A 144,179-nucleotide genomic window follows, 5' to 3' on the forward strand; every position below is an offset into this window, starting at 1 on the left:
ACCTCCAGGTTCTTTTAAGTGATAGAATGTATCTTATAAAGATGCTGGAGGGAAAGAGCAAATGAAACCGCAGCCACTGCCTTGTCAAGGTAGAGGGAGCCTGGGAAAGAACCCTGTCAGATTTTCCCACCTCCTACTTCCACTCTTGCTTTCATCTCTCAGAAACCTGACCTCCTTAGAGGAGCTACGTTGGAAAAGAAAGAAAGACGTGCCTGACATTTGAGAAACAACCTGACCCGACCAGGCCATGGTGAGAGTTTCAGAAGCTGCCCTGACACTGCCGTCTAGGCCATACTCTTGTCTTGTGGATCACAAAGAATCCCATAGAACAGCAAGGCCAACTCTGCAATTAGGAAGATGTGTGACAAAAGACCACTTGATTTTGTCTAAGTTAAGTGTTGGGGTTGGGAGAAGAAGCAGTTAATAGGCAAACAACAAATTATCCACCAAGCAACAAATTTACCCAATAACTTCCTGTCTGGGTTACCATGACTATATGGAGTATATTCATTTCTATAATGAATTGTTGATGGGATGGGATTGAATGTAATCCCATCAACAGCCAACATCCAGAGACTATAAAACCAAGCTCCCGGAAGTGACATCTTGTAGCCTAATTCTCCCTTTCGGAGAACCTGGCAACTACCAAGAATTTCCTGCCTTCGTGGGAGACCTTGGCAAGCTCCCCATGGCGTATTCATATGCCAAAACCAGTCACAGTGCTAGGTCTCATTCCCCTGACCCTGAAAGAGACTCCAAAGTGGCACTTTTGGGAAGGACGAGTAAAGAGAAGCTGCTAAAATCTCAGGGCTGGGGCAAATGGAGACATTACTGAGACCGTTCGAGAAAATCAACGATCAACGGGATGATGATGATGATGATGATGATGATGATGATGATGATGATGATAATGAATTGTACAATTAAATTGTACATGTCAATCCTATATATTGAAAACTGCTGCACTCATAAATTTGGGCGACGTGTTCTCCCAAACTGTGCTCAGGAGATCCAGGGTCCCTCCTGTGATTCTTGGCCGAGCAGGTCACTGCTACAATACAAGGATCCTGTGCACTATACAAGATGCTGTGCTGCTGGAGTTTTGTGAAGCTCAGACTTGACTTGTGGGTCTCAGGGCACACCCGTGATTATTGGGGGTCAGTAAGGTTGTACCTGGGAGTGTTTTAGGGACCAGGTGCTGCCTTGGGTTGACCTAGGTCAGCTGCATGCTGGACATGTATCTTAATCCCCATACGATCTCTCCTGCCCTTTCAAGAATGTGTGTGTGTGTGCGTCTGTGTGTGTGTGTGTGTGTGTGTGATTCCATGGGATTTTTTATATTGACTCTCATGCTGCCTGCGAATAGTTTTACTTCTCCTTTCCAATTTAAGTAACTTTTTTGCTTTGTTTTGTTTGGGGGCTAAACCCAGTGATATTCACAGCTCACTCCTGAAGGGGCTCTGAAGAACAGGGGCTAGGGATCGAGGTGGGGTTGGCCTTGTTCAAGGCAAGCACATTAGCTTCTGTATAATCTCTTTGACCTCAGTTTCAGTATTTTTTATTACTTTCTTCTCACTGGCAAGGTGTAGCACAGCAGTACTCAAAGTAGAAGTCCTTGCTCCTGATATTGCAAAACATTCATTTTTTCATTTTTTAAGAATATTTGTTGTAGTTTTTACTTGATGCCCTTTTATTAGGTTGAAGAAGTTCCTTTCTATTAGATTCAAGAGAATTTTAGTTAGGAATCAAGGCTGGATTTTTAAAAATGTTTTCTCCTGTATCTATTGAGACAATTCAGGCACTTTTTCCTTTTATCAAGTTTATAAGTCAATAAAATTGATTAATTTTTAAAGGTTAAACAAAGCTTGCATTACTGAAGTAAACTACATTTGGTCATGACTCCTTTAATTGGCTGGAATGATAGCACAGCTGTAGGGCATTTATCTTGCACGCGGCCCACCCGGGTTCAATTCCTCTGCCCCTCTCGGAGAGCCGGGCAAGCTACTGAGAGTATCTCGCCCACACGGCAGAGCCTGGCAAGCTACCCATGGCCTATTCGATATGCCAAAACAGTAACAACAAGTCTCACAATGGAGACGTTACTGGTGCCCGCTTGAGCAAATAGATGAGCAATAGGATGACAGTGACAGTGATACAGTGATATCTTATTTTATCTATTCCTAAATTTTGTTAGGGATTTTTGTATGCATATTCATGAGACGTAATGGTAAGTAGTTTTAGAGTTATTTTTACTGTAGCTCCTTGTCTAGTCTGAGTATTAGGATGATGCTGGCCTCATAAAATGAGAAATATCCACTCTTCCAATTTGCTTTAACACTTCTCTTCTATAACTATTTAATGTACTTACTTGTATTGTTTTCTTTGAGAAGTCTGTCATCTTTATTTTATTTCTTCATATTTAACTTGTTCTTTATTAGAAGAATAAAGAACCTTAGAATAGGACTTTCAAAACTCTTCTCTTTATGAATGTTTTTGAATATCTCGATCTGTGATATTTTGATTCTCATTTCTGCCTGAATGAGATACAGTACTTCTGTTTCAGTGGTAACAGAGATCAGGAGAGGGATGCCAGATAAACTTGTTAATTTTATTGGTCATTTAAAATATTGGCAATCAGAAAGCTATCCAGTCCGTATAGATAATGGGATGGCTGTGGATGGGAGGTAGGTAGAGGGAAGAGTGAGTGCGCCAGGTAAGCAGGATAGTGAGGGATCGCACACATGTGCCCATGTCCAGAAACCAAGGACAGTCCAGGGGGCAGGGATCTGCTGGGACAGCTCTAGAAAGGCCCAATGACACAGGTTACAGCTGCAGATTTCAGACTAGGAATATGTACAGTGGACAATAGCTTAAGAACAAGATCCTGCCATAGTACACTGGTGGCAGGCAGGTGGCACAGAGATGGACTAGGACAGAACTCCCTGGACCCCGGGGAAGTCCCAGTGACACACCATACACTGATAAAACCTCACACTGAATGTGAAGATGAGACCCAGATCAATAAGCTTAAACTGTGCAATAAACTTCAAAAAGATTTTTTTTTTTTTGCTTTTTGAGTCACACCCAGCGATGCTCAGGGGTTACTCCTGGCCTTACACTCAGGAATTACTCCTGGTGGTGCTTGGGGGACCATATGGGATGCCAGGGATCGAATCCAGGTCGGCCACGAGCAAGACAAATGCCCTCCCCACTGTGCTATCGCTCAGGCCCCAAACTTCAATTTCTTAAGTATCTGGGCTTCTGTTTGTTTGGATTTGGGGCCATCCCCAGTTCAGGGCTTATTCCTGGCTCTGAACTCCGTTATCACTACTGACAGAGCCCAAGGAACCGTATGTGGTACCAGAGATCAAATAAGGGTCGGTTCAATACAAGACACCCCCATTTCTACCTCAGAACCTTGTACTGACTAGTTTCCATGCCTTGAAAGTTTTTTGTACAGTACTTTCCCACCTTCAAATTTTTATTCAAGGATTTCTTTCTCATTAGTGCTGCTATAATCACTCCAAATAAAGTTATAATGCACTTCATATTTCTAGACCACCATTTTTATCAGCAATATAATTTTCCAGAACTCTTCTCATTTTCTAACAATTCAGAACATTAGAAATACACTTTGTGTTTATTTCCATTTCTCAATTGAAATGCAAGCCACAGAAAAGCAGAAAACATTTATTTTGCTCACTCTTGTAAATGGAATGATACCTAGAACAATACCTATAAAGAAGGATTGTAGGGAAAAATTTGTTGAAGTCATTAGTATGACCAAATGAAGATCAAATTAAAATTCTAGATTGAAAATGATATTCTTTTGGGCTGGCCTTTCTTATACTACAAAACGCTTAATTTTATCTTTCTTTTCCTATCTATTATTAAGTTCTTAATAAATGTTTATTAAACAAATAAATGATAAATCATGCATTACATACTACTTAAAAAGAGCATACATAATCATTTGATACTTCAGTTGACAAATCTATTAGGATCTAGGTTTTCAGGTAATTTAATAATTAGAGAATTCACTCCTTTTTTTTGTATGTCTTTAGATACTTTTGTATTTTTTAATTTTTAGAATGCTATAAATAGTTTTACTGATTCACCATGAGATTTAGAATTGCACAATTGTTCATGATTGGATTTCAGTCATACAATGCCCAACACCCATCCCTTCGTAGCTGTACATTTCCCACCACTAGTGTCCCTATTTTCCCTCCCTCCCACTCCAGTCTATATCTATAGTCACTTTCTTCTCCCTGTCTCTCTGTCTCTCTGTCTCTCTCTCTCTCTCCCTCTCTCTATCCTTTCCTCTCCACTCCTAGTGCATTCATTCTTAGTAATTTTGTAGTAATCATCAGTGTTTCTTACTGAAATGCTTTTATTTTTTGAAGATTGCTTTTGGAAAATATTAGAAGTTGTGCTCTATATTAAATATATGTTAGTTGCAGACCAAGTTTTGCCTCTTTCCATACTTATGACCATAGAAAATTAAAAAACAAAACTTTATTTAACATTCCATTTTATTGTCGTTAATGTGAGGTAAATGAATTATAAGGTTTCCAAGTCCTTTCCAATTCTATTGTTTTGTGAATCTATCACGGTAAATCACCTATTCAAGCACAGTTGTTAAAGATGATGTGTAGCAGTTACCTAGGCCAGACTAGAAATGAGATGATAAATGTCCATAAAAGATGACCTAAAGAGATTTATTGTAGGTCTCTAATTGTCTCCTGAGTCATCCTAAATGTTCTGATGTTTACTTCCGATCTGTCTTTTTCAAGGACACAATTGAAAAGTTGTAAGCGTCTAAGGAAACATTTTTCCTTTCTATCTCAGAGTTGTACATTTTCTAATCTATTATTAGCCCATGTTGGCCTTTTGAAGGCTATACCTATACCGTGTTTACAACTACATAACATACTGTGAAAACAATAGCATTCCTATAGCTCTGCTTCTCATCTGTAATTACTTCTTAGAGCTACAAAATATATAATCTGGGAGATTTTTCTCTTATCTGAAATATCGGCTGCCCATCATCTCAGGAATGCCTTCCCCCTCTGCTGGACTGTGCCCTGTCATTGTCTTCAAATGTTTGCTCCTGGATTTACATTCTTCTGGGAAGATTCTTAAGCTACACAGGCCTTCAAAGGAAGTAAACAGTTCTCCAGACAAGAAACAGTGGAAGAGAAGCCCACTTCCTGCAGAACTTGTAACTTTAGTGCTGCCAGTTTTTTGACTTAGAGCTATTACCTCTTCTAATCATCATTTCGTATGAGAGATGCCTATATATAGGAATATATAGAAAAAAATCCTTCGTGTTGAATACATGCAGTTTTCAAAAGAGTTCATTGTATTTCTTTTATCTTTTTCTCTCTTTGAAGAGATGGCTAAGTGACTGCTTAGTCACAGTTTGCGAGTTGTTGTCTGGGAGCTGCAATCTATAACATTCTCAGTCTGCCAGAAAAACAGCCCAGGAATGTGTGGATTATTTCAGACTCATCGTGTGTGGGTGACACTTGCATTTTCTGCAGATTGAAGGAGAAAATCACTTCCTAACAGTGTTTTGAGTCTTAGCTTATAATTACCCTTCCCTATTTCTGAGTCACACTTGTTTTCCTTTACCGATGTTCCTCGGGTTTCTATTATTTCTTGATTATTTTATGTTGCATTCTGTCCAACTGGATTGAAAGCACATGAGAAGCTCACAGAGTGTTGAATGCATTTGTATCTTCCTTCAGTATTAACCACATAGTCTAAATTAGGCAGTAATTTCAGAATAATCTTTCATAATTAAATAGTCAGTATGTGAGGTAAAAGTGAAATCAAGTAAGAAATAGGCTTGACAAACAACACTGAAATTAAGAGGCCCAAATTTTAACAACCAAACTTAGAAAGGTGCCTGTCGGCAGGGGGAAGGGATGGGGACGGGAACCTGGTAACATTGGTGGAGAGAAGTTGACACTGGTGGTAGGGTTGGTGCTGCAGTATTGTATACTGAAAACTCAACCAGGAAATACTTTGTAAATCATAGCACTTTAATAAAAAGTAATGTGGGTAAAAGGAAATTATGGAGTTTACACATTAACACATGAAAGGATGTAAGATTATATATGTAAATATATGCATGACCATGTACTATAAATGTGTCTTATTTGTTTAAAATAAATTATCAGAAGAGGTGCCTAATAGATAGGGCTTTGTACTTTGCATGTAGTTGAGCTGGGTTTGATCCCCAGCATTCCATATGGTCCCCTGAGCACCACCGGGGTAATTCCTGAGTGTAGAGCCAGGAGTAACCTCTGTGAATCGCTGGGTGTGACCCCAAAAAGCAAAAATTAAAAAATAATTTTAAAAAAACAAATAGACTTGGATTTTACCAACTGGCCAATTTTGCATGTTATTTTTACTTATATTATCATCTATAAGATACGCACATTTCTGGGCCCATGCTGGGCTTATCATAACAGTTGAAGGATCAATTAAAATGCAGTATTTTCAAATATAGAGAATACACAAAGAAATTTGGAGGGGAAGTTAGGGAACAATTCTGAGAGGAGTGGAAGTGAAGAGTGGAAGTGAGTTTTGACAGCACCTTATAAAGTATAGTTTGAGAAAATAAAGTATTTCAATTGGAGAAAGAAGTTCTGGAATGAGCACAGTATTTTCTCTATGATGCAAGAAAACCAGTTTGTCAACACTCATCCTATTCAATAGGAATTGGGGGGAAATGAACATATTTGCTCTTACCCTATTCACAATTGAAAATAAGGACTTTTTTCAGTATTTTCAAATAATTTCTAACTGCCTCTATAAAACATCAGGTGTTAGCTTAAATAAACAAATGCAGTCATTCCCAGCCCACTCACTGTATCATAGAACCATAAAATCATTGGAAGGATAGGAATGTTAAGAAAGTATCGAGTTCCTTTGATTAAGAGAATATATCAAATTTCTAAATCAGATAAGACACCGAGCTTTGAGAAACGTCAACAATCTCTTTTAGATGCAAATTCTTATTATGTCACTAATTTCAATAGAATATATAGTGCATTTGCCCATGCATTATGTGTATTTTATTGATTTGGTTGCTCCCCAAATCTTAAAGCATCTTGATTTTGCAAAAGACTAAGAATCGTCTCCGACCTAAGGCTACGCCCAAGTAGGACTTGAAAAGGATTCTTTGTGAAAGCAACTACAGTCCCAATTCTACACCGGATTCTTTCCATTGTGGTAACCTTACATTGTTAACCTGTGATTAATGTAAACGTGATATTCCTGAGAGAAATCTGTAATACCCAATAGGATTACTACCTAACAATAGGGACAAACAGGTATACAGATGGAGGTCCTACAGATATGTTTCAACTCCCTGGCAATTGGATTCTAGAAAACAAATGTAAATAATTATACATCTACAAGACAGTATTATGCCTTTTAAATATCAACAGATTTTATAAAGGGAAGTTTTAGGGGTTATTACTGATGCGTTTAATAAACATACAATGATACATGCTACTTAATTAGCAAGTTTCTTAGACTCGGTGATACATCTTTATGAATTTCTACCTTGGAAATATCACATAAGGAATAAACAATAGTTTATAAATAATAATATACAAAATAATAAATGATGATAGATAATAAATGACGACAATAAATTTATATACTTATTTCTTATTTTATGTTCTAAAAATTTTATGTCAATTTTACTGTTAATTATATCATAAAATGAGAAGCAGTTATAATTATATTTGTTTATTATTCTCCTTTAAATACAATACATTTACAGGTACTTATTAAAATAATTTTTATTGCTACTAGAATTATGGAAAAAGAGCACTCCATTCATTGTTGGATATGCAATTTAATTATAGTTAGAAGCCAATTTAGTTATATATAATTTTTTTACCTAGAAATACTAGGTATTAAGTTTAATTTTTTATCCATAAATATGGATATTGTATAAAATTATTTACAAATATGTTATTTTTGTCATTACAAGAATAAATACTATCAGCAAAATACAGTATAACAATTTCATTTATAGGGACTGATAAGATAAGTTTGGGGATCTCTTTTTTTTTAATTTTATTTTTTATTGAATCACCATGTGGAAAGTTACAAAGCATTCAGGCTTAAGTCTCAGTTATACAATGGTCATATCCCTTCACCAATGCACATATTCCACCACCAAGAACCCCAGTATATCTCCCCTCCCACCTCCACCCTCCGCCTGTGTAGCTGATAATTTTCACTTTAATTTCTCTTTACTTTGATTACATTCAATATTTCCATAAAAAATACTCAATATTATTGTTTGGAGTTTCCCCCCCAAAATCAGACCTGCTGAAAAGGAAGCATTTGATAATTTGTTTTCCATTGCTGAGAATGAAGAGATATGAGGTCGCGCTACTGCGGTCGCACGGTTTTGGATTTCTGTATTTTAGTATTTTAGTAACTAAGTCCAGGAAAATTTCTGCCAGAAATTGCATCATTGCAATCTTGTATCTCTCTTTAATGTCCTTATAAGATGGCGGTCGCCACGCCTCCCCCACCCCCCAACGGAAAGGCTAAGCAGAAAGAGAAAAACCTTTCCCCTCCTGGGGCAGCATGGCACCGTGGCTTAGTTCACAGTCTAGAGACATTTCTGCAAGAAGCTGCTGGTACCAAAAGTAATTCAGCTGGCCTCCAGGATCATGGTCATCCAGCAACGAAGAGGCCACACACATGCGGCCACTCGGGTCACATCTCGGCATAGAGCAGCTGGGGATCTCTTTTTAAGAAAAATACCAGTGGCATGAGAGATAGTAAAGCAATAGCCTTGCATGTGGCTGACCTAGTTCAATCCCTGGCACTGCATATGATCCCCTCAGCACTGCCAGGAGTGCTTACTGAGTACAGAACAAGGACTGATGGAGACCTGAGCACGTTCAGTCTGACTCAAAAACAAACCAAAAAACTATCCAAGAGAGCTGGAGATAATCTCCCCAGAAGTAGGCCCTGAGTTCCATCTGCGGTGCTACACACCAAACAATATAACAAAATGCCATTAAAAATTAAAGTGAATCTTGACATTTAGAGCTAATCAAAATTTGCATTCCTATATAAAATTCAAGATCCAAAACATTATAATATCTAATTTCTCTTTTCAATAAAACAAAACAAAAGTGAAGAAAAAAAAGGTACATATGACTATTTTCCTTTTCATCTTTTATAACATGGAAGATTACAGGGAAATATTTAAACGATTACCTTTAGAAGCCCATTTCTATTTTTTTCCCTGAATCTTTCATTCTACTTAGTTTTCTATACAAGTGAACAGCTGTTATTATTGTTCTTAATAGCTCTTAATCCCATGAGTAATCACTATATAGTGTGATTGAGGCTATAATCTTTTTTTCTCTTTTGAACTCTTTTGTGCTTTAAAAAAATACAAATCAAAGATACATGCTTTGTTTCCCATACAAAGCAAAGCCTGTCTACATAGAGCGTTTCTCTGTGCAATAGAAATCTGACAGCTCTGGGCCTTTATCTATGGAGTATAAGTCTTTTCTAGAGAGAAAAATAATGTGCATCTTGTTTCAAAATTATTTTATTGCAGAACTTTTTTCTTTAATCATGTTTTTTGAGGCACTGGTATTTGTAATATGTTCATTATACTTTTCATGCATACATCATTCCAACACCACAATCACCACTTCCCTCCACCAGTGTTCAAGGATCCTCCCGTGTAAACTGAGTTCAATAGAAAAAAAGTTCCAGTGGTCCTTCCGTGTAAACTGAGTTCAATAGGAAAAAAGTTCCAGTTCAGATAACTTTGACAGGTTGTTGTTTTCTTAATAGAATCCTCTTTTATCCCCTGTCTGGGTTTTTTTTCTCTTTTCTTCATTTATTGTGGAGATGGTGAACCTATGCACATGTAGATGAATAGAGCGAGACGCCTGAAATGCCATAGGATTATAAACCAATGATAAGTCAATGAAATATTTTTTTTCAAAACCTGCATATCTTTCTCTTTTTGTTACAGGTATTTTATGAATAACTATGTGCTGATATATTTTAGAGTTTACATGAAATAGGTAAACTTACAAATATAAAATTTAGTAGGAGTGAGGTGAATTAATAAAAATTTGGTTTCGGGGTGGGGGGCCATATCCGAAAGTTCTCAGGGGTTACTCCTGACTCTGCACTCAGGGATCACTCGTGGTGATCTGTGGACCTGGCTCAGTGGACCATGTAGGATACTGGAGATCAAAGCCCATCGGCTGCATCCAAGGCACACACGTTACCTGCATTATTCTCTCTCTCTGGCCCCTAGAATTTTTAAGTGCAAAAATCTTATTAGGCCTATAAAACTATAGAGGTGTGTTCTAACCTAAGAAAGATAATATTATCTTTGTGTTAGAAAATATATAGATAATGCTTAAGTACCTCCATTGACAAGTAAAATATTGCAATAAAAATCTCTATGGATGTTAAAAAAAAGATACCTGATCAGACACAGAATCAATTCAAATGAAACATCAATTCATATATAAAAACATGTGAAATCCCTTAGCAAGCTAAAAGTAAATGAACCTTTCTTAATCTAATAGAGTGCAACCAGAAATACTATGAGTGCCACACTCAACTTTAAGCACTGAGAAGTTTCTTTTGCCTTGTAAAAAAGCTACTTTAATGCTTCTCACCCGCCTGTCCTTCGCCAACTGTAAAACCATGAAGATTGCCATCTGTTGTCCTGATGGATCTATCACATCATCCAGAAGAGCAATGGAAAAGTTTATCCACGACTTCTACTTGGGTCTCTTTGATAGTCACATCCACCTGCCCACATACCAAATTCCACAGGATGGATATGTCGTTCCCAGCATTCTCTCTTCCAAAATCCAACACGCCATTTCATTGGTAAAGATATGTACAGCACCCGGTCCAGAGAAGGTCAGACCTGAACACCTGAAGAATCTGCCACCAGTACTCATCAATACACTGGCTTGGCTCTTCACATGCTACCTGTCTGAATGCAAGGTTCTGTCCCAATGGAAAACCAGTCGAATAGTTCTGTTGTACAAGGGAGATATCCACGACATCGGCAACTATCGCCCAACCTGCCTGTTATCTGTCATCTACAAGTTGTTCACTCGAGTCACCCTGAATATAATAGGCAGAACAGTAGACGAAGGACAACCATGCTAGCAAGCCGGGTTCCAAAAAGGATTCACCACAATCGACCATATCTATGCAGTGACCAAGCTCATTGAGGCTTTGCGAGAGTTCAAGTGCAGCTCTGTCTGATGTTCATTGATTTAAAGAAGGCCTTTGATTCTGTTGGACTGAAGCGGCATTATAGCCCTAGCCAAACAGAGTGTTTAAACTCAATACATCAGGATCCTCCGTGAGCTGTATTACAGATTCACCACGAGGATCTCATCATTCTACAAGGAAGTGATCATCGACATAAAGAGAGGGGTTCAGCAGGGTGATACCACTTCACCGAAACTCTTCAGTGCCACCCTCGAGAACGTCATGCAATGACTAGAATGGGAAGGACTGTGAGTGAAGATAGAGGGTTGGCAACTACACCACCTCGGCTTTGCTGATGACATTGTTCTCATCACACCAAATATCAGCTAAGTGGCATGAATACTGGCCGACTTCGACCATGAGTGTAGAAAGGTTGGACTGCAGCTAAATCTCACGAAGACAATGTTTATGAGAAACAAACTAATTCCTGATGTTCCATTTGCCCTCAACGGAAAGAACATCTCCAGATACAGCAGTTATGGATACCTAGGTCAAGAACTCAACATGACAAATGACCTGGAACTTGAACTGTGCAGGAGGAATAGAGCATCCTGGAATGCCATCAAAAGCATCAAAGAAGTGGTTAAGAGGACGAAGAACTTCCGGCCCCAGGCACATCTTTTCAACTCCACCATTCTTCCTGCACTAACATACACATCAGAGATCTGGGCTGTACATAAACGGGATGAGAACGCTATTTGGATCTCCCAAAGAGGAATCGAAAGAGCTATGCTTGGAGCATCACGTTTTACTCAACTGAGAGAAAGAATCCTGAGTTCTGACCTCCGTCGATGATCAAGAATCAGGAACACTGTCTCATTTGCCAAGGCGTCAAAAATCAGATGGGCTGGACATGTAATATGATTCAGAGATGACCACTGGACTAGAGCTGTTATGGACTGGATTCCACATGGCTGCCCACCTGTGAGATGGTCAGACTGACTTCATCATCAAAACCCTGAGGTTTTTGAGGCTCTTTGTGTTCCTGGAGCGAGCAGGTGCCACTGGGCTACAGTAGTGCGTGACAGGGACGAATGGAGGCTTTACTGGTGCCTGCTCAAGTAAATGGTTGATCAATAGGATGACAAGTGATACAAGTGAAGTGATACTTTAATGCTTCTTCGAAAAATGGTTTCAAAGCTATAAATTCTAAATATTGTTACCTGTCCCTGAATCTTTGTATCATTGCTTCTAATCTGAAGGATATTGTAGCTGGATAGAGTATTTTTGGCTTCATGTTTGTTTCATTGATTTTTTGTAATAAGAGGCTGCTAAAATCTCAGGGCTGGGAAGAATAGAGATGTTACTGGTGCCCACTCGAGTATGTCGACGAACAATGGAATGACAGTGATACAGTGATATTGTACTATATTGTACAATTGTACTATTGATTTTGTACTATATTTTGTACTATATACTATATTTTGTACTACATTTTGTACTATATTTATACTAAACTCTATGTACTGTATGGTTCATAGAGTCTAACTTGCAGATCTGCTGTGTTTCTCTGATGAACTTTTTCATAACGTGCGTAGGTTCCTTTTGACCATGTTGTTTTCAATATCCTGTCGTTGACTTTGGCTTTTGTTGTTCAGAGGCAGTTGTGTCTCAGAATTTTTCTGTTCCAATCTGTTTTCAGTGGAATAATTTGGGCCTCTTGAACCTGGCCCAGATTCCTAAAAATCTGGGAAATTCTTATTTATGAGTTCTTTTTTGGTTCTTTATCAAATTCACCTTTATGTTCTTTAGGGACTATGATGATTTTTATATTGGTCCTCTTGAACTCATCCCATGATTCTGATGTGTTTATTTTCATTTATTTTATTTTCCTTGTCTTCAGTTGTTTGCTAGAGATTTCTTGCATCTAGAACTTCCTCAACTTTTACCTTAGTTGCTTTTATTCTGCTGCTCAGACCTCTTGTTGAGATGTTTTTTGGAGAGATAGCACAGCAGAAGGGTGTTCGCCTTTCACACTGCCAACCCATGTTTGGTTCCTCCACCCCTCTTGGAGAGCCCGGCAAGCTACCGGGAGTATCACGCCTGCACAGCAGAGCCTGACAAGCTACCTGTGACGTATTCAATAAGCCAAAAACAGTAACAACAGTAACAACAATAACAACAAAGTCTCACATTGGAGACATTACTGGTGCCCGCTGGAGCAAATTGATGAACAATGGGACTACAGTGCTACAGTGCAGTGATACACATATATGTATATATATATATATATATATATATATATCTTTTAGAATATTTATGCATAGGCAAGAACCACATCTACACTACATTGAACCCCCCATGTTGTTTTTGACACCCACTTCTTAATGTCCCTTGTCCTTCTTAAACAATGCTTTCCGAAATTAATGCTGTTACTGAAAGAATGAGGGAAGAATCTATAGTTAGCGGAATTTTCCAGACACCTTAAGTTAGATCACTGCACAGATAACTAGCCTTGAGATAAAGATCCCATACGTATCAAGTCAGTTTGAAAATAAAATCTAATGCATTATTTCTTACATTTTTATTTCCTTTTACCTTGCTTCAGGCACACATAATACAAACTGCATTTTTATAGCCAAGTTGAAAGATATGTCTGCTCAGAAACAAAGCATAATTATTTTATCCTGGTTTAAAAAAAAGCATGCATTATTTAAAAACTTTTGGTGGGAATTATTTACAGAAAAACTGTTAAAACTGTAACTTTTCCTTATTATATTTCTTTCTGTTTTCAGTCATAGCCATCCATACAAATAACAATTATTATTTTTCTTTCTCTTTGTATTTTTTTTTTTCATTTTCCTTTTTCCTCCCCTATTTCTTACCTGGATTTTTACTGGAAAAATATTTTTATCGAGTAAAAATTATATTTCAAAGCCATGTCTTTTGAACTAAGATGTATAAGAGAAAATGACAAATATTTTATCCTGATCCTATGCTCTACATAATTGATTTTAGTGATTTCTGCAAGTATCACCAAACACATATTTTGCATGAATTTATACATTTAATAAATATAAATTCCTGTCAATAAGATTTAACATGCACTAGATTGTCAACTGACTGCATTTTTTAAAGGAAATATTAAGTAAATAATTTAAAAAAGTCAATATAGGGAATGAATATGTAATAATATTTAGCTAGTTCCAAGGTGAGCTCTACAACTATGAGCTTATTCAGCATTATAAAGTGACCTTAATAGAACTTCAGTTACTACTGTAGACATTTTAGCTCATCTTCCTGCTTTGATCTTATGTCTTCCATTCTCCATACAGCACAATGATCTTCTAATAATGTAATCTGGCTGTGGCATGCTTTCACTCAACAGCAGCCAATGACTTCTTACATAAGAGCTTATTCATTTCCCACTAATGTCTATTTACCATTCTTTTGGGGGAACAAAAATCCCTGATGTATTCAAAAACACCTGAAACTTGTAAATTTCTCTTAGAGTTAGATGCGGCCATGAGATGAGTTCCATCCCATGGAATGTAGGTATAAGTCTCCTGAGTACTTCCTGAGATGTAGTTTTAATTTTAATGGCTTTTTGTTTATTTTACTATTTTATTTTTGCCTTTCCCTTTCTTTGGTTGTTAAATTTTTACTTCTACAATGACTGAGGATCTCGGGCAATTGGATGTGGTGCTCGTTGGGAGTTAAACACTTTAAGTTGCTACGCTCACGTTTTTGTTGTTCTATCAGGAATTCTAAACACTGTCATTACTAGGGTCACATTAGGATACCTGGGGCAGTATCTGTTGAAGTATAGGATCCACTAGGATATCTGTCACTGTCATTGTCATCCCGTTTGCTCATCGATTTGCTTGAACAGGCACCAGTAATGTCTCCATTGTGAGACGTGTTACTGTTTTTGGCATACCCAATATGCCACAGGTAGCTTGCCAGGCTCTGCCGTGTGAGTGAGATACCTTAGGTAGCTTGCCGGGCTCTCCGAGAGGAGTGAAGGAATCTAACCTGGGTCAGCTGCGTGCAAAAAAAAGCCCCACTACTGTGCTATCGCTCCAACCCCCACTAGGATATAAAATCATTGTTTTCCCCTTTCTCTTTTGTATTTTCTGGTGGATAAAATTCAGAGTTGATGGCTGAAGTTCATTCTGCCATCTCAGTCCCTGAAGCTAACACCACATCCTGAGGCTGTTAGAATAAGGTAGAAGATGCAAAGTCCCCAACAAATGTTTAAAGCTGAAGAAGATGCCTGTATTTTCAGGTCTCTAGGCTTGAAGATCTGAAGTTCTCTAGTTCAAGGAACTAAATATATCTTTCTCAAGATTTTTAAATGCATTTTTTTGTCTGCACCTAGTTCTAAATATCAGTTGTGTCATTTGTCATCCCATTGCTCATTGATTTGCTCAACCGGGTTCCAGTAACGTCTCCATTCATCCCTGTTGTGTGCTATTGTAGCCCAATGGCATCTGCTCGCACAAGGAACATGAAGAGCCTCAAACTGTTTGTTCAGGGTCTTGAAGAAGAAGTCTCACCATCTTGTAGGTGAGCAGTCAGGTGTTCTTTTGATGGCCCATGGAATCCAGTCAGTAACAGCTCTAGTCCAGGATCATCTCCAAATTGCATTACGTGTCCAGCCCATGTGATTTTTAACGCCTTGGCAAACGAGACAGCATCCCTGATTCTCAATTGTCAATGGAGATCTGAACTCTTGATTCCTTCTCTCACTTGAGTGAAATGTGATATTTCAAGCATAGCTCTTTTGATTCCTCCTTGTGATGCTCGAATAGTGTTCTCATCCTCTTTTCATAGGGCCTAGGTCGCTGAGGCGTATGTTAGTGCAGAAGAACGGTGGAGTCAAAAAGATGTGCCCAGAGCCGGAGGTTCTTTGTCCTCTTAACCACTCTTCAATGCTCTTGAAGGCGTTCCACACTGCTCTCTTCCTCCAACGTAGCTCAGGTGCCAGGTCATTCATCATGTTGAGTTCTCGACCCCAGGTATGGTACACATAACTGCTTTATTCGGAGCTGTTCATTCAATTGAGAGCAAATGTAACATCAGGAACTAGTCCATTTCTCATGAACATTGTCTTCATGAGATTCAGCTGCAGTCCGACCTTACCACACTCATGGTTGAAGTCAGCCAGCATTCGTGCCACTTGGCTAATGTTTGATGTTATTAGAATGATGTCATCAGAAAAGCAGAGATGGTGTAGTTGCTGACCGTCTATCATCACTCCTATTCCTTTCCATTCCAGTCGTTGCCTGATGTTCTCAAGAGTGGAGCATAAAAATAAACTAAAATCCTTTCCACAGTCTACATGTATCTACACATGGGTATCTGATCCACTAGTTGACTAATTTTGTCCATTATTTTCTACTTTTACTTTCCTTCCGCTGAACTGGACTTCATGACTGGTCTTCATGAAATATGTCAAGCACAGTCTATGTACTTGCAGCCCATCTGCCTGCTGTATTCTCTCCCCATAGACATATAGACCTTTAGTCTCTTCTCTAATTGAACTTGCTCCAGATTAGTCTACTAATTCCTATGTCTTATATGAAAGCATTAGCTAGTCATTCTTCTTTTATCTTAATTTAATTTATTAATTCCAGTTTATATTGTATTTGTCTACTTATAGATCTGTCCTCTCTTCTAGAAGATAAGTTCTATGAGGTAGGCACTTCATTTCTTTTGACACTATCTTTGAGACCAAGAGCTATTCCAGTCAGAGTTGCAACAGATATTTTTCTTAAATGTTTTAGTGAATGAATCATTGATAGTATATATGTACTTACCACTTACTATTCTTATAGTATCATAAAATATTTATGCACAAATAAGCAATAATGGATATATTATCATATCTCTTATGCCCATTACAGATGATAGTGAGTTTGTTCAAGGTTTCCCAAAGAGCCTTCCAACTTCAAGCTGGTAAATTATTAGGTTGTTGATTTCATTTTTACAGATTTGTAAATTCTGGAGGGGAAAGCAAAAGGAAGTCAATGAATATGGTGTTCTCCACCTTAAACTGCACGTGCTTAACTCAACCAGGGATTTTCTAGCTTTGTACAAATAAGAATTCAAGTCATAAATTGACCTCACACAACTCTGTTGAGGCTTCGGTTAAGGTTTCATGGGCAAGAGTGACTTTTTCCCACTAGACAATCACAGTCAGTCATCCAGCAAGGATGACAATCCTCGGGGGGGGGCGGGGGTGGAGAAGGAAACTCAGAGTTACACAGAAGACTGGGCAGTGAGAAAAGCTTTTATTTTCTAGGTGCTCCATGGCCTGGTCGCTAAGAGAGTGGGAAACCAGGAATTCATCCCTGGGTGGGGCAACCTGGATTTACACAGGAAAACGCCTAGAAGAAACAATAGTGCTGGACTGCCACTGCGCCATCGGAAACTTGATTCTCAAGCTGTGTTTTCCTCCCAGCGAAGCCTTTAGTTCTATCTTGATGAATGTTCTCTGTGTCATAAGGAATTAAGAACAAGGAATTCTTCCACAATTTAGACGGAAGCGTTCTGAGAGGAAGCACAGGCTGCTTCCAAAATACTGAGTGTCTGTCTCACCTGGGTAAGGCTGTGCCCAAAATAGTGGCAATTAACCCAGCAGAAGAGCTGAGGCAGCAACATCAGAGAGTGAGAAAGAGGTTGGCAGGGCACACAGAGGGACTTGACATGCCAGGACTCTGAAAAATTGTCAGGGACTTTTAAAATGGAGAATTTCAGAAAGTGTTCCTTTCTGTACTAAAATCTGTGGGAAAGGGGGTCCAATTTTAATGAATACTAGCTGGGAGTAATCCTTTTTAATGTATGCTTTTCTATTTATATTCCACAAATTATTCACCCAAATAGAAAGCATTTTTCATTTTGAGTGAAAGTTGTTGCTGCTGCTTCTTTTTCTTTCTTAACCCGTCACTGTCCGGCGATTCCTTTAAGATTTATTTCTTTCAGCCACACATTCCCATTGGTTATCACACTGCTGAGCAAAAGAAAATCTCAAATGGAATAAGGAGTGGTGATTGCTGGTTGAAAATTCCTGCTTTGCAAGCATGAGGCTGAGGTTCAGCCATCAAGGTCACATACATGTATTGACTGTAGTCCCAGTATGTCCACGCTTTGGGACTTCAGTGTCACAACAGTGAATAAAATGTCCAGAACATCACAGCACAGCACGTTCGAACCATGAAGTTGGAGTGTCCAAGACATAATAAGCACTGCCACGAAAACTATGTGGGCACTGTAACCAAATGTGCAACCCCTGGGGGGCAACAAATGAAGGGGGAGGGGGAAACTGAAATTAAAACTATATTGGGGCTGAGAGAAAGTATAGCAGGTAGGGCACTTGCCTTACACACAGCTGACTTGGGTTCAATTCCCAGCATCCCATATAGTCCCCTGAGCACGACCAGGAGTAATTCCTTGGAGTAGAATCAGGAATAACCCCAGACTGAGTATTGCTGGGTGTGACCCCAAAATAAAACAAGCCAAAATACATGAGACAAAAAAATATAAAAAAAATTTAAATGATTTTGCAAGTCATTCACATAATTTAAATAACATAGATAAACTATCATCATGATAATGAAATAATGTTAATAGAATCTTTAGTCATATTGAAGGGTCTTTTACAAATAGACACTTTAAATGAATAGGCAAGGGGGGGACAGAGAGATCCTATAGCAGGGAGAGTGCTTGCCTTGTACAGGCTGAGTTCAATCCCTGGCACTGCACATGTGCCCCCAGCCTTGCCAGGAGTGAACCCCAGCACAGACAGGAGTAACCCCTGAGTACCACTAGGTATGTGTGTGACCCCCAACCATATAAAAATGCCACAGAAAGTTTCAGTAAACCTTCACTACAAAAGGGCTTGCATGCTGTCATAAATAAAGGAGACACAGAGAAGGGCAAAGATACTCTACACAATTTAAATTCAAGAAGTTCTTTCCCAATGTTTTTCAGCTCTTTTGTAGGAGGGTGAGGCTATCCCAGTGGTGTCTGTGGGCTGTACTACATGTACTGAAAGCTTCATGATTGAGTGTTCAGACCAACTAGGCCATTCTGCATGGGTACCGGGGGGCTGGAGTCAGGGTACTGCTTGGTACCAAGGATCCAACTCATACAACCTCATACTTGCAGTGTGTGCCCTCCACCCCTGTCACCTCTCTCTCCAACCCTACTTTTAGAATTCTTATCCTGTCTTTCAAAACACACGGAAATAAAGCTTTGTGTGTATTACAGGGCCCTGATGATATATGTTGGGAAAAACATTGAGGCCTAAACCAGCCACACACACACACACACACACACACACACACACACACACACACACACACACGGGTTTTTGACACAAAACACCCAATTCAGAAGACTGGAAAACGTTTGAGATGCAGAATTCCAGGCCACGTGTAATGGGGCTTCCAAGCGGAAAGGTGGCTAAGCCCCTGAGAGGAGGAACTTGACTGCTGGAACAAAGGCCCTGCAAAGAATATCTAAAGAAAACCATCAACTGCTCCAAGCTCGCGACCTTACTGTCTTTCCTAGCAATGGATTGATGGGGGCAGTTTGGGAAACTAAGTTAACCCGGTAGGATAAAAGGCAGTCACATGCCATGGCATTTCCCCCCTTGAAATGTGCATTTCATACTTGAGGGCACGTCTCCCCATTCTGAGGAAATGGCCAGCTCGGCACATCCATGCTTGGGATGTGTACTTCACTGTTTACATTCTGGAGAAGCCCGTGTTCTCTCTTGAGTATGTATCTTTACCTACTTCTCTCATTCTCTCATTCCCTTTATTCCCTCAATAAACTCCTTTTATTTCACTATTCATGTGCTCCTGAAATTCTTTTCTTTGAAAGGGAAAAAACAGACCCAAACAGCCTGGGTATGATTTGGGACTGACTTTCGTTTTTGCACAAAAGAACTTCTTGGAGACATCATAGTAGGGAATAATCTCCAACACCATGCAGAATAAATGGAATTAAGGTGTGGTTTTATGGCTATCTTGTGGGGGTGGCGAGATGTGAGCATCTGTGCAGTGCAGTTGCTCACCATAGATTCTCAACCATCCCAAATTTTCCTGGTACCTCCCTAGGTGAGAAATGGGTAGAGAAGGAAGCAGCAGATTTTCTTCTGGGGAGGAGTCTGCAGCCTCCCATCTCCCCACTTCACATAAGTCACTCAGGAAATCCAGGTCTTCTGTTGATGGTGGTCAACTCTACCAACAGCAACAAGGAGATGATAAAATGGGGAGAAAAGAGAGAGAAAGTGGAAGGAAAAAGGCCCTATCTTTTGGCCCCCAAATGTAGACATAACTCCAAGAACAAACAAGCTCCAAATTGTGATCCTTTAGAATAAAGATTGGGCAGAAGAAAATTCCACAGACATTTCCCTTTGAGCCCTGTCTGTCTTAAAGAGAGAGAAACTCTTCTTGATGATTAAAGTCCTGGCACATCCTCAGCTTTTCTGCATTCAGACCCTGGTTGAGAACACCAAAGGCTAAAGACCACCATACCCGCTGGAGTCCGGGCCAGGCATCCTTATAACAGCGATCTTATGAAAGATGAATCTTCTTGTCTTGATTTACTTTTTATCAACACTGTTTTCCTGCCGCAACAGTCCAGATACACTTTGCTGTGTGTTGTTCTGTCGAGTAAGTGGGAACCGTTACAAGCCCTAGTAAAGATAAATGATTTGTCTCCGGAAAATGATTACTTAAGTGTAAATGTTTTTTCTACGGGGTTATGATGGACTGACAGAGTAATAGAAGAATGAAATCCCTCCCACTGTGGGAAATGGGTTATCACTAAGCAGAATTCTTCTTGCCCTGGACAGCCCTTCACTTAAAGTGTACAAAAAACAAACTTCTCTTTTCATTCTTGAGGAGGGGTGATATGTTATTTTAAATTAATCATCTCTAAATATTTCAACTTCATTCCCCATGTATAAGTTCTTGGCATTTCTGAGGCTTAAGCTCAGAGTTAGTTGAGGTTCAACTTTCTCCCTCTCTAGAAGCTTACAAAATTTTAAATAACAATGTTCCCAGCTGTAATCAAGTAACTCTACCACATTTTGCTAAGTGTAGAGTAAGAGGAAATTTAATAAAGAAATGGAAATATTGAGATCTTATTCAATATCAGTGATTCAAGGCTTACGTTGTCACAGTTCCCAGAGTTTTGCAAAATGTCATCAGTTTGATAGTTCACTCCTTGGGCAATATTCTTCTTCAAGCCAGTTCCAAGTCAGCTTTTCAGCTCCTATCTTCTTAAAACTCTCTGTTGGATAGAGAAGTTACCAGTGGAAGCTCAATCCTGTGGATACTGTTTTTCTGAAATGTATTATTACAGTAATTGCAGCCCATTTATCTGTATGCTAAATCTAAATCTAAGTCTGCAGTGGTAGACACAGAGATACAAAGAAATTTGTACTTTGGCAAATCCCTATGATTAAGACTGAAAAGTAAGAATGACAGATAAATTTTACATGTTTTAAAGTCTGTGAGATCCCACAATGAGATTATGTCTTTTGCTGTCTCACAAGGAAAAAATTCATCATTCATCTTTCTTTTTACCAATGACTTTAATGGGCAGGCTTTGGGATCATGAACTCAACTGTGCTTTCACCATCAACAGTTACACTCAAAATAATTCCAGAGAAAAGAGCAAGGCACTACTTAATAGGTACAAGAACAGAAATCTAATGTTCATGATTGATGACTGACTTTGTATTGATTGGGGGAGAGGGAAGTGGGCCACATCTGGCAGTGCTCAGGGGCGACTCTCAGTGTGGTTCTGAGAGTTGGGGGACTACATGCTCCCATGGTACATGGCAGGCCATGTGGTACAGGATGCAACTAGGACCTCTGGTATGCAAATCAGACAATCCATCTCTTTCTGCGTGGGATTGAATTTCTTAGTTGTGATTTTTGCATAGATTTACATTGCTCCTGTTTTCTCTTCATGAATTTCTTGGCATAAAATCTTTAGCTTCTCTTTAAATAAAACATACTTATTTGTGTAGTGTTTTAAGCTACATTACTTTGCATTGCCTTGTTTTCTGGGGGAGGGGAATTTAGCCACACCTGGCAGTACCCAGGAGCTGTTCTGCCTCTGCTCAGAGGCACCTAGTCCCAGTACTGGGGGACCACATGTGGGTGCTGGAGAAGCTAGGGTTAGCTGAAAGCAAGAAAACACCTTACCCCTATGCTATCTCTCCAGCCTCTAAGCTACATTTGTTTTTAACTAGAGTTTCTTTGGGGAGGGTGTGTGTGTGTGTGTGTGTGTGTGTGTGTGTGTGTGTGTGTGTGTGTGTAGGTGAAGGGCAGCTACTAAGTAAATTTCAGCGTGTCACTAAAAGAAAAATTAGAAGAAAATTTCGCATTATTTTCAGAATAGCCAAACTAGGTTGAAAATCCTAAGTATTTCTCAAAGTATAGGTGTAATGCTTTCTGAATTATCTGCCCTGAAGAGCAGACAGGCAGCCTTATGGTGACGTCAGAGAGACAGATACATATCTCACTGGCAAACATAGGCTGTTGAATGCTATCTCTGGACACAAGGTGAATCTTGTCACTGCAAATCATCATGAACCTTACTGATGGTCCTTATCTCTTGCTCTACATGGGAGCATCGATAATGGCTCCATAATACTTTCAGAGGAAGTAAATACAAGTAAACATAGTTATGTTAAGATTAAACATAAATACTTGTGCACAGATACATTTTTGTAAAAGTTCAAGATTTTGATTCGACCCTGATTATGGATATTTTTCCAAAAGAGAATCAACCCACCCTGTTGGATAACATTGGGTTGTCCTCACTCCTTCCGCTCCTCCCGCTCGCTCGGGGAGCTTAGGTTTATTGAGTTACTCTCACAACAGTTCCCCTGAGGCACATTCAATTCCATCAAGCACTAACAATCCTATATTGCTTTTCTCTTTCCTTTATGTCACTTGCATGGTTTAGCAATGTCCTTTTTATGTAGACACAGGAAGATAGTTATTGTATGCCCTTGTGACATTGGAGTTAATTGACTCCAAATAATATTTACTCCTAGGCATCCATCATATTTACTTGACTTATATTACGCCTCAACTGCCCTTACTTCCTATCACCCCCCCCCAAAAGAGGGTCCTGATGAAGGGACTGGACAGACCCAGGGCAAGCTGTAAAATACCCTGGCATCGAAAGGGGACAAGCTAAGCACCATAAGTATAATAAGTTAAGAGCATGGTCACGGAACAGAATCTGTTATGATCCAAAAAGAAGTAACTGAATAAGGACCCTGCTGGGATTAGGAAAGATTAACCTGAACTGAGGACTATGGTCTGGAATATATAGCGAGATATCCCCAGGAACAGCCAACCTTTAAGCTTAATATATCTCTTACTGTGTTCATACAAAATGACTAGAAGTATTCTAAGAAGTAAATTTACTGTGATTACTTAAATGGATTACTAGCTGAGGAAAGGAGAAAGCAATACACCCTAGATTAAATTCTACCCTTGAGCGGATCTCCTAGTCATCTAGAGTGCTGATCCCTCATATGAGATTTTGTCCTTGAGTTAATCTCCTAGAACTTCCTCTGAATGAGAGGCTTTACCTCTGCTTGTTATGACAGTGTTCAACCCCACCTATGTGTACCCCCACCTTTCATGATTTCTATACAACTATGTTGTAAGGAGAAAGAGGGAGGGAACTAGTAGAGGACTTTGAGGTCTACAAGAAGACTAAGATGATGCTATTATGGTGACTGGGACTATGACTAAAACTACAACAAAGATTGTGCTTTAATGGGAGAGATCAAACTGTGTTGGGGAGAAGAGAGAAATTAATTGTCTACTGACTTAGGAGTCAAGCCATTTCTTCATCCGTCCATTGTCCTTCATCCGTTCATTGTCATGGGCCTGCCAGGGGAACGGTACTCAAGTCCTGAATGCCAGCACTTTCCCACTGTGATTTTCTTGGAAACTCACACCACTCTCCTTTCCTCCCTCCCTCCTTCCCTCTCTTGTACTTTCAGCATAAAGCAGAATGGCTAATATAGCTATGTTTAAGTATATAGAAAATTTGATATAATTTTCACCTCTTACACAACCACAATAGCACAGGATAGAGCACAGAATAGAGGTGTTTTTTTTTAGTTCAGATTATCTTTAAGTTTATACATGAATACTGTCAATGATAGGAAAGAACTTTGGAGGAGGTGAAGGGGCCCCCAAGCAGTGCTCAGGTGTCCTATTGAGCCAATTGGCCATTGTTTCAGCTCAAAGTCCAAAGATATGAGATGTGATATGAGATGCTGCTCAGGTCCTGCAGTGTTGGGCATACCAGGGTCACTCCAGCAATGCCGGGGAGGGGGTCTGCAGGACTGCACTCGTACCACGTGGTGCAGGAAATGGAACCCAGTCGCTGGACGCTGTGGGTGCAGCTACCCGCTGCACTGTCTCCCAGCCAAGGTAAGCACACTGACCACTGTTTACTTGAAGAAGGCACCCGGCTGCGAGGCGGCTCGCTGTGCTTCCTAATAGCGCATGTGCTGTATCTCTGAAGTTCTTAAAGGCAAATTTGGAGAGACTTTGCCATCAACAATGCTTGGCTGGATTGAGTGTCTAATTAGAGTTTTTTTCAATACACAGAAGTAAGCATGACGGGACCAGAAAATAATCCCCTGGGCAGAGATGCTTGGCCTAGCAAAAAGGCAGCAAGCGTCAAGGCATGGAGCAGTCCCAACCTCTCTCCTATCCTCTGTAAAAATAGCAACTGCTGACGGAAGGCTCCCAGTTCCTCTCTCTCTCTCTGCTGCAAAACTGATAGTTCCACCTCCTTTAGTCATGATGAAATTAGTAACCCACAAGGAACTGGATGGCCCCACATCCCTTATCTTCAAGGACAGGGACTCTCCCCGACCCTGCCGGATACTTAAGGCCACCATGATGTTCTGAGCTGCCAGGAAGAGAATAGAAAAGGGGCTTGGAGAGATGCGCCACAGATGGGGCACTGACTTTGTGTGCAGGAGACCGGGGGTCAAAGTCAAGAACTTCCAAGAGTGACCCCTAAGGACAGAGTCCAGAGTAGCCCCAAGTACTGCCAGCTGTGGCCCCAAAACCAAACCAAACAAAAAATTAAAATAGATGAAAGGTTAAATGGATAGAAAAGTGGAGTCCTGGTTCTCGGCAACAAGGGTTAGCTTTTTAGAAAAACAGCATCTACAACTCACGGGTATCGAACAGACAAATCGTCTTAACACCAAAAGTGACCTTATGAAATGACTGAGTTACAAAATGACTGAACTTACATAAAGTGAAAGTCACTGGGAGGGGGTGGCGGGGTGATGTTTGGTACGTCAAAGTTGTTTTTAAGATGGTAGTGTAGAACCCGCCCCCAAGATGTGATCCCGGGGGCCGCACGTGTGTGCGGCCTCTCTGCAGCTGCGTGAGCATGACTCTAGATACCAGCTAAATTTTTTGGCATGGGCAGCTCCTCGCAGAATGTCTCCAGACTGAGAACTAAGCCGTGGCCCCATGCCCGCCCAGAAGGGGAAAGGTATTTCTCTCTCTGTCTCTGTCTCTCTCTCTCTCTCTCTCTCCTCTTCCTTGCCGGGGGGGTGAAGGGCGTGGTGACCACCATATTATAACAACCACAGATGGGGTTTACAAGCTTGCAATGATCCAATATCTAGAAGAAATCTCCCTGGACTTAGTTGCTAAAGTACAGAAATCCAAAACCGCGCAGCCGCTACCTCATATCTCTTCACAACAGGTCTGACTAGTGGGGTACTCCTGACAGTAATAGTGAGGTTTGTGTTGAAATATTGAATGTAACCATAGTAAATAGAAAGTAAAGTGAAATTTATCAGTTACATGGCGGGGGGGCGTTGGCGGGGGGGCGGGATGGGAGGTGTGCTATTTATTTTTTTTTTGGTGGTGGGATATGGGCACTGGTGAAGGGATGGTTGTTCCAGCATTGTATAACTGAGACTTAAGCCTGAAAGCATTGTAATTTTCCACATGGTAATTCAATAAAATAAAATTCTTAAAAAAAAAATTGAAGGCAGTGGGGAATGTGCACTGGTGGAGGGATGGGTGTTTTATCATTGTGAGATTGTAACCCAAACATGAAAGCTTGTAACTATCTCATGGTGATTCAATAAAATTTAAAAAATTTTAAAAAAAAGATGACAGAGTAGAAAGTATAGTTTGCTCTGCAAAATTTCTTTCATTTTTAAAATGGCATGAGAGAAAGGACGAACAAGACGTAAGCAACTGAGGATGACATAGCATGAACAACAGAGAAATTTTTAAAAATCCTCAGATAAAGGTGATGTTGGTAGAAAGAATAGACTGTCAAAGGAAAAACCATTTATCACCCGAGCAGATCAAAGCATTCAATGATTTCTGAGACATTAAAATGTTGGCATATGTGCACAGGAAACCATCATTAGTACTGTAAATCCCACTACCTCAATCAGATAATTAAAACAAAAAAACCGTTTCACTGCTCTCTGACAGTTGATAAGACAGAAGCCTCCACCTTTACCTGAGGCCACCTTAGAGGAAGTGTTTGAATAATACTTTAACTTTTAAATTATATTATCCAAACATACAAAGCTAACTTTGTGTGAGCTACCTCATTCACTTTTCATAAGAACATGCAATTTACTTACTGACTATAAGGCTGATTCTTGAGAATCAACTGGATGACACAAAAGCTACTTAGCCACCTCCTTCCATGAAGAGTCTGTATTTTATCTAAGTGGCCAAAAATCTGTGGTCTTGCCTGTTTTTTTCTAGGAAGTAGAGACAAGTGCTATGCTTAGTCGAAGTGTCTACTCTGGTGTTTCAGTGAAGCTGACACTGTAGAAAGATGCAAATCTTAAGTGCTATGCTTGATACTGCTTTAAATATTAAGCATTTACTTAAGACACCACCTTTTGAATCATATAGTGCACCCTTTCCTTACAGAATGGAATAAGAACTAATTCTTAAATCCATCCAAGGCATTCTGTCCTTCGCAACTTTTTACTTTTATTCAACTGGAATCTTCTTTCTTCCTATTCTTTCAGCAAACTCAAGTAAACCTGGTAAACTTACAGTAAAACTACAGTAAGCTTGCAGTAAAACTGGTGATCAGATATGACTGTTCTATCTATAAACACTTTTACATTTCTTGGGGCTGGAGCAATAGCACAGAGGGTAGGGCGTTTGCCTTGCATGCAGCCGACCCAGGTTCGATTCCCAGCATCCCGTATGGTTTCCTGAGCACTGCCAAAGTAATTCCTGAGTGTAGAGCCAGGAGTAACCCCTGTGCATCACCGGGTGTGATCCAAACAGAAAAAAAAAAGACTTTTACATTTCTCCCCAAGAGCCTGCTCTTTCCTCAACCAGCATATTTAGTACTCTGGTCTGAAGAGCCACACAGTTCATCTCAAAAAATTGGAAAATTGGTATTATCTCTAACCCAGTATCCTGCAGTTTGAGAACAACAAAGGGAACTCAGAGGTGTGATGGGTTTTTTGCTGTTACTGATTTTTCTTCTAGGCTGTGCCTGATGGCTCTCAGGGGCACTTCCAGGTACGGTATTAAAAGGTCACTCCTGAGGAAGTATATGGAACCAGGTGTTGCCAAATATAAACCTCAAGCCTCTATCATGAAAAGCAGGAACACTGAACCCTTGAGCTGTCTCACTGGCTCAGAGGTGAGTTATTAATTCTTAAATATTAATGATTCCATACAAATTTTAAATGCATGATTTGGAATATAGAAGTCTAAATGATTTAATGATGAGAACAGTGAGGATACTGCAATTGTCTCTAATTTTATGTAATAATTTGGTCAATGATAGAATAGCTTTGGTTTAACACAAGTTAATAGAATGAAATATTTGAGAATAAAGCTTTTCATCTGATCACAAATTACATTTTAGATTCTTACATTTTGGGAGATGAAATTTGATCATGTTCTCTGCTGAAATGTTATGGGTGATTTGTTGTTGTTGTTGTTGTTGTTGTTGTTGAATCACTGTGAGATAATTATACGATTTCATGTCTGAGTACAATCACACAATGATCAAACACCCATCCCTCCACCAATGCATATTCCTGCCACCAACATCCCCCGTAAACCCCCCCCTTTCCCACCCTCCCACTACCTCCATGGCAACAATATTTCCCATACTCTCTCTCTCTTTTTTAAAAATTTATTTTTTAATTTTATTATATTGAATCACCATGAAAAAACACAAAGCTTTAAGGTTTAAGTCTCAGTCATACAATGATTGAACCCCTATCCCTTCACCAGTGCACATGTTCCACCATCAAGAACCCCAATATACCCCCCTCCCACCCAGCCCCCACCTAAGTAGCTAATGATCTTCATTTTATTCTCTCTATACTTTGAATGCATTCAATATTTCAATAGAGAACTCACTATTATTGTTTGGAATTTTCCCCCAACAATCAGGCCTGCTGAAAAGGCATCATTTGATAATTTGTTTTCATTGCTGAGAATGAAGATTCTATGAGTTCGCATGGCCTCTGTTGCGGCCGTGCGGTTTTGGATTTCTGGTATTTTAATTCAATTCACAGTCTAGAGGCATTTCTGTAAGAAGCTGCTCTGGGTGCCAAAATGGGTTAGAAGACCTCTTGGATCATAGTCTTTAGGAGCAGAGGGTCTGTTTCACGAGCAGTAGCTCCGGATCATATCTGGGACGAGGACATGATCTCTCTACTTTTGAGCATTATGGTTTGCAATAGAGATACTGAGAGGTTATCATGTTTGGTCCATTGTCTACTTTCAGCACACATCTCCCAACCTGACCGATTCTCCAACCATCATTTTCTTATTGATCCCTTCACTATTCCAGGTGTCTTCTCCCCTCTGCTCATGAGGCAGGCTTCTAACTATGGAGCAATCTTCCTGGCCCTGGTATCTACTGTCATTGGGTGTCAGTCTCATGTCATGTTGTTATGGTTGATATTAAAGACAAATGTCACCCATAAAAGAGCCACTGCTTTTCACTATAATGCACCAAATGCTGAGTAAAAAAAAAAAGCTTTTAACAGTGAGAAAATTACTCAATTAAGAATCTTCTTAAATGGAACAATGAATGTACCATCTTCTTTTCCTTTCATTTTAATAAATAGCATCATAAAGATGACATGTTGCTAAACTAATAGATTTCTGGGAATACTAGCATAGTTTAACATTTAAAAAATATTGGTCAAAATATCAGCATCAAAATGAAACAAGTGAATATCCCATCAGTTTTCACTGGTCAGAATAGAGTTCTGATTAAAAGACTGAAACCCAATCATGAACAACTCTGTAACTACTTATCTCACTGTGGTTCAATTAAAAAACAAAAGAAAGAAAGAATGCAGTTCTGTTGAATTACATTATACAACACAAACCTTAGGCATTATTAGAAAGTGCAGAAGTGCCTTTCTCACCTAGAACTTTAAAGGAATGCTGCAATTATTTTGAAATATTTTATCACTGTCATCCGGTTGTTCATCGATTTGCTCGAGCGGGCACCAGTAACATCTCCATTGTGAGACTGGTTACTGTTTTTGGCATATTGAATATTCCATGGGTAGCTTGCCAGGCTCTGCCATGCATGCAAGATACACTCGATAGCTTGCCAGGCTCTCCGAGAAGGATGGAGGAATCCAACCCAGGTGAGCCGCGTGCAAGGCAAATGCCCTACCTGATGTGCTACTGCTCCAGTCTGAAATATTTATAAACCTTAATTTTTCTTTATTTGTTACATTCAGGTCTTAATAAAGCAAGAAACTCCTATCATAAGAAAATATTTGCATAAGTTATGCAAATATCTATGCCTTAGTTTTAAAAGGGTGAGATAAAAAAACAGAAAGGTGAGATGTTTATTAGAAAGTTGGGGATATTCACTTTGAAATTATTGAAAATATGTCACATGTCCTAAATACTAGCACATTAGTTGAGATAACTTACATGATTTTTTCATTCAGCTTGAATTTGACCTGTGTTGGGGCTGGAGCACAGCACACCAAGTGGGGCGGCTGCCTTGCTCGCGGTGCACCCGGAACCACATCCCGTATGGTTCCCCGAGCACCGCAAAAATAATTTGACCTATGTCTTATTTTATGTAAGTTATTCATGTACGTAGTTTCTATTTGTGTTATACACTTTAAAATGACAATTTTAGATTTCAAAATATTTGAGTGATTCACCTGGTTTTTGTTTATTGAATACAAATTTATTCAGGGAATGCTACAAGTAGGGTCAATGTGCCTTTTAATTGATCCTGGGGTACATACTTGAATTTATTCCCACCTAAAGATGAATTATGTTATTGGCAAGTACATTGATAATTCATTGCATGACCTTATTCCATTGGATTTATCTTCTATAAGAAAGTATAGAGGGTATTCAGTAAATGCGTTCAGATAAATTTATTCAAATGCCTCAAAGATGAAGAGTCAGAGAACAAGCATGAAGAACTGGTACATTTTTGATAGATATGATTAAAGGCAAGATTCCAGTGATCAAAACTAAATAATAAAAACATCAAAATATTTTAAGATAAAATCCTGGATTGGATTATGAGGTACTTTAAAACTTTATAAGGTGTGAGAGGGATAAGAAAAGAGAACTGTGGAGTGAACACATTTGCTAAAGTACCATTGAAAAAAATATAAAACAAACTGCAATTCAAAAAATTCTTTATCTTTTAAACCAGAAAATTATCTTATTAAGATAAAGATTAAAAATAAGGTTATATGATAAACATTTGTAATGCCTATTAAAACAGAAGAGAAAATGAATTAAGATAAATTGGTAGTAACATCCTTGTAAACAATTTAGGAATCACATTCTTTTTGCTTGCTAGATAAAGAACATTACTAAAATCAGGCAAGGCATCTTATTCTATTACTATGTATCCTTTGAAACAGCAAAAGCAAATACTGATGCTATAGATATCTACTTATCTGTTAAAATACTGTTTAATTCTGTTGTCATCATTTAGATTGTTCTTCTAAAAACAAGTATACCAATTTGTGAAATTAGATACTGAATTATACATTTTCCATTTAACAGGTATTTCTTGTGTCTCAACATTCCCTCTCAAGATTTTTAACACAGGTATTTAACACATAAGGAAAAGGCAGAGGGGCTGGAGAGATAGCACAGCGGGTAGGGCGTTTGCCTTGCACGCGGCCAACCAGGGTTCAAATCCCAGCATCCCATATGGTCCCCGTGCGGCCAGGGGTTATTCCTGAGTGCAGAGCCAGGAGTAACCCCTGTGCATCGCCAGGTGTGACCCAAAAAGCAAAAAAAAAAAAAAAAAGAAAAGGCAGAATCTACAAAGAGGAAAAATAAATGTATATTTACAATACCGGATAAACAAAACAAAATGTGGAGATATCAAGTACGTACGTAAGCTGGCACAAATTTCACAGAATCTCTCGAAGAATCAGTCAGGATGTAACATCAGGTTAAAGTCTTGACAGCAAAATTTTAATTAGTCCATGGTAAAGAACTGGGAATGGGGGGAAGGGGGTACAGCATTCTGCACTGAATTCCTTTGTCTAGGTTTAAGTCAAGTCTCTGGGAGAGATTTATAATTTGGAAAACTGCAACATTCAGAAACGACACAGGAGAGGTTGCAGAGTTTGGCATGGAATGTGCCACAAATTACATGGTAATATCTGTGTTTTAGAGAGGATTTGTGCAGAATGAAAAAACAAAAAGGATAGGTGATACTGAGGTAAGGAAATCCAGATGTTAGATGTCCCAGCTAGTAAGAATGGAGTGGAAGAGTCAATAACGTGGTTTAATGAACTATCAAGAATACTAAAGGAACACTGATTTACAACTAATACAAGGAAATCACAGATGAGAAGGAAATACCACAATAAACTCTAGATTTTTGGTTAAGTAACCAGCTGCTGAGCAGAAATAAAGATTGCAGAGGGAAAAGATTACATTAGGGCATAAACTGAATGTGAGAGTACGGGGTTTTTAAGATATCCTTAAGTCTCCTTATTATTCTGCAAAATTCTGTTAGAAATATTAGAAGACTCTCTCAAAGTGTCTGAAATACAAATGTGGAGTAGTTTTCTACTTAAGCATTTTTTCTTGCTTAATATTTTTAGTCACTTTACAATGGTCATTATTTGTTAATCCATTTATCATCTCTATGAAATTAATTCATGGAAGCATTCCATTTTTAATCTAAACAGTGGTGAGGTGACTTCGGGATGTCCTCCAGAGAGAATCCAAAAAGCCAAAACTTGACATAATTTTCCTAGTACCTTTTCTGTGCTAAAATCATTCAAATGAATTGACTTTGTTAGAAAAACAGCAAGTGATGCCATTAAGAATTTAACTGTCTATATGAATATTTCATATTATTTTACCTAGGGGTAGCAATTTTTCTTGCTTGAAAGAATTTTGGCCTAAATAGTTCTGGCAAATGGAATAACACATACAGCAAATAAGCTACAAAAAGATTTTGGTTTCATATATACCCAGTCATACATACTGTCTTAAATTTGATCTAGCTAAACAGTTGGCCTAACTAAATTTTCATCAAATTCAAAGAATACAGATTAGTTTAGTGAACTTATAGGTTATATGCTATCACACAGATGCGACTCAAGATAATTTTAATGACATTAATAGTTTATCAGACAAAACAACTTGCCAGACATAGGACTCTACAATCAAAAATGAAATGAATTTGTTGTTACTAAATGGATTTATTCTAGTGATTGTATAGCTAATATGTTTGTTCCACAGAAAATACTACCAAAAAGCATGAGCGGTTTCCAAGTCATACTTTATATGTACTAGTCACACAAATAATATTTTAATATTTGTTAATATTAAAATGACATGAAAGTTGCAATTTTTACTACAAAAATTCCATTATTATAATTTTATCAGCCTGTTCCATCATAATTTTTTTTTCTCAAGCCACTGAACTCCATTTCTTCAAGCTTAATCTCTGGGTCACCAACCATTAGGCTTCCTTGTCAGTTCTCAGGGTTCCTTGCACTGTCTAAACCCCTGCTGTGCTGTGAATCTTAGGATTTGGGATTCACTGGCAATCAGGACAAAAATCAGGTTTCGCAAGACCATCTTCATTCTAACCTAATAGCCAGCACATGGTTTTCATATTGCAGTCAAAGCCAATGACAGCTTTTCACTCCTACTCAGATTTCAGTTGATCTGATGATAGTGAGTTTATAAAATATTTCAGTTATATGTGCAAAGAATCTAAACAAGCTATATTGATAGAAAAGTCATATGCGTTATGATTTCAGCAATATGAAAATAGTTTAGGCATTTTGGAATTTAGGCAATAGAATTCATATTAGTAAACACTAATAGAGCGTTTTAGATATCTAGCTCTCCCCGGACACCAGGAAACTCAAAGCCAAGTCAGAGATACCGGGAAACCCTAAACTAGAGAAGTAAACCTGAAAACTTAGTTATTACTGCTGCTGTCCTTGAAAAAATTCAAACCCATCACATTAAAGAATACTGTGCAGAAGTATTAAGAATCACTTTAGTTTGGTAAAATAAAACTGTGGAGATGAGTGTGATAAGATGGGAAAATCTGTTTTTGTGGTGATGGAGCTTTTAAAGTATCTAGTCTTATTTCCTTGCCTTAACACCAATATTTACAGAGCAAACTTATCTTTTTCTGATAGAGAATGTAGAGTAGCCAAAGGCAAAATATATATATATATATGCTTTTGTTTCACGAAGGCACTATTTTATGAAATGGAAAGGTAAATGTTACATAGGAAATTATTACAAATACTTCTACACATAGCATGATTGAAAAAATAAGACAAGATGGCAAAGGCTTTCTCTTTATGAATTCTTTGGTTAGGAATAGGTCTTGAGTGACATTTGATCTAATAACTCTTAACTGCTTTGCTGGTGACCATTCTGCCTCAGGAGGACCTGAAAATTAATCATCCTTGGTTATAGCTCATTAAACAATTTTAATGTAATTTACCTTGCTTTGATATAAAATAATTACAGAATGAAAATATATCATTAGATATGACACAGCACGTACTATTTAAAAGCTACTACTCAGGATGTTATATAAACTTTTCACCCTTTTGAAAATATCAGATGATTTTAACAGGATGCATAAGCAAAGCTAAAATACAAAGTCTTCGCACATCTTCCAGTGATTCTTGACAGGATGTTTCTCATTCACTGGTCGTAGGATCCTGGGTTAAATAAAGCATAATGAAACATAATTAGCATGTCCTAGTTATTCCATGGGAGCATATCACTTTGGTTTAAAAAAAATAGTAGTAGGAAGGACTTCAAAAACTGTCCAAACCAAGAATTTCTAATCCAGATACTCAGTAAAAATAGTCCATTAACTATGAATATTTATATTGTAAATATCACATAAAAAATTAGCTGGGTATTCACTTGTACCCATAGTATCAAAGATATGATAATATATTAGAATAATGGAAGAATCTGAAATATTTTGAGACATGAAATTGATAAACTGTAAATAGTGACAAATAAATATGCAGACAGTGTAATTTTCACTTTTTGATTGGCCACTACCTGTCCTCTAGTGGAAAAATTATGCTATATATATATTTGTACAATTTCATATTTCTACACCAACAGCATAAAAATGCATAAGAAAACAATGAATACATGCTTCATGAAGGAGTTCAAGTAATAGACTATGTGTAATGAATTATATCTTTTATGTGAAATAAAATTTAGAAGTAACTTACATTTTTTCTGTGCCTGGGAGTACTATTTTCAATACCATTGCTATCATCTGATTTCCTGTACAAATAACAAAAAACAAAGTTGCTAGAGAATTCCACTGTGAGTGAGTACACCATCTTTAGTCTATAACTAGATTAAAATGTAGCTCAATACAGACAGAATTCACTCTTATTTTTATTTTTTTAAGTTTTAGTATTTTTTTCATGATGCTCTAAATCCAGCTCATGTTCCCTAATAGTGGGTGAAAAATCCAACTCTTAGTGAACTCTGCTTCACGATGATAGGAAGAATTGACATGGAAGATTCATAAAGCAACGTTGCTATGAACACTTGGCCACTTGGCCGTCACTCTTAATTTTAAAAGTGTGTGTGTGTGTGTGTGTGTGTTATTTGGAGTCACACTTAGTAAACACTTTGTAGTGCTCAGAGATCACTCCCAGGGGTGGTCAGGGGACCATGCAGTGCTAGGGATTGAAACCAGGCCTCCCACTGGCAACGCACAGGTTCCAGCCCCTTGAGCCATACTCCTCACTCTAAAAAGATCATATTTTTAATGTTGACTCTGCGTTTATGCCATTGCTTACTGAGGACTATTGTCACAAACAACAGCAGCTAAACCTATTTATCCTATGAGAGGGAGAATTGTTTCTCCTCAAGCATGTATGTAAGGTTGATGATGTGAACATAATTTATGTGCTGTTTTGACGCATGTGAGATAATTGCCAGCCAGGAGCTCAGCCAACTATGCTTAGTAGAGATGCTATACTTTGATATGTTTATTACAATGGATTAGACTCTAAACATAGTTCTTTGTTTACTCAATGTTCTTCAGAGAAAGATTACAAATGCAGACATCAGATTCTTACAAAGTGACCAAACTAGGTAACAAGGGTGTATAAGGAGCGCCATTCTAGGTCTTACAGACAAGACAAACTAAAGCTCGTTAAACTATTACCAGCAGAGAATTTTAAGCATCCTATCTATTATGTCGAAAGTAGGGTAATGGGGATACAGGTGAGATGTGTGGATAAGTATCTGAGTATATCAGATATTTCAGCGATTTTTCTCATTTCAATATTTATTATTTGAAGTAACTGCTTTGTTTTTTAGAAAATCATTTTCAACAGGAAATTTCATGAATCCTTTGTACTTAAAATCATATATAAACATTAGCTTAAAATGTATTGATGAAATACTTATTTTAATTATAAGTAAAATTTATCTCCTCACTTAAAATTCTAAATGACCCTGGTAAAAGTTTCCTCTAAATGAGTCCAAGGGTCCCTGATACTTGCATTTTACTTAAGACATTGAAATATGTCAAGGATGGGAAAACTAAAACATAATCAGTGATCTACATGGAATAGTTCAGGTTGGAGAACAGAAGTACAACATCCAATTTTTTTAAAAAGAAACTTAACACTTTATATTATGCTATGAAGCAAATCAGTTAGATATTTCAATAATCTTAAAAAATGTTGACATTTGGCAAGCTGAGTGAAAATAAATGATTAGTAATTGATAGCCCCTGCACATTGCTCTAGATCTGAAAGCAAAAGCAAAGGAAACGGAGAAGTAAGACTTGACAATCAGGGCAAGGCTGTAACCGGTTCAAATCTCTGAAGAATGGCCCAAATGAGTGCTTTGAATATGGTTCCAAGTAAGCACGGGAATCAGTATATGGGAACCAGAAAGACAAAAATTTCAAATTAATATAAACAAGATGACCAAGTTCTCCCATAAAAGTCTGCAACTACCTTTCAACCGTTCAACCTGGGTCTTTAAGATAATACTTTTTTGTTCTGTTTTTTTTTTTCTGATCTGGGGTTATGAAACTCCTGTCATTATATGTAATACCTTTAGTTTAGATTTCATTTCTTGGTGATTTACTTCACCTGTCATATGTAAAACAATAAAAATAAACATTTAAATGATGTCTACAAATAGTGTAGTGGCAACTCTCTGTGCCGCTACTGTTCTTTAGCCATGGCTAAGGCACTCACATCTCAAAGTTTCTGTGGACTGACAAAGTTAAGTTTCAAGTACATTCTTGGTGCTAGGAGAAGTTGCTGAATCCTCCCATTTCCTAGGGGCCTTTCAGCTGCTTTACTCTGGCCTCATTTTCCGTGTCCTCAGCATTTGGCTCTTACTCAGATTTTAATTCAGTTCAGCACCTCTGTCACTGCACTCCACACTCAGTTATGGCTTGGAGGGACTCGGTATCTCCCAGCGTTACCAAACCAAATAGTATCCCTGATATTTTTACTCTTTGCCTTTGTCATGCTCAACTCTAAGGAAAGAAGGCAGTCTGAGAAAGTGTCATAATGGCACTATCTCTGAAAATAATGACACAAAATCTAAGCCAGTGTTTTTTAACATGACAGAAATTCAGAATCAGTGATAGACATTTTAAGGAAACACAAGAGCCCAAGCATCGAGCCTAGAGGTTCTGTTCTAACAGCGCCAATATAGTCTGACCTTTCATTTCTTATGAGCATCCTGAATTATCTAAAATAGTCAGGGTTGAGAAGGGTGTGCACACAAATAATACCTCCTTATGGTTCATGAATACCTTCTGCATGCCAACATTTGTGCTGAGTGACTTGACATATTTATAACTTGTCGATCATATTATCATTAAACCCATTTTTGTGGAAAAAATTGAAATAGAAGGGTAAAAGTAGTAAGTGACAGAAAGGAATGGTAATGCAAGCAAGAAAAACTTCTAGATTTAACTTTTTTACTACAACATAGATGTGCACAGGAAATGACACATAAAATATCTCATGTGCTTCTTTCTTCTTAACCGCAACCATCTTACTTAGTATCATATTGCTCTGTATTTTACTCAAATGAAAATTAATTTGCAAGAAAAATACTTACAGTTGTTCAATTTGCTCAAATTCTTTCCCGTCATCTGTAACAAAACAAGATTGATTTACTATATCTATGGGATATGCATATTCAATTACACTGTCCCAAAGTTAAGAACAGACTATTTTGAAATGAAGGACACATTTGCTACAACAGTAGACAGGATCACCTTCATCTTTCATCTTTACTTCCTCTTTTTCTGTTCTCTAGACCTTATCTACAATTTTGTTGAGCATAGGATACTGCCTCGAAATGTAAAAAAAAAATTTGAATTGATGGATTTTGAATTATTTTTTATTAAAAGTTTAGTGCAAAATTAGCTAAGAAACAACATGTTGCTCAACTCTTATATGCAAAGATAAAAAACTGGCATGACAATTTTTAGGAAAATTCCAAAATATGTAATGAAACATTTAAAATCAGTTATCAAAGTAATAGAATAACTGTCACTTATTTTGTTTTTTATGAATCCACCATAGATTTTCTAAAATAATAATTTTGTGCATTACCTAGTCCCTGTTTAGAGGGCAGCAAATCCATGAATATGGGGGAACATATATTTTAGTACTAAATGGTTTTAGGAAGTCTGAATAGGAAAACCATGAACATAAACTCAATTCACTGTTACTAATTAACATAAAGATCACAGCAAACAACAAAAGCTGGATTTCTCCCCAAGTTTTAAAGCCACAGAAATATTTATGCCACAATGTTATCTAATGAGAACATTATATAAAAATATAAATCCTACCTGGACGCTTTCTTTTCTTTTGGGTGTATGTTTCACAAAGCAGAATAACAGTCACTAAAACAACCACCTCCGCAGCTATTGCAAGAAACGGTTTGAGGGGCACCAGATAGCTCAGCACAACAAGTTCAATGTATTCTTCACTCTCGCCTAACTGAAATACTGCGTGGCACCAGTAAGTTCTCTGATCTTCCTCTGTAAGTTGCGTGATCTTGAGTCTTGTTTCATTAGCATTTGTTGTGTTAATCGTATACTTTTCATTAATTCGTACATCAATAGGTACCTAAAATAAGGAGCCATTAAAATCCATTCCTATTGCATCAAGGATACATGCCCCAAATAATCAAATTTTGAGGAAGATAGTAACATGAGAAAATATATTTAAATGCTCTGTGAATATCTATGACAAGTTACAGGTAATAGAGCCTAAGGCTTATCAGATTGGGATCTCCCTGGGGTTGCAGAATGAATGCTTTGCCTTAAGAACTTGGCATTGCATAACTGAAACTATGATGTTGGGTCATCCTGTGTTAAGGAAGAGATTAAAATTAAAAATACAGAAAAACCCCAGCCATCTAGGTTTCACATTCCTTGACTATCAAGTCAAAGTATTATCTCCTTCAAAAATGTGGAAATACATTAGATTATTAGAACAACAGATGCATTGAACCTGATTTTCCGTAACAGAAGAACATAGGCTCTTGCCATTGGGAGTTCCCCAAATTAGTGCTGAAGAATGAAATCATTAGGTTTCTGAAGCTGAAATTCTGTGTGTGTGTGTGTGTGTGTATGTGTGTGTTTGGATAGGGGCACACTTAGAAGTTCTCAGGGCTTACCCCTGCTGAGTCTGGCACGTGTGCTGCTCTGCACGCCTAACTCTGCTTATCAAAATTTCATTCTCAGGCAAGCTGATTTTTGAGTATCACTGGGTTTTCTCTGGCCTCTTAAATTTCATATGAAATCATTTGCAGGCTGATTTATTTAATCCATTCAAATTAAATTTTATTCTGAGCCCATTTGATACTTTTACAGCTCTATCATTCAACTGCACTGCTCAATAATGTTAGATCTTTTTCTTTGCTTTGCTTAATTTTCCAAAGAAATCTTAACTGAGATACAATGATTTACAGCTGTTAATGACCATTTCATATATACGTCATTTCAATACCACACAGACCACCAGTGCAAACAATTAGGTGCTAATCTTAACTGAGGTTACATGGAATTATTCTCAGAGGCTATTTGATAAAGTCTCTGGGTTAAATTTGCTATAAAATAAAATAAAACAATTTGGCTCTCTCTGTACCATATTGCCTGGATGGCTTTTTCAAATGTTTTCACTCACTCACAAATAATAAACCAAGTACTATTAATAAGCAGTGCAGGTTAATCTAATGCAGATAGTTGGCCTAGATTTTGAAAGTATCACTTGTATCACTCGTCATCTGGCTGCTGATCATTTTGCTCAAGCCGGTACTAGTAATGTCTCCATTCATCCCTGCCGTGTGCTAGTGTAGCCCAGTGGCATTTGCTTGCTCCAGAAACACAAGGAGCATCAAAGTGTTAGTTGAGGGTCTTGACCAAGAAGTCTAACCATGTCGTAGGTGGATGGCCAGACGTACTTTTGACGTCCTGTAGAATCTAGTTAATAATGGCTCTAGTCCAGTGGTCATCTCCAAATTGCATTACATGTCTGGCCCATCTGATTTTTGACACCTTGGCAAATGAGACAGCGTCACTGATTCTCGATCATCGATGGAGGTCGGAACTCCGAATTCCTTCTCTCACTTGAGTGAAACGTGATACCCGAATAGCATTCTTGTCCTGTTTCCGTAGGGCCCAGGTCTCTGAAGTGTATGTTAGTGCAGGAAGAACGGTGGAATCAAAAAGATATGCCCAGAGCCAGAGGTTCTTCGTCCTCTTAACCACTTCTTCGACGCTCTTGAAGGTGTTCCATGCTGCTCTTTTCCTCCTGTGCAGTTCTGGCACTAAGTCATTCCTCATGTTGAGTTCTCAACCTAGGTACATATAACTGCTGCATTCAGAAATGTTCATTCCATTGACAGCAAATGAAACGTCAGGAACCAGTTTCTCATGAACATTGCCTTCCTGAGGGGGCTGAGGGGGCGAAGGGTCACACCTGAAAGTTCTCTGGGTTTATTCCTGTCTCTAAACTCAGGGTGTCATTCCAGGTAGTGCTCAGAAATGCCAGAGGTCAAACCAGGGTTAGCCGCATGCAAGATAAGTGCCCTGCCCAGGATACTACTGCTCCATCCCTTAATAGAACTCACTTTTAAGAGTAATTGAGAGAAAATCAGATAGGAAATAGAGACAGGCAGAGACTACAGTTAAGCATTTATATAATATAATCAATTAAATATAATTAAAATTATTTGTCTAATATCATACATAAAAATAAATTAGGCTGTGTATTTCAATACTAAGACTAATATCTGCTTTTTAACTTTATGTATTTTAACAATATTTGCAACTATAGAAACTGTAATAAGATCCCATGGTTTATTTTGCCTTTAATCTCAGGCATTTTTTAATCTTTGAGAACATGACTTGAAATACTCAAGAGCCAAAAATCCTATAAAAAGTATACTCACAGATTTATATACATGTGCAATGTATTTCTGCTTCCTTCTAGATAATTTGTTTTGTAACAAATTACTGCACAGGTGTAAAAACCTTGTCTACTGTAACATCACTTTAGTTATGTGTGAAGAAATAATGTACAAAAAAAAACTACAAATAGATAAAATGTTTATCTTTCCTAATAATCAAAGTAAAGATAAGCATTAATAGTTCGATTCTACTTCTAAGTGATATGGGGAGCTGGGTCTTTGAAAATTTAAAAGGTATTGCAAGGGAATCAAATCACTGTCCCTTTTAAGTTCTTCATCTAACATCCTCCAAAATTCTAGAGCATCAACTTATCTTAGAAGAAGTTAGAATTTTATTGGCAGACTTATACTATCTCATACAATTCCTTCTGAATTATATCTTGCTTTACAGGACTTTTATATCACTGCTAATTAATAACAAAGTAATGGGAGGATGTCTTTTAAAGAATTTCCCTGAAGATAGTCAAGAATATCTCTTAAAGGATAATGGAGTAAGAAAGGAAACCACCAAATCTTTAACAAAATTTTTAATTATTTGCTTCCCTTAGAAATTACAAGTATTTGAGATACAGGCACACTTATATATAGTATCCAAGACCTATATTTAGGTTACAAAACATTACTTTCCCAAATGGTTCCATAATACCATATTGGCATCACAAGTGTGTGCGGAGGCAAAAGCAAGAAGAATTTTTTTTTTCTAGATGCTTTCATTGAATACTAGGTTAAATACAATGGTTTTTGATGAGGTCATTTATAACCTTAAATGACTGAAAATAAATTTTAATTTATAAGAAGTTTGAGTAAATTGCTAACTTTAAAACTCAGAGTACTAATTAATAAAATCCCAAGTACCTGCAGATGTATAGTATAATATGCTAAAGATATTAAAAAAAACCCTCCATTTATCAGATAGCTATATTTTTCACAATACTCACACTTAAAAGTATTGATGAATTAAAGAACAATAAAGGAAATGTGAGTCAATTACAAGCATATCATTTATCAAATAAAAGTTTTTATTTTTTTTTTAAATAAGATAAATAAATCTTACCTGAATACTTCCATTGCTACTGTACCAGGTCCAATTTAAAGGAAAACAACCGTGACATACACATTTCAAAACAGTTGAGTCTCCCACATAAGTGATCAATGGTTTACTTTTTCTATGAAGTTGAGGGACTAAGAAAAATTATGAAAAATGCGTGTTACTGAAGGAGTCTGAGTTGGAGAGAAGTATTCAAATTAATACATTATTCTTATCTTCTCATTATTATAATTCTATTTATGTAGTTTTCATTATTATAATTTTATTTATGTAGTTTGAGCTTTACATAAAATCAAATTAATTTATAGTATTTAGGATGAATGATAATAGTATAAATAGCGTGATATAAAGAAACAAAAGTCATCTAGAATTGAACCTATTGATAATTATTAGTACTATAATAACTGTTACATGTTTGGGGTTAGAAAAAAAAGTTTTATTGGTTCAAGATAACACAGTTGGAGGAAGCTAAAACTTGCTTCCTCCCACTGACAAAACTACAATTGCATAAAAACAATTTACAAAGAAGACCTGAAATAGGACAACAAGGAAATACAATAAAGAATAAAAGAACAGCACCAGATAGGTACCAAAGAGAGAGGGGGGTCGCTCAGGAAGATACCCCACTCTGACTGTAGGAGTTTATAGTTTATTCAGACACAATTCTGAATTGCAAAACTCTTCCCCAGGGAGGAAAGGAGAGTGATGCTCTATATTGGGAACCCAAACATCTCCAATCTGTGCTTCAGAGATGAGTCCTTAGCACTGAAGCATTATGAAAATCTCAGAATTTTACTTAGGTAGAGTAACTACCTACAGACTCTGTTGTCCAGGTACCAGGATATAACACAGACCTGAAAAACATTTGAACCATAAATGAAGAAAAAGTAACTGACACTCTTACAGCATCTGCATGAGAAGATGCTATGGGAATGATTCTCTGCTCAGACACGCTGGTGCCAATCATGTCAGCAATTTTCTATAATGCCATAAATTTTAGAAGTAAGGGCCACTTTAGAATTCTCCCTAGAGTCCACTAAGGACTGGGTCAAATTGTGCTGTGAGCTTCACCCTCCCCAGCTAGACCACCATAGACCATTGTCTGACTCCCAGAATCACCCTCTGTCATCGTCTCTCAGTCTTTTACCTGGAACCACCACAGGCCACTCCAGATATAGGTGCTGACAACGATGACAGCAAGTCATCATATCTTGTCTGGTACTGAAATACCAGCCATCCAGCACATCAAATACCTCCACATGATCCACCAGCATGCCAAGGCTAGTAAGACCAACAGCATCTCACATTATGTTATATAGCAGGAGGGTGGATTCAGTCTGCATACTGAGATAAATCTGGATATTTTTGCTTAGGTGCCCCAGAGTACTGCGCCCCAGCACTCCTTTAATAGTGCTTACACAAAACCACTCCTATAGTAAAGTTGAATGATGCCAAAGAATCAAAGCACAGAGAATCAGACAGAAGGAAGTTGTATCTCCAAAAAGAGCATGACAAAAATTCTGAAAAGGTCTGTAAAGAAATGGATTTGTGTAAAAGAACCTGATGAAAAGTTTAAGCAGTGGTTGTAAAGATGCTTACTAAACTCAGTATGGGGAAAAAAAAGAAAATGTTAAGTTTTATCCAAGCTTTAAGCAATATAAAGCACAGACAAGTACAACAGCGGAGAGACATCAGCAGTGAGAATGAAGCAGATGCCTCTGATAAGTGAGTTCAAGGCCAAAGCAACAGAACTCACCCTGACAGCCTCAGGGAGTCTATCAGTTCTCAGTGGGTCTCCAGGGCCATACCTGGCAGTACTTGAGAGGTTGTGTGATGCCTGTGTTCCAACTCAGGGCCCAGAGCATACAAAGCCTGCCCCCCTCACTGTCAGCAACCCCCTCACACCTGCTTTTCTTAGTTAATATTTATTATAATCTGCAATGCCTATGGCCTTTCAACAGAGGGGTCATTAGCTAGGTTAAAAGGATGGATTACTGTTATGTGCAAGAATAATTTTTTAACAGCAGATGGCCCCATGAAGCAAAAAAAGAAATGAGATCTAAAATAAAAAGTGGAAATATTCATCTTGATACATCTCAGAATGAAAGGGATATATAAAAACATGCAGGAAAAAGAAACAGTCACAGATTTAAGTCTTTTACAGATTATCCAGTTCACTGAGAAAGGAGATGAGGAAAGTGAACTAATTAAACATATAAGAGACACGGCTAGAAAGAATGATGATTTAATAATAAATGCTCATCCTCTAATGACAGATATCATCTTGACACCATTGTTGCAATTTGTGTTAAAGCCACATTCAAGTGTGAGTCACCACTGGTACACATCAGTGTCACTATGTTAAACAGGTTTTCAATGTAACAGTAAAATAAATTTACTGGATTAACTGGCACATTTTAGTACCTGGTTAAGAAGCTGAAATATTATGTTTGTATAAGAATTACAATTTAACTCCAAATTAGAACATTTTAAATCGGGTTGCCTAATTATTGTGCCTTACCCTAACAAATTAAACTGGTTGAAAGGTTAAAAAGTAAATTTTATTTCCAGACCTATTTAGTATATGGAGCAGAAGGAATATGAATACATGAGATAATAACTACTTATTATTATAACATCTAGGAACAGAAAGGAAATGACCCATTCGCAAAGTACTATTTAAACATAAAAAGGCAGAATGATGCAAGTCATACTCTGATCATGAGCTAATTTTTCTAATAAAACAGTAGCTATTATCCAAATGGATTTTTTGAAAAACGCAAGTACAGGGTATCTCTTATGTAGGAGTACTGCCCAATTACATCAAGCTACTAGAGGCAATTTGGTTCAATTTCCTCAGCCACTGGCTACCTCTTCAGACTTGATCACTAGACCCAGGGAATATTATAATGGAGAAGAATAATATCCACAAAAAATATAAGTAATTCTTACAAGAGGCCAAGAGGATAGTAACATAACAATTTGATTTTCACAGTATATCAGTATATCACTACAGTAATACAGTTGATAATAACATATATTTTACGTTTCTGAAAAACAGCATGGTATAATTGTAGATATTAAAATAGTAAAATCTGGAGGCTGGAGCGATAGTGCAGCGGGTAGGACGTTTGCCTTGCACTCGGCCAACCCGGGTTCGATTCCCAGCATTCCATGTGGTCCCCAAGCACCACCAGGAGTAATTCCTGAGTGCAAAGCCAGGAGTAACCCCTGATCGCCATGTGTGACCCCAAAAAGAAAAAAAAAATAGTAAAAGCTGAAATTAGGCTGAAACACGACATTTTATCATTTTAAGTTCTCTTAAGGTATGTCCAGTTTTTTGTACACATGGATGATGATGGGGGTCTAGAGAAGGAGGCCAGTATCTGTGGCCTAATGTCCCTGGTATCTTCAATAGAAAATCTCTGCTCGAAGCTCGCCGCCGAGATGTGATCCCGGAGACTGCATGTGTGCGGCCTCTCCGCAGCTGCACGAGCATGACTCCAGAGGCCAGCTAAACTACTTTTGGTACCAGCAACTCCTTGCAGAATGTCACCAGACTGAGAACTAAGCCGTGGCCCCTTGCCTGCCCAGGAGGGGAAAAGTATTTCTCTCTCGACTTTTTCCTTGCTGGGGGTGAAGGACGTGGGGACCACCATATTATGAGGACCACAGATGAGAGTTACAAGCTTGCAATGATCCAATAGCTGGAAGAAATTTCCCTGGACTTAGTTGCTAAAATACAGAAATCCAAAACCGCACGGCCTCTACTGCGGCTATTGAGGCTGCAAGACCTCATATCTCTTCATAACAGGTCTGACTCTAGTGGGGAACTCCTAATAATAATAGTGAGGTTTTTGTTGGAACATTGAATGTAACCAAAGTAAAGAGAAAGTAAAGTGAAATTTATCAGTTCGGGGCGGAAGTATAGGGAGGTATACTGGGTTTTTGGTGTGTGTGTGTGTGTGTGTGTGTGTGTGTGTGTGTGTGTGTGTGTGTGTGTGTGTGTGTGTTTGCGGTAGAATATGGGCACTGGTGAAGGGATGGTTGTTTCAGCATTGTATAACTGAGACTTAAACCTGAAAGCATTGTAATTTTCCACATGGTGATCAGTAAAATAAAAAAATTAAAAAAAATAAATAAATACTGATCTTCAGTTTGCTAAAAGAAAAAAAATTAAAAAGAAAGAAAATCCCTGCTCAAGTCATTCAACACTCGAGTTTTTCTAGCCCTATAGAGGAGACTGTCCTGAATTAGTCTTGTTCTGGCATCATTGGTCTCTGTTCTAGGGCTGAGAGTTTGGAGATGCAGATAATGCAGCCCCAGTTTTATGTTTTTTTCTGGTTCTGGAGGGTGTTTCCTCCTACCTGGAGTCTTAAGTGTCAAACTAAAATGGGATGTGAAGGATCAATGACTGTTTTCTGGTTTAAGGTTACAGGATACAGTTACCAGGATACAGCTGAGTAAAGGAGGGGGTTTCAGCAAGGTTTGTGTCAAAAGCTAGCCATGTCACAGGCTCTCCAAAAAGTGTTCCTTTGCTTTGATGTTGTTCGTGTGTTCATTTCTTTAGATGAGCTCTTGCAGGGAGGAGGAATGATGGGACCAAGCAAGGATGGGGCTATTTTTTTGTTTGTTTTGTTTCATTGCATTTTTTTAATTGAATCACAGTGAGATAACACAGTTACAAGGTTTCTCATGATTAGGCTTCAAGGGAATGGAGCTATTTTGCACCTCCTGACAAAATACTTGGAATTCAGCAATTCAGCATCACTTTCCAATCACACTGCACTCCAATATGCCCAATATCTAGTGTGAGTTTCTTATTAAACAAAGTAGAAGAATGCAGAAACTTTCCTTAAGAACAAAACATTCATTTAAGAAGATGTACCTGATTTGTGGAGAGGTCCCAACAAAAGTACTGCAGATAAGGGCCAGAGAGACAGGGTTCAGGCATTCCTTGCACTTGGCTCACCCTGCTTCGATATCTGGCACTGCATTTGGCCTCTGGAACAATGTTAGGAGTATCCCTGAGCACAGAGCCTTGAATACAATTGTGTGTGACTGCTGCCTCCCCCCCCCCAAAAAAAAAACAAGCAGAGATTCAAGTTTGACTAAAATAGGGTTTCTTTTCTAAAGCCATAAAAATCCTTCTAAAGCTTGGGCGAAGCAAAATCATACCTCATTTCAGTTACACATGATGAAGAACAACACATATATCTTTGTCACTGCTTTATTTTGGGGTGGAGGGGTGTCCATCATACTCAGGGGCTATTCTTGGCCCTGTATCCAAGAGTGACCCCTGGTGGTGCTTAGGAAACCATAGATGGTGCCAGGACATGTAAGGCAAGACCTTACCCACTGCACTGTTGCTTCAGACCTATTACTTCTTTATTAACATGGAGGCTCTTGGCTATGTTGTTTTCTGGAGCCAGGCTAGGTTCACTGTAAAACAACCACTGCTCTGAAGGCAGTCTTTGAAATGAGTTGTGTTGGTCATTTGTTAGGGGCATGATTTCTGTCTGTTCCAGATTGATATCTCCAAGATTACCGATTCCTCAATCTCAGTATGCATCTTTTTGGAAATTAGGGCACCAAGAAAATCACTGTATCACTGTCATCCCTGTCATCCATTGCTCATCGGTTTGCCTGAGCGGGCACCAGTAATGTCTCCATTGTGAAACTTGTTGAGAGCCCAGCAAGCTAGCAAGAGTATCTCGTCCACACGGCAGTGCTTGTGGCGCATTCGATACGCCAAAAACAGTAACAAGTCACCAAGAAAATAGATCGCAAAATACAGCCGAAATCTGGTAATGTGCCCATAAGAAACAAAAGTAAAAGAAAAGCAACCTTTGAGGGGGCAATGTGGAAGAAGATACACCTTTTATTTTCCACTAAGTCTTCATTTTTTTCTTTTTGGTTTTTGAGCCACACCTGGCTCTGCACTCAGGAATCAATTACTCCTGTCAGTGCTCAGGGCACCATATGGGATGGTCCCAAATGCCCTACTCTCTGCCTCTCCAGCCCCTTCAATAAGTCTTTATGAGGCACAAGCTGGATATGCAACCTAGTTAAAAAAATGGGTTTTCCCAAGGAAGTTTGGGTAACCTATGAGAAAGAGCAAGGAGCACAGCACACTATTAAATGACACCTCAAATGCTAACATCAAGACAGAGACAGAGGAAAAATGACAGCAACTGTAATGCAACCGAGAGAGGAGCCCAAACATTTGTCTCCTTTCTCCCTTTTTTCTTTTCTTTTTTTCTGACTAGCCTCGGGGTGAGACTATTCCCTCTGCTGTGCTATGCTGCCTGTTACTGGTGACAGCAGTTTGGGTTTAAATCATAAAATGCTCAGAGAACATGATTTTAATTGCTCCAGAGGTCACAATGGTTCTGGGTCATTTCTTATACTTGAAATTATTTATGATATAAGAAAAGGGGCCCAGAATTTTAATGTTCCCTTTTGGCCCTTTGGAAGTGGAAAAGGAGGACACATGAGAATCTTGGCGTAAAAGAGTCGCGATTTGAAGATGGTGAAGTTGCTGATCTAAGGTACTGCCTAGGAATGCGGGGTCTAGAACTTGTCCAGTGAGAATAAAAGTCCTACAGAGTTGTAAGTTGGAGATAAATTCTTCTTATTCATAGACTAGAATGGTCTACGCTTAAGTTTTTTTTTTAAAAAAATTCAGGTGAATTTAGTGTTATTATTTTAGTGGAAAGGATTTTTCCATATTGTCAAAGACAGTTAACTGGACCTTGACACTGGGCATCAAAGCTGAGGTTTCTATGAATTCTAATTATGTTACTTTTCCCTGTAGGAATCCTTGTATACTTAACAGTGAAGAGAGATGGCTGGACCAAGAATGGTTTTCTAGCACTTGATACTGTCAGTGTCTCATCATATATTGCCCAAAGTTCTGTGTCCTATAACATGCCTGTTACAAAGAGTTATGTTAATGTTGTAAATAATGTAAGCTTCCAGTAACCATCAGAATATTCGACTGGAAGCAGGGTAGACCATCACTCACTGACATGTGAGCAGTCGCCAACTCCCATGTGTACTCTGCTATTTCCCCCGCTCTGGCATTGATGGTCAAACTCACTAAGTCAGCAAGCATTTTTGCATTGCACTAATCAGTGATTCTGAAGCACTTTTACAATCTTGTAGAAATAAATCAGCCAGTTCCCATAAAGACAGAAGCAGAGGCTTGGCTGATGAGCCGTTCTGTGGACTCAGGCTCATACACAATAGTCAACTCCTACAGCCAATAGTTAAATTTTTGGCTCAATGTAATACATAGGATAAAAGCCCCAGGAAGATAGTATAGCTGTCATGGGCACATCTGTTTAATGTGTGAGGCCTGGGTCCAATTTCTGGCTAAGCGAAGCCTCCTGAGCACTGCTATGAATATGGCCCTCATGTCTCAGCACCTTCGGGTTGGCCGCGTGGTCTCAGGGGCTTCAGAGTCTAAGCAGCACCACACCCTCCAGCCCACACATTGAACTGTCCTCCCCAGAAGCCCGAGTAGCCCTGGGAATGGCCTCAGGCTCCCCGAGTACTGCTTAGAAACCCCCCTCCTACCCTCCCTCCTGCCTGCCCCATTCACACACACACACACACACACACACACACACACACACACACACAGATAAAATAAGCTTTCATCTATACTCAACAGCAGTGCTGCTAAGGAAAAACGGTCTTAGAAAAAAACATAAGGAAGCCATCCAGGGAACAAAAGCAGAAAGGAGCATTTATTAAGAATATGCACCATTCTGAAGGCATAGAGACCTAATTAAATAATAACTACAATATGAAGTGCTTTACATGGTACTCAAATGAAATTATTTCTTTAGGCATTAGTCAACCTAGATGAATTACAGAGAACTGTTAGTTTAAAAAGGATCCTGAAGGGTCCAATTTATTAATTTCATAAATATTTTGAAGATATAGGACAGACTTAAAAGCTACATTACTGCTGAATGGGCATTAAAATAAGCTGAATTAAACTGCTCCAGGAAAACTATTAAAGGATTAAAATAGAGGGATTCGGTGCTTCTTTTACTCCTGAAGCACGAGATTCCAAGCTGAGGCCTTGTGCTGGTAGCCAGCATCAGCCTACTATCTCAAGGTGGACAGAGAGGTCAGCTGCCTTCTCAAAGACCACGCGGCGTTCAAGCGGCCAGTATATTAAAAACTAAAAGGCTTATTTAATCCTCACAGTGCAGGCAAGCATGTCACTTCCAATTAATAATGTAAGTAACTTAATATGAGAGAATCAAAAAATACAACAGATTGGATATTTAAACCTGGACTCCGCATGAGTACTCTATTGTGCCATATAACACCCCATTTTTAAGTAATACCAGCACAATTTTTAAGGGTTCACATCACAGCTGCGCCCCACTTATTTTGCAAGACAAATCTGGCCTAAAGGCAACAACTGCAGAGTTGGTCCACAGGACTGAGCCTGAGGTGAGGGGTGGTGGGGAGGGGCCTTATGGGGCCTTGGTGGATGGAAGCTGCACTCTGGTGGCAGGTTCTAGAATGATGGAACTATGAAACCATCATCAACAACACTGTAATAATACTATAACAACACAGCCTCAATCAACAGAAGAAAAAATATTCTGGCATAAAATCTGTGATAACAGCACAGTGAAATGTAGTGGTAGATATTTCTTGAAAAGACTGTTACTTAGAAGAGAAGGGGGAAAGGGTTTGCTGTTTTCTATTATCTTGGGGGTCACAGCTGATCATGTGGGAATGAAGGTGGGAGTGGGGTAATTCCCAGGCAGGGTCATTCCAGCGTGTTCTGGGATCACCACAGCTCTCGGCAGTGCACTGGGAACAGAGGGAGTTTGGGAGGCCAGAGCTGAAAACCAGGGGCTCACAAAGGCCTGTTCCTTGCCACCTGGGCTATATCCCTGGTCCTCAGAAAAAGCTACTTAAAGGTTTTTTTTTAATTTAATTATTTTGTAGTGCTTTTTAATAGCTTATCTCATGGAGAGCACATTAAAAAGTTATGACTTCCTTGCAAAAACAAATTATATCAGACATTAAAGGCCATTTCTGAAGTTAAATCTCCTGGAGGGACTTGAAGCCTCAAGATTTGGAGGGGCTGTGGTTGGGTCACATCTAACAGTGCTACTGCTGAGGGCCTATTCCTGGCTCTGTGCTCAATGATCATCCCTGGTAGTGCTTGGAGGATCATATGCAATGACAGTGGTTGAAGCCAGATTGGTCATGAGGAAGGCTAAGGCCAGCATCTGTGTTCTCTGTCTGGTCCCTAAGCCTCCAGATTTGATAAACAGCTCCTCATGACCTATAAACTTCCTTCAGATAGAGAAAGACAAAATAATACATTTTATACATTAGTTATTAATTTTGATGTTTTATAGTTTCAGAAAAATATTAAATTCATACCAAAAATAAATGTCATTGCTGTACAGTTACTATACCCAGTCACCACCAAAGTTCCCTGAATCTCTACCACTGTCGCTATGTCACCTCTAACCTGCTTATCTTATTCCCTCACCTTTCCCCCCTGGTAATCAATATTGCAATCCAAAGTCAATGATTTGTTCCATGCTATGTTTTCCCTTGTTTTGTCTCACTATTTTCCAAAGATGCATCAAAACATCCAATATTTGTCTTCCTCTAACTTACTTCACTTAGCACAATACTCACCAGCTTAACCCACGCTGCAGCAAACTGCATGATTTTATTTTAAAGAGCTGTAGAGCATTCCCACCTGTATGTGTGTGTGTGTGTGTGTATATATATATATATATATACATATATAAATTAATTAACCATTGATCTGTTGCTATGCATTTAGGTTGTTACTATGTCCTGGATATTACCCTGAACACTCAACAAAATGGGAAAGAGATAGAGGAGAAAAAGAGGAGAGGGAAGAAAGAGAAAAGAGAGGAGAGAGGATTTAGGAAGAAAAGCTGGGAGGGAGGGAGAGAAAGAAAAATAAGGGGAATGGGGATGAGAAATGTGGTTGAACCATATGTTGTGCATCTATCTTCCATTAAGATCAATTAGGAAAATGGAAGGAGAAAGATTAAGAGACAATGAATTAAAGGAGGACAGTAATCTATGCCTTTGAAGAAACAAAGATTTAAAGACAAGGATTCATTCCTTTTACCATGCTAGAAACACTCACAAGGCCACAAACAGAGAGAGAGAGAGAAAGAGAGAGAGAGAGAGAGAGAGAATGTGCATGTGGGCATGCAGAAAGAATAGAGAGTGGGATTTAGATGCAAGGCATCTTAATTTATAGCAATCAGGAATCAAGCTATTTTACTTGGAGGGGACCTTGGAGGCTGTATTGTATTTTATCTGGTAAGCGATCCAGACTTCAAAACTTTTAGGAAAAGTAGAAAATATTTCTCATGTACCTTGAGAAACTAATATTACATAAAGCCCTCAATAGTTAGTTAATAGATTAACAGACTCCATTTCTCAAGTACCAGTACAGGCACTACAGCACTGCAGGTGACTAATATGCTACAAAATATAGGATTTTCATAAAGATAAATTAACCAGTTCATGACTGGTCTTTGCTATGACATTTAGGCCTTTACAGTTTGGATTTAATGATGGCAATAGTAAACTAGGTTTATTGTCACAGGAGATATGGATTATATTCAGTGTTTGACCTTAGAAGCTGCATTTATCATTTAAAATGGAACCAAAAGTAGGTGACTCTGTACACCTCCATATTATTTTAACTTTTATGGATCTCTAAAATCCCAAGTACAAGACACAGAACATTAAAGCATATTCTCATAACCTATGAAAGCATAACTCAGAAGCCTAGAGTTTGTGGGTTTAATCAATTAATATTCAAGAGATGCTGTGACTGTCAAATAAACTGGAAGTCTGGCTTTTAAGATTTAGATCTCATCTTTAAACTGAGAAACGAAGAAGAAATGAGATGTGAAATTTTCTTTGGGAGGAATATTAGACCTCCATTCTCAATGTCACCACTGACAATTCAACGGAAAGAACTTCTTTTAGTTGCATGATGTTGAGTATTGTAAAAATAACTTTTTAGTTGAAGGATCTTATTTTGAAGAACTCAAGCCTGGAATTAATGCTCCAGAGATTAGTGGTACTGACCTTTGAAATTAAACGTGCCTTTCAGTTCCTTTTCCTCTTTAAACAAGCAAGAATAACTTCCCATCTGTTTGCTATTTAAGATGGTGAACCTAAAGATAATTTAAGTTATTAATTGAGGCTTTTGCTCAAAAAAAAACCCACTTCTCAATGAAAATGAAAAAAATCCATTAATCAAATCTTTTAAAAAGAAACTATTTTGCAAATACGCAAATCAGAATATTAGCATACAACTCAAAGGGCAGAAAAAGAAAGAATGCCTAATCAGCAAAAATATTAGGTTTCACTTAATTTCACTGAGCCAAGCAAGAAAATACTCACATGTATTGGGTGTACAAGGTGCTTCCTGTGGCATTGATGACATAATTGTTCTCAAGTAGTTCATCACCTTTTTTCCAAGTCACATTTACTGATTTCAAATCTCCAGATGTTGTGAACTGGCATGAAAGTTCCACATTAGATGGTCTTTCTAAAGTAATATTTTTTTCTATTGGCACATTGGAATTTTCTATTAGGCACAACAAAAAAATGTGCAAGTTAACATTCATGACACATCCAATGCAATATATAAAAGTTTAAATCATCAACAGCAGAGCTCTATTGAGAAGTTCTCAATGTAGTGTTCTTTTAAAGGTTTGTTTTTTTGCTAGCATTGACTTGATTCTCTTTATTACTCTCTTTCATAGGAACAGCAGAAGAAAAATTGTGTTGAGATCAATGAAATATTAAGTTTCTTCTCTTAATCTCCTTGAAATATCTAATGAGGTTAGAGTAAAAAAATCTATATTGAAGAGTTTTATGTTAATAGCAAAGCAAATTGTACTGTTAAACAATAAAGAAGGAGTGCGGAGAGAAACGAATCATTGTTTTAACTTTAGTCATGTTGGTAATAGTTGTTTCAGTAACAGTTCGTGTATAACACAGATTTGTGTCATATACCAATGCTCTTCCTCAGCCCTTTTTCTCCTCAGGATCCGGAAGACTGAATAAAAATGCAGTTGAACAAATTAAGAGTTTAAGTAGAAATCTTATTATTAGGGATGAATTCAGGAAATTTAAAATGTCATACAAGTATAAAGAAAACACAAATATGTATGTGTATGTACGCATTTTTACATCCCACATGGAAGGATATTTAGAAACAACTTAGAGGCTGGAGCAACAGCACAGTGGGTAAGGCGTTTGCCTTGCATGCAGCCAACCCGGATTCGATTCCCAGCAACTCATATGGTCCCCTGAGCATCACCAGGAGTAATTCCTGAGTGCATGAGCCAGGAATAACCCCTGTGCATCTCCAGGTGTGATCTAAAATAAATAAATAAAAGACTAGCCTCTGAGCACTGCTGGGTACAAAGTAAAAATCAAAACAAATACAAAAACATAGAAACAACTTAAAAAAATTTGGACAGTGGTAAAGGAAAAGTACCAAGATGTAGAGCATTCTTCCTATATCAATTTTACCACTGCTAACCAGACAGTACAGAAGAAAAACATTCTATTTCTAATTCCAGCAAATAATTAAAATAAAGTTAAGAACTATAATATGCTTAAATTAAAACCCTAGTGATTCATGGATTTAGTCATTTAGCCTCAATTACTCCACCATCTCTAAAAACAGACTTGTGTATCTTCAGAGGAAAAATACCCTAATTATCTGTCTTATCTACACCCCCTAAAGATTAAGGGGGAGGGGCTGGAGTGATAGCATAGTGGATAGGGCATTTGCCTTGCACGTGGCCGACCCGGGTTCAAATCCCAGCATCCCATATGGTCCCCTGAGCACAGCCTGAGTGCATGAGCCAGGAGTAAACCCTGTGCATTGCTGGTTGTGATCCAAAAATCAAAATAAAATAAAATAAAATAAAGATTAAGGGGGGAGGGAATATTGCCTTAAACTAAGTATCTAGATCAAATGACCAGTTCCCAGGAAATTAAAAGGATTAGAAAACATGTTAAACCACACCCCGTAAAAATAACTAGATTACAAGGAAACTCAACAAGAATGATTGGGTTTGTTCAAAGAAGAGTGAGAAAATATAGAAAAAAAAATTAAGATACTTGAAAGCATGCCTTTTTTTCAAAAGACAAGTACAGTGGTAGGACATTGCTTTGCACATAGTTCCACCCAGGTTCAATGCCAGTAGTGATTCCTGAGCAGAGTCAGGAGTATGCCCTGAATACCTGGTATGATCCAAAAATCAAACAAATAAACTATATGAGTATTATAGAAATAAAATATTAAATACATTGTCCAAACACACACACCCGCGCGTGTGCACTCAAATAAAAGACAAACAAGGAAGTGATAAAATGAGAGAATGAACGGTTTTGTTGACTGCATTTTAAAAACACATTCTCTGGAGCCAGAGAGATAGCACAGCAGGTAAGGCACTTGCTTTGCACATGATTGACCCATGTTCAATCCCACAACCCCATATGTTTCATTAATTGTCACCAGGAGAGATCCCTGAGCCAAAAGTAAGCCTTGGGAACCCCCTGGCGTGGCCCCAAAACAAAATAAGCAAATAAAAACACTTCCTAATCTTGGGCTCAATAATGGGTTGATATCATTAAAAATAAAAAAAGCTGCCAGTAAGAGGCAGCTACTGTACTGCATCCTTCACCTCTTCCTCACAAGAGCCTTCGTTGGCCTAATCTTATTCTCCTGGTGGTCTCTGGTGTGTGTGAAATGCTCACAGTTTTGTTCTAGACAGAACCTTCCAGAAAGGGGCATAATAAGTCTCAGTCATGGTAGCCGCCCTCTCACAAGACTTCTTACTCTGGAGCCCTGACACTGTTCTTTTAATTCTCCCATTCAGAGAACCTTGCAAGGTACCAACAGCATCCTTCCCACACAGCAGAGCCTTGCAAGTTCTCCGTGGCATATTTGATACGCCAAATACAGTAACAATGATGGGTCTCATTCACCTGACCTTGAAAGAGCCTCCAATGTGGCACCACTGGGAAGAACAAGTAAAGAGAGGCTGCTAAAATCTCAGGGCTAGGACAAATAGAAATGTTACTGGCACCTACTCCAGCAAATCGATGATCAACAGGATGACAGTGATACAGTTATCATTAAAAATGTAATGAGGGGCCGGAGCAATAGCACAGCGGGTAGGGCGCTTGCCTTGCAGCGACCAACCCGGGTTCGATTCCCAGCATCCCATACAGTCCCCTGAGCACTGCCAGGGGTAATTCCTGAGTGCATGAGCCAAGAGCGACCCCTGTGTATCGCCGGGTGTGACCCAAAAAGAAAAAATAAATAAATAAAAATGTAATGAGCAGCCCAAAAGTACAGTTTAAATTAAACAGTGTAGCATCATTTTTAATTACTTTTTAAAGTCTACAGAAATGCTTCCTTAAACAGTGACCAGGTGCAAAGTTTGCAAACAGTTAAGTGCAGTTTCATGAAGTGCTTTGTGGGCACATGCTTGAAATAACTACTGGTGTAATCCTTAAATTGCTGAACTGAATTTTATGCTAAAAAAAAAGGACCTAGGTACAGAGAGATTATTGTAAGATTCTATAATAAGGGGGTGGGGGACTACAGGGAGGATTTAGTTGGTAAAACTGAAGGGATTTACGCATTTCAGCATATCTGCTGTGCATCTACTGTGAGTCAGAAATAATGCTAAGACCTAGTCACAGGAGAAAATATCACAAGATCTTCAATATTGATTCTTAAAGCTCCTGTTCTCTGAAAAGCTTCCTCACTTCATCTTTATCTCTGGGGTTCCTCAAACCAAGTCCTACTGAAATTTCTTAATTAAAATTGTTTTGGTAATCACTTTAGAATTTGGACATGTAGCACATCATTAGGTACCTATTATTAACATGTATGGGTCAATTTATTTTAAAAGAAATAGCCTAATGTTCTGCCAAAGAATCTATTCACCAGGCTCTCAACTTTAACACCTAACATCCTTTGTTACCCCAGCTCTTGATTGCACTTAAGTCTTTCTTCCTGGTTCCTATACTCTTAGCTCCCTGTGTCCAACCGCCGGGCGATCACACAGTACTTCAAATGCAGCACAGTCCAGGGAAACACATCAGCCTTCTTTCCCACTGATTTGCTACAAATCACAGGCAGCAGCATTCAGCTGATTCAATTTGTAAGACATCAGATTTGCTCAGTTTTCCCCAACACTCCTTATAGGCCTTTGATGGGATTCAAGACCCATGACCCCGAACTGTGGCACTTTGGTATTTAAATATTGAAGCTGAAAAAGTTTGAAGAAACAAACAGATTTGGGAAGGTTAGTTTCCCTCCCCACCCTATGTTTCTCCCAAAACACAAAGTCAGAAGCCTCTGCTGGAGTTGCTCTCTCTATGCTCTCTGTCTCTGTCTGTCTCTCTCTATCTCTCTCTATCTCTGTCTGTCTCTCTGTCTCTGTCTCTGTCTCTCTCTATATCTCTCTCTGCCACACTCTTCTATTCAAAGAGAAAGGAAACCCAGAAGAATCTTAACAAAAGTCTGGTTTGCTATTTCCTGTAACTCAGACTCTGACACATCCTGTGATAGCTGCTCGTTCATCAAAGCCCCCAAACTAGATCTGCATATACCCCAAAATCAAACAATAAAAACAAAAAGGATGTTCTGTTATGGAAAAAGGTAAACATGGTAGCAGAAAATATTTTTAGAGGAAATTGGGTAAAATACTGGGTGGAAACCAATGGAAAGAGTAGGCTACGGTGGTGCATGCAAGACTTGCTCAGATATGTGTCATGCCAAAAGTCAAGCCACGGCAGAGGGACAGGAGTAATCACAAACAGGAAAACTCGGTCTCTTTAAAACAACCAGAACACTAGTTTTAGCAGCAGTATCAGAATAAAAGAATGAAGAGGAAGTGAGCAAAGTAGGTTCAATAAATAAATAACCAGTCTGGCATAAGCTACAAAAATCTATTTCTTGCTCTTGCTCTGGGCACCTGACATTGTCTCATCGAGCAGCAGCTGTGGGGGGGAGGGGGGAGTGAGTGGAGACCTGCTCAAAAGGCTCTGCAAACTGATATTTTCAACGGGTTCTCTCTTAAGTGCTTCATCCCAACACAGAGAACCAAGGAGAACATACAAAAAGTGAAACAAGTACCACTGGAGAGTTGTAATCAGCTTTTACAAGAACAAACAGCCATGTTGGACTAGTGGCATTTGGAAACAAACAGACGTTGTACAAAGTCAACTAGTTGCACAAAGGCAAACAAAATGTCTCGCCTGGCCCCTTGATTCCAATTTTACAGAAGCAAACTAGCTGAGGTCTGAGGACAGCCAGACACTGCACATATAAATGAATAGCTGCAGTTGTTGACTTAGAGTCAGGCTTAGAATATTTTACAAAATGATGGCTGGAGAAATCAGTCGGGATGGGAGATGTGTCCCGAAAGTAGATAATGGACCAGACATGGTGACCTCTCAGTGTCTGTGTTGCAAGCCATAATGCCCCAAAGTACAGAGAGAGTATGGAGAATGTTGTCTGCCATGGAGGCAGGGGGAGGGTGGGAAAGGGGGTTGTACCGGGGATATTGGTGGTGGGGAATGTGCACTGGTGGAGGGATGGGTGTTTGATCATTGTGTGATTGTAACCCAAATATGAAAGCTTGTAACTATCTCACGGTGATTCAATATTTTTTTTAAAAAATAATATTTTACAGCACCATTAATAATTTCATGTATTGTTTCTGAAATAGGTGATATATACTCTTACAACCAAAGAACTCTGAGGTTACTTTTCAAAACAATGAAATCCAAAACTGTGGACAAGAAAACTGCTGAGTTTTATTAGAGTTCTTTACTTGCTGTTCCATAGCACGGTGTTCATTCAGCTGTTAGCCACTTTTAATTTCTCAGACTAAAGGTCTCTGATGGGTAACATGAATTCTTCCTTCAATGCAACACACTGAGAGGATGTACCAGAAAGGACTGAGGAAAATATGAGGATATTCTAATCAAATCAAACCTTCCCTTCTCTCCTAGTCTCTCTCTCCTAAGAGAGTCTAACCCTCCTCTTCTGGACTAACTGCTTCCCTTCCCCCCCACTCCCCCACCCCCCGCCTCCACTCTCAGAGAGACCTTATCCTCATTCATTAGTTTCCCATTAGATTAAAAGTAAGAAACACTGTTTTCCACTAGACCACAGGAATGGGTTGATACCTTATAAGGCACAAAGCAGTGGCATGACTAAATCTACAAAGTCACCTGGACACAATTTGTTTGAAATATGACACATTGTTACCTGTTAGAGATATGTTATGACTCTCCAAGGAAAAGTTGGAGTATTTTGCCATCATTTCATCTCGAACTTGAAGACTTGTAAAAGCTGAAGCTGGAAGACAAAAAGCACAGGTTGATTATACATTAGTGATGAGATTAAATGACAATCCAAAAATTTTGCAATGACTAAAATGTTATATTGTATACTGCTAATGAAAAAAATGTTTTCATAAATATTTTATTAACTAGATAATATATTCTATTGAGATTTAGAAACATTGGCTACAATGTGACCAAATTTCTAACCTCTCTCTAAGTTTTTATTTTTAACTGGAAAACCCTATTGCTGTGTATCAAGTAACCCCCTCAAAAAAACTTACATATTTTTTTAGTTTACAATTTGTGATATCTTTATAAAGGTTTTTTTGTTAAGTGCAGACATGAAGGAATTAGATAAAACTGCCAGGGAAAAAAAGGGGGGGAGGAAATTAAGAGGTAGAAAGGGAAGATCAGAAGAACAGAAAGGCACAGAGAGACCATACTAAAGTACCTAAGTAAGGAACAGCACAAAGAACATTTGGCACCAGAGGGCAGAGAAGATAAAAGAGATATAGAGTGAGGGTTTGTGCCGCATATTTTAAAGTAAAAGTCCAATTAGATAGTTCATTCCACTAACAGCTGGCTGCATCTTCTACCAAACTGACCTTCAGGCTTTCTTTATGACTTCTTTTGAAATATTTACTAAAGAAACAAGGTTTTCATTTTCGCTTCTCCCACTCTTCTGAGAACTGTTTTACTGAGGATTTTTCTGAAAATGTGCATGTCTTCATAGGAAGGCGCCCCATCTATCTTACTTCCCACAAATACCATCCCACCTCTATCTACCATAACTGAGAAGGGAGAAAAGACTAATCATTGTAAACTTGGATGCATTTTTTTTTCAACGTTTTATTCAACTTAAAATTTAAACCTGGGCCATTTTGCTTCACCTTACCTTTTAGATGTTTTGCTCAGAAACTTATTCCAGAACTTTCCTGTTCTTAAGTGTACAGAAAAACGGTATCAAAACAATTTATTGGTCTACAGTTGAAAGCCTGCCTCAAGTGCTGGGGCAAAGGCAATTGGGACAGAGAAGGGACCACAAGGACAATGATAGAAATGATCACTCTGAATAAGAACTGTGTGCTGAGAGTATGTAAAGGAACAAACATGACTGCCTCTCAGTACCTGTATTGCAAACCATAATGCCCAAGAGGGGGAGAGGGAGAGAGACAGAGACAGAGACAGAGACAGACAGAGAGACAGAGAAGAAATGTGCCTGCTATAGAGGCAGGCTGAGGGGTGGGGGAGGGAAACTGGGGGCATTGATGATAGGAAATGTGGACCACTAAGGGATGGGTGTTGAAATATTGTTGACTGAAACACAATTATGAACAGCTCTGTAATGGAGTAACTCACTGTTATGCAATAAAAATAATTTAATTAAAAAAAGATACTATGCCCTTGAATAAACAAAAAAGAAAAAAGAAAATAAAAATGCTACCAAAGTCCATGATTACTTTTACTGCTTCAGCTTAGTAATAAAAAAAATCTACCTGGCATAATTTATCTCTCACTAAGCAGAGCTCCAAATGTTTTGTTAGCTCTGATGCACCTTCTAAAGGTCAAATGCACTTTGCCATAAAATAATCCTCTAATGAATTAAATGCATACATTATACTATTCTGTGACAGTGATTATATGAAACCAAGCCCTGAGTTTCTCACTAGGCAAACAGGAAGAGAAAATATTTCTCCTACCCACATGTTCTACCCACGTATTCTCTTGGTATCTCTTACACACACACACACACACACACACACACACACACACACACACACACACACACACATACACACACACCAGATTGGGGGTAAGTGCAAGAGAGAGACAGAGAGAGAGAGAGAGAGAGAGAGAGAGAGAGAGAGAGCTCTAAAAAGTCTATTAACATTCTTCCCTAATGGGAAAAAATGTTTTCTGTTCCTGTGCACAGCTCATTTGAGGGTTGGATTAAAGGACAAGTATCTCAAGAAGATGAAGGCAGATGCCATTTACTTCTAGAAGGTACTGATAAGAAGGAAGGAGCTTTTCTACCATATCATCTACTCAGTGAAGCTTGAAAAATAAAAACTTTGAATGATTTACTTCTTTGCTAGGAAGCTCCCTTCAGAGGTTCTCCGCACACTTTCTCCTTAAAAAAAGAGCCCCAGCCTCATTTTTTTTTATAACATTACATCATATATTACTGCTATCATTATTGTTTTTGTTCCCATTGTTAGCATCAAGAGGTAATATGGCTGCAAAAAAAGAAGCTATCATTTATATTCTAATTTTATTGAATAAGTGAATAAAACATTTGACACTGGAGTGATCCTGATTAAAAATATGAAACTGAGTCAACTGGTCTCTAGAGGGCCATGTGGATCTTAATATTGATTCAAACCCATAGAAAGTGTCTGAGTCACAGAAATTTCATAATGGCACCCTCAGGGTAATTGCTATCACTGGTTGGTACATTTGATATAAATTGGCTGTGAACAGAGCGTGAAGTCTTATTTGCACTTGTGAGCAATTCTCAGAGTGAAACAAAGATGGAGACAGTGCCAAGGAGACAAGTTTCCAGGTGGCAGGTACGTTCCTACCATTTGTCATTAGGTCCTGCATGGACAGGCTTGTGGCACCTGCCTTAGAACACACTCAAAGAGGAAGAACGAGAAAAGAGAGGAAAAAAATGCAGACTTTCATCACAGAGATGTTCGGTGGAATCTGGGCAACTTCATGGTCCAAGTGGCTGCTTTGCAAACATGAGGCTGCCAGTTTGCTCCCTGATTTGTCTCTGCTGTGTCCCAGTAATTCTGCTATTTGAGGGCCTCAATACCACAACTGCACACTGCAGCTAAGTGTGTATAGGCATCACAACGGAACCTCAGCACACTGCAGCTGTGTAAGCATCACAACTGAAGTGTGTGAGCACTGCAACTCAAAGTGTGCAGGCACTGTGGCCAGGCACATAACAGTGTATCTGCTTGCATAACACCACTGAAAGCATGCAGTTCCTGAGGAGGGTATCAGCCAATGTGTGACTCTTGCTGAGACCCACAACCACGAGTGGGTGTGGCCCCTGCTCATGGCAACCACAGCAAAAAGAAGGGAAGGGGGATTTAGAAACAGAAGGTGCCAGAGAGATAGTACAGCAGATAGGATGCTAGCCTTGCGCACAGTCAACCAGGGATTCGATCCCGGGCATCTGGTATGGTCTACCAAGCACCATCAGGAGTAATTACTGAGTATGGAGCCAGGAATAATCCCTGAGTAAAGATGCTTGTGACCCCCAAACTTTAAAATATAATTTTGAAAAATGTAAAAATTTAAAAAGAGCAAGGATGTGTGGGTAGCATGATAGAATACACTAGCTGTTATGACCACTTCTTATGTTACTAGTTCATGGAACACAAGTACAGTCAGAATCCCATGCACTAGTTATAGCCTAACTTCAACCTCTCATTACAGCATACATCCTGATCAGGCTCTTGAGATTCCACTGGACAAGTCCCAAGTACAAAAAGAACATGCATGACTTCTATGGGCTATTATTTTTACCCATGGGAAATGCCCCTTTAAGAAATGTTATCTACAAATCTGAGTGGTAATGTGGAAAAGTGGGGCAGTTCTACTATGGAGAGTAGTTCAAGTGATTTCTTTGCTTAACCAATGTATTTCTTTTTTACTTATTTACTTTTCTCAAGGCCACATCAGCCGTGCTCAGAGCTTGCTCCTTGTTCTGTGATCAGGGAATCACTCCTGGCAGTGTTTGAGGCACCATAGTCAGTGCTAGGTATTGAACCCTAGATGACCACAGGTGAGGCAAGCACCTTACCTACTGGCTCCCCAAGACAATATTTCAGACACCCCCTCAAGATGATTTTTCAAGAAGTGAGACGGTAGTTAAAAAAAAAGCTGGCAAAAACTGAATCAGTTGGCACTGAAGGGAACTTGCAGGAGATCTGTCAGAGTTGGCTTGTATCTCCTGAAAAGGTAAGTGTAAGTCACAAAAAGAAGTCCAAACTGGAGAAGCCTAATTTTGTATCCTAATCCCAGTTCTGTCACTGACATGCTACTTGGAGTTTCACTTTATTGAGAAAGAGGGGAGGATCAGGAACACTGTATAATATAATATGGAGCTCCGTGCCAAGATCACAACATGCATTCCTCAACTTAATCAGTTTCACTTCTTAATCACTGCTGGAAAACTTCCACCAGGCATTCGTTTACAGGTAGTGGCAATGATGCCAATATAAAAGAGTAACATCTAAAAGCTCAAGAGATGAAAAGGTTCTCGACCCCCCCACACACACAATCCTGTCCCAGTAGAAGGGAAATGATTCATGAAAGTGCTACATTAAATAATTGAATAATATCCTCCTTAATTGTCACCTATCATTCTTTTATGTGGAACAGGAAAATCATCTCTACATGAATATCTTTCATACATTATATTTTAAAATAGATATTGCTAGAGGGACTTCCAAAAGATGTTATTAATGATTTATTTTGTCTTTTGAGGGGAATATTTGGGGTTGGGACCACAGTCTGTGGTGTGCAGGGCTTATGCCTCTCTCTGTGCTCAGAGGTCACTCTCAGTAGTAGTCAGAGGACCAAATGTTTTGTCTGAGGTTGAACCAGGGTCAGATTCATGCAACACAAGTGCCTTAATAGCTGTGTATCTCTCAAAACCTATGCCATTAATACTTTCATATAAAAATAATTATATTTTCCGCCCCTCCCCGCCCCCTGCCCACCGCGGCTCGGGGCTTCTCCTGAAGCCCCTGCCTGGCACCTTTCCGCCGCCGCCGTCGGATCCTGACCAATCTCCATCCTGCAGGTAAACAGGCAATCCCTTGGAGAGCCTGCCTCAGCGCGGAGAAGTCCCCTCCCCGCCCCCTGCCCACCGCGGCTCGGGGCTTCTCCTGAAGCCCCTGCCTGGCACCTTTCGGCCGCCGTCCGATCCTGACCAATCCCCTCTCTGCTGCTTAGGGGCGTGTCCTCATCTCAGGGGGCGTGGCCTTAAAAGTGGGCGTGGCCTCTTTCCGGAGCACAGGCCGCTAACGCGGCCGCAGTTATTTTTTTTTTACCATTCCATGCCTTCTCCTTTGGCCACAATTGATAGAATTCATTCCTTCAAAGAACTCCCTGAGGCCCTCCCTTCCCCCCACTTCCCGCTGCCGTCAGCGTCTCCCGAGTTTCTGAAGTCACTCCCTGCTCGCCCGGCGCACCCCGTCTCCCCAACCGGCTTGTAACTGCGCACGTCCCCCCCATCAACAGGAAGACACTGGGGGCGTGGCCTGTGTCTTAGTGGGCGTGGTCTAAAGTGGGCATCGCCTCCTCTCAGAGCGGCCAACGCTAACGCGGCCGCAGTTATTCTTTGCTACCTCAGCTCAATCCGTACTGTGTATTCCTTTGAAAACTCACTTTTGCGATCTCAAACATTTACGCAAAATAGCCATTAGCTTAGGCTGACAGTATAAAACCTATCAGTGAATAAGGGAAGTTTAGCACAATAGGAGCCCCTTCTTCCCACAAAAAGGAAGAGGAATAAATAACTACAAGCTTCCAACTCTGCACTTCCGTGACAATATGAAGAAACAGCGAAAATCCCCTCCACCAAGAGAGGGAGAAGAAAAGATACTAGAAACCTCAAAAGAGTCTCCCAACATCTACGACCTCTCAGATAAACAATTCAGAGAGGAAATATGGAGGAGAGTCGACCTACTCCAAGCAACTATGGAACAGACATCCAATAAATTAAGGGAGGAGATGAATCAAGCGCTGGAACGGTCTACCAAGAAAATACAGGAAGAAATGAGAGCAGAAATGAGAGCAGAAATTTCAAACCTTCGAACCGAAGTCTCACAAATAAAGCAATCGGTAGATGAAATAAAAATCTCACTAGATGCCCTCAACAGCAGAATGACTACAGCCGAAGACAGAATCAGCGAGCTTGAGGATGAGCTGCAGAAAGCTTACAGACAGCAACAAATAATGGCCAAAGACCTCAAAATGGCTATAGAGCGAATCAGAGCCCTGGGGGATGACTTCAAGAGGAACAACATAAGAATCATTGGAGTACCAGAACCACAGGGAAGTAACCCCAATGAAAAAAACATAGTCAAAGACATCATCACTAAGAAATTCCCAGAGCTGGAGAAGGCAGGCGTCCAGATACAAGAAGTCCGAAGAGTGCCAGCAAAAAGAGACCCAAATAAAAAGACTCCGAGGCATATCATAGTCAGAATGGCGGATGCTGTAGATAGAGACACAATTCTACAAGTAGCAAGGTCAAAGAGGGAAATCACATACAAAGGAGCACCCCTCAGATTTACGGCCGATCTGTCAGAAGAAACCCTCCGAGCCCGAAGACAATGGTGGGACATAGTGAAAAAACTCAACGAAATGAATGCCTCACCAAGAATACTTTATCCAGCTAAACTCTCACTCAAACTCGAAGGAACCATACACTATTTCTCGGATAAACAACAGCTCAGGAACTTCATAGACTCAAAACCAATCTTGAAAGAAGGTCTAAAGGGGCTACTGTAAGACAAGGAGGAGCCCCATAAGAACAACAAATCCCACAGAAAGATGACACAAAACCACATCACAATAATCTCTCTCAATGTCAATGGCCTAAATGCACCTATCAAAAGACACAGAGTGGCTAAATGGATCCGGAAATTAAACCCAACATTCTGTTGCCTGCAAGAAACACACCTGAACAAACAGAGTAAACATAGACTCAAAGTCAAAGGATGGAAAACAATCCTCCAAGCAAACAACCCCCTTAAAAAAGCTGGAGTGGCCATCCTGGTATCCGACAACATAGATTTCAGGATGAAAAAGATCAAAAGGGACAGCGAAGGTCATTTTCTGTTTATCAAGGGATATGTACAACAGGAAGAAATCACACTCTTAAACGTATATGCTCCTAACAAACGACCGGCTAAATATTTAAAACGACTCCTAACAGACTTCAAAGAGGACATCACTAACAGCACAATTGTAGTCGGAGACTTCAATATGGCCTTATCACCTCTAGATAGATCCACAAGAACAAAACTCAACAAGGAAACACTGACTCTGAATGAAGAAATTGAAGAGAGAGGCCTAATAGACCTATACAGGGCCTTACACCCCAAAAAGAAAGAATACACATTCTTTTCCAGTGCACATGGAACATTTTCAAAAATAGACCATGTACTGGGCCCCAGAACATACCTCAATAGAATCGGAAAAATAGAAATTGTATCAACCATCTTTTCAGACCACGATGCGCTGAAGATAGAAGCTAACCACCCACAAATACGGAAAATCAAATCAAACACCTGGAAATTAAACAATTCCATGTTGAACAATGAGTGGGTCAAGAAGGAAATCAAGGAAGAAATCAAAAGATACTTAGAAACAAATGAGAATGAAGACACGAGCTACCAAAACCTATGGGACGCCGCTAAAGCCGTGTTAAGGGGAAAATTTATAGCTCTCCAAGCATTCCTCAGGAAGGAAGAAAGGACCCACATAGATAGCTTGACTTCACGACTCAAGACCCTAGAAAAGGACCAGAGAAAGGACCCCAAACCAGACCGAAGGAAAGAAATAATAAAAATTAGAGCAGAAATTAATGACATCGAAACCAAAAAAACAATCCGAAAGATCAATGAAACAAAGAGTTGGTTCTTTGAGAAAATAAATAAGATTGATAAACCGCTAGCAAGTCTCACAAAGAAAGAAAGAGAGAAAACTCTAATAAATCGAATCAGAAATGAAAAGGGGGACATCATAACAGAAACCAGTGAGATTCAAAAGATCATTAGAGACTACTTTGAAAGTCTTTACGCCACAAAAAAGGAGAACCTAAAAGAAATGGATGGATTCCTTGATTCCTATAATCTCCCAACACTGAAGAAAGAAGACCTGGAATACCTGAATAGACCCATCAATGTTAAGGAAATTGAAACGGTAATCAAAAACCTCCCCAAAAACAAAAGCCCAGGCCCAGATGGTTTCACTGGCGAATTCTTCCAAACATTTAAAGAAGACCTATTGCCTGTTTTCCTCAAACTTTTCCAGGAAATTGAAAAAACAGGAACTCTCCCAAACAGTTTCTATGAAGCACATATCTCCCTAATACCAAAAGCAAACAAAGACACCACTAAGAAAGAAAATTACAGACCAATTTCCCTGATGAACACCGATGCGAAGATCCTCAACAAAATACTAGCAAATAGGATCCAACAACTCATCAAAAAGATCATACATCACGACCAAGTGGGATTCATCCCAGGGATGCAAGGATGGTTTAACATTCGGAAATCAATCAACATAATCCAGCATATCAACAAAAGTAAAGATAAAAACCATATGATCATATCCATAGATGCAGAGAAAGCATTTGACAAGATCCAACATCCTTTCATGATGAAAACCCTCGCCAAAATGGGGTTTGGAGGAACTTTCCTCAAGATAGTCGAAGCCATCTATCACAAGCCTACGGCAAGCATTATCCTCAACGGGGAAAAACTAAGGGCCTTTCCTCTGAGATCGGGCACAAGACAAGGATGCCCACTCTCACCACTCCTCTTCAATATAGTACTGGAAGTACTTGCGATAGCTATTAGACAAGAAAAAGAGATTAAGGGCATCCAGATAGGAAGGGAAGAAATCAAACTCTCACTATTTGCAGACGACATGATACTATATCTAGAGAAGCCTAAAACCTCTACTAAGAAACTCTTAGAAACAATAGACTTATACAGTAAAGTTGCAGGCTACAAAATCAATACCCAAAAATCCATGGCCTTCATATATGCAAACAATGAGGCAGAGGAAAGGGATATGAAAAAAGCAATCCCATTCACAATCGTGCCCCAGAAAATCAGGTACCTCGGAATCAGCTTAACCAAGGAAGTAAAAGACCTTTACAAAGAAAACTACAAAACGCTACTCCATGAAATCAAAGAGGACATGAGGAAATGGAAACATATACCCTGCTCGTGGATAGGGAGAATCAATGTTGTCAAAATGGCAATACTCCCTAAAGCATTATACAGATTCAATGCGATCCCTATAAGTATACCCATGACATTCTTCAAAGAAATGGATCAAGCAAACCTAAAATTCATATGGAATAACAAACGTCCAAGGATAGCTAAAACAATTCTTGGGAAAAAGATGATGGGAGGCATCACCATCCCCAACCTCAAACTTTACTACAAAGCAGTAACAATTAAAACAGCATGGTACTGGAACAAAGGCAGAGCCGTAGACCAATGGAACAGGGTGGAATATCCCTACACACAACCCCAAATGTATGACCATCTAATCTTTGATAAGGGAGCAAGAGAAGTGAAGTGGAGCAAGGAAAGCCTCTTTAACAAATGGTGCTGGCACAACTGGACAACCACATGCAAAAAAATGGGTTTAGACCTTGACCTGACACCATGCACAAAAGTCAGATCAAAATGGATTAAAGACCTCAACATTAGACCACAAACCATAAGGTACATTGAAGACAAGGTCGGCGAAACCCTCCACGATATTGAAGATAAGGGTATCTTCAAAGGTGACACGGAACTAAGCAATCTAGTAAAAACAGAGATCAACAAATGGGACTACATTAAACTAAAAAGCTTCTGCACCGCAAGAGATACAGTGACCAGAATACAAAGACTATCCACAGAATGGGAAAGGATATTTACACAATACCCATCAGATAAGGGGTTGATATCAATGGTATATAAAGCACTGGTTGAGCTCTACAAGAAGAAAACATCCAACCCCATCAAAAAATGGGGCAAAGAAATGAACAGAAACTTTACCAAGGAAGAAATACGAATGGCCAAAAGGCACATAAAAAAGTGCTCTACATCACTAATCATCAGAGAGATGCAGATCAAAACAACCATGAGATACCACCTCACACCACAGAGACTAGCACACATCCAAAAGAACAAAAGCAACCGCTGTTGGAGAGGATGTGGGGAGAAAGGGACCCTTCTTCACTGCTGGTGGGAATGCCGACTGGTTCAGCCCTTCTGGAAAACAATTTGGACGACTCTCAAAAAATTAGATATTGAATTCCCATTTGACCCAGCAATACCACTGCTGGGAATATATCCCAGAGAATCAAAAAAGTACAATCGAAACAACATCTGCACATGTATGTTCATCGCAGCACTGTTTACAATAGCCAGAATCTGGAAAAAACCCGAATGCCCCAGAATGGATGACTGGTTGAGGAAACTTTGGTACATCTATACAATGGAATACTATGCAGCTGTTAGAAAAAAGGAGGTCAAGAATTTTGTAGTCAAGTGGATGGGCATGAAAAGTTTCATGCTGAGTGAAATGAGTCAGAAAGAGAGAGACAGACATAGAAAGATTGCACTCATCTATGGTATATAGAATAACAGAGTGGGAGACTAACACCCAAGAACTGTAGAAATAAGTACCAGGAGGTTGACTCCATGGCTTCGAGGCTGGCCTCACGTTCCGGGGAAAGGTCAACTCAGAGAAGCGATCACCAACTACATTGCAGTCGAAGGCCATGTGGGGGAAGGGAGTTGCGGGCTGAATGAGGGCTAGAGACTGAGCACAGCGGCCACTCAACACCTTTGTTGCAAACCACAACAGCTAATTAGAGAGAGAAAGCAGAAGGGAATGCCTTGCCACAGTGGCAGGGTGGGGTGGGGGGGAGATGGGTTTGGGGAGGGTGGGAGGGACACTGGGTTTACGGGTGGTGGAGAATGGGCACTGGTGAAGGGATGGGTTCCCAAACTTTGTATGAGGGAAGTGTGAGCACAGAAGTGTATAAATCTGTAACTGTACCCTCACGGTGATTCTCTAATTAAAAATAAATAAATTATAAAAAAAAAAAAAAATGAAGGTAAAAAAAAAAAAAAAAAAAAAGAAGAAAACATCCAACCCCATCAAAAAATGGGGCGAAGAAATGAACAGAAACTTTACCAAGGAAGAAATACGAATGGCCAAAAGGCACATGAAAAAGTGCTCTGCATCACTAATCATCAGAGAGATGCAGATCAAAACAACTTTGAGATACCACCTCACACCACAGAGACTAGCACACATCCAAAAGAACAAAAGCAACCGCTGTTGGAGAGGATGTGGGGAGAAAGGGACCCTTCTTCACTGCTGGTGGGAATGCCGACTGGTTCAGCCCTTCTGGAAAACAATTTGGACGACTCTCAAAAAATTAGATATTGAATTCCCATTTGACCCAGCAATACCACTGCTGGGAATATATCCCAGAGAGGCAAAAAAGTACAATCGAAACAACATCTGCACATGTATGTTCATCGCAGCACTGTTTACAATAGCCAGAATCTGGAAAAAACCCGAATGCCCCAGAACGGATGACTGGTTGAGGAAACTTTGGTACATCTATACAATGGAATACTATGCAGCTGTTAGAAAAAAGGAGGTCAAGAATTTTGTAGTCAAGTGGATGGGCATGAAAAGTTTCATGCTGAGTGAAATGAGTCAGAAAGAGAGAGACAGACATAGAAAGATTGCACTCATCTATGGTATATAGAATAACAGAGTGGGAGACTAACACCCAAGAACTGTAGAAATAAGTACCAGGAGGTTGACTCCATGGCTTCGAGGCTGGCCTCACGTTCCGGGGAAAGGTCAACTCAGAGAAGCGATCACCAACTACATTGTAGTCGAAGGCCATGTGGGGGAAGGGAGTTGCGGGCTGAATGAGGGCTAGAGACTGAGCACAACGGCCACTCAACACCTTTATTGCAAACCACAACAGCTAATTAGAGAGAGAAAACAGAAGGGAATGCCTTGCCACAGTGGCAGGGTGGGGTGGGGGGGAGATGGGATTGGGGAGGGTGGGAGGGACACTGGGTTTACGGGTGGTGGAGAATGGGCACTGGTGGAGGGATGGGTTCCCAAACTTGTTATGAGGGAAGTATGAGCACAAAAGTGTATAAATCTGTAACTGTACCCTCACGGTGATTCTCTAATTAAAAATAAATAAATTTAATAAAAAAAAAAAAAGGAAAAAAAATATCGAAGAACCTGGAAATCATGAAAGAACAGAGACCTGCCACCACCACTTCCACTTCATTTGTATCGATGATATTAGTGCTAATACAGGGATTAGAATTGATCACAAATTAAGAATAGGTAAAATGAAAAAGAATAACTGAGACATGCACAGTTGAGGATATAATAGAAATATATTACTACAGCATGACTCAAAAGGTGTTGAAATCAGCTCAAAAGGAATATTAAGAGCTGGATTCAAAATTAAAACTGGCCAGTCAGTACTCTTGGGCAGGATTTGTTGAGAATATAAAACCTTTTTTGTTTTTTGTAGTTTAAACTTCCCCCCCAAATCCTGTACAAGAAAGACAATATACAAGTTGAATTCTTAATGGAAAAAAATTTTTTCTTTACATTTTTCAAATACATTGGAGTGTGATTAGAGGATCAGCCTATAGATGACATTGTTGTTGTAGGCTAGGCACCCCAAAAATACTCCACAAAGTCAGAATTTTGTCTCAAATCAAGCCTTTATTAGCTGGCCAGCTTCTGCTCTCTCCCGCCCGACCTAAATTAGAGAGCCCTGAGTGTAAAAAGCAAGGGGATTTTTAAAGAGCCAAACCACTTCTTGGAATTTCACTAAGCAAGCAAGCCAATGTAGAGGAGCCAAAAAACTGTTACCTAAACAATCCATCGATGATTGCAGAAACCAAAAAAATAAAGTAGTCACACAAGAACTAAAAAGGAAGCAGTTAAACAAAGTCAAGTGGTTGAGTGGTTAATAACCAAGGAGTTAAATGGTTAAATGATTAAACGAAAGGTTGAGCAGTTAGACAAGGAATGTGATAGCTAAACAAAGAATAAAAGAGTTAAACTAGCAATAAGATGTTCACACATTATAATGGTAATTGAAAGGTGTATGTGGTGGTGGGATTGGTGTTGAAATACTAAATGTAATAAATTATTGTGAACAACTTTACAAAAATTAAATTAAAAAAAATAAATCAATTGGTGTGAGAAAAAAATGGAAAAGAAAATGGTTAGCTACATTCTTTTTTTTTTTTTCTTTTTTGGATAGGGCGTTTGCCTTGCAAGCGGTCTATCCGGGTTCAATTCCTCATTCCTCTCGGAGAGCCCGGTGAGCTCCCACCCACAAGGCAGAGTCTGGCAAGCTCCTTGTGGCATATTCAATATGCCAAAAACAGTAACAAGTCTCACAATGGAGACATTACTGGTGTCCGCTCGATGAACAATGGAAGGACAGTGCTACAGTGCAACAGTGCTTTTTGGGTCACACCCAGCAATGCTCAGGGGTTACTCCTGGCTTTGCACTCAGGAATTACTTCTGGCAGTGCTTGGGGGACTCTATGGGGTGCTGGGAATCGAACCTGGGCTGGCCACGTGCAAGGCAAACGGCCTACCCGCTGTGCTCTTGCTCCAACCCCTACATTCGTTAACATGGTTAGCTACATTCATTCTTTAACATTCTTTATTGTTTCACTCGAATTTTGCGTTTTGTCTTTTGATGAAGTTCTTCCACAATTATTGCCTACCCTAACATCCACTAATTTGCGACCTTTCTAAATATAAGAAGTTTTGTTTTGTTGCTTCTTGTGACTCTTCAGCCAAGACGGCTCTCTAGGCTGAGTGTCCTCTTTGAATGTCTGCTTGTTGCTAATAAAGCTCTTTGTCAATCCATCAAAAAAAAAATAATTATATTTTCCACTTAAGATATCAAGAAAATGATTATACATATTCAATTTTGAGACTCCAATTAAAGGAAAGAAAAAATGCATAATACTAGAAAACTACACTAGATTTCAGTATAGTACTTATATTGGAGTAAGAAAATAAGTGCTATTATATTTGTATTTAAGAGTAAACATTCTGGGGCTGGAGTGATGGTATATCAGATAAGGCACTTGCTTTGCATGTGGCTGATCCAACTTCAATCCCTGGCACCCCATGTGGTCTCCCAAGATTGCCAAGAGTAACTTGGGTACCAGGGGGTGTGGCCCCAAGACAAAAGAAAATAGAGCAATCATTCCTTCTAAATTCCCTCCATATCTCTTTAATTGTGCTTTAACATCTTGGAAGGCCTAAATTTCAGTAGAGAAAAGTGTAAGAAAAAGTTTTTAATAGGAAAAACATTCCTTTCCATCCACATGTGTACTGTTAGCAATATGCATTAAGTACTCCGATTTTAGCACTCTGACAAGCAGTATTATAAGAGTGCAATCAATGACAGAAACAGCATAATCTAGGAATGAGTAATATATACTACTTAAACTGAGTTTTGAAACTGAGAATACATTTCCTCAGAGAAGCAGTATTATATACAACCATGGATGATTCACTAAAAACCACTTAGCCTTGATTAGATTTAACTGTATCATTAAAATATATAATTATAAATATTACTTATAAACAATACATTCAGAGTTCTACTCTTGAGTTCTAGGAATACAGTATTCCTATCCCAGTCCATAATTGTGGTAGCTAGCAGTAAAAGTTATTTCCTAGACATTGTACCATAGAGAGTTTGTGGAGAAAAGATTTGTCCAAAAAGTAAATTCCTGGTGAGACTACTTGTATATCAGATTGTTTTGGTCAACATAGAAAACAATCCAGATATGAAACTCATAATTTCTATGGGATCTACTGAGTAAGGTCAATTTTAGATTAGCATTCTAAAAATTAAACAATTAAGAACACTAATGACTGCAGCAATGTACACTGTGACCTAGCTCACAGATCTGTAAAGCTATTTTTAAATTTTTTTCCTACAGAAATACAGAATAATCTTTTCTTTAATATAAATATAATTGAAAACCTAGGAGATAGTACAGGGTCAAGAAATATGCCTTCCTGCCGAAAGTAGATAGTGGACCAAACACGATGACCTCTCAGTGTCTGTGTTGCAAGCCATAATGCCCAAGTAGAGAGAGAGTATGGGGAATATTGTCTGCCATGGAGGCAGGGGGAGGGTGGGAAAGGGGGAAGTATACCCGGGATACTGGTGGTGGGGAACGTGCACTGGTGGAGGGATGGGTGTTTGATCATTGTGAGATTGTAACCCAAACATGAAAGCTTGTAACTATCTCACGGTGATTCAATAAAATTAAGAAATAATAATAATAAAATTTAAAAAATTAAAAAGAAGAAATATGCCTTCCATGTGGCTCACCTCAATGATCCCCTGGTTTCATGTATCACTTGAGTATCACTGGGTACAGCTCTAGAAGTCCCCTAGTACCACTGGGGTGGCCCAGGGGTCCTGTCACCACAGGTCCTGAACAGTGCCACATCCTTGACCCTGTCACTGAACCATCAGGAGTGGACCTGGCATGCCCTGATCACTACTTGAGATATACCTAAATATATATGGGATATTAACATATGTGTATATATTATTTTGGCTGAAATATAGAAGTGTGTCAGTATGAGTGTGTGGGTATACTATTTGGAGCGTCTCATTCTGGAGTGGCAGACACACTCTGTCACGAAGTGTCCCATTCCTATGTTTTATGGTAGTCACCTTCTTGTCTCACACGAAAGCAATTTTTTCTTGAAAATAATAAAATATTTTGGAAATGAAATAATTTTCCAAGGGCAGTGTAGAAACTAAGGTTTGAAAGCTACATTAGATTTAACAATGAAACTGATGCCAAATTCAGGCTCTTAAAAAAAAAAAACCAAGTTTGACTAGAAATCTGATCATTCTTAAGGCACAGAAAGGGGTGGGGTGGACGGTATTACTATCTAGAAGGTTCTATTCATTTTCAAGCGATGCCATGAGGAATGACCACAAAGGTGACAGCTTAAGAAAAACAAAAGTTTATTCTCTCAAGTGGTTCTGGAGTTTGAAAGTCAGGGTCCAAGGGTTGCTGTTGCCTCTTTCTAGTGTCTGGTGGTTGATGACAATCCCAGGCACTTCCTCTCTCTCTCTCTCTCTCTCTCTCTCTCTCTCTCTCTCTCTCTCTCTCTCTCTTCTCTCTCTCTCTCTCTGCCTCTCTGTATCTCTCTCTTTCTCTTTCTCTGTCTCTCCCTGTCTCTCTCTCTGCCTCTCTGTATCTCTCTTTCTCTCTTTCTCTCTGTCTCTCTCTCTGTCTCTTTCTCTCTCTGTACCCTTCTGCCCTGCTCCTTTCCTTCCTTCCTGAAGGCAATAGTCACTGGTTAAAAGCCTCTCCTTACCTACTATTGCCTCATTTGAGCAAAGCCCCTACTCTCACATACGATAAGATCTTGAAATTACTTTGGGAGAGAAGATACAAAAAGTGTGCCTAATACACAGACATAAGAGATGCCACTAAACATTTTACAATGCCATTCACCCCACCACAGAGGATTATGTAGTCCCAAATGCCAGTTATGTTCAAGGTGAGAAACTGATTTGAAAACAAGGACCTCTATCTTAACTCTTCAACATGAGTTTTAACATCTTTAATTCAACATCTTCAAGTGGCCCTGAGGTTGTGTTCTGCATCTTTTAGATATAGATATTTGAGCATAAACTTTTTTGTTTTTTGCATCACACCCGGCTATGATCAGGGCTAACTCCTGACTCTGCATTCAACAATCACTCTTGTCAGGGTTTTCAGGTACCAGGCATTAAATCCTGGCTACATGTGTGCAAGCCAACTGTCTTCCTCGCTGTCCTGTCTCTCCAGCCCCAAGTATAAACACTTCTTATCATTCTTTTTTGCCATTCTTGCCACACCCTTCTATGGACTTTTTTTTAATAACAAATATATTATCTGATGGGAGTTTTAAAACACAAACCGGGAAAGCAGAATAGCTATTATCGAACTTCAGGCTCTTAGCTATTCCATTAAAATACTTTGGGCTTCACGATCAATTTAAATGAAACATCCAGCTTCCTTTCAGTAAACCATAAGTATGCAATTATCAGGATACAAAGAAAAGAATTCTATCTTCAGAGCAGGGGTAAATTATTCATATGACCACAATGTCATGTACTTTGAAAAACTCTTTTTTCTTTAAATTTATTATTGTAGTTCAGGGAACATTTTAGGATGCTTTTAACATTTATGGTCATGATGTAGTTATAACATCCCATCACCACCGAAGAGCACAAGATCCTCCACCAACGTCTTTCTGGCGCATTTATTCCACTGCTTCAGCCCACCCCCGACCCTTTCACCCTTTCCATCTTACTCGGTAATCTCAGTTTGTAATACTTCATCCAGAGTTTGTCATAACTAGTTATTGACTGTTACTTTTTTTTCTCTATTCCACAGATAAATTTGGCCATCTACTATTGGTGCTCTCTCTTAGTTCACTTAACATGCTTCCCTCCAGTTTTCATCCGAGTTGCAGAAAACTGCAAGATTTCATCTTTTCTTGCAGCTATGTCCCATTGTGTACATATGTGTGTGGACATGTATATATATAACACCTTTATCCATTATCTGTCATTAGACACATGGGTAGCTCCCGCACCCTGGCCACTATGATCGGCACTATAATGAACTTCTTTATGCACATATCTTTTTGAATTTTTGTATCTCTTTTCTGCAAATAGATGTTGAGAAGTGGACTCATTGGTTCATATGGGAGCTCCATCTTTCTTTGTCAAGAAATCTCATACTGTTTTCCATAGATACTGAACATGATGAGATTTCCACCTACAGTGCGACAAGGTTGCTTTTTCATTATATCCCTGCTGCTATACTGGTATTTCCGGTCTTTCTGTAACATATCATTCACTCTTGGGTGAAATATATTATTGCCATCTCACAACCTCTTTTATCATTTCTTATCATAAGACACTAACATTTATTGAGCTTATGTTATATGACAGATACTATACCAAGTTATTTACAGTTTTTAGTGTAGTTAACTTCATGAAAAAGTTTGAGATAAACAGTATTACTATCTTATTTTTCATGTTAAAATTATATGAAGTTAAGTATTCTTCTAAAATGAATAATTCACTGTCACTGTTCACTGTCATCCTGTTGCTCATTGATTTGTTCGATCGGGCACCAGTAACGTCTCTCATTGAGAGACTTATTATTACTGTTTTTGGCATATCCAATACGCACGGGTAGCTTGCCAGGCACTGCAGTGCGGGCTCGATACTCTTGGTAGCTTGCCGGGCTCTCCGAGAGGGGCGGAGGAATCGAACATGGGTCGGCCACGTGAAAGGTGAAAGCCCAACCGCTGTGCTATCCTCCAGCCCCAAATGAACAATATATACTATTTACAAAATGAAAAGAATGTCACTCTTGAAATGACACCTATATTCTATACCAAAAATACAGTGTTTGAGATACTTTGATATTCTTGAATAGTGTTTTATTAGAGGTACAATATTTATCCTAATAACATCTTTTTTTCACATCAACATTTGTGTCATGAGTTTAATTAAGAGATTGCAATCTTGAACAAATACCCTGAACATTTACAATATTTCTTCTAGAGGCCAAATAACTCTTTGTAAAATGGTTCCTGATTACACAAACCAATTAGATACTGTTAATAACTGTCAACTATCCTTGTGGGTCAATGCCTGTGTCAACACAACTTTCCTTGAAAGAATTAAAACAATAACTTTAGTCTTTTTTCAAATAAAAGACAAACTTTCCAGTACAGAATGTCTTACCCCACCCCTCAAACTATGTAAGAACCCCTCAAACTACCTACTCCCTCTCCAAACAATATTGTATATTTCCAACAAGAATACAGTCCCACACTGTGACAATACTGAAGTAAAATGATTATTTATGCCTTAACTTCTCATTTCCACATCCTGTCTGTGTCAACAAAAATCCTTGGCGTCTACTTGGCAAGAGTTTCCATCTCAGAACAGCGTGAGCTACATGTCCCACAGTTCTTCATTTCAGAACAGTTCAAGTCTATCCTGATATTAGAGCACAGACTCTAAGACTCTCCTTTCGGGAGCCTCCCCAGGGGTTAAGGTCACACTCATGAGCTCCTTAAGCACCAGTGAGAGTGGCAACTACTTTGTCTACTGCCAGGAAACACTGCTCTCGGCTCCAGGAACTTGTGCAAGGCCAGACACTGCACAGACCTAATTGAGGCTTGCTGCACACGTTTCCAAAATTGGCACATGTCCTACAGGCAGCACATGACTTTGGGATCTGGATGCTGGGCAGGCTTTGGCTTTGAGACAGGTATGCTAGGAAAGCAGTCTGACCGGCTTGGAGGAATTCACAGGTTGGGCTTCCTATAGGAGTAAGGGGCCAAGCCTGGCCCTTTTCCTTCCTAGCTGATGTTCACAACTGTACCGAGAACTCCCGAACAGCTGTGTTTTAACACAATTAGCTCTGGAGTAGGTATCTTTTATTAGAAATATCACAAGAGGTGACACAGTCCTGATTCTTATTAGATTTCTCTCTTTACTGATAGTTTTCATTTTGATCATTTCCTTAACATGTGTGTGCTAGGCATACCCACTGTAAACTTAATTTTTTCCTTTTCGTGAAGAAGAAATCTGTATAAAGTTACTTTGAAACCAGTCATTTTTGTGCCACATCCATCTTTCAGTTGGTTAATCATATGCCAGGAAATATTCTTGAATTCCTACTTACTTAATGGACATCATTCCATAGATAGATTAGTATCACTGCCATTCATAGAATTTTTATTATTTTTTTGATACTCAATTTGTCCCAGGTTTGCCCCATGAGAGCTCCAGTCACTCTGATTTCTGTATCTTTTTCTCAACCTATCATTCTTTGTGCGCTTGATTGCATTCTGACACAAGCTGTTCTTATGCTTATCCTCAAATTTTCCTCCACAATTTTGAAATCAGCCATTTTCCCAAGAATTTTTGGTTACTATTAATGAAGAAAGTAAACAGAACCAAAAGCTGGGAGCTAGATATATCCAGTAGCATGAGAGCTCACTGCTCCTTCTCAGTGGACAGAGTGAAGATTACAAACACCCTTTAACAATAGGGACTTATCCTGTAAATGGCCAACCTGGTTTCAATCCCTGGCAATGCTATGGTTCCCCAGACAACCAGCAGTGATCCCTGAGCTCAGAGCTAAAAAAAGTCCTGAGTACCACTGGGTGTGGTTCCCAAACCCCCAAAATAAATAATACACATACATTTTCACACAATGTAAATATGAATATATATGTGTATATATATAATGACCCAGCATTATATATATTTACAAATATACAAACCTCTGGTTCTGCAACTATGTAGCTCTCCAAACTTTCAGGAACTTAGCCAACTAGCTCATGGACACAAATAGTGAGCTTAGAGTCACGCTGAACAATGCTAAATTTCTTGCCTTGAACCCTTACTTAAGTTCCCTAAATTTCAATTTCCTTCTGTAAAAGATAATAAATACTAACCCGTAGGGCTACAAGCTGCACAATACAATGTCTAGCACCCTAGAGGCCCGTCAGTACCTGTGGGGGCAAATTACGTAGGTTGATAAATTATAAATACTTTTATTATTAAAATTTGGCCCAAGAACTGAGATTTACAAAACACCTATTTCCAACTAGTTTAAAACACCGATTAAAATTAGCCATAGAATTTCACAGTAGCCTGCAGCAAAAAGGAAACTGAATCTCATGAAGAATATAGAATCTACAGAATCTATAGACAAGATGTGTTGGTCTTACAGTTCTCAATTCTGTCTTATAAGGAGATGTTCACTTCTTGCCTTTTTTACGGCACATTATCCCATCATTGCAGCTTAAAGAGAACTGAAAGAATAGAATTTTCTCTATCCCTCTCTTTGTATATAGACATTTGAGATATATATCTTAATAAATTCACAAAGATGCATGTAAATAGGATTATATGTGTATAATAGGATTGCATACATATAATCCTATTGACATACACCGTTCTGAACTTACCACATTCGCATTTCCTACATTTCTTTTCTTCTTTAGGTATCTGTTCTGACATCTCAAAGTAAATCTGACCCCCAGATTTCTAGAGAACAAAAATCTACCCCAAAGTACACTTACACTTTCAAACATCTACCTAAGAGCAGCTTATCAATTTAAAATAAGTCTTCAACTTCCTTAGGATCACAGGATTAAAATCACATTGGGGCTTTCAAACTTCCAGATGTGTAGGCTGGATTCCAGATCAAACAGAACAGAATGACTGAGAACAAGATCCAGATAGTTGTAATTCTTAAAGCTCCCTTTCCTGATGAATAGCCAAGTCCAGAACTAAAGTTCTAGAACTAACCCCATTAAATACACATTCCTTGAGTGTATTCTGAGGAGAAAGACTGGTGGGTCTGGGAAGGATGAAGTCAGAGAGAGTTGGTTTTTAAGATGGAGGTGACAAAAATGTTCTTGATAATTCTTTGAGTCATGTGAATGACAGAGATAGACGGCTAGATAGTGGGCATGGAAAGTCAGAAGTGGAACCAATCCCAAATGATTGATCTGTGGCCAGGACTATAGTACAATGACTAGGACGTTTGCTTTGCATGGGGCTGAACCAGGGAACCATGGCATCTCATATGGTTGTGTACCCCACTCCCACCCCCAAAGCACAGCCAGGAGTAATCCTCAAGCACAGCTGGGTGTGCCCCCCTCAATAAAAAGTCTGATCCAAGTCAGTCACAACAAAGGATAGTTTAATATTATTTTTATTTTATTTTTTTTGATTTATTTGCTTTTTGGGTCACACCCGGCAAGGCTCAGGTGGCTCCTGGCTCTGCACTCAGGAATTACTCCTAGCAGTGCACCGGGGACCATATGGGATACCGAGGATGGAACCCGGGTCACCCACCTGCAAGGCAAATGCCCTACCAGCTGTGCTATTGCTCCGACCCCTTAAAACTTATTTTTAGATGAATAATTTTATCCTTTCCCCCATGTTTATACTATGCTACAGAAGGAAAAGATACTTTCTTGTTACAAACTCATGAAAATCCATTTTTATGAAAGGCTGAATTTTTTGTGTCTAATAACATCACAATTTAATTACTGACATTTGCCAACTAGAAAGACTATTACCCTAATTGGCAGTGAACACTGTTGAGATTTATAAACTCGTATTAGAAAATAGGTTGGATAGAATACTTTCTCTTAATTCTTTCAACATAAACAGTAATTATTAACTATTTCGACAGCTCAGAGAGCTGGAGCACTAGTCTGCATGTGTGAACCCCTTTTCTTTCCCCCAGGCCAGACCCCGTCACTGCACGTGGCCCTCCCATCAAGCCACGCTGGGTGAAATCCTGGTGTCCCTCAGCACCTCTGGGTGGAACAGGAAGACTCACCCCCACAGCCCCGCAGGATGTGGTTCTGGTGGCCTCAACTACAGCTATGTCCCCAAAACACTGCACCACTGAACGGCAGGGCGAGCACTGAACCAGGTGGCCCAGTATAGCAGAGTGCCTGCAAGCTGCAAGTTCCCTGAGCATGGCTTGAAAGGGCCCGCCGCTAGCTCCCTCTCCTTAAAAAAAAAAAAAAAAAAAAAAAATCACATAAAAATAAGTGGGGTCAGGGAGATAACCAAAGGGCTGAAGCAGAAAACCCAGATTTGATCCCAGAACGACATGGTCCCTTGAGCACCACGAGGATGTGACACCCAAGTATCAAGGGTGTGGCGGAGTCAATCACAAAGTCAAGGCAAGCTAATAGGGCTTAGTGACAACGTTGGTGGTGTTTTTTAATGCGTTGCACAAACATTCTTCGTTCAGAGTGTCTCAACAACAACAAACATCTTCCTACTCAAAGTCCCCGGTGTAAACTACACATAGACACGCGCGCGCGCACACACACACACAGACACGCATGCATACGCGTCTACGGGCATCCGTACTCCTAAGCGTTGCGTTGCGGGGCTTGGTGTTTACTCTTTGTTCTTTCCACTCAGCTGCAAGCATCACCCTCCGAGCCGGCCCGCCGATAGGTGGTGGATCGGGATGAACCTCAGTGCGGGTTCGAGAGGAGCCGTGGGTCCCGAGGTTTGCTCGAGTCCTGCCACTAGAGCCCCAGCAGAGCCTCGCTCGGCTCTCTCCCGCGCGCTCGCGCGCACCCCGCGGCCCCCGTCGAGGGAACCCGCAGATCTGCCCTCCCGCGAATGCCCCCGACCGCGTCCTGCTCCCCCGGACGCGGGGGGCTCTCCCAGCGTGGCCAATGAGAAGCGGCGTTCGCCCGCCCCCCGCGCCCCTTCTCGTCCCCGCACCCTGCACACCTGTGGGGAGGTCGTCGGCCCGGCCGGGGCGCGCGGCGCCCAGGAGACCCAGGAGGAGCAGCGACAGGGCCGACGGCGCGCGGGGTCCCCGGAGGCCGGGCAGGGCGCGCATGTCGCCGGCGGGTGCTCGGCAGAGCGGCCGGACGCTGCCCGGGGCGCGCCGCCGTCCTGTCCGGAGTCACTGCGCACTCTGGCCGGCCGCCCGCCGCCCGCTGCCAGTCCCAGGGGCAGGACTCGCGGGCGAACCCGAGTGGGAGGGGCCGCCGCCCCGCCCGCCCCCCCCCCCCCGGAGACGCGCCCCAGGTTGACCCCGAGCAGCGGCCGCCCGGGTCTGCGGTGCGGGACGCTGCGGGCGCGGGCCGGGGGACTCAGCCGTCAGGGCTCTCCCATCACCTGCTGGAGGAACGGGTGTGCCAACTAGCCTTCTCGGGGGGCTCAAGAGCGGACACCCCAGGTCCTGATGGGACGGGGCGAGGGTGCAGGACGCTTCTCTGGACCCGCCCCCCTCCCCCAAGTCCCGCGTGCCCCGAGGCTCCTGGAGGAACGTGGGTGTTTGCGCTAGCGTGAGGCACTCGGAGCTGCACTGCATCCTGCACAAACCTTCTGAACCGACCAATCGCGCACACCCTCCCTCAGTCTCTGAAGGCTTAACCGGTTCTCTCCAGATTAAGGATTCTCAGTCCCCAGGCCCCACGGAGTGCTGTTTTTCTTTCCCCTTTGTTTGCTTGCCTAACAATTTTTAAGGAGCCGCCTAGCGCTCAAGAAACAAAAACTACCGAAAGCAGATACAGTGTAAACCGCACCGGCCCCTGTGACCAGGCTTTGCAGAACTCCCACGCTGCTTGGAGGTGGTGCTCTCACTCACCCAGCCTGGCTGCCTGCAATTCGAACTGCTTTTATTTAAAATAAAATCAAACGGCTGAAAGCAGGAGCTTGGTTGGGTTGCTGCACTTGAGCAGAAAAGAGTAGTGAGGTGTGGGCATTCTGTAGGTCTTTGTAACACATTAAGACTTCGGTGCAAATATTTCTCATGATTTTTGTTCCCTCTCCCTCTGATTTGCAATTATTTCTTTTATTGGCAGTGGGGAGGTGTTATCAGGGACGGGAGGAGAGCAGAGTGAGGAGTCTGCGTTTTTTGTTTTGCTGTGCCAAGAATTGAAGCCAGGGCCCTAGCCCTCAAATTTGGTTTTCTGAAATTCAAAACATGTCAGTGTCCAAAATAGAAAAAAAAAAATAAGCTAGATATTATTGAAAATTGAAATGCTGAAAGAAAAGAGCTAAGAGAAAACTATATTGACATTAGTTGGAAATGATTTTTGGTTTCTCCGTGTTATTAAATTTTTCTCAGCTTCTGGGTTAATCTACAGATAAGCCTTAGACGAGAACGTAGAATATTTAAATTGTGTTGACTAAATATGACACACAATTCATTAAGCAACTTCAAGGGCAGGCACTATCTTCAAAATAGGTTGCATGTCCTAGATGGAATTGGAGGGTATCATGTTAAGCGAAATAAGTCAGAGGAAGGACAAATGCCGCGTGACCTCACTCATCCGTGGAACACGGAGTCCAAATAAAAGAATAGAAAGTACTGGACAATGACAAACCCTTGAAAACAGTATCAGTTATCAGACACCAGAGAGGAGAAAGGAAGATCAGATTAAAGAAACCCAAGAACAGTGGGTGAGGGTCCAGGCACTTTGGGGGGGAGGGGGGACGGGGTAGTAATTTTGTATAACCGCCTACATTTTAACACCACTCTAACTCCTTTACCTAAAATAAACAACAGCAAAATACCCAGCAAAACATATTGCAGGTGTGGTAAAGAGACACATGTAATAAATCTAGAAAGCTTGTTATCTCTAAACTTCAAATTCTAAAGTAAACTGCTTCTCAGAAATGTCTGCCTATAATTTTTAAGCTTTCCTGAGCACAGTGTTCTGAGAGAAAGGCTCGGACTGAAACTTCTACATTGTAACCCTGGGAAGACTTCGGCCACACTTGCCAAACCCAGATTGCTTGATCTGTGGTTGCTAAAACACACCCAGTTCTTGCCGCCTGACTTCCAGTCTCAGGTCTTCCTACAAACACTTCCTCCTATCGAGCGAATCTTAGCAGAAAGTACTCTCCCAAACAGCCTGAACTCTCACTGACCTCCCCCAATTAGTCCCCATGCTCAAATTCACCTTTCTTCAGAGAAGCTGACCACATAATTTTTTTTTTCCTTCTAAATTAAAGAAGTAGTGCTTTATTTTGTTTTCTTTCAAAGCAGGAAAGAGGGACCAAGACTTGAATTGAGACGGATGCGTTGGGTTATTTTGTGGTTAACCAAGTCAATTGTGAAAGAAATAAAATTCTGTTTTGAAAGTCTTTTCAAAGTCTTTCTCTATTGTTACTGATTTATATATGGTTGTTGACTGTTTTGTGGCCTTAACCCCCACTCCAGTTTTTCAAATGCTCCATAATCTTTAAAAACCAGTTTAGGTTCTCCCTTCCCTGGAGGGCTGTTTTTTTTTTCCTCCATCATTATCATCTTCATCATCATCATCATCATCATCATCATCAATATTATTATTATGGATTGCAGCATTGGTTCTATAATTTACATTGTTAATGATAGTTTCCCCTCATACATAATTCCAATACCACACCCATCACCAATGTACTCACCTCCCTGCCCCAAGGTTCCAAATGTTCCCATTCCCATATTTTTGTGGATTAACTCTCTTCAGTGTTGCCTTTGACCTTTTGTTGCTACCTTGCTGTGTATCTTTAAGTATCTCATAAGCAGAGATTGTTCTCTGTTTATCCCTTTCCTTTCCACTAACTTTACTCAGCATAATACCCCTTAGGTTTTTGAAAAGATTTTCAGGTTTTGAAAAGATTCTCTGACCTGTCTAGTCACGCTGACTGTTCCCTCCAGGTTGATTCAAATATGATCACAGACACTTTGTGTAACACCCTCTTCCCCTGAGATGTGTTGAAGGGAGTAATGGGCCCTGTTTTCTTTGCTTAAGTGGATGGGCCCCCTGCCCTACTGAACACTCCAAAGTAATGCTGTGGGATTTTCCTGATTGGACCACAAGCAGATCTGTTTCCTTTCTTGTGTGCTTACAGAAACGGAAGGAAGTTAAGTAATCAGAAGTACCCTGAGGCCACCATACTGTGTGAAAACCCAAATAGGCCACACCACCAAGATGCTACATGAAAAGAAAGAGGCCGTAATGTGGATGTGAGAGACCCTTCTCGGCTCCTGCTGACAAGACCGAGTGCCACAGGAAAAGGGAGTGAATGCCCCTTGGAGCTCAAGAACACAGCTGACTTGGCCAGGACTCCACGGCCCACACATCTGTGAGGCATATGACATGTCCAAAGCCACTAAATTCGGGGTGACTTGTGTCGCCATACTAATAATTTATAGTCTTGAGATTTGACTTCCATTGCTGACTTGAGTTTCCATTTAAATATTTTATCATTACTCCACTTGCTATGTGATTATATCGTTTTCTGCCCAATTTAACTACCTTGCGATTCTTTTCATTACCTAGATATGGTTTAAGTCTTCATGTTTCATTTAAGACTTCATTTAAGTCTTCATGTTTCCTTTTGAATCTGAAAACTTTGTACATGCAGTGTACTCTTTAAAAAGCAAAGTTGGAAATCAGTATAGAAAAAGGGGTTTTCTCTTTTTTTCTTAAAACTTGTAGTTGTTAAAACGGTTCCATAAATTCTATATAATGACTTTGGGGGCCAGGACAATAGAATAGTGGTTAGGGCACTTGCCTTACATGCAGCCAAGCCAGGTTCAATCCCCAGCAGCCCATATGGTTCCCTGAGCACCACTAGGAATGATTCCTGAGTGCAAAGCCAGGAGCAACCCCTGAGCACTACTAAACAAGGCCCCCAAATAAAGCAAAACTAAACAAACAAAAAAATTCTATTTATGGATTTTATTAGGATATAGGTAGTAATTGACTAAGATCCTGGTAAGGTAAGAAAATAAGAATAAGATCGTATATGACTTACCTCTTAGTGAAAATGATGTTTGATTTAAAATTTATTGGAGGAAAAATTGTGAGGTACCTAGAGTATTTAAAATTTAAAATTTAAAATAAAAGTAAGAATTTGTTAGTGGCTTCTAGTTATAAACAAAATCTAAAATTAGATAGATTAGTCATAGGTTATGGTAGGCAAAATTCTGTGGCTGCTTCCATCTTGTCACACAGCCTCACTCTTCTGATTTCACAGGGTGACCTGTGACTATGATGATGATTAGTATGATGGAGAGATTAGTATCTTGGAATAGATTAAACCTGACATAACTATTTTCTAACAGCTAGAGGGAGAAAGGAGAATGGATTTGGGGAGAGAAGGAGGGTCCTGCTTATCTGGGAGAAGCAAATTGTCACTTTATGAACTAACTGCCCATAGCCAGGAGCCATTTCTCAGAGCTGAATATTCTGTCCTACTGCCCAAGGGCATGGAATTCTACTAATAACAGACAACAGTGAAACTGGAAGAAGCCCCCAAATGTCAGTAAGATCATAGCCCAAATCAACTTTCGGTTCCTGGGTCTAGAAGGAATGAGTTGGTGTTAAGCCACTAAGTTTCTGGTAATTTTTTGTGCAGCAAACCAAATATGGGGAAACTCCATCCTATGTGATGTGATTATAGTTACATTATAAAAAAAATTACTCCTAACTAGGTCAGAAGTAGATATGGAAGGAAAAAGAATTACTTTTAATCATTGGTTCTAAATCAAACAAGTTTAAAAGTACTGGCATATTGTATCATTTGAAGAATATGAATCAGAGTCAATTACTCTCTTTCTGGAAAGAAGAAATATTTGTATGTATGTATATATATATATTTGTGTGTATATACATATGTATGTATATACTTCCTCCTCACATGAGTATATATGTAAGTACATAAACATACCTGTATCTATGCATACTATATATGCCTATACAATGTGTGAGCATTGAATTTATACACACATATAAATATATATATATTAACAGCAGAAATACATTTTGAGAAATACATGTTTAGGAAATTCTCTTGTGTCAGTGTCTGAAATGTAACTGTAGGTTTTGCTCCATCTTTATTCTCCTTCCTACATCAAATACAGCTATGCTGCTAGGCTTGGTGGTGGAAACTTGGCAATCATTTTATGACAAGCAAATTTTTCCAAGAATTTCAGAGCAGAAAGAAAATAGAAACCTGGTTGTTTGTGATATCATTGAGCTGTTGTCCTGTCCTTGAGATGTCTACCTTGAGAACTATGTAAAACATTAAGAGCAATAACTATCAGTTACAGCACCACTGTTTTGGTTAATGGTAGTGGAATGTTCTCCTGTGTGTTCCAGAACTTTCTGTGGCCTGCTTTGATTTAAAGTAATAGTCTTACACTGTATATTGGAAATCCCATTTTTTCTCCATAAAGGATACTCTTTCGACCCCCTTGTTTTAATGATTCATCTGCTGTGAGGAAAATATACAATATCAAAAACCTTTTTATGATCTGGACCTTACATAACTCATACTTAGCTTTCAACATATTTCCACACCCAAACTCCACTCATCCCAAAATACTTGGAGTTCTCCCAAAACTTTGTGTGCCTCATTAACTTTACCTCAGATTCTTTAATTTTACTGTATTTTTTTAAATGTTTGAAAGATGGGCCCGGAGGGAAAAAACAGCCGGTAGGATAGTTGTCTAGCATAAGTCTGACCTGAGTTTGATCTCCAGCTCCCCAGTAGTTCTCTCAGCCCACCTAAAGTGATCCGAGCACAGAGCCAGGAGTAAACCCTGAGCATCCTCATTTCAATATATATGTACTCCTTTATCCATAAAATTCTATTTGATTGTTTTTTTGTTTGGGTTTTTTTTGGGGGGGTCATACTCGGCGTTGCACAGGGGTTACTCCTGGCTCATGCACTCAGGAATTATTCCTGATGGTGCTCAGAGGACCATATGGGAATGCTAGGAATTGAACCCAGGTCGACCGCGTGCAAGGCAAATGCCTTACCCACTGTGCTATCGTTCTAGCCCCGCTCTTTGATTGTTTCCCTTTGAGAGTGTCTTCTCAGCCACCCGTATCTGTATACACTTTAACTCACCTATTCATGCATCATGCCATACTCATATTTTGTGTCTGTTACCTCACTCCTTAAATGCTGTTGTCACAGAGGTGAATGGAAAACTGAAACTTAAAAAGCTTTAAAATGTGCATTTGTTGAGAAATAATCTGTAGTGTCTTAACCCAGAAAACTTCCCCAGATTATGATTGTGATTAGTCTTCTTTGAGGAATATTCCATATCTATTGTTAGCTCTGATATGCCATCTCATACAGGTAATGTCATTCTATATTCATCTTGCTCCATGTTCAACTGTAGGATAACATAGCCTCAGTAGTTTAGGTTTATTGGGTTACTCCCATTACAGTGCTCCTATTCCTCTTTGTTTATTTGTAGGCTTCTTTCTTGGTGTTCTGTTGACTTGTAAATAATGTTTTTCTCTTCTCCTTGAGTCCTTTGCATAGTTTATTCAGAGCATGTCTTTTTGTATGGACAGAGGAAGACATTTAATATTATGCCTTTGCAATTGAGATTTAATTGGCTTTGAATATTATTAATTCCCGGGCATCTGCTTTCTTGACTGTAGGCTTGGTTGCCCTCAGTTCCTAGCCCTCTTAAAAGGCAGGGTCCCAACGTGGGACGAAGAAGGACCCAGGGCAAGCGGTAAGTTGTGTGCTACCCTGGCATCGAGATGGGCCTGGCCAAAGCGCCTAATGCTTAACTATATGTTAAGAGCTTGGTCATGGGGTGTCATGTCATGATCCAAAAGCAACGACGAGACAGGGCCCTGCTAGGGTTAGGAAAGACTAATCTGGCCTGAGCGCTATAGTCTGAGATGAGGTGACCCCCGGAGAGCAATTCTAAAAGTTTAATGCATCTCTTGCTATGCCCATACAAAATGATTAATATTGTGAATGCTTATATGTTTACTGGACAAGGAGAGGAGAAACACAACCATGGGATTTCATCCTTGGATGGGTCCTGCTGAAAGCGTATCTGTCCTAGAGAATAGGTGTTCTGCTAGTGTTATTGAACTTTTTGTGCCTAGCATTTTATTTTATGGTTAAAATCTGTTCTAAACAAAAAGGGGGGAGATGTTGGAATATTTCCCCTTTTCCAGCTGCCTTCTGGAGTTTTGTCACAGAAACCTAGCTGATCTTTGACCTGCAGATCTAAGGTGCTAGCCTAGTCTTTGGGATGTAAATTTCAGGTGCTGTCTAGTTTGTAATTGACATGTAGATTTCTTGCTGCAGCCCAGCCTGGTCTTTGGGATGTAAATCCGAGTGCTTTCAGCCCAAAGAGGGCTTCGGTTTTGGTTTTGTATCTTCTTTCCGGGGGCCGGATCCACGGGGCAGATCTATCAGGAGACAAGTAGGAGAAGGGAGAGGGAGGCAGAGTTGAGCAGTAGATCCAGAGAGAGGCCGGAGCTGGGAGTGCGGGAGATGAGAAAGATGAAAGATTGAATAAACGGTAACTAATCAGCAACCAGCTTGGTCCTTGTTCTTCCTTCGCCTGTCCTTGACCACCGGCCGTCCCGATCCAGTCCACACACTGCGGTTCCAGAGCACCGAACGCGGGTGGTGAGACAGAGCCGCCCCGAGAGCCCGCGAGTGCACGCGCCCCCCTCGGCGCTCTTTAGTTTTTTACATTCAACATCTAACCTTTCTCGTTCAAATGTATGTTTACCTTCATGTAGCTCTTTCTTCTCTGTGCAGCTCATGTTGTTCCATTTTGTAGATGTGTGGCCACGTAGTTCCCAAGTCTCAACTGACTGTATCTGTAACTTTTTAATTCTTCCCATTTACAAATAGTTGAAAAAGTTCTCTCATTGTGAATTTCATTAGTGGTTCTTATATAATTGTGGAAATAAAGCTTAAAGTTTTTATGTATTGTATATATTGCTACACTGACATGTTTTCCTTTTAAAGTATCCTAATTTGCATCTTCACCAGCAATGAGAGGACCTATTTCCTTATATTAATACTAATAAATTTAATTTTGGGATTTTGCCAGTCTAACAGATAATAAAGAACATACATTTGCCATTCAATTCATATTTATTTTTATAAGTTTGTTTTCTGTGCATATACAATATATTCCTCTGGAGCCACCCTCCAGAACTCACGGCTGCTTCTCCCTGAAGGGAACATAAAATGAGGTCCCCATAACCATGCCACCAGACTCTGTGCCAGGCTGTTTTCACTCAGGGCGCCCCATAGGGGATCGGGTGAGAGCCCTCCCTGACCCAAGGGACCCAGCTCTGGCAGCCGACCTCCACTACCCAACCTCCACCATGCTTCAGGCTGCTTTCCACACACTCAGGCCAAGTTCACACATGAGTGAACATATTTCTGGATCATCGTAGAGGGAAATAAATATATATGCTTCTCGGAGAGCCCAGAGAGCTACCGAGAATATCCTGCTCTCACAGCAGAGCCTGGCAAGGTCCCAGCAGCGTATTCAATATGCCAAAAACATTAACAATAACAGGTCTCATTCCCCTGACCTTGAAAAAGCTTCCAATCATTGAGAAAGACAAGTAAGGAGAGGCTGCTAAAATCTCAGGGCTGAGACGAATGGAGATGTTACTGGTGCCCGCTCGAGTAAATCAATGAACAACGGAATGACAGTGATGACAGTGATACAATATGTTCTGTACATATAATATAAAACATATATGCATAGAAATGTTAGTATAAACAAAGTTCAATCTGGTTAGTTCAACCAGAAAAATGATCATTTAAAAGTTATTAAGTTCTACCAGGGATTTTTGGAAAAACGAATCCATGAATACATTTTTGTGATATCCGAACCCCAGCTGCAGTGAACTGCTCTGATATGAACCTCCTCTGTCAAACATGACATGCCAGTCTCAATACACTATCCATTATGATCTTAATCACTAATTCCACCTCTGAGCTCTGCTCTGCACGTATCTGCATTATTCCTACACACCTGTGTGTGTTTTCAGTGTAAGACTAGTACACATGCCCAAGAACTTGATACAAGAATGTGTTCTGACTTCAATACAGGAAGGTATGATATGTAAGGTGAGCATTTTCCCTCATGTAGAAAAGTTTGCTTTCCAAATATGGCAAATCATGAATATATCAAATATTCACTCCAGTCATCCTCACTACCATCAGACAGACTCATATTGCAAAGTAAAAGCAAATATTCCCTCAGTTTAATATGCTCAGTTGAGATAGCTCATCCCATCTCAGAAAGAGACCTGACTCATCAGATGGGGGAGTTGTTCCTGATTGTATAGGTGCATTTTAAGTCCCTGGGACAAGAGTGAGTAATGGTTCCCATTTCTCATCTTTTCAAAAAAAATTTACAAAATTAGCTATTTTTACTGGAATTTCTTCTTAATAAGACCATTTATTCCTACTCCAAATTCTTTTACATCACATTTTACCACATTTCACATGGTATGCTGAGTATGTTTTAAGATTCTGTCTGGAGGAAGTTGAATCAATATATTAATCGGGATTTTATTAGAATGGAGTTTTGTATTTACAGTTCTCTTTATTTTTTATTTTTTTTATTTTTTTTTGCTTTTTGGGTCACACCCAGCGATGCTCAGGGGTTACTCCTGGTTCTGCACTCAGGAATCACTCCTGGCAGTGCTTGGGGGACCATATGGGATGCCGGGGATCGAACCCGGGTCGGCCGCGTGCAAGGCAAACGCCCTACCCGCTGTGCTATCGCTCCGGCCCCACAGTTCTCTTTAAATAGAGACAAGTTATTGATAGCTCCTCCATCTTAGAAATGACTAGAATGACTGTGCCTTTGGCCATATCACCCATCTAGCACATTAACTGAGTTGACTCATGGGGGATCCTGTCATAAAGGTAAAGAGTCAAAGGCCAGGACACCAATTTTTCATTGACATCAAAATTCAATTTTAAATGTGGGTAAATAAGCTTAAAATTTTGTTGAACAAGTGACTAGAGACATAGTTCAGTGATAGAGTGCATGTGTGAGGCTCTAGTTAAATGTAGAACCACCTTTTTATAAAACATTATGGTGTCAGAAACTAGTCTGTCGAAAATATTCTCCAGTCATCAGAATAGTTAAAATTAAAAGAGAGCTATAACTATCATATATATTTAGTCTGAACTGAAGTTTGTTCTATTCCAAAGTATATCAAAGGGATATACTTTGCAATACAGCATATGTAGTTATAAGTGCATCATAACTTTCTTTTTATGAGAGAAATGTGAGAAATAGAATGTATTAGAAAAGGTTAATGGGAAGAATTAGAGTCCCTGGCATACTGCAACTGGTTTTGGGCATCACAGTTTTGTACTCAGAGTCTTTCTTATTGATCCTTATCCCAAAGAGATCTGAGCCTTTCATTGCGTGCCCTTCTCAACACCCACCTCTCCTTTGTCCATGTACCATAAAAGGCTCACCTGAGTGAGCCTTTGGCAAGGTTATTAGTCCTCTTCTTGCTTTATGGTTCTTTGTTATGAGAAGGCAAAATGCCCAAGTTACAGTGACATCTCATGCTTGATGGGATTCTCTGTGATCTCTAATAAAAGTATTTTATGTTTGATTACCAGGAAGTTTAAATGCACATAATCCAGAGTTAACACTTCATAACTACTTCATAGTTCCTATCACTGTCACTGTATCACTGTCAGCCAGTTGTTCATTGATTTACTCGAGCAGGTGAAAATCATGTCTCCATTCGTTCTAGCCCTGAGATTTTAGCAGCCTCTCTTTACTCGTCCTTCTCAACAGTGCCATATTGGAGGCTCTTTCAGAGTCAGGGGAATGAAACCCATAATTATTACTGTTTTTGGTACATTGAATATGCCACAGGAAACTTGCCAGGCTCTGCTGTGTGGGTAGGATACTCACGGTAAGCTTGCTGGGTTCTCCGAGAGGGAGAACTAGACAATAAGAGGTTCATAGCCTCAAATGTAGTTGTGTGCTTCTGGAAACTTTGTTTTATAGTCTCTGGATCTTGGCCATTGATGGGATTACATGGCGCCGAGGCAGTTGTGCGTGTGACTGCCTAGCTACTGGAAAAACGGGAATCTGGGTGGAGGAGGCCCAGTCCCAAACCGAGCAGGCTTGGAGATCTCAGCCCCGGATCTTACACACCTGGGTTCCTCTGCTAGTTCCTTCATGGGTGAGGCTGATCTGAGCATGTGGAGAGTGGCCTTGAACATGTCTGTGGCTGGGTTCTGGAGGTCTTTGGCTGTTGGGGCTCTTCTCAGGGTGGGGACGGAAACTCAACCCACCCAACTCCGAGGGGCCCCAGTGAAGACAACCAGGCACAGGGGCAGAAGACTCATAGTTCCTACACTAATATACATTCGTTGATTTAAAATTTATATTGAGGAACTCTTCCTTTTACATCTGGGTCAAGCAGAATAGCTCCCATGAAGAGGAGTGGCCAGAATTAGGAGGGCCATTCTACCACAAAGAATTGACCAGAGAATATACTATCAACATTCAGAAGCTGAGTGTCCATCAAAAAATATATAAGGTGGTTTAAAAGAATCAGGGAATTTGCCACCAGACTTAACAAAGATGGCATGCTGACGGTTTAACAATGGTGGCATAATCTCTCAAGACCAGAAAATTTGCCACCATTGAGATTGACATGCCAAATACTAACAGCAGACTTAACAAAGATGCCCTGGCCAAAAGAATAGAATGTCCCATTCAGCATTCAGGCAGTTGACCAGAAGACAGAGTCTGTGTGAGAGTCACCAAACAAACCCTACAGGTGAACTACTATGTGTTGGTCACCACCTTCAACAATCTCTATGGTCATTGTGAATGACACTAACCACTTATGAGAAAATAAAGCGATAAAACCACAAAAACAACTCTCTTGTATAAGATGACCCTCTAGATTTTCAAACCATCATTTTCATCTAAATTGCTCTCATCCTTAAAACTTACTGGCTAGGCTTAGGAGGCAGTTTGACAAACACTCAGTGAGAGGCAAACATGCTGCAGGTGGCAAGTGTTCCTTTCACTCCTACCACCACTGGCCTCGCCTGCTCAGTGGTTCAAAAACTAGCAAAACAAACACAGTGTTACTGTGCTTCAGGGCAAATCCAGGGCACTAAGGAAGAGTGGAAATACGCTTACAAGAAACTTGCTTAGAATTACCAGCAGGTAAGAATAAAAATGAAGGAGACACATTTAAGTTTAAATCTCAAACTTATGAAGTGCTCTCTGATACAAAGGAAAAAGAACATAAAACAAAGCAGGAGAGAACACAATTAAAGAAGGTGGAGCAGATGTCCATTGGGGTTCTACCAGAGATACAGTTGATACGTTTTTAGGAGGTGAAAGAAGAAAGAGGGAGAAGAAAAGTGTGCAAGTCAAGTTTCACTTTTGAGATCTCAGAAATGACCACACGTACTAACTTCATGATTCGTTCTGAGCCTCAGAAATGTGGGGAATATATTTGATCTTAAGCCACCAGCCTGTAGTGTTTTAGTACTGGCAGCCAGCACAAAGTAATAAAAGGGATGACATACAACATACCTGAGGCTGTGTTTACTCTGCCAAACGCATCTTGCATGGCAGCCACAGTTTAGATACTGCCAGTTAAATTTACAATAGTCCGTTATCATCCTACAGGAACCACAATTTTGGTTTTAGCTGTTGTTTGGGGAGAGAAGGGTAGTAATCTTCACATTAGATTAGGAAAAAATGTTAAGTTTATTTACTATCGCGGTTGGAGTTAAATGGCTTCAAAGGCTTATACTTGGCCTCTCCTATTAACTTCTTATCCTAGTAGGGAAGTCTGGATCTTTATCCCAATGGTCTCATTCTGAGACCAAGTGACTATTGAATTTGTCTCTAGTTGAGGGCAGCTATAATGAGCTTCAAATGTGTATGTCTTGTCTGGAATACTTATGTCTAATGCAAGCACCATTACTCACCTGGCCTCTATCATTTCAGGTCATTGGTGTTATCAGTAAGTCCTGACTTAGGAAAGCCACCAATGAACATTTTAGGAATGCTGGTTCCTCTGTCACCAGCATACTTTACTGATTCCGTCAATGTGTGTCTTGTACCCTCCCATGGAACATAGCTTAATGTTTTCTGGTAAGAGATTTTCTGGTTTTGCTAGTACTTGATTATAACCCACTCAAATGTCTGATTCTTCTATTGTATTTTCCATCACCAGCCTTGACAGTTTGTGTGTAGGCTGATGTTTTCCATGTTTCTCATAGTTGTCTTACTAGTACAGTTATGCCAACTCTGTGAGTCCTTGTGAGATATTAGAATTTGTAGGAAGTCTATTTGTTCATTTAGATAGAAAAAATGCACATTTATCATACATTCTGATCATTCAGTTTCTGACTCATCATATCTAAAACCTTTGAGGCACTCTAGATGATAAAAAAGAATCTCTTGTTGTGTTAAGATAACTCTGGAGAACACCAAAGACTCAGGGACTGGTTGCCAAGGTAACCAGCATAAATAGGGGCAGTGCCATTCATTCCCACCTCATCTCCTATTTCCAGGGGGAAGAGCTGGACTTGAAAGGTTGAGTTTCATTGCAGTGGCAAACAGTTGAATAGAATATCCATAAATAACAAAGGCTTTGTGAAAACCCAAAGAAAGAGTTCAAAGAGATTCTATGTTGGTGAATAACATGGAAATTTGGGAAGGAAGGCTAGAGAGAAAGCATGAAATTTCTGAACTTTTGAGCATATGCATCTCTCTTGTTCTTGAGTGAAATCTTTCAAAATAAACTGTTGGTATGGTGAATGTGAGTTATGTGAGCTACTCTAGCAAGTAAATCAAACCTAAGGAAAGGTCTTGGGAGTTTCTGATGTATAAAATCTGTTGGTTGGGAAGAGGACTCTCATTTCTAGCCTATACTTGTAGACGTACAGATGGGATTGGATTATGGGAGTTCCTGATTGGGAAACATCTTATGGGTTGTGATTGGTGTCAAAAGGAGAAGATGATTTTGGTAGACTAAACCCTTAGCCTGAGGGATATGTTTCTTTCCCATGGTAGCTACTGTTATAGTTGAGTTGAATTCAGACACCCAGCTAGTAGGTCTGAGCATGCACCTGGATGGACATGGACATGGACACACACACACACACACACACACACACACACACACGAACTGAGTCCAAGACACCAACATTTCTTAATTAGATGTTAATCCTTTTTTTAATTTATTTTATTGAATCACCAAATGGAAAGTTACAAAGTTCTCAGGCTTATATCTCAGTTATACAATGCTCAAACACCCATCCCTTAACCAGTGCCCATATTCCACCACCAATAAAAACAAAAACAAAACAAAAACAAACAAAAAAAACCAGTGTACATCCCACCCCTCAACCCCCAACCCCCCCACCCCGTGCGTGAGTAATAATTTCACTTCCTTTTCTCTTTACCTTGATTACATTCCAGATTTCAACACACAACTCACTATTGTTGTTAGAGTTTCAAAACAGACTCACTATTTTTGTTGGAATTTATCCCCCAAGAATACAGCTCTATTGACAAGGAAATATTTGATAATAAGTTTTCCACTGATGAGAATGAAGAAATAAAATGTTGTGCGGCCACAGTAGTGGCTGCGCGGTTTACAATTTCTGTATTATAGTAATTAAGTCCGCGGAGATTTAAGTTGGAAAATGAATCATTTCCCTTCCTGGAACAGCATGTAGCAAAAGCTTAGTTCACAGTCTCCATACATGGGTGCAAGCACTTGCTGGAACCCCAAATCCTAAAGCTGTCTCTGGTTCCCGCTCGCTCCACATCCACCGGCTGTGCAGAGGCATGGGCACCCGGGCCGAAACTCGGCCAGAGCCGAGCACCGGCCCCAGCTGGGACTGCCCCTAGATGTTAATCCTTTATCCTAGAAGGGTGAGTAGTCCCTATCATAAAAACTCTCGTTAAAACTGTGTTTCTCAACTATTTTTCCCCCAAATCAGGAACTCCCATAATCCAATCTCATCTGTACTACAGGTATATGCCGGAAATTAGGGTCCTCTTCCCAAGTTCTGTAACTTCATCTTTGGGCATCATTCCTGGTCCCAGTTTTACATTTAATGCATGAAGGAATACTGCTGCACATGTATGTCTGTGATTTATTAGATTGGATAATCTAATAATCGGATTGATTATGATAGGTTCAAACTCTTTCAAAGGTAGTATTTAGAGAATATCCATGCATATAGTTGTTGCTACTAAAGTTACAAAACACCCAGTGAGTGTGATTATTTTTCTCTTAGTATAAAACAATATGAAACATTATAGCATGTTTTAAAATGTGGTGAAGATTTCCCAGCATACACTAGAATGAACTTGGCACAGAATTTTATGTAACTTCTTTATTTGAGGAAAATATAATTTAGTCCTTTAAGTTTAATATTAATCTGTTTGTAGAGTTCTATTTTTCATATTTCAAGCAACCTCAAGAAAGTGGTACTAATGAAAACAATGGAGAAAATTAGAAATAAGTAAATCTAGTCATCTGAATATTTATCTAATGGAAGTAAAGATTTCAGAACAAGGATGAATCTCAAGAATCCAATTCATGCTCTTTCATTTTAGAGATGAAGCAATTTATATAAGGAAAAATCAAAGATGTCAAAGTACTGATGACTAAGATGATTAATATTTCATCTCAATCATTGCAATGCCAAAGAGGGGATTAAATGGCATCAGAGGAAATTTTCCACTATGAATTATTTGAAAGTCTCATTTTAATCCATGCTTTGACTTTATTCAGTTTTGTTTCAAAATAGAGCCACAAAATATATGTCACAGTTGAATTATTTTGGCAAATTTCAAAATAAAACTTATTTTTTTTCTTTGGGAAACAATTTATACTGTTAAAAATTCAGCAGTACAGAGTAGTATGTTTGTTTGTTTTTTTAATAATGTAGGAGTACTGCTATTTATTCAGCCATTGATAAAGCTGATTGAATTGGGCATGAACTCCACATTACTTCTTTTTTCTTATTCTATTCTGAATGTGAACTTTATTTTTAAAATTCTTATTATTATCTTTCCCCCTGTTTTTTGATTCACTGTGAGATACAGCTACAAAGCTTCAGTCATATAATCATCAAACACCTATCCCTTCATCAGTGCACACTTTCCACCACCAAAATCCCTGGTATCCCCTTCCTCTGCCTGTGTGGCAGACAACTTCCCCCATATTCTCTTTCTACTTTGGTTACATTTGATATTTTGATACCAGTCTCACCATCACTCAAACCTGCCAAAAAGGCAATGTTAGATTATTTGTTTTGTATTGCTCATTATGGATAAAATACAAGATCCGGGAAATTCTGTGTTGCACTCTTCCAGGAGCTTTATTTTATAGTCTCTGGGCCTTGGTCATTGATGAGATTACATGGCACCAGGGGCAGTTGGTGGGTGTGACTGCCAAGCTACTGGAAAATTTGGGACCTGGAGGAAGAAGGCCCAGTCCTGATCCTAGCAGGCTTGGCGATCTCAGTCATGGGTTCCCGCATATCTGGGTTTTCCTGCCAGTCTGCTCTCTGGTGAGGTTCATCCCGTCTTGGGTGAGGCTCATGCCCTCTTGGGTAAGCTTGTCCAAGCATGTGGAGAGTGGCCTTGGGCATGGCGGCTGTTGGGTTCTGGAGGTTTTTGGCTGCCAGGGCTCTGCTTGGGGCAGGGAGGGAAATGCAACCCACCCCCCTCCAAGGTGCCCGGGTGAAGACAACCTGGCGTGGGGTCAGGGCATTCTGTGGCACTCTCTTCTGGGAGCTTTATAGTCTCTGGGTCTTGACCATTGTTGAGATTACACGGCGCCAGGGGCAGTTTGTGGGTGTGACTGCCAAGCTACTGGAAAACTGGGGACCTGGGTGGAGGAGTCCGAGTCCTGATCCAAGCGAGCCTGGGGCACTCAGTCATGGGTTCCCACCTATCTCTGCACTATGGACCCTAACTGCATCTTTTGATTTCTTTTGAAATTTATGGGTCTCTGAAATAAGACTAATAAATGAGCTTATATAGCTGAGTTGGAAGTGGTTTGTGGATGTGGCTCCCATATACCTAACTTTTGGCATTTAATTCTTGGTAAACTTGGCCCCGGTTGTTGGGGTCTGGTCAAAGGCACAGCAGCAATTTTGGGGTATCTGGAAGTCTGAAGGCATCATCAGGCTGCTGATGCACTTGCTCCACAGGTAAAGGTTTACCTGCTGGCAGAACTATACCCCCCCAAAACTTAAATTTTTGATGAAGCAAACTCTCTTTTACAGCTAGGCATTTGGCTGTTGCTGTATAGTGATTTCTTCAATCTTAAACACTTAGTGACATAGTTTTAACAGACTGCTGGGTGATCAGCAAATAAATAAATAGGTGAGCTGTATTTCTGGTTTGGATTCTGATACAAAGCTGCTCTTTATTCCTTCTGAAAGATTATAGGTTGCCAAGGAAATGTTTAGTTAATAAACTTAGGTATGATGTGTTAGGAAATTCTTGGCCAAGAGGAAAGGCAGAAGGATTAGACTTTCTCAATGAAGATGGCATAAGAAAAAGTAAAACTTCTGCATGTGGCTGACACATATTCACCTTGTTTAAGAGAAAATTTAGGTGCAGCAGCTTTGAAAATTAGCACTATAGGGGCTGGAGCAATAGCACAGCAGGTAGGGCGTTTGCCTTGCATGCGGCCGACCCAGGTTTGATTCCTGAGCACTGCCAGGAGTAATTCCTGAGTGCAGAGCCAGGAGTAACACGTGAGTATCTCCAGGTGTGACCCAAAAAAAAGCAAAAAAAAAAGAGAGAGAGAGAGAAAGAAAATAAGCACCATAGCTTCAGCTTTTTGTAAACTTGGAATAATTGCTTAAACACTCCAAACTCCTCTCCTATAAAATTTGGAGATAATACATATCTGCCAATATGTAATTGTGCAAGTGGAAAAAAGTGGTAAAATTGCAAGCATAAAAACAATATGTGAATGCTCACTGTAGTTATTGTGTTGTCACTAGTTTTAGTGCTGCTATTATGGGGTGCGATCGGGCAACCTGTCTGTTGCCCAGCATCTACAAGTTACTCACTCAAGTCATCTTGAATAGGATTGTCAGAACACTAGATGAAGGACAACCATGCAAGCAAGCCGGGTTCCAAAAAGGATTCAGCATGATCGACCATATCCACACAGTGACCAAGCTCACTGAGGTCTTGAGAGAGTTCAAGATGCCACTCTGTCTAACATTCATTGATTTAAAGAAGGCCTTTGGTTCTATTAAGACTGAAGCAGTTATGGAAGCCCTAGACAAACAGAGCATTCAAATTCAGTACATCAGGATCCTCCGTGAGCTGTATTAAAGATTTACCACCAGGATCTCACCAATCTACAAGGAAGTGATCATCGATGTAAGGAAAGGGGTTCGACAGGGTGACACCATTTCACCGAAACTCTTCAGTGCCACTCTCGAGAACATCATGCAATGACTGGAATTGGAAGGAATGGGAGTAAAGATAGATGGTCGGCAACTATATCACCTCCGCTTTGCTGATGACATCGTTCTAATAACACCAAATATTAGCCAAGAGGCACGAATGCTAGCTAACTTTGACCGTGAGTGTGGAAAGGTTGGACTGCAGCTGGATCTCACAAAACAATGTTCATGAGAAATGGACTAGTTCCTGACATTCCATTTGCTCTCAATGGAACAAACACCTCAGAATGCAGCAGTTATGTCTACCTAGATCTATAACTCAACATGACAAATGACCTGGCATCTGAGTTGCACCAGAGGAAGAGAGCAGCATGGAACACCTTCAAGAGCATTAAAGAAGTTAAGAGGATGAAAACTTCCAGCTCTGTGCTCATCTTTTTCAACTCCACCATTCTTTCTGCACTAACATACGTCTAAGAAAGCTGGGCCCTACGAAAACAGGATGAGAATACTATTTGGGTCACCCAAAGAGGAATCGAAAGAGCTATGCTTGGAGTATCATGTCTCACTCAAGTGAGAGAAGGAATCCGGAGTTCCGACCTCTGGACATTGTCTCGTTTGCCAAGGCGTCAAAAATCAGATGGGTTGAACAGGTGATGCTATTTAGAGATGACCACTGGACTAGAGCTGTTACCAACTGGATTCCATGGGACATCAAAGGAATGCCCACCTCAGACTTCTTCGTCAAGACCCTGATGAACAGTTTGAGGCTCTTTGCAGTGAGCAGACACCACTGGGCTACACTAGCATGTGACAGGGATGAATGGAGACGTGACTGGCTTTCACTCGAGCAAATCGATGAGCAATGGAGACAAGTGATACAAGTGATAGTGATTATGGATTGCACAAAAACAACTTTTTCTTTTCTTTTCTTTTTTTTTTTTTTTTTTTGCTTTTTTGGGTCACACCGGCATTGCACAGGATTACTCCTGGCTTTTCACTCAGGAATCACTCCTGGCGGTGCTCAGGGGACCATATGGGATACTGGGAATCGAACCCGGGTGGGCCACATGCAAGGCAAACGCCCTACCCACTATGCTATCGCTCCAGCCCCACAAAAACAACTTTTGCTTGCGATAATTTTGTATAAAGTGCTCGTTTGTTTGAGTTACAAAGATATTCTAATATCTCAAGTATGAAACAAATGTAGCCAAGCAAAAATACTCAGGAAGCTTATTGTTGTTGTTGCTGTTGTTGTTTTTGTTAAGTCATAAAGAGAAGAAACTCTTTTGGACTATGAAAGCCCGGGGAGTCAGTTTTTCTACCTCCCATTCCCTTGGAAACCAATGTGATACATTTGATAAGGGACTGGGTTCGAAATCCAGCTAACATCCTGACCTCTGGATCTGCATTTCCTCAGATTTAGAGCTTTTCTTTCCTCTGGCAAAAGATTTCAAAGCCCAAATGCAGTTTGTTGTTGTTCATATTTAGAATTGCCACAAAGTCATCAAAACACAAATGCTTTATCTCTTCCATCTACTACTTCCCACGTAATTTCTTTTTCCTCCATTGAGAAATTGTCAAGATAGCATAAAACCAAGGATGGGGAAGTTGTAAACAGAATTTCCTTTAAGATTCTATCTCTGGCAGCCTTAGCACTAGAACTCTAGAAACTGTAGTTATTTTTTTTACTTTGTCCATGAAGTGATATTTTATTTCAGTTAGTAGTTATGGTCATCAAGAAGGGACAAGAACAACCTTAACAGTTACCTGAAGTCATATAGTAGGCTCAGAGCCAGATATGGGCCAAACTTTTCAGAGTTTGTCTTTCTTTCTACAAGGTAAGAGGAATATGCTTTTCACCAATAAGTTCCTTTTCTGTATCTCTTAGAATATTCTTGTTTACAGACATGGGGTCAATTCCTCTATCCAGTTTCCTAATACTGGAAAGAGTAAAAAAGTTCTTTCCATCCTTTGCACTATAATAATAATAATAACAAACCCCACTTCTGCTCCCCGAAAAATAAATTCCCATGAAAGAACATAGAATTGAATAAACATTTCATCAAATAAGACATACAGTTAGCAAGCAGACTTATGAAGAAAATGCTTATTATTACTTGCAAGAATGACCAGTATAAATGGAGAAAAAGGAATCTTCACACACTGTTGATGACAATGTAGCATAATTGAGCCTCTGTGGGAAATCGTATGGAAATTTCTTAAAATACTGAATGTATTAAACCAAGGATGGTTTAACATCCGGAAATCAATCAACATAATCCATCATATCAAAAAAGGAAAAAACAAAAATCATATAATCATATCAATAGATGCAGAGAAAGCATTTGACAAGATCCAACACCCGTTTATGATGAAAACGCTGGCCAAAATGGGTATAGAAGGGGCCTTCCTCAATATAGTCAAAGCCGTTTATCACAAACCTACAGAAAGCATTGTCCTCAATGGGGAAAGACTAAGAGCCTTCCCTCTGAGAACAGGTTCAAGACAAGGATGCCCACTCTCTCCACTTCTGTTCAATATAGTACTGGAAGTACTTGCAATAGCGATTAGGCAAGAAAAAGGTATTAAGGGCATTCAGGTAGGAAAGGAAGAAATCAAGCTCTCACTGTTCGCAGATGATATGATACTATACCTAGAGAACCCTGAAACCTCTACCAAGAAACTCCTAGAAACAATAGACTCATATAATAAAGTTATAGGCTATAGAATCAATACCCAAAAGTCCATAGCTTTTCTATACGCAAATAATGAGAGAGAAGAAAGTGACATGAGAAAAGCAATCCCGTTCACAATTGCACTTCAAAATATCAAGTACCTCAGAATCTGCTTAACAAAGGAGGTAAAGGACTTGTATAATGAAAACTACAAAATGCTACTTCAGGAAATAAAAGAGGACACGAGGAAATGGAAAGACATCCCTTGCTCATGGATTGGAAGAATTAATATTGTCAAGATGGCAATACTCCCCAAAGCATTCTACAAATTCAATGCGATCCCTATAGGGATACCCTTGACATTCTTCAAAGAAATGGAGCAAGCGCTCCTGAAATTCATATGGAACAATAAGCCCCCACGAATAGCTAAAGCAACTCTTGGGAAAAAGAAAATGGGAAGAATCAACCTCCCCAACTTCCAACTCTACTACAAAGCAGTAGTCATTAAAACAACATGGTACTGGAACAAAGGCAGAGATGCAGACCAATGGAACAGGGCTGAATACCCTGACACACACCCCCAAATATATGATCATCTAATCTTTGATAAGGGGGCAAGAAATGTGAAGTGGAGCAAGGAAAGCATGTTTAACAAATTGTACTGGCAAAATTGGACAGCTACATGCAAAAAAATGGGCTTAGACCTCCACCTATCACCCTGTACAAAACTCAGATCAAAATGGATTAAAGACCTCAACATCAGACCAAAATCCCTAAGGTACATTGAAGACAAGGTTGACAAAACCCTCCACGACATTGAAGCCAAAGGTGTCTTCAAAGCTGACATGCCACTGGCCAAGCAAGTGAAAACAGAGATAAATAAATGGGACTATCTCAAACTAAGAAGCTTCTGCACCTCAAAAGAAACAGTGACCAAAATACAAAGACAATCTACAGAATGGGAAAGGATATTTACACAGTACTCATCCGATAAAAGGTTGAAGACAAGGATATACAATGGACTGGTTGAACACCACAAGAAGAAAACTGCCAACCTGATCAAAAAATTGGGTGATGAAATGAACAGAAACTTTCCCAAAAAAGAAATCTTAATGGCTGAGAGGCACATGAGAAAATGTTCAATATCACTAGTCATCAGGGAGATGCAGATCAAAACAACAATGAGATATCATCTCACACCACAGAGACTGGCCCACATCCCAAAAAACAAAAACAACCAGTGTTGGCATGGATGTGGGGAGAAAGGGACTCTCCTTCACTGCTGGTGGGAATGCTGACTGGTTCAGCCCTTTTGGAAAACAATATGGATGATTCTCAAAAAGTTAGAAATTGAGCTTCCATTTGACCCAGCAATAGCACTCCTGGGAATATATCGTGGAGAGGCAAAAAGGTATAGTAGAGATGACATCTGCATTTCTATGTTCATTGCCGCACTGTTTACAATAGCCACAATATGGAAAAAAACAGAGTGCCCAAAACAAATGACTGGTTAAAGAAACTCTGGTATATCTATACAATGGAATACTATGTAGCTGTCAGAAAACATGAAGTCATGAAATTTGCATATAAGTGGATCAACATGGAAAGTATCATACTGAGTGAAATGAGTCAGAAAGAAAGAGACAGACATAGAAAGATTGCATTCATATGTGGAATATAAAGTAGCTGAGAGGTATAAGCTTACAATGATGCAATTTCTGGCAGATATTTCTCTGGACTTAGTTACTAAAATACTAAAATACAGAAATCCAAACCCGTGCGGCTGCTAGTGTGGCCTCTCGACCTCATATCTCTTCATTCTCAGCAATGGAAAACAAATTATCAAATACTTTCTTTTCAGCAGGTCGACTTTAGGGGGGAGAAACTCCAAATCAATAATAGTGAATTTTTTGTTGAAATATTGAATGTAATCAAAGTAAAGTGAAATTAAAGTAAAATTTACCAGTTACACACGCAGGGTGGGGGACTGGGGAGGTGGGGGGGGAAGGGGGAGGTATACTGTGATTCTTGTGGTGGAATATGTGCACTGGTGAAGGGATGGGTGTTCAAGCATTGTTTAACTGAGACTTAAACCTGAAAGCTTTGTAACTTTCCACATGGTGATTCAATAAAAAAATAAATTTTTAAAAAATACTGAATGTAAGGATCAAGGAGTTGGCTCAGAGGGCTAGAGTATATCCTTTGTAACTGAGAGTCTCAGGTTTTTTCTCGGCACTGCCTATCCTCCAAGCATCACTGGGAATGGCTCCTGAGAAACACTGGCTTTGGCGCCCTAAATAATAAATATAGAAATACCATATGTTCCAGAAATTCCATTTTAAGTATCTCTAAAGAACAAAAAATACCAATCCATAAAATATATGCGCAGTTATGTTCACTGCATCTTTATTTGTAATAGTCAAAATATGGAAACAACACAAGTGCCCAAGATGAGTAGATAAAGAAGATACAATATATATATATATACATATATATATATATACTATGAAATGCTGCTCATCTATTAAAAAAATATAAAATTTTCCTAAATATGTAGCTTAGCAGTAGAGCATTTGCTTTGCACTGTGAGAATAGTACAACCCCCAGCACCAAATGCAAACATAAATCTTGGAATTTGCTGGGTGAAACTGAAGGAAACCATGCTAAGTGAAATAAATAAGAATAAGGAAGATAAATACTGGATGATATTATATATAAATGTCATGTGAAGAAGCAGAGAGACGTTATAGATAAAGATTAAACAACAATAAACCCTTAGACTTTGGGTGGAAATTTGCAATTACCATCAAAGCAGGGACAAGTGGATTGAAAAGGTTGAAAGAGTTTAGTGGACTGTGGTACTTAAATAATGGGCTTGGTTAGGTAATATACATTTGAAGAGGTGTGAAATTATCCACCTAAAAATTATTCAGTTTTATAAACCATTACTTAAATTTTAAAAAGGCAAACAGGTTACAACTTAAAAATATAAGCTGGGAATAAACATGTTTTTTAGAAAAAAACAAACCAATTGTATGCATGAAGTTTAAATAAAAACAAGCAAGAACATTTTGAAGAGATTAGAGGAATTTGTCCCTATTCTGTATCAAAATACAATAGAGAGTAATAAACAGTACAGGAACCATCCAATAGTTCAACGAAGAAGTGGAATTGAAAGAGAAAACATGCATACACCTGAGAATTTGGTGTGACCATTAGAACCAAAGTACAGCCGTTTTAGTTGTTAGTAGCCAGTTTGCTACTCTATATAATTATGTAACTGACAGCTGAACTGGGCATGAACCCAAGACCACATCTTGGCAAAGGGAACAGAACGAACAAAATTTGCAATGCTTGAAAACAGTGCCAGCCAATCAGTAATCTAGTGATTGGCCACGCATGGAAAGAATAGAACAAAGAGGCACCCACAGGTGGCAATAACCAATCAGCTCACAGGTGAGTTGGGAGAAAGAACAATGTGGCTTTAGGGTACTTAAGCCATTCCTCACAATTGGGGGTCGTACCCGACTATTTCTCTGTGGGGTGCGGCCCTGGCCTGGCAGGTCAGTCTGTAACACATTCTGTCTCTGTCTCTGTCTCTGTATCTCTGTCTCTGTCTCTCCCTCCCTCTTTCTCTCTGTCTGTAATGAATCTCTTTAGTAAAATCTTTAAAAATCTTTGAACTCATCAAGGGTGCCTTGTATTGGAATCACAGATCCTAATGGTGACTAAGTATGATACTTCATAATAATGAGGAAGAAAATTCCAATAAATTTGAGACTAATTTATTATTTATTTTAATACATTTAGATCCTATCATATTATATATCATTTGTATCACTTGTCATCCTATTATTTATCGATTTGCTCAAATGGGTGCCAGTAACGTCTCCATTCATCCCTGTCACGTGCTAGTGTAGCCCAGTGGCGTCTACTCACTCCAGGAACATGAAGAGCCTCAAACCGTTTATTCAGGGTCTTGGTAAAGAAGTCTGACCATCTTGTAGGTGGGCAGCCAAGCGGTCTTTTGTTGTCCTGTGGAATCCAGTCAGTAATAGCTCTAGTCCAGCCGTGGTCTCTGAATCGTATTACATGTCCAGCCTATCTTATTTTTGATGCCTTGGCAAATGAGACAGCGTCCCAAACATTAGCCAAGTGGCACAAATGCTGGCCGACTTCGACTGCGAGTGTGGAAAGCTCAGACTGCAGCTATATCTCACCAAGACAATGTTCATGAAAAATGATACTAGTCCCTGACATTTCATTTGCTCTCAACGGAACAAACATCTTCGAATACAGCAGCTATGTGTACCTGGGTCGAGAACTCAACATGAGGAATGGCTTGGTGCCAGAACTGTGCAGGAGTAAGAGAGCAGCATGAAACGATTTCAAGAGCATCGAAGATGTGGTTAAGAGGACGAAGAACCTCCGGCTCTGGGCACATCTTTTCGACTCCATCATTCTTCCTGCACTAACATATGTCTCAGAGACCTGGGCCCTATAAGAAAACAGGATGAGAACGCTATTCGGGTATCCCAAAGAGGAATCAAAAGATCTATGCTTGGAGTATCATGTTTCACCCAAGTGAGAGAAGGAATCCTTAGTTCTGACCCCCATCGACGATCATATTATATATATGACACTAAATAATAAATCCCAAAGAGAGTTGAATTTTAATAATAAAACTATGAAATTGCTCAAAAGTGGTACAAACATTTGAAATTTTTTTGAGATTGGAAAGAATTTTATATCCATAAAACTTAAGAATACAGTTGTGAACCACAACACCTAATTAGAGAGAGAGAACAAAAGGGAATACCCTGCCACAGTGGTGGGGTGGGGTGGGGGGAGATGGGATTGGGGAGGGTAGGAGGGATGCTGGGTTTACTGGTGGTGGAGAATGGGCACTGGTGAAGGGATGGGTTCTCGAACTTTGTATGAGGGAAACAAGAGCACAAAGATGAGTAAATCTGTAACTGTACCTTCACGATGATTCACTAATTAAAAATAAATAAAGAATAATTAATTAATTAATTAAAAAAGAATGATAAAATAACTTAAGAATACAGAAGAAGAGAGGAATTTTACACTACATAGATTTACTTATTTGTTTATATTTTGGCAGTACCAGGTTTAACCGCGCGGCAGAGCCTGGCAAACTACCCGTGCGTATTGGATATGCCAAAAACAGTAACAATAAGTCTCTCAATGAGAGACGTTACTGGTGCCCGCTCGAACAAATCGATGAGCAACGGGATGACAGTGACAGTGACCAGGTTTAAAGCCAAGACCTGACACATGTAGAGCAAGTGCTTCACAACTAAGCCACATTCCCGGATCTCAGCAAACTAAACTTATTTATTTAGGCATTGTGATTTACAATTGTGTTAATATTTTTAGGTTTACAATACTGCTGTACCACACCCACAACCAGAATGGCAGTACCTCTCCATTATCTCTCCATATATTCCTCACACAATATATAGATATCCATATATTTCTCACACACCTACTCCTATTCCCACTTGACAGCTTCAGTTCTGTTGTCAGTATCTTTGGGCTTGTTTTCATTTGCCATTGCCTGTTCCTTTGCTCTGCTTCTTTATTCTTTGCATGTAAGTGGGATCATCCTTCTCCTTCTGATACTTCACTTAGCCTGACATTCTCTCGTTCCATCCAACTTATTAAAAAATATAAGAGTTTGTCTTTTCTCAGAGGTGAATAGAATTTCATTGTGTATGTATTTATCGCACAACCTTTTGACTTTTTTTATATTGAGCTGCAATGGTATGAAAGTTGTTATTTTGTAGTTCCAGAACTACTTCTTTATCCACCCATCTGGTGTTGAGCACTTGGGATTTGAACAGAAGTTGGCTATTGGCCATAAGGCTGCAATGAACCAAACTCTGTGTTTATTCTTACAAATTAATGGTGTGTATGTGTGTGTGTGTGTGTGTGTGTGTGTGTGTGTGTGTGTGTGAGTTGGGAATAGATACGAAGCAATGGAATCATTGGCCCATATTCCAGTTACATTTTTGATGTCTATTAGATGTTTCTACACTGTTTTTTACATAGGCTGAACCAAACAAAAGACCACAACAATGGCGATATAGTACAGCAGGTGGGCATTTGTCTTGCATATGGCAGACTCAGGTTTGATCCCCAGAATCCCATGTGATTCCTCCCATCCTCTTTTCTTATAGAATTACTGTGGGTAATCAGAAATTTTATGATTACTTATAAATTTTTATAGTCTTTATTTTATTTTCTTGAAGAATGCCATAGGAATGTTTATGGGAATAGCATTAAATTTGCATAGTGTATATTGGGTAGTGTCAAACTTATATACAAGGCAAATATTTCCATTTCCTAGTGTTTTCTCCTTTTTTTTTTTGCTTTTTGGGTCACACCCAGCGATGCTCAGGGGTTACTCCTGGCTTTGCACTCAGGAACTACTCCTGGCGGTGCTTGGGGGACCATATGGGATGCCGGGGATCGAACCCGGGTCGGCCGCGTGCAAGGCAAATGCCCTACCCGCTGTGCTAGCGCTCCGGCCCCTGTTTTCTCTTTATTTTGCTTGGAATTTCTAATTAGATGAGAGCTTAATCTTCTTTTTATAGTAATTAATAGTTTTGACTGAATATGTGTTTCACCTCTTTTTCAGGGTACTTAATTTTTTTTAAGTGGGTAATCAGAATTTTAGTTTCTAATGGAATTTTAGTTTATTCTGTTCGATGTTTGTTTGGTTTGGGGATCACACACGTAGGTGCTTAGGGCTTACTTTTGGTACTGTGTTCCGGGATCATTTTTTTCAGTCTTGAGGGACCATATGGGGTGCTGGGCTAGAGCCTGGGTGAGCTACAAGCAAGGCACTTAAGGTTAGGTTAAGCAAGCCTAACCTGCTGTGCCATTTCTCCAGCCACTGCAATGGAATTCAGAAATTTGTTCTTTCTCTTCTAAAATGGTTTGTTTATAAAAATTCGACAAAGTTCTGTGCATTTATTTTGTAACTTTTAACTTTACCAGATTATTTTTAAAGGAATTGCTTGACAGTCTTTAAGGGTTTTCTGTGTATAATATCATGTCATCTGTGAATAGTGATAGTTTGACTTCTTTTACAATTTGAATCCCTTTAAGATCTCTTTCTTGCCAAACAGCTGTGTCAAAGACTACTGATACTGTTTTTGAATAATAGTGGTCATTTTTGTCTGTGCCACGTCGTAGAGAAAAAATTTCCTCATACCACAGACTATGATGTTAGCTGTGTATTCTTCTTTACTTATATTAAGGGAAGTTCCCTGTGTATGTGTGTGTGTTATTTTTATTTATTTTTTGTTTGGAGGCTGCATCTGGCTGTGCTCAGGGCTTACTCGTAGCTCTGCACTCAGGGATCTCTCCTGGTGAAGTGTGGGGTACCATTTGCGATGCTGGGGATTAACCCAGGTAGGCCACATGCAAGATAAGTGTCCTACTTGTTTACTAGCTCTCTGATCCAATATGTATGTGTATTTGGGGGAGAGATTTCAGGGGTTGGGTCATGCCCAACCATGTTTAGCTGCTATACCTGGGTCTGTGCTTATAAGTGACCCCAAACAGAACTCAGGGGACCATATGAAGGACCTGAGAATGAACCACTGTTGGCCTCACTGCAAGGTAAATAGTGTCTTAACCCTAGTACTCTCTCTCTGTCTCTCTGTCTCTCTCTCTATCTCTCTCTCTCTGATCCTAAGATGAGTATTTTTTGGTTGAAGGATTTTTTTGTTTTCTTTTAAAATATAATAAACAGGTATTGAATCTTAATATATGCTTTCTAGGTATCTATTATTATGATTATATAATTTTATCTTCTCTTTCTGAAGTAAATCCTACTTGACCATGGTGCCTGAACCTTGTAATATATTGTTGAATTCAGTTCACTAAGATTTTGCTGAGAATTTTTGCATCAAAATGTAATTGACCAGATTTTCTTTCTTTTTTGCTAATCTCAAAACACTACAAATTTCATTCAGTGAATTCTATATTGAACTCTTGCATGGACCGTGAATAAAAAGAACAGATACAGTTATCAGTTAAAAAAAAAGAAAAGAAAGAAAGAGAAAGAAAAAGAACTAGCTTGGAGACAACCTAAAAACTAATCAGTACATTTGTTCAGGGCTGGAGCGATATAGCACATCGGGTAAGGCCTTGCAGTCGGCCAACCAACGTTCGTGCCCCTCTTGGAGAGCCTGGCAAGCTACCGAGAGTATCACGCCCACACCACAGAGTCTGGCAAGCTACCAGTGGCGTATTCGATATGCCAAAAACAATAACACCAAGTCTCAAATGGAGATGTTACTGGTGCCCACTTGAGCAAATCAATGAGCAATGGGATGACAGTGGCAGTGACAGTGACATTTGTTCAGATCATGGGGTTCATGAAGCAGCCAGGTGCAGAACAGTGCTGTGGGATCTCAGCATTTTCCAGAACTTGGAGAGAATAAATTGCATTCTCCATCTGTCTATGACTCTGCAGGGCTCCTTAGCCAAGGGAAAAGAGCTCAATTTTCTTGGCAAGGTTTTGAAAAAACACTGTTGAAGTAGTAGCCCCTTTATTGGCCAAGCAAGCAGGTCAGGGTATTGGTATGAGTCTAAGCAAATTGGCTCCTTAGAGCTGGCCAAGAATCTAGAACAGTTTGCCACAACGGATAAAGTCAATAAGGCTAGTCAAAGCATCTGCTACAAACCCTGAATGACAGTGTTACTGACTTATGGAATTGTGTATCTTCTCTAGGGTCTCAATTAAATGGGTAAAGATAGTTCCATAATGGGGTTGGAGTGATAGTACAGTGGATGGGGAGTTTGCCTTGCATGCGGCCAAACCAGGTTCGATTCTCAGCATCCCATATGGTCCCCCAAGCACCGCCAAGAGTAATTACTGAATGCAAAGCCAGGAATAACCCCTGTGCATTGACAGGTGTGACCCAAAATGAAAAAAAAAAAGATATCTCCATAATATTTAAGGTCCTATACAGAATATAAATGTTCAGCCTCTTGTCCAGAAAGTATAAAGAAATTCCATCATATACTTTAGACCATGAAGTATTTGCCATTGTTTTGTTATCTCTGTCTTAACTTTCTTCTTTATTTGCCGTGTTATGCTGTAATAAAGGTAAATTTTTGTTTTGGAGTGCTCAGGGTTTACTCTTGGCTCTGCTTTTAAGAATCACTCCTGATGGAGCTCTGGGGCTCACACAGAGCTCGTACATACAGAACCTAGCAAGCTCCCCATGGTGTATCCGATATGCCAAAAACAGTAACAACAAGTCTCACAACAGAGACGTTACTGGTGCCCACCCAAGCAAATCAATGAACAACAGGACAACAGTGGTACAGTGCTACTCATTTTAGGGATTGAATCTGGGTTGGCTGAGTGCAAGGTAAGTGCATTACCAGCTTCACTATCATTCTGGCCACAAGGAAAACATTTTTAGCTGTTTGAATTTTTCTCCACACGTTCGGACAGGCCTCATGCATGAAGGTGATGGCAGAGGAGCCCAGGTGTGTGTAATCCCATCAACGGCCAACATCCAGAGAGAGATTTAAAAGCAAGCTCTCAGAAGCGATATCTTTAGCCTACTTCTCCCTCTGGGAGAAACTGGCAATCTTCTGAGAGTTTCCTGCCCACATGGGACAGCCTTGCAAGCTTCCCATGGTGTATTCATATGCAATATCCAGTAACAAGATGGATCTCATTCCCCTGACCCTGAAGAGCCCCCAGTGCAACATTGTTAGGAGGGCTGAGTCGAGATAGATCTCAGGGAAAGGATGAAATGAGATGATACTGAGCCCGCCTGAGAACGGGATTTCATGATTCATGATTCATGAATTTTTGAGTCCTCTTTATATTGTGTAATATTAGAGTAAATGCAAATGCAAGAGCATTTATCGTACATGTGAAATCACTAAAATATGTAATTCATGTTTAATAATTAATTTTTACAGTTATATTTTGTTCTTATAAGATCTATAGAAATGGTGTACAAAAATTACTCAGCTGTTTTTATTTCACTTCTTGATATGCACTTTATACCTGTTACTATCTTGGGATATTAGTGAATCAGGTGGTCTGAAAGAAAAAGGAACTAAGTATGCCTCATCCGTCCAATTTTTTGTATGTTGTATTTTTGGCATAGGTGGTTGGTCAATACAAGAAAAGGGATGTGACCAGGTAATTTGCATTTCTGAGAAGGTCATTGCTTTCTTTCTGCTCTTATTCAAACCTGCCCCTCTCAGCGGGTAGGATGTTTGCCTTGCACGCGGCCCACCCGGCTTCGATTCCTCTGCCCCTCTCGGAGAGCTCGGCAAGCTACCAAGAGTATCCCACCCACACCAAAGAGCCTGGCAAGCTACCCGTGTCGTATTCAATATGCCAAAAACAGTAACAACAAGTCTCACAATGGAGACGTTACTGGTGCCCGCTCAAGCAAATCGATGAACAAAGGGAGGACAGTGCTACTACAGTGCTACTCATTCAAAAGAAAGAGTGGCCTCTAGGGGCTGCTCGTGTCCTGCTTCCCTTAGTTAGAATTAAACCAAAAATAGGCTATTTCTGTTTTTGAAGATCCCTTCATTTACTTGAGATCCAAGTTCCTGATCTCAATGACATCTCCCTAATTAAGTATAACTAAACTCCCATCCTATGGGTGCATCCAAGATAAGGGTTTGGGTGAAATGTGCAGGAGTCTGGGCCTGAAGTCAGCAGGAGAATCTGGACAGCAAGTAAGGAAACAGCAAGGATAAGTGCTTGGCCATTGTCCCCATCACCCAAAATCTCTTCCCTTGACTAAGGGAGGTGACGTTGTCATGGGAGACTTCTCAGACCTCACAGATCCAGTACAAAGGGCCAGTGTTCCCCTGAAATAGAGCTGCTTGCCTTTGTAGATGTCTATTAGGTCACTGAGGAGCTGCTTGCCCATCACCTCTGGATCTTCTCCACAAGGTCCATATCCTCTCTGGTCTGCATTTGATGGCTGCAGTCGCAATGCAGCGTAGCTGAGGTCTCTGAGGCTTTTAGAACACATCATTCTTCTTGGCATCCTTGAAAACAAGCTTATCAGTCACCACAAACATCCTGTGTAACTTCCGAGACAGGGAGTTGATGTCTTTTCAAAGGTCCTTTGTGTCAGACAAGATCTTAGTGACCTCTTTCTTCTGCTTCTAGATGCTCTTTTACTGCATCCATCAGAGGTCTGTCAGGCTCACCCTCTGTTGAACTGAAATCTTTCCACAGCCCCTGAGAACGCGCCCTGCATCCTGTGGCACAGCTGGCTTACCCCAGGTCTTGACAAGGCTTCTCTTCCCCATAACAGGGTTCAGTGCCTTGTTCCATGTGGCCCCCAGAACTGCTAGATACAGCCTGGGTGCCTCCCCCAATAATTCTGGATACGGCTTCTGTGGTCCCAGCAGTTCTGGCCCTCAGCAGGACAGTATTGCTGGGCCCGGGCACCAAACTGTCAGTCCTGCTCCCATGAGGGCTGGAAGTGGATCTTGGACTCCTGAGCACTGGCAGGGCAATCTCCCCCATCAAATTCAAATAAAATGAAACTACTATTTCTATCCCAGTCCAACCATCTGGAACATTTCAGGAAAGAAAAACACAAACGCACCAAATGCTGGTAAACACAGATTTAATTCTGGACCTCTAAGTAGAAAGAAGTAATCCTTTCCAAACACCACTCTGCCAAAGCACACAGCAAAGGCTACCAGAACCGAGACTTGAGTTACAGTTTTATGCTCATTCTCATTTGTCGCTCTACTTTACCTATGCATTATTGCCACATAGTGTAAAAGATAAAAATTAACAAAGCATGAAGACTTTTTACATGTGATACTATCATTCGGGTGCTTGGAAGAACTGAGAAAAATATCTCCTATCTTCAGGTGAAATTAATGATTGGTTCAATCATTTATTTTTAAAACTGCAAAATTCAGTGTTCATTTCATTTTAAAATATAAAATGTTTCATACAACTTACAATTTCAGTAAGACTTTAGTTTAAATATGTTCGTTAGTGGTACTAAAATAACATATTTCTATTAGATAGCAGTTGCTGTTTCTTCCACCCCTGAATTTCTCAATCTAGAATCAAAACCTGAGATTATTTTAACCCTTATTATCACAAATCAAGCTATACATACTCTAAAAAGAAATGAGACAAATTACACTGTGATTTGAAAACTTCACATTAATGAAGCTTATGTGAAGTATATAAATGAAGTTTATGAATAAAACGATGGTATTGGGTAAGTTTCACTTATAGTTGAAATGTAAGGAAACAAAACAATGGAACAGACAAAGCAAGGAAACAACCCTCAGACTTTGACCCCAGAACAGAGCTTACAAAAGGTCAGAGGCAAAAGAGGTGAAGGGAGAAGGGATTTAAAGGGTAGAGGGGCTCTAACACTGTGGCATAGGGTTTGGGCCCTCTCAGGGGGAGTGTTACATGTAATATTGTGCCATTAAAACATACGTGGTTTTGCAAACGTTATCTCAATTTTTTTTTCTTTTAAAGAAAAAAAGGGCAAGGAAAGAAAAGGAAAGAAAGTAGGAGAGAAGACAAATAAAACATTTTTAAAAAATAATGTAATATCATTGTCTAGTTCTCCCTCTTGGAGAACCTGGCAAGCAACCGAGAATCCTGCCCACATGGCAGAGCCTGGTAAGCTCCCTGTGGCGTATTCATATGACAAAAACAGTAACAATGATGAGTCTCATTCCCCTGACCCTGAAAGACCCTCCAATGTGGCACCATTGGGAAGGACTAGTAAAGAGAGGCTGCTAAAATCTCAGGGCTAGGACAAATGGAAACATTACTAACACCTGCTTAAGCAAATCGATGAACAGCAGGATGACAGTGATACAGTGAATGTATTATCATTTGCTGAAATGATATAGGGAATAGAAGGGATAAGGGGAATAAGCAGGGTAAGATTAGAGAGAGGAATTACTTTTCTCAAGCAGAAAGAGTGGAAAGTGATGACAATGTCAGAGTGTCACAGGCCAGGGTAGACAAAAGGGTCAGGTGACCACCATTTTAATATTCTGCCTACTTCTATCCATAGTCTTTTTGTTTGTTTGTTTCAGAGTTTTTTTTTTTTATTTTGGGCATACTTGGAGGTGCCCAGGGCTCACTGCTGGCTCTATACCCAGGCATCACTCCTAGCAGGGCTTAGGGAAACGTATGTGATTCCAGGGGGTTGAGCCTGGGTCGGCCTCATTCAGGGCAAATGCCCTACGGACTGCACTATTGCTTAACCCCAGCCTATCTCTGGTTTAACTGCACGCATACCTCAAGATTAGAGGAGCCCCGAGGATAACAGACCTGCTCCCTGACAGTTCATAGTTGCCATGACAACTTATGAAAGTGCTAAAATATGGTGGGAACTCAGGCTCCAGCTACTTCCCACCCACAGTGGGAGGAGGGCCGGAGAGGGTAGGAAGGATGGAAGTCTGAAACCTTAAGAGGCAAAACTCGAGACCTCTTTGATGTTATCCGGCCTCGTCCTGGCACTTAATGCCCTTGTGGGAGAGTCTGCTATTTTCAGACTTTATTTTTTATTTTCCTGAATAAATGCCTTGATTTGAGTTTCACCATTTCGTTATTTCCCATTTGTTTCTTTATCTCAGGTTATGGTGACAAAAGCCTTCCTTATGGTAACAAAAAATCAGAGTCGAGAGGGGTCCGATGAACTGTAGCCATGGTGGTTTGGAGGCTGGAGGCACTGGTTTTGGTTGTGCTTAGTGCGGTGGGGCAACACATCTTAAACAAGTACGAAACTGTACCTTTAAAACATACGCAGCTGTACCGTCTTGTAGATCACTGCTACGTCAAAAACACAGAGCAAAACAGAATTGTGGTTTTCGTAGGGCGTAAAGGGATTTTCCTGCACCGGTGGCTTCTTGAGAATTGTATGAAAGATTTGCATACAAAACTCAGAGTAAAAGTTGGAGATTATTATACAGATGAAGTAGTTAGGTCCGGGTGTGCGTGGGCGAGATCTCTGCACTCTATACCTGTCACTGGGCCGCCCAGTTGTACCCCAGCAGTTCCTGTCATCTTATCCCAGGTTTCCTAGTCTCCAGACGCGGCCATGTGTGTGTGAGGGGGGGCGGGGGGGTGAGATTCCTATGCTCAGCACCCATCGCCCCCTGGGCATCCAAGGCCTGCCTGAAGCTGAGCTTTCCTGGGCATCTGAGCCCTGCCTGGATTCTACCCATGCTGGGCCTCTGAGACCTGCCCGTACTTGGCCATCTGTCGAGGAGGAGGTGGGAGGACCCCTAGCTGACCATGCAGTCTTTGAAGAAGGAGATGCTGAGCCAGGAAAGAGAAGAGAAGAGGAGGGGAGGGGAGGGGGGAGGGGAGGGGAGAGGGAGATATATAGAGAGATACAGAGAGAGAGTGCCCCGGGGGCAGGGATGGACGAGTTGGGGTGGGGCGGATGTTCAGGGCTTCCTTTTCTGCTGCCATATCCCATCCCCAGCCGTCCTATTATTTATTCAATTTTCTACCTGTTCCATGGGCGAGATTTAAAGCGACTACTGAATTCACCCTTTACATGCTCCTGCTGTATCCGTTTCACAGTAAACAAAAACTTGAATTAGGCTTTGTTTTTTCACCCAGGATATTACTGTCTGGCTGTTGAGAGTGATAAGTAAACAAACAATTACAGCAAGGTGTGAAAAGAATAATGCTGAGAATATTTGGGTAACACAGCAAAGTTACTGTATAAATTGAATAAGGAGGCTTTCTCAAAATGATGCTAATAGTAGCCACTGCTGTACAAGGTCCTTGAAACTCTCCTTAATATTTTTATCATTTGAATCACACATAGAAAATATTCTTAGCAAGACATGAGGGAAGCAATGTTGCAGGACCTAAATATATTAGAGAATTGAAACAGGAGCCAAACTAATGTCAGCAGTCTAGTTTGATGCTCCAAATCAGTATAATCAAATTTAACCGCAGAAACATATAGAACAAGATGGAAGCTGCCTACTGGAAAATACTTTTATTTGGGACTGGGGGACAGGGGTGGAGGTAAGGCCATTCAGCGGTTCTCAGGGCTTACTCCTGGCTCTGTGCTCAGAGATCATTCCTGTCAATGTTCAAAGAACCATATATGGTGCTGGAGATCAAACATGGGTCTGCTACGTTCAAGATGTAGCAGACCTTACTGATGTACTCTCTAGTCCTAGGCAAAAAAATTTGGTTTAACAATGCATATACAGACTTATAAAGGTGGTTTTTGAAAGTCACTGCCTTAGACTTTCTAAAATTAAGCCATTTATTTAAAGTAAAAAAAATGGGCAAAACAAAGTAATACAAACATGAAAACTTTAAGAGAGTGAAAGAAACAATAAGCATCAAATTCTGAACTTAAGCGAGGGGCCAAGAGGAGCAACCCGTAAGCAAACTAGTAAAGGAGAACAAAGCACTGGCATCGAAAGGGTCAGCAAAGGGGGCATAGCAAAGTTTGCATGTGTGAATTATTTTAAAAATCAAATTGGAAACGAATTAAAACTTAAAGAGATAGTAATTGTATCTGTTCAACTTGAGAAGCAGAACCATTCAGAGATGAATCTCTAATCAGTTGTGTTGCAGGATGCTTTGGCGAGGGACAGAAGTAATAGGGCTTCCTCTGCTCAGGAAGCAGCTTTATTAAGTGTGTTTACAAAAGTCAGAGGGTTCTTATCCAAAATCAGATTCTGAGAGCAAAAGACAACCAATCAAAACAATCTTAGCCTCCATCCGGGGAGCTTGGCTACAGAAGCAGAATTGTACATGATAAAGGATTATACCTTCCTTTCCCGGGGACTGCTTGGCTCCACCCAGGGGTGGGTGGGGACAGATAGGTGTCAGGTTCACTGAGGAGCTGCTCCCCCCCCACACACCCCGGCCCTTTTACCTCTGTGCCTCTTTCCACACTCCCATGGATTCCTGCCACAGTCGCAGGGAATTTTGTAATTGCAGGAACTGGTTCAGCAGTCTCAGTAAGACTATTTCTAATGTTGCCACATGGAGTCCAGTAAACTCATTAGAAAAGATGTAAAACAGAGATCAGAGGAAGACCCCAAGCACCCACAACTGAAAGAGGAAGGTCTCAGTTTCTGCTTGCCAGCTGCCAAGAGTGACTCCATTTTAGCTGCCTCTGTCCTACATTTTGCATTTGAACAATGGACTATACCTGGGCAGATGGTCAAATCTGTAACCTATAAAGGTCTTGAATAAGCAGGTTCATACCAGCCTGAATGAGAATGCAAGATGTTAGCCTTATTTAGCATTACTAATGAGCCCTAAATTAACAACACACACACACACACACACACACACACACACACACACACACACACACACTGAGACATAGTCTGATACTAAGTTCTTCCCTGGTTGGGGGTTTCTCACTCTATTATTCTTCAATATTCGTTTCTATCTTTCTAATTCTGAGTCTGAGCTCAGAATTTTATTACTCAATATTTTTACTCTTTGAAATATTGAGCTTTTCAATACTCAATATTAAAATTTAAGTTAGTTTTGGTTGTCTCAGATCTTGGTGACAAGAATATCCTGCAGAATTTCCAGAGCCTGTCTTCACAGAACTGACATACGTACCTGATCCACGAACAGAAGAATCCGAACTTTGTTTCAGGGCAAGCTAGAACAACTGAAGACCCACAGAGGTGAGTCAGGAGATTTGAAACAATAGGTGTCGGCTACAAAGAATTCTTGCTTCTCCTCTGCCCTCCAACTCCCATAGGTATTTTCCATCCTAACATGGAAGAAAGGAAATCATGGAAAACGTGACTCAGCATAGTCAAATCGTCATATAAAATCAAAACACCAGTGGTGTACTGTAGACATACCAGATTACTTTAAAAGAATTCACATTACCTTTATAGTAAAACATTAATAAAAATATTAAATAATTCATAATTCTCTTTGTTATAGAATAAAAAATCCTTTTTGTTTTATCATTAAAACAATAGTTGTAGTTATATCACTTAAATTATGTAAATGTAATTATCAATATAGAAATAAATATAGTATGTTTTAATTATATTACATCAGTTATATAGTATATCTGAGATAATATTATATAACATAATAATCTGCAATTTTCTTAAAAAATAAGCTGTGAACACTGGGGAGCCGGAAGGAGGAGGTGCCACCAGCACACCTTCTCCAGATGGAGCCCTGGCGACACTGAGCAGCAACTAACACGGCTCCAGGATTCGGGACTGGGACACATCCGAGCCGCGGGGGGGCACTGGAGTGAGGCGGCGCCAGCCCAAAACTCCAAGTGATCCCGGCCGCCGGAAGTCACGCCCTCCGACCCACCCTCGGCGCCATCTTGTCACAATCAACAGAGAAGCCACAGGCATTCTGGTGAGCAACGCAGCCCGGAAAATGCTCCGGACCGGAATTGGGGCCAGCAACACCGGGGAGCCGGAAGGAGGAGGTGCCGCCTGCACACCTTCTCCAGATGGAGCCTGGCGACACTGAGCAGCAACTAACATGGCTCCAGGATCCGGGACTGGGACACATCCGAGCTGCGCGGCCACATTAGCGGCCGCACGACCTTTTCTAAAACCTGAAAACATACAATCTTTTAATGGAAAACAAATTATCAAATGCTTCCTTATTAGTGTTATCTTGTTTGGGGGTATAACTCCCACAACAATAGTGAGTTTTGTGTTGAAATATGGAACGTAATGAAGGTGAAGAGAAAATGAAGTGAAATTCATCAGCTATACAGTTGGAGTGGGGGGCAGGGGGTATACCGGGGATTTTGGTGGTGGAATATGGGCACTGGTGAAGGGATAGTGTTTGAATACGGTATAACTGAGACATAAACCTGAGAACTCTGTAACTTTCCACATGGTGATAAAATTTAAAAAATATAAAAAAAATTAAAAAATAAGCTGTGATTTTCTGTGTTTTTTCTCCCCTCTTCTGAATCATTTATGGAGATTTCTTGTAAACCTCTCCATGATCAGATTCTACAAGTTTAAAAAAGTATTTAATAATAGGTGGTATCATTACATTGCTGATATAAAATTCATTGCTTATATGAAATATACACAACCCATTGTATAATTAACATTGACATAACATTAATTAATTGCCATGTTTAGAAATTATTTCAGTTGTCCACTAATTTGTTAATCCAGCAAACTTTTTACACTCCGTACATATAGATATGTATCTAAATACATATACAATATTGCCTGCCTTTTTATAACTTGCTTGAGGAGCTTTTACACTTTAAATTGAATGTAAAAAAATCTTTCTTCCTATAACTTACAGTTCTTACTGTTAACCTTCTGCAACAAATCAAATTTATTACTTCTTCTCTGAGTGTTCTTAAAAATATTCTCAAAAATCACTGGCACTTTCTGTATATTATTATTATGAGTACATCTAAAATTACATTTTATTTTTTCTAAGACACTCTTAAAATGCAATATTCAGAATTAGAAGTAGATAATGTCAAGCAAATATAGTGCAATTATTATTTTTATTATATAATAAATTTAGTTTAATAATACCATAATAAAATGGTGTCTAAAACTAATCTCTACTTCTTGAATATCTTGATGAGTCTATTAAATTATAAGTCAAGGTAAAGAGTAAATAAAGGTTTCTGGTTTTGTTGGTAGTAATGAGATAATAAACCAAACTATGATTTCATTTTTTGTTTTCAATAACCTAATAATCAGCATCCATTTGATTGTGAATAATTCTACTTCAGATATAAAAATACAAAAATAAAAATTGGTGGTCCTCAGAGACTGGCCCACATCCAAAAAACAAAAGCAACCGGTGTTGGCGTGGATGTGGGGAGAAAGGAACTCTTCTTCACTGCTGGTGGGAATGATGACTGGTTCAGCCCTTTTGGAAAACAATATGGACGATTCTCAAAAAAATTAGAAATTGAGCTCCCATTTGACCCAGCAATATCATTCCTGGGAATATACCCCGGAGAGGCAAAAGGTACAGTAGAAATGACATTTGCATGTCTATGTTCATTGCAGCACTGTTTACAATAGCCACAATCTGGAAAAAAACGGGGTGCCCAAAAACAGATGACTGGTACATCTACACAATGGAATACTATGCAGCTGTTAGAAAAGATGAAGTCATGAAATTTGCATATAAGTGGATCAACATGGAAAGTATCATGTTGAGTGAAATGAATCAGAAAGAAAGAGACAGACATAGAAAGATTGCACTCGTGGAATATAAAGTAGCAGAAAGGTACGAGCTAGCAATGATACAACTTCTGGCAGAAATTCCTCTGGACTTAGTTACTAAAATACTAAAATACAGAAATCCAAAACCTCGCAGACACTATTGTGGCCACACGACCTCATATCTCTTTATTCTCAGCAATGGAAAACAAATTATCAAATGCTTCCTTTCCAGCAAATTTGACTCGGTGGGGGGACTCCAAACAATAATAGTGAGCTTATTGTTTGAATGTAATTAAAGTAAAGAGAAAGTAAAGTGAATTTATCAGCTACACAGTCGAGGTGGGGGGATGGGGGGCTGGGAGGGTGGGGGATAAGTTTACTGTGGTTCTTGGTGGTGGAATATGTGCACTGGTGAAGAGATGGGTGTTCGAGCATTGTGTAACTGAGACAAGCCTGAAAGCTTTGTAACTTTCCACATGGTGACTCAATTAAAAAAATTAATTAATTTAGAAAATAAAACAAAATGTAAATAAAAATGTATTTATGAGGAATAAAAATTAATTAATTAATTAATTTAAAACGGTGGTCCTGTAGAAATGTTTATGGTTTTATGTCTGCAGGACTGGCATCTTTATTTGTTACTTTGGTTTTTTTTTGGGGGGATGGCACCCAATGGTGCTCAGGGTTTAGTCCTGTCTCGGTTTTCAGGAATCACTCCTAGTGAGACTCAGGGGGTCATTGGTGTTTCCAGGGCTCAAAACTGGGTCAGGCACATGCAAGGCAAGCGACATACTCATTGTGCTCTCTTGGAGGATCTGGCATCTTTATTATTTTTTTTAATTAATAGTTTATTTTTAATTAGTGAGTCAATGTGAGGGTACAGTTACAGATTTATACATTTTTGTGCTCATATTTCTCCCTTACAAAGTTTGATAACCCATCCCTTCACCAGTGCCCATTCTCCACCACCAGTAAACCCAACATCCCTCCCCCCCTCCCCAGTCCCGTCTCCCCCCACCCCACACTGCCACTATGGCAGGGTATTCCCTTTTGTTCTCTCTCTCTGATTAGGTGTTGTGGTTTGCAATAAAGGTGTTGAGTGGCCATTGTGTTGTCTCTAGTCTATATTCGGCCCGCATCATCTTTCCCCCACATGACCAACAACCACATTTTACTTGGTGTTCCCTTCTCTGAGTTGCCCAGAATGAGAGAACAGCCTCCAAGCCATGGTGACAACCTCCTGGTACTTATTTCTACCATTCTTGGGTGTTAGTCTTATAGTCTATTATTCTATATTCCACAGATGAGTGCAATCTTTCTATGTCTGTCTCTCTCTTTCTGACTCATTTCACTTAGCATGATACTTTCCATGTTGGATCTGGCATCTTTAAGGCCAAATCTACAACTGTTTCCTTATCTAAGTATCTGTATCAGTATTCCATATGAATATTTAGTGTACGCATCATTAAAGATGCTATGTGCCTAACAGTGATCCCTTAATTAATGAGATTACCAAAGTTTTCATTGTTTATTTAGGGTCCCAATTGCCGGGGTCATGACATTGAACCCTGGGCTTCACATGTGGAAAATATGTACTCTACCATTTGAGTCATCTTTCCCATTTATTTTCTAGCTTTCGGTAAATATTTTCTTACCTCTTTTGCTGCCCCTGATTTCCTCCTATTAGTTTTGTAAACCAGAATTCATTGTATTGACTCTTACATTGCATCTTCACCAGGTGGGTCATACCGTAGGGGCCTTATCTCCATAAATCTTTGCAGTGGAAACATAGAACTCAAATAGGAATGCCATTGTTGCTGGGCCTTCCCTGGTAAATACTTCAATTGCCTCCTCTTTCCATTCTTCTACAGAGGATCTTCTGTCTTATTTAGTTTATTTAAAGATGACTTCTGACAACACACAGGCAAGTTACCAGCTTTCCTGAATCTCTCTCATTTATGCAAGAGGTATAAATACTATTAATAAGTTTCTACTTGATTTTTCTCTTATCAGTTTTTTTAGATGCTCATTAGGTTATTTGACCAGTCTCTGAAAAACACAGATGGCTACAAGATTATTTTCTTTGCTTGCCTGCACTGTACATACCTAAATCCTCTTCTAAGCTCTCCTCAGAGATTCCATTTGTATGAATAATAAATAATGCACTGTTAATAAAATTTTTTGTTTTCCTTTTGTTAGTCTAATTTGCGATGCCCCAGCCAATAAACCAAAAATGGGTAGAGAGAAAACTTTTTTGCTATTTCAACTTTTCAATTGGATTGTAGTTTGGGATTACTGATCTGGTAGTTTCCTTCTTTCTTTGTCAGTCGACATTATTTTATAAATATAAACTCTGCATTCATCTGGCTTGATGGTTCTATCTGCCATACTGGTGTTCTTACTGATGTAGGAAAAATCTTTTGAGAATACCTGAGAACAGCAAACAACTGAGGGTGGGGTGGAGAAAGAGAGAGGAAGAGGGAGAAAATAAGAGAGACAGAGAAAGAGAGAAGGAAAAAGAAAGAGAAAGAGAGAGAGAGAAAGAGAGAGACTACAATTCATTCCCATTACCAATCAGGTTAGTCTCAGTTCACTGCTCTGACTTCTCTGACTATTGCAACTGGTAGAGACTTGGCCATTTGGGTTGCACATCATACTGCAGAAAAAGATGGAAAAAAAAAAGCCCTATCAGGGCTAGTGTTATTAGTGTTATTAGCCCTACCCCAAAGTGTCCAGGCTCTTAATTTTGCCACAGGACAGAATTCAAGAGCAAGTCAGAAATACAGTACTGTCAGAAATTTATTAGAGCAAAAGCATGCACTTAAGAAGTAACATGCAAGAAACAGGGACTCTACCAAACAGTTTCTATGAAGCTCATATCTCCCTAATACCAAAGGCAAACAAAGATACCACAAACAAAGAAAACTACAGTCCAATATCCCTGATGAACACGGACGTGAAGATTCTCAAAAAAATACTAGCAAATAAAATCCAACAACTCATTAAAAAAATCATACATCACGATCAAGTAGGATTCATCCCGGGGATGCAAGGATGGTTTAACATTCAGAAATCAATCAACATAATCCATCATATCAACAAAAGTAAAAATAAAAACCATATAATCATTTCAATAGATGCATAGAAAGCATTTGACAAGATCCAACACCCATTTATGATGAAAACTCTCACCAAAATAGGCTTAGAAGGAACTTTCTTCAAGATAGTCGAAGCCATCTACCACAAACCCATGGCAAGCATTATCCTCAATGGAGAAACACTGAAGGCCTTCCCTCTAAGATCAGGGACAAGACAAGGATGCCCACTCTCACCACTTCTGTTCAACATGGTACTGGAAGTACTTGCAATAGCAATTAGGCAAGAAAAAGACATTAAGGGTATACATATAGGAAAGGAAGAAATCAAGCTTTCACTATTTGCAGATGACATGATTCTATACCTAGAGAATTTTAAAACCTCCACTAAGAAACTCCTAGAAACAATAGACTTGTACAGCAAAGTTGCAGGCTATAAAATCAATACCCAAAAATCCATGGCCTTCCTATACGCAAATAGCAAGCCAGAGGAAAGTGACATCAAAAAAAAAATTCCCATTCACAATTGTGCCCCAAAAGATCAAGTACCTAGGAATCAGCCTAACTAAGGAAGTAAAGTATCGCTACAAGGAAAACTACAAAACACTACTCAATGAAATAAAAGAGGACACGAGGAAATGGAAACATATTCCCTGCTCATGGATAGGAAGACTTAACATTATCAAAATGGCAATACTCCCCAAAGCACTATAGAGATTCAATGCGATCCCTATAAAGATATCCATGAAATTCTTCAAAGAAATTGATCAAACACTCCTGAAATTCATATAGAACAATAAACGCCCATGAATAGCTAAAGCAATTCTTGGGAAAAGACGATGGGAAGCATCACCCTCCCCAACTTCAAACTTTACTAAAAAGCAGTAACAATTAAAACGGCATAGTACTGGAACAAAGGCAGAGCCACTGGTCAATGGAACAGGGTGGAATATCTCTACATGCAACCCAAAATGTATGATCATCTGATCCTTGATAAGGGGGCAAGAAATGTGAAATAGAACAAGGAAAGCCTCTTCAACAAATGGTGCTGGCATAACTGGACAGCCACATGTAAAAAAAAATGGGCTTAGACATCGACCTAACACCATGAACAAAAGTCAGATCAAAATGGCTTAAAGAGGGGCTGGAGCGATAGCACAGCGGGTAGGGCGTTTGCCTTGCACGCGGCCGACCTGGGTTTGATTCCCAGCATCCCATATGGTCCCCTGAGCACCGCCAGGGGTAATTCCTGAGTGAAGAGCCAGGAGTGACCCCTGTGCATCGCCGGGTGTGACCCCAAAACCAAAAGAAATCAAACAAACAAACAAACAAACAAACAAAAAATGGATTAAAGAGTTCAACATCAGACCACAATCCATAAGGTACATCAAATACAAGGTCGGCAAAACCCTTCACAATATTGAAACTAAAGGTATCTTCAAAGATGACACAGAACTAAGTAATCAAGTAGAAACAGAGATAAACAAATGGGACTATATTACACTAAAAAGCTTCTGCACCACAAAAGACACAGTGACCAGAATTCAAAGGCAATCTACAGAATGTGAAAGGATATTCACCCAATACCCATCCGATACAGGGTTGATATCAAGGGTATATAAAGCACTGGTTGACCTCTACAAAAAGGAAACATCCAACCCCATCAAAAAATGGGGTGGAGAAATGAACAGAAACTTTCTCAAGGAAGAAATACGGATGGCTAAAAGGCACATGAAAAAATACTCTTCATCACTAATCATCAGGGAGTTGCAGATCAAAACAACTATGAAATACCACCTCACACCACAGAGACTGGCTCACATCCAAAAGAACAAAAACAACTGCTGTTGGCGTGGATGTGGGGAGAAAGGAATCCTCCTACACTGCTGGTGGGAATGTCGGCTGGTTTAGCCCTTTTGGAAAACAATATGGTCAAGTCTCGAAAAAATTAGAAATTGAGCCTCCATTTGACCCAGCAATACCACTCCTGGGAATATACCCCAGAGAAGCAAAAGAATATAGTCAAAACGACATCTGCACCTGTATGTTTATCGCAGCACAGTTTACAACAGCCAGAATCTGGAAAAAACTGAATGCCCAGAACAGATGACTGGCTAAAAATACTTTGGTTCATCTACACAATGGAATACTATGCAGCTGTTAGAAAGCATGAAGTCATGAAATTTGCATATAAGTGGATCAACATGGAAAGTATCATGTTGAGTGAAATGAGTCAGAAAGAAAGAGACAGACAGAAAGGTTGCATTCATATGTGGAATATAAAGTAGCAGAGAGGTACGAGCTAGCAATGATGCAACCTCTGGAAAAAAGCCCTCGGGACTTAGTCACTAAAATACTAAAATACAAAAATCTAGAAACTCACGGCCACTACTGTGGCCACACAATATCATATCTCCTCATTCTCAGCAATGGAAAACAAATTATCAAATGCTTCTTTTCCAGCAGGTCCAACTCTGGGGGGAAAACTCCAAACAATAATAGTGAGTTTTTTGTTTGTATGTAATCAAAGTAAAGAGAAAGTAAAGTAAAATTTACCAGCTACACAAGCGGGGTGGGGGGCGGGGTCTGGGGGGTAGGGGAGAGGTTTACTATAGTTCTTGGTGGTGGAATATATGCACTGGTGAAGGGATGGGTGTTCAAGCATTATGTAACTGAGACTTAAGCCTGAAAGCTTTGTAACTTTCAACATGGTGATTCAATAAAAAAAATAAATTAAAAAAAGTAACATGCATGTTTTTCTAAGATAAGTAGTTTATTAGAAACAAGAGTATGAACATAATGAGTCAGAATGCAGAATACTGTAAGTAGGCAGAATTACAGTAAATCTCTAAATTGCTTAGGAATAAAATGGGGGTGAATTAAGAAGGGGAAGAATACATATGAGATTTCAGTGAAGTTTTTAGGATGGTGTTTTCTCAGAGTCAAAATTCTACTCAAGAGCTGGAGCGATAGTATAGCAGGTAGGGCACTTGTCTTGCATACAGCCAACCTGGGTCCAACCCCCCACGTTCCATATGGTCCCCTAAGTACCACCAGAAGTTATTCTTGAGTGCAGAGCCAGGAGTAACCCCCCCCCAACCCCAAAAGGCAAAAAAAAAAAATTCCACTCAAATTCTACCTTATTTGGTCTTTTCTGGTGGATTAACATTGTAATTATAAATAATGATTGCATGCATTGTAGTGGGTATACAATGAAGTCCTGAATTATCTTTTATCTCTCTGCCACTTATGCCACAAACAGTAACAACAATGTGCTCTTCGTGTTCCTGGATTGAGCAGATGCCATTGGGCAACATTAGCATGCAACAGGGACAAATGAAGATGTTACTGAAGCCTGCTTGAGCAAATCAATGAACAATGGGATGACAGTGATACAGTGATACTGGTCCTTGACCTTATTTATTAATTTATTTGTTCACTATTTGTGAGGTCTTCACTTTGTTAGCAGAAACATGTTAGACTTCTAAACTTTGACATGCAGCGTTGCAAGGAACACCTAATCAAAGATGGGAACTGATCCAAGGTGGAGAGAGAAGTTGAATGTTGTTTACCTCTTGAAGGACAAGATATAGCAGTACCTAGTCCTTACAGATGCATCTAGTCGTTTGCTTAAAGGAAAACTGCCTTTGGTAAACTCTGAAGTGCCTTCACAATGGAGTATTTTTCCATGAGAGATGAGGTTTTCTGAGACTGTCCTTCTCTTCTTCTTTTCTTTTTTTTTTTAAAGTAAAACAGATTTTATTTGGAGGGTTTTTTGAAAGTGTGGAGGGGGAGAGAAAGAGAGAGAGAGAGTCCCTATCTTCTTACACTACATTTATACTTACTTTCTTCTTGTGCTTCACTACTTTTTTCAGCATTTTATTCATCTCTTACTAATAGCAAAATTGTCATATATTTCTTGCTATCAAAATAGGGGAGTAGGAAACAAACATCTTCATCCATTGTTTTAGAGGTCTATGTAAAAGGTTTTCTAAAAAATACCCAGGAGCAGGGTCATAGGACAAGGTGCATACACAATGGCTATGCAGAGTTAATACTCCCTCTCCCATAGATTTGCTAATATTTGTTGATTTCCATCAGCTCTCAACAGTGCACACACCTAGGCAAAGAGTTAGGTAGCCGCAGGCTAGGAGTTTCAGGAAGTGAACTTTGTCATGATCTAAAGACAAGCAGGTCTTTGTCATAGCCCTGTTTGCTGGATATCTTTTGGAGATGGCAGAAACAGGGCAGATACAATTCTGCTTCTGTTTTGTTTTGTTTGGGGGCCACACCTGTCTGTACTTAGGAATCACTCCTGGAAGTGCCTGGGGAAATATTGTGGTACCAGAACCTTATCTACTGTTCTAATAGAAGAGGAAACCTCTGTTAACTCTTGTCCACATCTGTGAGCAGCCCCATTTTTGATAGTCCTATCCTATGTTTATTATTATTATTATTGTTATTATTATTATTATTATTAGATCACTGTAAGAACAGTTTACAAAGCTTTCAGGTTTAAGTCTTGTTCATACAATGATCAAACACCCATCCCTTCACCAGTACACATGTTCCACCACCAAGAACCCCAGTATACCCCCATCCCACTCCCCACCCTGCCTGTGTGGCAGATGATTTTCACTTTACTCTCTCTTTACTTTGATTATATTCAATTTTTGACAGAAAACCCACTATTATTATTTGGAATTTCCCTCCAACAACAAGACCTGCCGAAAAGGCATCATTAGATCATTTGTTTTCTATTGCTGATAATGAAGAGCATATAATGTCGCACAGCCGCAATAGTGGCCGCAAGGTTTTGGAATTCTGGTGTTTTAGTAATTAAATCCAGAGGTATTTCTGCCAGCAGCTGCTGCATTCCAAGATTGGCTTGTGGAATCTGGAATAATGGCTGTTCAGGAGCTGAGGAGCCATTCATGGCTGGCCACTTGGAGTCCCATTTTGGTGGGGAGCAGGGCCGGTCCCCCCTCCCATTGTGAGATTTCCTGAGCATCCCATCACTCCTACCTCTCTGTCCAATTGGCTCTGAAAGGTGGTGGTCGCTATGCTGCCACAAAGGGGAAAAGGCTGAGGGACAAAAACCCTTCCCCTCCTGGGACTGCACGGGGCCGTAACTTACTTAGTTCACAGTCCAGGAGCATTTCTGCCAGCAGCCGCTGTGTGCCAAGATTGGTTTGTGTGCCTCTGGGATCATGGCCGTTCAGGAGCAAAGGAGATTTGGAGAAATAGTCCTGGTCCCCACATACCAGAGCCATGTTACTTGAAGGTCAGTGTTGCCAGGATTCCATCTGGAGAAGGCGGGGAGACTGCACCTGCTCCACCTGGGGCACCCTGGTGTTATCAGCTCGGTTTGGGGTCAGGAGCATTCTCTGGTGTGTGGTGCCCGCTGGCAAGGATTCATCACTGCTGAGTCTTATCCTACGTTTTTGGACTTCCTGTGAGTTCCTGAGCTCTTTCTGATAAATAGGCAGTTAACAATTGTCCAACAGAAAATTCTGCCCTAGATTAGGCTCACCTAGAATCTAAGATGATGGGAAATATCTAGGTAAATGGCCAGATAAGAATCCATTTGTTCCTTATATTTTCTGTAATATTCTTGTCAACTGATAAGAAATGTAAAGAGCTCAATTTTCATTTAAAGGACTATACAACTTTGGTAGAATCTCCTGCCCCCGCACCAGGCTGTCTTCACCGGGCCCTCTTGGAAGGGGACAGGTTGAGTTTCCTTCCGCACCCCAAGCAGAGCCCCGGCAGCCAAAAATCTCCAGAACCAAGCCTCAGCCATGCTCAAAGCCACTCTCCACATGCTTGGACGAGCCTCACCCATGAAGGAAACGGCAAAGGAACCTAGGTATGTGGGACCTGTGTATGAGAACTCCAAGCCTGCTCAGATTGGGACTGGGCCTCCTCCACCCAGATACATAGTTTTCCAGTAGCTTGGCAGTAACATCCTCAAATTGCCCCTAGCGCCATGTAATCTCATCAATGACCAAGATCCAGAGACTATAAAACAAAGCTCCTGGAAGAGAGTGATACAGAATCTCTCACAGCAGAGCCCGGCAAGTTATCCATGGCATATTCAATATGCCCAAAACAGTGACAATAATGGGTCTCATTCCCCTGACCCTGAACATGACAGGGACAATGGAGACATTACTGGCACCCGCTCAAGCAAATCAATAAACAATGGGACAACAGTGATATGTGATACTATAATACACAACTTTAATGTTCCTGAATTCTTTATAACACAAAGACCCATGTTTCTATCAAAAAGACCCATGATTAACTTAGTCCTCTCCTAAGCTCCACTCTACTCAGGGAGTTTCTTTTTCCTTTCTTTTTTATTTTCCTTTAAACACTTCTACTTTCCAACTGAGTCTCAGCATCTTTATTCTAAATATTTTCATTCTTGAAAATATTGAAGAAATTGAGAAGCATGAACCAATACAGAGACCTACCATCACAGCTTCTGCATCAGTTACAAGGAACTTAACCCACTCTCCACAATTTTAAGTTAGTCAATTGGTTCTGGGTGAAATGAGCCTACTAATTTTTTATCATTTTTTCAGAGCTAAGTTTCCCATTTCCATCAGCTTATAAGGTTTTCTCTGATTTTTATTTATTAAAAGATCATTTTATATGTTGCAACCAAGTTTATATATCTACATTTCTTTTTATTCTTCTCTGTTTTTCTCTGTCTTTGTCTCTGTCTGTGCTTCACTCCCTTTACCCTCATGATTTATCCTCTTTACACAACTTTTACCCCAATGTAACACATTTATATTCTCTTAAGTTTTTTTCTTTTGTTTTTTATAATTTTACTTTTTCATATATTTCTTTAAAGTAAAATGGCTTCATTTGGTAACTAAGTGAATAGCACTGTAGCACTGTCCTCCCATTGTTCATCGATTTGCTCCAGCAGGCACCAGTAACATCTCCACTGTGAGAGTTATTGTTACTGTTTTTGGCATATCGAATACACCACAGAAAGCTTGCCAGGATCTGCCAGGCTCTTTAGGCAATACACATCTGAAATTATTTTAAGAACAAATTCTTATTTTTTTTTTTTGCTTTTTGGGTCACACCCGGCGATGCACAGGGTTTATTCCTGGCTCTGCACTCAGGAATTACCCCTGGCGGTGCTCAGGGGACCATATGGGATGCTGGGAATTGAACCCGGGTCGGCTGCGTGCAAGGCAAACGCCCTACCCGCTGTGCTATCACTCCAGCCCCCAAGAACAAATTGTTTTGTTTTAGCACCATACAAATATTTTCACATTTCCCTGTGGTATCCTGTATAAAATTTGGTCATCTCTTAATTTATTTATCACATAAGTGCCAGTGACTATTAAAATAGATCTAGGAGGGTAGCAAGGGGATAAATGGGAGGATCTTGTGAGACTGGTGGAAACTATGGTGGTGACTGTGTTTGGAATGTTGAACAGAAGAAATTATTAATAATAGGACTGCAAATAATAACCTAAAATTCAGGAAAAAAATTAATATCTTTTAAATTAAATTAAATTTTAAAATAATTTAATCTCTTAATTTCAGATTTATTTCTATGTTTCCTTTTACTTGAGAATTGGTTTTCAATTAAGAACATGGGGGGTAGAGGAAGCCGCCAGCTCCAGGAACATCAGAAATGAGCACCAACCCCCACACTGGTACTGAGGCGACCTGCCGCTTCCGGCACAGGTAAAGCAGCCGGTGAGTGTGGCCAGTTATGTATCCCTCTCCCAGCATTTTGGACTCACAGCTCAGCCACCATTTTCTAATTCTGAAGAGGATGTCCTAGCTATCCCAATCACATTAGGCCAATAGTCCATTTGCCTATTCCAATCAAAATACTCCCCCCAAACACCGAAATAAAGAATTGAACAATCCCAAAGAAAAAGAACACATCTCCTAAAGCCACACTAGTGACCCCACATCAGGTACAGAGGAGCACCAAAGAGGTAAGTATTCTTAAAGGTGGGGAAAAAAGACCATCATCAACCAAGCCCATCTAGAATCCTCTCTCGAAGAGAGAGTTGGTCACTGATAACCAACTGAAGGGACCCACCTCCATACTACCACAGCAACATGAAGAAACAGCGCCGCCCACAAGGAGTGGGTAAAGAAAAGATCTCTGAAGCCTCATCAGAAAATTCCCACAAATATAATCTCTCAAAGAATTCAGAGATTAAATGTTGAGGATGTTTAACGAACTCAAAGAAATGGTGAAACAGACATCAAGTAAATTAAAGGAGGACATGACAGAAATAGTGGAATGGACAGCCAACAAAATACAGGACAAAATGAGACCAGAAATAACAAAGCTACAAACAGAAGTGTCACAAATAAAGGATTCATCATCATCATCCCATTGATCGTCAAATTTCTGGAGCAGTCTCAGTAATGTCTCCATTCATCTTAGCCCTGATATTTTAGAAGCCTCTCTTTACTCGTCCTTTCTAATGGTGCTGCATTGGAGGCTATTTCAGGGTCGGGGAATGAGACCCATCATTGTTACTGGTTTTGGTATATAAATATGCCATGTTGAGTTTGCGAGGCTCTCCCATGTGGGCAGGAAACTCTCGGTAGCTTGCCAGGTTCTCCCAGAGGGAGAACTAGGTAATAAGATGCTTTTGGGAATTTGGTTTTATAGTCTCTGGATGTTGGCCGTTGGTGGGATTACATGGTACCAGGACAGTCTCTGGGTGGGACGGCTTAGCTACTGAAAAATGGAGAAGAGACCCAGTCTCAATCTGAGCAGGCTTGGAGGTCTCCACCCCAATCAACAATATATGCATTAAAATTATCTTAATATTTATTACCAACAAAATAAGCTTCTACATAGAATTACTGAAAAGCAATTTATTTTAAGTAAACATCTCATTTAAAAGGGGAGAAAATAAAACACACTCAAGAGAGAAAAGTTTCCTATCTCCTTCAGAGACAGGAGAGTCCAATGAAGTGAAAGAATGTAATTAAACACCCCAAATTGAAATGCAGGCTATCACTGTATCACTGTCACTGTCATCCCATTGCTCATCAATTTGCTCAAGAGGGCACCAGTAACGTCTCCATTGTGAGACTGATTCGGTAGATGAAATAAAAAACTCAGTAGTTGCCCTCAACAGTAGAATGGTTACAGCTGAAGACAGAATCAGTGAGCTTGAAGATGAGCTGCAGGAAGCCTACAGACAACAACAATGGGAGAAGACCTCAAAAGAGCTCTAGGGCAAATCAGAAACCTGGGGGTAATTCCAAGAGGAACAACATAAGAATCATTGGAGTACCAGAAGGACAGGCACTCCACTCCACTCTCTTAAGGACAGGTACTCCACTCCACTCTCTTAACTAAGAGAGTAGAGAAGGATATATATATATATATATATACATATACATATATAAGGATATATATATATATCCTTATATATGTATATGTATATATATTATACATATACATATATAAGGATATATATATCCTTATATATGTATATGTATATATATGTATATGTATATATATGTGTATATATACATATATATGGAGACAGACAGACAGACAGACAGACAGACAGACAGGCAGAGGGACTCATGAAGTAAGGGAAGTTTACATGATCCCAGCTGGGATATGGGTAACTCTAGATTGAATTATTCCCATTTTTAAAATGTATGCGGTACACTTACCTATGAAGTCTAAGTTCAATAAAGATCAAAATTTAATGAAGTAAATATAAAATCGAATTGGCTTTATTAGATAATCCATAAATTGGATAATATTCTTTCTAGTTAGTTAATATAGGGGTGATAGAAAGGGAGTAGGTACAGAATGGAATGTCTGGTCTTGTAGTCAGAAGTAGACTGGGCAAAGATTTTTTTTTTAACAATGAAAAATATTGTTTCAATAAAGCTACTTCCCCTTAGGGGAAGCAGTGGGCTTTATCATGCAGATTGTTTGCTACAATTGACTGCCCAGGATTACTTTCCTGGGAGGGGTTGCAACTAGAATCAAATTAAATATTAAATCTCAGTTTGGAGCCTAAGAGAGTTACTCCATGTTTTGGTTTGCTGTTTCTTTTTTGTTTTGTTTTTTAAACACACTCTGAGGAGAGAGCAGTCATGAAAGCTGCAAGGAGAGGAGTGAACCCCACCAATATCCTAGCCCTTAAGGTCGCCCCAGAGCTTAAGAAAGACCCTAATTTAGACCATTCAGTCTTTAAGGAACAAAAAGGGGGTTGCTCTGAGAGAAGCATTCTCAGGTTCGGGCCGTGCAAAGGAAAGATCCAGCGAAGACTTCCCTGCAAATCACACGCTTGGTGCCCCGCCTGTTGTCCCACTGAGCTCATGTACTGACTCACTGGAAAGTGCTCTCAATCAATAAAATTTAGTTCTTGCATTGGCCGCTTTTCTCACAATAAATAGGCTTCAACATCATTTTTGTATCTTTCCCAGTGCCACCTACTAGCAGTCAATTTTCTCACATATATGTAGCTCAATTGATTCATGTAACAAACCCTCATATTTAACTAATTATGCATTATATTTGATATGCAGTCTGGAGCGATAGCACAGTGGATAGGGTGTTTGCCTTGCATGTGGCCCACCTGGTTTGATCCCTCCATCCCTCTCGGAGAGCCTGGCAAGCTACCGAGAGTATCCTGCCTGCATGGCAGAGCCTGGCAAGCTGCCCATGGCATATTCAATATGCCAAAAACAGTAAGAGTAAGAACAAATCTCACAGTGGAGATGTTACTAGTGCCCACTCGAACAAATTGATGAACAACTGGACGACAGTGCTAATAATAACAGTGCTAATAATTTGATATGAATGTTTTATATATAATTTATATTTAATGCACATAATTCTGAGCTCTCCCATTGTTCTGTAGTCTTTGACTATTTGTTATACTACACTGGTTTATTTCTCTCCTCTTTCTTCTCCTTTCCCCCCTATTTTCCGCTCTTTTTCCTCCCCCTCTTTTTTTCTTCCTCTCACTGCTTCTCCTCCTCCTCCTCCTCCTCCTTTTTCTATGTTCTTTGTCTTATAGAATAAGATCCTGTTATTTGTTTACCTTTAAAAATATCTAAGGGGATGGATTATTAGCACAGCGGGTAGGGCATTTGCCTTGCACACCGCTGACCCGGGTTCGATTCCCAGCATCCCATATGGTCCCCTGAGCACCGCCAGGATTACTTCCTGAGTGCAGAGCCAGGAATAACCCCTGTGCCTCGCCAGGTGTGACCCAAAAAGCAAAAAAAAAATTATATATATATCTGTCTAAAATGTCTAAATGTCTTTTATATATATTTTAATAGAGTTACTAAGCCCTTTCAAAAATGCCTGATTTGATTTTGATTGAAAATAAGATAGCATCTCCTTGAAAATATTGACCATGCATATTTTAGATTCTTATTCTGTCTGGTCCATTAATTCTGCTGACTTTAGGTTTCAGTTTATTGCTTTTATTTTATAGTACATCAGGATAGATACTTATTTTTTTCCCTGTGCATTGGCACTGAAATATCAGCTGTCTTGACAAGTAGTATGTGCCAGAACATGACTTAAAATGCAAGCCCCAGTTCAGGAAGGGGGTGGGGTGCAGAAACCATGTGGTTTAGCAGTTATAGTTTAATTGTTCTCTTTTGTTTGCATCCCTAAGAGCACCTATCTGACTGTGATTTTGCTGAGTCTAGAGACATCCTGCAACTGTTATCACACAGTGTCCAGTGTTGAGAGGTGGATGGATAAGGACTAGCGAAATGGTGGAAAGGGGAGTATAATCTTACACAGCCAATGTGACTAAATGAGCTGATCATTTGGAGTGAAAACCATGAACTTACGCTCTATGACCCTGTTTGTGGGTATTTCCAGAAAAACCTTCTGTACATCTATAGAGCAACAGGTATGAAGATGTTTGCTTATTACAAGCCCTACTTTGCTAGCAAGAAATGAAGGACCACAGTGTGCAAAACTGGCAAGGAGTTAGGTAAGGAGCCCCAGGCAATGGCTGCTGTGTCAGACCCTTTTTGTGTGACTCACGCAGCTCCTTCTGCACTCTGGGCTCGGCCTCTCCTCACTGCTCCTCAGAATGGCTGGCGCTGGTCCTGCCTATGCAGACAGCCTTTAAGCAGACTGGTACAGGCCATTTTCAGCAATAAGAAAATATATTTTTTAGACTTCTAATGATCTCTTCCATATACTTTTCCCAACATACATACAAGACGATCCACAAAATTCTTGTTTTGTCAGATAGGGAGTAGGAAGAAAATAGGAGAATGCATCGTAGTGGGAAAAGGTTCTTGTTCCCTCTCGGAGTCCAAAGGATTATTATATATACTTTTCTTTGCAACATAGTACACAGGTGAAACAGATGGGTACCCACCAGGAGAGGGGGTGACTGACACACAGATTTATCAAATTGTTCCCCTCTACTTACTAAATGACTGTGTACTCGTCATTTGCACTATTCATTCTTACAAATAAAATGGAGATGTTGATAGGACCTTAGATGTAGCTGCAGAGATGTAAGATCTTATGAATTAGTCTGGCACAAAGGAGGCTACTTAATTAAGTGTCAACTATTACCATTATTGCAGTTGTCAGTGGTTCCAGGAACTTGGAAATTTTCAGTCTAGAAAATCATTATTCCCCCCATTTCTGCCCTCTAGTGGTAACTTAGGATATGATTACTTAGTTTGATTGTATATAAAAATTTTTGAATAAAATAAATGCATTGTTAACTTGGTCTTTTTAGTGCACATAATTTGCAACTGACTTTAATGTACTAAATTGAAGGTAGTTTGGGGATTGTTTTGTAGAAGTAAAATTTTCTTCAATGATTATCTAAAACTGGTTCTCTAAGAGAGCTCCATCCCAAAACAATTGTTTTCCTTAGAAGCGAAAAATTTTTCCTTCACATGACCTTGCCTAAGAAGCCTCAGAATATTTTAAGCACTTAAAAGGTAATGAACTATTTTTACATTTAAGAAATTGTGTTCCTGATTATGGAAAAGCAAGCAAATTTTACCTAAAAATAAAATAATGATATTCCAAATACAGAATGGCTATATCATCAGATACCAAAAACAGTAACCAAAGAATGATGAAACTATTTTCCTGAAACTATTTGCTGCCTTGAAAAATAACTTTTTCCCCTTTTCTTTGACTTGAATTTTCTTCCCTGGAAATTTACCTCTAGTACAAATTTAGGGGAAAGCAGATTATTCTTTTTCTCCATTTTTATTGCAATACAATTGACATGTAAGCTTGTGTAGTCTAATGTATATAACATGATGCTTTGATACATACACACAAGATTACCCAAGTAGTTACATAATTACGACAATATAATTAGGGAACATCTTTATTCTTTACAGAATGATCATTTGTATGTATGCATATCTGGTGATAGATTGAAAATTTATTCTTTTGACTTGCATATATAATATTGTATTGATCAGTAGAGTCATCTTGATATACATTAGATCTCTGAAACTTGTACATATTACTACTGAAATATTGTTTTACTCAATTTTCCCATTTCTCCCATGCACCAAGTCCTGCCAACCACCACGGTATTCTCTAAAACATCAACTGTCAATTAGTATGAACAATAATCCCAGTCTCCTTCCTTTCTCCCTCTCTCCTCAAGATCAGAATAGGAGTATAACAAAGCCTAAGGGGAGTACTTTTTCCTTTTTCATTTAATTTCAGTGTTTAAATTTAATTTAATATTCCCTCCTTTTGCTTCTTCCCTTTGTTGTTGTTTGACATTGCTTTGCAATGAACACATGTACTTATGTTTAGTTGTAGTGTTTGGGGGGACAGAGAGGGGGTGTGTCAGGTTTTGGTCCTTGAACATTTGGCCACAGTGCTCACTGAGGTGTACACTCCTTGAGTTGTGCTTGCACACAACCTTGCCCAGATCATGCCATTAAGATGAGACACACTATTTAGGATCTGGTACTTGCCAGGGGTGGCTGTGGTGCTGATATAGTACTTCCTGGACACAGTGATCATGAATGTTTTTATTGTTGTCATTTTTCAGTGATGCTACTGACCAAAGCTGCATGCCTTAGCAGTGCTTACACACTCCTGGCTGTGGTGTAGTCACAGGTTTCTTGCAGTGTCAGGACTCAGAGACAGTAGAGCTGCCAGGCTCAAAAAGCAAAATTGCTAGGATTACGCTTGGCACATGCGAACATTATGGAACTGTACCCTTGCAGAGCAGGTGGCCTAAGTCATTAGCTAGCCCTCTGGTTCTTTTCCCCTCATGCCTTTTTTTTTTTTTTTGAGAGTGGCACACTCGAATGTGCTCAGTGCTTACTCTTTGTTCTGGGCTCAAGTATCAATCTTGGAGAGCTCAGAGGACTATATGGGGTCTCAGGGATTCAATCCGGGTCAGCTAAGCGCAAGGAAAGCACCCTAACTACTGTATTATTGATCTGACCCCTCATTTAAAAAAAATTCATTTTTTAGGGCAGTTTATTTTCATAGCAAGACTGAAAAGTCACAGATATATCTCATTATACTATTTGCTTATACACACACACACACACAAACACAGACACACACACACTGTTTACCCAAGTAACAACCCTAAATATCAGATTTTCTTGTCTTGTTCCACACAGTTTTAGCAGATATATACAATAAAGAAATCTATACTAAGTTATAAGAAATGAATCAAGTTGCCAAAAAGACCTTCAATTTTTATTTATAATCAAGGAAATGAAATCAGAAGGGTAAATTGAAGAACTGTACTGAGTAATAAACTACATGATTTAGTGAGTGGATCAACTATTCAAGAAAAGGATCTTAAGCTACTTAATTTAACCATTTATTATTTTGTCCTTGATCAGGGTAAGACCATAAATATGAGAGATAGAAAGAGCCTCTTGGCTTAAAAGACTGTTGTGTTTGACGAATAACATTTATTTCGTGTGCTCTAAGTCTTCTCTGAACTCAGAGAAAAATATTCTCATCATAAAGAATGTTTTATTACCTTTCTCTTCAGAGTTAGCAGAATAATGAAGATACGTCCTTCTGATGTCAGGAAGGTAAGATGTAAGATTAAAGTCATTACTATAGATGGCAGAAGAAAGGGACAATCAAGTGCTCAATTCAGAAAAGAGAAAAGAGGAAGGCTGTTGCTCTAGGAATGGCCAAAAATAATTTTTAAGGAATATGCATGTTCGGTAACAAACTTCAACTGAATATTTTTAGAGATCTTATTGGCTTTATTGAAAAAAAAACTGGGAGTCGGGCAATGTCCAGTCTAATAAATGGAAAGGAGTTGCTATGAAAGTGAACATCTTTGTTCACTTGTTTGCTTATTTAACAGGCTACCCCAGGTAGAGGGGAAGCAGGCCCAGGCCTGCTGGCTGCACTGCCAGACTGATGGTTTAGTGCCCAGGCCCTGCAGAGCTCGGGGGGCAGGAGAAATCAAACAAAGGGTCTTGAATATGCAATGCATGGACTCGACCACTCGAGCTATTTCCCAGCCCTGTCAAGTACAGGATTTTTATAGAACCATAGGGAAGAGAACAAGAAAGCCTCACCAGCAGGAAACTGGTTGTGAAAGGTCACTTTCCTTTAGGGGAAAGCAGGTCCTGTTTGACATATTACCTCACTGGTACTAGTCAGATCATTTCTCATTAAACAGTATATGATTCCACTTGAGGTGTGACCTAAAACTGTGATTGAGTCTTAATTTAGCGTCGAAGAGTTTGGCATCTAAGACTCCACTTAGGGCCTGTTTTGTTCTTAACACATATAAAGCCTACACAAAAAACAATCAGTTGGCAGCTGCACAAAGTTAGAAATTAATTTTCCATGTATAATCAGTTTATGTTAATAAAACTTTACTTATCTGCCATTTATGTTTTTTGCATACTTGTTTGATATATAAAAATCTATGGTATGAAGTGAAAAAGTCTGTGTGTTTTCCATGCAAGTAAAATTTCATCCCATGAAGCAAAAATTTATGCAAAAGATGAAAAATGAAGAATTTGTCAAGTGGCTTGATTCCTCTCTGTTCTGGAATTAAATTGTTTTGGAATCTTCTTTGCTTCTTTTTTCACAAAAACATTTTATCATGTTAAGGATGACGTATTTTATAATTAAAAATTAGCAGTTGGGACTGGAGCAGTAGCACAAAAGGTAGAGCGTTGTAACAGGTAAGTTTCTTGATTCTTTTTAAGCTTCTTCTGATAAAAATGACATGCTGCTTTAAGTAATTTTTGAAACTTTTCATTTTATTCTTAATATTCCCTATAAAACTTAAGTAGTGTAGTGGCCACAGAGAGAGTACAGCAGGTAAAGAGAGATAGTACAGTATTTAAGGCATTTGCTTTGCACACTGCCCGGGTTCAATCCCTGGCACTATGTGGTACCCTGAGCACCACAAAGAGTAACACCATGAGGAGTAACATCACGAGGATTAACTCCTGAGCACAAAGCCAGGAGTAAGCCCTGAGCACTGCTATGTGTGGCACAAAAACAAAGAAAGGAACTTAAATAGTTCAGCAAGTGAAGATTTTACTGAAAGCTTATTCTTATCATTGGTTCTGGCAAAATTCCTCTTGCACACTATTTTGTCATTTACTTTTCCATAATTTCTTTAATCCTTCACTATAGGCTAGATACTATTTTAAGGGTTGAAAATATAAAAGAAGCAAAATATAAAATAAAATGCCTGTGTTCAGCATTGTCTGAAACTGCAAGATGAAAACACAAAAGGCAAGGGATGCTATTCTAAATGAACCAAAGATTCAGTGTCATGGAGAGATAAAGGAAAAATAAAATAATAATACTGAGATCTATTGTTTCCCTCACAAAGTGAGCTTCTACTTCAAATTTTATTATGATGAAAATACAAAAGTTCAGCTAGAAAGATAACACTAGAGCTCAAGTTGAGATTATATATTAAACTGTACTTGCAGTACAATGAAAAGGACTATATAGGGGGCTGGAGTGATAGCACAGCAGGTAGGGAGTTTGCCTTGCATGCAGGCAACCCGGGTTCGCATCCCAGCATCCCATATGGTCCCCTGAGCACCACCAAGTAACTCAAGTTACTCCTGAGTGCAGAGCCAGGAGTAACCCCTGTGCATTGCCGGGTGTGACCCAAAAAGCAAAAGAAAGAAAGAAAGAAAGAAAGAAAGAAAGAAAGAAAGAAAGAAAGAAAGAAAGAAAGAAAGAAAGAAAGAAAGAAAGAAAGAAAGAAAGAAAGAAAGAAAGGAAGAGAAAAGAACTATATATAATATTCTCATGAGATGCACTTAATTTAATTAATTTTTGTTTGTTTTTTTTGAGCCACACATAGTGATGCTTAGGTAGGGCTTACTCTGGCTCTGTGCTCCAGGATCACTCCTGGTGGAGCTCTTGGTACCATATGGAGTACCAGTGATTGAACCCAGTTCTGCTGTGTGCTGGGCCCTCTGCCTGCTTGGCTATGGCTCCAACTCCAGTGATACTTAATTAAAAAAAAAAATTAGAGCTGCATATAGTCCCAAAATATCCTCCATGAAAATGGAACAATGCACACTGTATTTTCACATCATAATACTGTCACTATTTTAAAAACGCATTCAAACTTTAAAAAAGGAAGTGTTTCTTTCTTAGCGTTTGAGCAAGTAGGATTTCGTGCCAACCACCAGATGTTTTCAGTCATATATATGCAACATGACATGGCTATTCTT

General features: G+C 39.7%; 1 protein-coding gene across 1 annotated transcript; it reads right to left on the reverse strand.

The window, feature by feature from the left end:
- Positions 1–32,089: 32,089 nt before the first annotated feature.
- Positions 32,090–83,197, reverse strand: EMB (embigin). The gene is made up of 9 exons (XM_055140768.1): positions 82,988–83,197; positions 59,723–59,812; positions 53,812–53,998; positions 53,494–53,582; positions 42,364–42,491; positions 38,683–38,962; positions 37,941–37,974; positions 35,060–35,114; positions 32,090–34,525 (listed from the first exon to the last, which is right to left on the reverse strand). Exons 1-9 carry the CDS (start codon positions 83,097–83,099, stop codon positions 34,505–34,507), a joined length of 996 nt encoding a protein of 331 aa, XP_054996743.1. The 5' UTR covers positions 83,100–83,197; the 3' UTR covers positions 32,090–34,504.
- Positions 83,198–144,179: the final 60,982 nt, after the last annotated feature.

This window comes from Sorex araneus, chromosome 1, assembly GCF_027595985.1.
Source record: "Sorex araneus isolate mSorAra2 chromosome 1, mSorAra2.pri, whole genome shotgun sequence".
Classification (NCBI taxonomy): domain Eukaryota; kingdom Metazoa; phylum Chordata; class Mammalia; order Eulipotyphla; family Soricidae; genus Sorex; species Sorex araneus.

Excerpts from the sequence above, each read along its gene's own strand:
- EMB (XM_055140768.1), bottom strand. The coding sequence starts at position 83,099 with ATGCGCGCCCTGCCCGGCCTCCGGGGACCCCGCGCGCCGTCGGCCCTG. Across the intron at positions 53,583-53,811 it reads ACCTTGTACACCCAATACAT|GTTCACCATCTTAAATAGCA; the intron begins GTGAGTATTTTC and ends AATTATCTTTAG. Across the intron at positions 35,115-37,940 it reads TTTGAGCAAATTGAACAACT|GAAATCAGATGATAGCAATG; the intron begins GTAAGTATTTTT and ends TTATTTGTACAG.